General features: G+C 40.9%; 17 protein-coding genes across 17 annotated transcripts; 8 read left to right on the top strand and 9 right to left on the bottom strand.

Annotated features, from left to right (window-relative positions):
- Window positions 1-849: 849 nt before the first annotated feature.
- Window positions 850-5,118, bottom strand: vps72a (vacuolar protein sorting 72 homolog a). The gene is made up of 6 exons (XM_084032300.1): window positions 4,758-5,118; window positions 3,685-3,837; window positions 3,324-3,444; window positions 2,926-3,102; window positions 2,212-2,356; window positions 850-2,093 (listed from the first exon to the last, which is right to left on the bottom strand). Exons 1-6 carry the CDS (start codon window positions 4,872-4,874, stop codon window positions 1,703-1,705), a joined length of 1,104 nt encoding a protein of 367 aa, XP_083888426.1. The 5' UTR covers window positions 4,875-5,118; the 3' UTR covers window positions 850-1,702.
- A 3,644-nt stretch (window positions 5,119-8,762) lies between these two features.
- On the bottom strand, window positions 8,763-13,494 carry LOC311027746 (leucine-rich repeat and immunoglobulin-like domain-containing nogo receptor-interacting protein 1). Its single transcript, XM_084031898.1, has 2 exons — window positions 13,173-13,494; window positions 8,763-11,399 (listed from the first exon to the last, which is right to left on the bottom strand). Exons 1-2 carry the CDS (start codon window positions 13,173-13,175, stop codon window positions 9,564-9,566), a joined length of 1,839 nt encoding a protein of 612 aa, XP_083888024.1. The 5' UTR covers window positions 13,176-13,494; the 3' UTR covers window positions 8,763-9,563.
- A 4,359-nt stretch (window positions 13,495-17,853) lies between these two features.
- Window positions 17,854-21,307, top strand: ctss1 (cathepsin S, ortholog 1; the record flags this gene model as incomplete). Its single annotated transcript, XM_084031896.1, has 7 exons — window positions 17,854-17,973; window positions 18,076-18,198; window positions 19,085-19,237; window positions 19,329-19,553; window positions 20,006-20,171; window positions 20,944-21,049; window positions 21,132-21,307. The coding sequence occupies 7 exons, from the start codon at window positions 17,854-17,856 to the stop codon at window positions 21,229-21,231; spliced, it is 993 nt and encodes a 330-aa protein (XP_083888022.1). The 3' UTR covers window positions 21,232-21,307.
- A 961-nt stretch (window positions 21,308-22,268) lies between these two features.
- On the top strand, window positions 22,269-24,676 carry LOC311027745 (cathepsin S-like). Its single transcript, XM_084031897.1, has 7 exons — window positions 22,269-22,403; window positions 22,671-22,793; window positions 22,973-23,122; window positions 23,221-23,445; window positions 23,539-23,704; window positions 24,133-24,235; window positions 24,339-24,676. The coding sequence occupies exons 1-7, from the start codon at window positions 22,284-22,286 to the stop codon at window positions 24,436-24,438; spliced, it is 987 nt and encodes a 328-aa protein (XP_083888023.1). The 5' UTR covers window positions 22,269-22,283; the 3' UTR covers window positions 24,439-24,676.
- A 3,691-nt stretch (window positions 24,677-28,367) lies between these two features.
- Window positions 28,368-36,740, bottom strand: LOC311027516 (synaptic vesicle glycoprotein 2A-like). Its single transcript, XM_084031547.1, has 12 exons — window positions 36,034-36,740; window positions 35,284-35,464; window positions 34,972-35,123; window positions 34,456-34,589; window positions 34,252-34,341; window positions 33,791-33,898; window positions 32,913-33,001; window positions 32,662-32,826; window positions 32,425-32,558; window positions 30,862-31,068; window positions 30,568-30,727; window positions 28,368-29,557 (listed from the first exon to the last, which is right to left on the bottom strand). Exons 1-12 carry the CDS (start codon window positions 36,641-36,643, stop codon window positions 29,374-29,376), a joined length of 2,214 nt encoding a protein of 737 aa, XP_083887673.1. The 5' UTR covers window positions 36,644-36,740; the 3' UTR covers window positions 28,368-29,373.
- Window positions 36,741-41,385: 4,645 nt separating this feature from the next.
- On the bottom strand, window positions 41,386-45,625 carry sf3b4 (splicing factor 3b, subunit 4). The gene is made up of 6 exons (XM_084032151.1): window positions 45,534-45,625; window positions 44,305-44,433; window positions 43,603-44,145; window positions 43,176-43,337; window positions 42,812-42,973; window positions 41,386-41,710 (listed from the first exon to the last, which is right to left on the bottom strand). Exons 1-6 carry the CDS (start codon window positions 45,565-45,567, stop codon window positions 41,541-41,543), a joined length of 1,200 nt encoding a protein of 399 aa, XP_083888277.1. The 5' UTR covers window positions 45,568-45,625; the 3' UTR covers window positions 41,386-41,540.
- Window positions 45,626-45,756: 131 nt separating this feature from the next.
- On the bottom strand, window positions 45,757-53,615 carry lix1l (limb and CNS expressed 1 like). The gene is made up of 6 exons (XM_084032381.1): window positions 53,087-53,615; window positions 50,753-50,916; window positions 50,286-50,426; window positions 49,872-49,967; window positions 49,386-49,463; window positions 45,757-48,846 (listed from the first exon to the last, which is right to left on the bottom strand). Exons 1-6 carry the CDS (start codon window positions 53,424-53,426, stop codon window positions 48,595-48,597), a joined length of 1,071 nt encoding a protein of 356 aa, XP_083888507.1. The 5' UTR covers window positions 53,427-53,615; the 3' UTR covers window positions 45,757-48,594.
- A 3,993-nt stretch (window positions 53,616-57,608) lies between these two features.
- Window positions 57,609-59,999, top strand: LOC311027961 (type-4 ice-structuring protein LS-12-like). Its single transcript, XM_084032185.1, has 4 exons — window positions 57,609-57,715; window positions 59,246-59,314; window positions 59,422-59,545; window positions 59,652-59,999. The coding sequence occupies exons 1-4, from the start codon at window positions 57,631-57,633 to the stop codon at window positions 59,863-59,865; spliced, it is 492 nt and encodes a 163-aa protein (XP_083888311.1). The 5' UTR covers window positions 57,609-57,630; the 3' UTR covers window positions 59,866-59,999.
- Window positions 60,000-60,114: 115 nt separating this feature from the next.
- pabpc1b (poly A binding protein, cytoplasmic 1 b) lies at window positions 60,115-66,944 on the bottom strand. Its single transcript, XM_084032497.1, has 14 exons — window positions 66,170-66,944; window positions 64,591-64,784; window positions 64,050-64,165; window positions 63,748-63,887; window positions 63,516-63,610; window positions 63,304-63,441; window positions 62,877-62,972; window positions 62,396-62,762; window positions 62,201-62,311; window positions 61,930-62,072; window positions 61,728-61,812; window positions 61,372-61,502; window positions 61,028-61,127; window positions 60,115-60,496 (listed from the first exon to the last, which is right to left on the bottom strand). Exons 1-13 carry the CDS (start codon window positions 66,360-66,362, stop codon window positions 61,035-61,037), a joined length of 1,902 nt encoding a protein of 633 aa, XP_083888623.1. The 5' UTR covers window positions 66,363-66,944; the 3' UTR covers window positions 60,115-60,496; window positions 61,028-61,034.
- Window positions 66,945-68,276: 1,332 nt separating this feature from the next.
- Window positions 68,277-76,132, bottom strand: LOC311027530 (14-3-3-like protein). The gene is made up of 6 exons (XM_084031562.1): window positions 75,940-76,132; window positions 73,519-73,826; window positions 73,119-73,242; window positions 72,220-72,383; window positions 70,336-70,431; window positions 68,277-69,883 (listed from the first exon to the last, which is right to left on the bottom strand). The coding sequence occupies exons 2-6, from the start codon at window positions 73,810-73,812 to the stop codon at window positions 69,755-69,757; spliced, it is 807 nt and encodes a 268-aa protein (XP_083887688.1). The 5' UTR covers window positions 73,813-73,826; window positions 75,940-76,132; the 3' UTR covers window positions 68,277-69,754.
- A 1,780-nt stretch (window positions 76,133-77,912) lies between these two features.
- Window positions 77,913-80,263, bottom strand: znf706 (zinc finger protein 706). The gene is made up of 3 exons (XM_084031579.1): window positions 80,154-80,263; window positions 79,010-79,155; window positions 77,913-78,808 (listed from the first exon to the last, which is right to left on the bottom strand). The coding sequence occupies exons 2-3, from the start codon at window positions 79,142-79,144 to the stop codon at window positions 78,713-78,715; spliced, it is 231 nt and encodes a 76-aa protein (XP_083887705.1). The 5' UTR covers window positions 79,145-79,155; window positions 80,154-80,263; the 3' UTR covers window positions 77,913-78,712.
- Window positions 80,264-81,844: 1,581 nt separating this feature from the next.
- LOC311027538 (cilia- and flagella-associated protein 20-like) lies at window positions 81,845-86,210 on the top strand. Its single transcript, XM_084031574.1, has 6 exons — window positions 81,845-82,001; window positions 82,633-82,712; window positions 82,815-82,926; window positions 83,036-83,224; window positions 83,335-83,448; window positions 83,791-86,210. The coding sequence occupies exons 1-6, from the start codon at window positions 81,918-81,920 to the stop codon at window positions 83,794-83,796; spliced, it is 585 nt and encodes a 194-aa protein (XP_083887700.1). The 5' UTR covers window positions 81,845-81,917; the 3' UTR covers window positions 83,797-86,210.
- Window positions 86,211-90,337: 4,127 nt separating this feature from the next.
- grhl2b (grainyhead-like transcription factor 2b) lies at window positions 90,338-104,155 on the top strand. The gene is made up of 16 exons (XM_084031549.1): window positions 90,338-90,476; window positions 92,210-92,399; window positions 92,559-92,626; window positions 93,153-93,516; window positions 94,146-94,216; window positions 94,449-94,605; window positions 95,208-95,319; window positions 98,690-98,784; window positions 100,559-100,717; window positions 101,240-101,297; window positions 101,547-101,686; window positions 102,159-102,196; window positions 102,358-102,449; window positions 102,912-102,997; window positions 103,084-103,148; window positions 103,225-104,155. The coding sequence occupies exons 1-16, from the start codon at window positions 90,457-90,459 to the stop codon at window positions 103,337-103,339; spliced, it is 1,830 nt and encodes a 609-aa protein (XP_083887675.1). The 5' UTR covers window positions 90,338-90,456; the 3' UTR covers window positions 103,340-104,155.
- A 1,271-nt stretch (window positions 104,156-105,426) lies between these two features.
- On the bottom strand, window positions 105,427-117,635 carry LOC311027539 (neurocalcin-delta B). The gene is made up of 4 exons (XM_084031575.1): window positions 117,442-117,635; window positions 109,348-109,780; window positions 108,117-108,222; window positions 105,427-107,391 (listed from the first exon to the last, which is right to left on the bottom strand). The coding sequence occupies exons 2-4, from the start codon at window positions 109,723-109,725 to the stop codon at window positions 107,297-107,299; spliced, it is 579 nt and encodes a 192-aa protein (XP_083887701.1). The 5' UTR covers window positions 109,726-109,780; window positions 117,442-117,635; the 3' UTR covers window positions 105,427-107,296.
- Window positions 117,636-124,650: 7,015 nt separating this feature from the next.
- On the top strand, window positions 124,651-129,895 carry LOC311028019 (putative 2-ketogluconate reductase). The gene is made up of 6 exons (XM_084032291.1): window positions 124,651-124,772; window positions 127,699-128,077; window positions 128,252-128,423; window positions 128,546-128,724; window positions 128,825-128,921; window positions 129,358-129,895. The coding sequence occupies exons 1-6, from the start codon at window positions 124,656-124,658 to the stop codon at window positions 129,506-129,508; spliced, it is 1,095 nt and encodes a 364-aa protein (XP_083888417.1). The 5' UTR covers window positions 124,651-124,655; the 3' UTR covers window positions 129,509-129,895.
- A 1,228-nt stretch (window positions 129,896-131,123) lies between these two features.
- Window positions 131,124-134,595, top strand: LOC311028020 (putative 2-ketogluconate reductase). Its single transcript, XM_084032292.1, has 6 exons — window positions 131,124-131,178; window positions 131,784-132,162; window positions 132,979-133,150; window positions 133,310-133,488; window positions 133,581-133,677; window positions 134,346-134,595. The coding sequence occupies exons 2-6, from the start codon at window positions 131,787-131,789 to the stop codon at window positions 134,500-134,502; spliced, it is 981 nt and encodes a 326-aa protein (XP_083888418.1). The 5' UTR covers window positions 131,124-131,178; window positions 131,784-131,786; the 3' UTR covers window positions 134,503-134,595.
- Window positions 134,596-135,406: 811 nt separating this feature from the next.
- On the top strand, window positions 135,407-138,081 carry psmg2 (proteasome (prosome, macropain) assembly chaperone 2). The gene is made up of 7 exons (XM_084031563.1): window positions 135,407-135,594; window positions 136,307-136,478; window positions 136,700-136,758; window positions 136,876-136,994; window positions 137,069-137,248; window positions 137,504-137,624; window positions 137,733-138,081. The coding sequence occupies exons 1-7, from the start codon at window positions 135,538-135,540 to the stop codon at window positions 137,811-137,813; spliced, it is 789 nt and encodes a 262-aa protein (XP_083887689.1). The 5' UTR covers window positions 135,407-135,537; the 3' UTR covers window positions 137,814-138,081.
- The last annotated feature ends 1,517 nt before the right edge of the window (window positions 138,082-139,598 follow it).

Genomic DNA, 139,598 nt, shown 5'->3' with positions numbered 1-139,598 from the left:
CACTGCGGCTGAAAAACAAACTAATAATAGACATGAAAGCCACTCATTGTATTCCAGGAGCATGATGATTACAACCCTTAAAACATGGGTGACTAAACATTTACATTATCGTTGTTCCCCAGTTATGCAATGCAAACTGGTCGAGATAGCCAAAAGCTACAGGACGCTGTGCGGCAGAGAGATACTTGTTCAAAGTGACAGGGGTCAAAGGTGCCACGCTGTTCAACTCTGTTGCTCGGCGATTGTACCCCAAGAGAATAAATATAGAAATATAAAGTCCTGCAGGGATCAACATAGCAGTATTGTTCAACGTGACACTCAAGACTGGAACAATGTTCTGTTATTTAACAGAGGGGACATAAATAACACCTTTTATAATTGCTTCTCGGCCAACTCAAACATATTCAAAATGCTTGTAAGTCGCCTGTAGGGCTTATTTTGATGCTGTATTCATGTTGCTGGGATGAAGCAACGGACATGGAAGGAACAGAAGTTTGCCTTTTTGATTCATGTTGTTCTGTTTAAATTTAGCTATAGCGGAGAGGAATTGGAGGTTTGGTCAATTAAAAACTGACAGGCTGTGAATTAAACTTCTTTGATGTCAAGTTGTGAAGGGAATTACAGATGGAACTCATTTTCACATAACAGATTGAGTGGAATGTTACAGGCTGTAAATAAACACTAATTGTATTGATGTTTATGAAATGATTATACACAAGATCATAGAAATAGTCAATCTGAAGTATTCTTGTACGTTTCAAATATTTATTTTTGAGAAATATGTACATTTGTAGAAACCAATATATTGACAGTTAAAAAAAGGACATTTCCTTAAAAAAATAACAATTAAAAAAGAAAAAAAAATGGAAAGGCTGCCAATGTACAGATGGAGAACTACTTTACCTCCAATGCCAATCTGTGGTCCTTCATCCAGTTTTGTACATTGTGACAACACGGTATGAACCACTAGAGCATCGTGCTGGCGGTAACTTTACTTAAGTGGTGGCTTAGTCATGGTCAGAAACACAAAGAAATACACTGTGGGTAAATCTTGCTTCCTGTTGACTTCAGGGAAGTGAAGAAGAGCCCGGTTGTAACGTTAGAACATATGACAGAATAGCCTGCTTGGTCCACATTACAGCAGCAAAAAAAAAAAAGTCCAGTGACTGTAAGTCAGGTTCGCTGTGGACGACATGCTGGACTTAGTCCACAGGACCCTGGAGTCTCATTCTACAACAGCCTGCAATATCGGTCTTCCGCTGCTACACAGAGCACCGTGTCCTTGTTTTGTGAGTCCAAATTTAACACAGATGTCCCTCGGGTCGCCAGCAAAACACCCGCCAAGTGTGAAGTAGCTTGAATGAATGGTTGTTGAGATATGTGAAGGACACACCCACAGAGTTCTTTGCTTTATAGTTAGACTCATCCTGCTGGGTGTTAATGTACAAAATCACTTTAACAGAGACACAAGTAAGAGTTTTTTTGCAGTCAGGGGAACGCGCCACTAATTTGGTTGTGGTAACATTTGTTCTTTACTGAGTTACTTTACGTTCTTTGTATGGATGGAGATAAAACTAGAGATAGACCGGTATTTACCCCCATGGTGGTGGACACTGGAGACTGGTTGTGGTTTTTCCATCCTGTCACTCAATCAAGACACTCTGAATTCAAAACAGAAGAATTAATTTTGAAACCATCTAATCTATGTTGCCATAGCACTGTGCTTGACAATCATTTTCTGGCGGGAACCCTTTGTCGTTGAAGAGTCGAGTCCCGTCACCCCACCCGAAGTGTTTGGAAATCCATGAGCCGCCACATATTTTCGGTATGCTTCTCGGATGATGCGGAAGGCTCGTGTGTTAGCGTAAGGTATATCAGTGACCGGATCACGGTACAGTGCGGCCTTGTGGGTGACAGGACAAACCTCCTGGACGGGCAGCGGAGGACTTGATTGTGCGCTGTGCGGAAAGGATGCCTCGAAAGCTTCGTCCTCGCTGAATGTTATATAAGTACGGGAGCATAGGCCTCCGGCAGGCTGCTGGGATGGTGTCGTGGGATTTTGTGGTGCAGTCTGAGGGACGTCCTGATCCAACCTTTGAAAAAAGGGAAATGACAATTCCTATTTTTAGACAAATACACTGTATGCCGTTGAAATGGAAACAATGTGTCAAAAAGGGAAGTCAATTAAGCCGAGCAGTAGATCATACGTACCCTTCAACATCCACGTTTTCTTCTTTAAGGAATGAGTGAGACACTAATGGCATCAGGACTGAATGGTAACGGATGGTTGGTCCTTCAAAACGCTGTTTCTTGTGGACTTGTTTCTTCTTGTCCGCCTCCAGACGTTCATAGTTTTCTACACACAGAAATGAAAATGAATAAAGGCACCCATATTGTCATTGCTCATTTATTAATAAATCATAGCAAAATGAATCATTATACAACATTGACCATGATTCTGTGCATCTGCTAATTAAACAGATGGGGGACATTGATTCATAATCTGAATACAGCCAGTGACGTCTGTTCCAACATACAAAAATCAACCAAAGGCAAACACATGGTTTCAATACTTGCATAAATATTATATCATAAATAATTTTTGGGTCAGTTTTATGACACAAGGCACTCTATTGTTATACAGTATTTATAATATTGCAATGACATTTGTGTGACTAATGCTGTATTTGAAAAAAAAAAAACTTAAACCCTATGCTGATTTTTTTGGAATGATGTAAATACCACAAATCACACTGATGATATAAGACATACTGTATTATGTTATTACTGTGTTAGTCATCACTGTAACATACTAATGTACACACATGATCTTTAGTAAACGTACTTGACATTCCATTTTACTGAAGACAAAACGTTTTGGAGCCAAAACGGAGTATTTCAGTAATTTGACAATCATGTTCTTACCCAAAGATCGAATGTTGAGCTCTTCCGTTATTTTGGCCTCAGCCAGCAGTTCCTCCTGAGTAAGGGGCCGGTCCCGATGAGCACCTCTCCGTCTCCGAGGGGCATCCTGACGCTCTTGCAAGCGCAGATTGGTCTTTCGCGTATGTTCACTGGTGGACTGTCGCACAGACTTCCGAGCTAAATTTTTTTGGAAAACAGACAGCTCAGCAAAAAGCAACAAATATACTTGTTGTGAATGTTTCATATGTTCAAAAACCGACCCTCGGGTGAAGGTGTGACGTAATCATTATTTGCTGTTTTATGTGTTAAACTAACTACACAACTAAACAAGTGTTTTGTATCATTTATGGCAAGCCATCTGAAAAGATTGTGTGGGCATTTCTGGGAGACAATCTTACTCTCTGCAAAATCTTGGAATTCTTGTGGGATCCTCCTTTTGAGCTCCACTTTAACTTTCTCAGTCTTCTTCAGTTCCTCGGAGGGTCTTTTGGGTTTGGGTTTTGCCACCTTTATTGGTTCCTTGGATTAGAACAAGACAAACGAAACCATTAACTACAAATTAATTTAATTCATGTATGAATTTCCTTGTTCGTGCTGTGAATCTGCCGCCATTAAATACTTGTACGGCACACGTTATGTTGTATTGTCATTGAAAAAAGTCTCTCAGATATAAAAGTAGATTGATGAAAATAATTATTTTACTCATTAGTGCAGAAACTCCATTCAAAGTCTGAAAGCTACTAAAATGACTGTTGCTACCTTATATGCTTTTGTGACCACTCGTCCTTTCCTCCGAGGTGCATCATCCTCCTGGTCGCTGTCCGGCTCGTCGCCCTCATCAATGTCAAAGTCGCTGTCGACCTCATCCTCTGTGTCTGAATGCTCTCCATGGTACTCATCATCTCCCGATTCCTGAAAGAAAACAATTCAATTATATTTATAATGTCATATCACAACAAAAGGGCACAAATAAAAACAACGATCTTCAGAATAATCTCTTTTAAAAGTTTTTACATGTGACATCTAATCTTGAAGCCAAATAGGCTAGTGTAGATGAGTTTAGTTCTGCGGTGTGCATGTGTGCTTAGTAAAGGTCTATCAGATTTAGTAAGGGAAAATCTCCTGGACAACAAGTAGGTCTGCAGGCTACTCGCACTCATTTACTCATTTAACAATTTATGGAAAACCTGCATTTTGTCTGCAATTTTCAAAGCAACTAACAGAGCTCTTAGGAAGAAAATGCATTTCATTATGACATGAAAATCAGGACTTCATCGATCGCAAGCTCAGTTTACTCAGACATTTAAGTCACACTTGCCATCAAATTGATATTACATTATAATACATCGTTATGAAGATAAGTCTAAACATGTTTATGAGGGGCATTGATTCAACTTTATGGTTGAATCAGCAGCCCTGAAGTGTTGTGTGCTGCTTTGGACTTGTATTACAATACAATTGTATCGTATAAACAGAGGCAATTGTATTTTTTCGTCCATCACAGCCATATCAATGAGAAATTACTAAATATGGAGAATTATTTTGCGAATATGAGACACCTCAATCGAATTAACTGCTTATACACAGTGTATGTACAATCAAGGAATTGGTCAACGGTGTAACACGTCGGTCATTTTTAATAGTCTAGTTAAAACACGTAAAAGTTAATAGGTACAGGTCAATTACAGTCTTATTCGATAATGTGTTACCTCTGGTCACAACAAACAGTTGCATTAACGTTAAATCAGCCACTCGACTAGCAACTCGGGCTAGCAGGCAGCAAGAGCTAACGTGATAGCTAACTGACAGTGTCGGTCAGTTTAGATACTTACATCGTTGAAGCCTCCATACGTGGTCTTGTAGAAATCATCTTCTTCTTCAGCATCCAGTAACTTTGACATGCGGTTACCCGCAGTCGTTCTGGGTTCCCGAGCTCCTACCAGAGTCATGGCTGAAATTTCTAAACAATGCTAACAAACGTTTGGCTAGCTAACGCTAGCTAGCTAGTCTTGCGCTGATCTAGTCGTTATAGGTTGTTTCAGGGGACCGTTTCGCTTACTTACCTACCTGCTTGTACCCATAGTATTAAAGCAATGAATAAACTGTACGCGTATATGCAAACGAAAGTCCTCCTTATTAGCTAACTGTAGACGGATAAATACACAGCTAACTGCTACGGCAAGCCGCTGCCCCCTCGTCATAAGCGAATGATGTACTTCCGGGGTACGTCTGGGTTCAAAGTTGCGTTCATTACTATGGTTCAAAATGAAACGGCTTTAGTGTGTATACACGTTTACTTGATAAAGCATACACGTTGTACACAACTTCGGTTGAATTTGACGTGACACAGCGTTATATCTCATTATTTCGTAACTATTGTATGTTTCACTGGTACATTTACAATAAGAGATGAGCCAGGCGTGCGCATATGATCGATCCCCGGTGATTGCCGCACAATCACCGCTGGACTGGGCATAGGGCATGGCGGGCATATGCCCGGTGGCCTGAAGCCTTTTATTTATTTTTCCGTCACTTGACAACCCGATGACAGAAGCAGCGCCGCCGCTCCCACCACGCGCATCACGCGCTGTGCCTGCGTATCATAATAATAACAATGCCGATATGATAAAAAACAGGAGAGAGAGAGGGAGATGTTTTGGTCCGAGAGGCTGAGTTTCTGTTACGCGTGCCATCCGCCTTTGATCTGACGTCAGATGTGACGGGACAATAAATTCACGTGTTGATTCAATTAGTTGCATTAAATAGTGTTTGTTGTGATTGTTTATTGCATTTAAATGTGCCTGGAACTGTGGAAACCTGCCTGTGAGATCTCGGTGATGTGTGCGCACTGCGCGCCGTCAGCCAAACTTCCACTCCGCCAGCTGTGATTCGCCTTGAATGAATGGACTCTATTTACGCCTTGCGCCTTGCACCGAGAGTAGACTAGAGGTACGTGTCCACAGGAGCGATTTTAAACGCGAGTGGACGCGCCGCTTCCCAGTATTGCACGCTTGGTGGGCTGCCACGAGAGGATGATTGACAGGCGCTCTCCTTTAAAAAACAAATTTTTGCGAGTGTTCGCGAGCGTTCCCGAGGCGGCGAGTCGAGCCCGGCGCCTCTGATTAGCATAAAGTAGATTCGACCTCAACTTTAGGCAAATAAGGAGCGGCCAACTCGCGCGCCGTCTCTCGACATTCGCTGCAACGCTACCAGAATGCATTGCATGGCTTTTCACATAGACAATGAATGGGACGCGGGGAAACACCGCTGCCTGTGGACACGCACCTTGGGCCCTAGTTTCGTGGCGCAGCGCAGGGCGGCGCAGGGTGTGTGTGTGTGTGTGTGTGTGTGTGTGTGTGTGTGTGTGTGTGTGTGTGTGTGTGTTCTGGTCCATTTGAAAGCTCTCATTGGTTTGCATGCTGCATGTAAGTTACCCATTCCTTTTCGTTTTAATGTTTGTTTTATTGATATTCATATTCTTAATATACAGTATAATTGTGTATTTATTTACTTTATTTTTTCTATTTATTTTGTACAGTTAAGTGATTTGTTAAGTTAAGCAATTTATTTTATTTTGTACAGTTAAGTAATTATTGACTCATTGTAAATATAAGTGTTTAACTTCAATTGTTATGTGTGTCATCACTTTTTATTTTATATTCAAAATTAAATGGATGAAAATCCTATTCTTTCCAAGTCCTGGCATAATTTCACACACCTAACATTTTATTTTGTATTGACAGTTGATTAGTACGGAAGCGTATTGTATTCACTTGAGTAATTTTTTTTTTGGGTTTGTTTTTTGGAGTAATTATTCCTGTTTTTCTGAGTAATTTATTTCTGTGGTCTGTTTTTCTGAGTAATTTTTTTTTGGTCTGTTTTTCTGAGTAATTTTTTTTTGTTTGGTTGTTTTTCTGACTAATTATTTTTCCTGATTTTCTGAGTAATTCTTTTCCTGTTTTTCGGAGTAATTTATTTTCTGTTTTTCGTGGTAATTTTTTTTCTGTTTTTCGTGGTAATTTTTTTTCTGTTTTTCGGAGTAATTTTTTTTCTGAATTATCGCGATACTTCGAACTCCCGCGAGAACCTCCAACCTGCAAGTGACTCCCATGGACCTGTAGTGACTCCTGCATACACATGCCCCATCTTCAGCTATTCAGCCGCAAAGTCCTCAGGTGCCTGCGTAAAGTGGATACACTTATGGTAATACCATCTATATGACTCAAAGACAGGACTATCTCCCAGTGTCTTAATCCCAGATCAAAGTAGAACTTGATCAAACTAAACAAGTCGGTCATGTTGGCCTCCATTATCGAGCTTTCACAAAGGAATAAATGCGTCTATTGTTTCAAATGCTGTCTAAACTCAGAAAAAAAAATATTCAGAAAATCAGAAAAAAATTACTCCGAAAAACAGACCCAAAAAAAATTACTCGGAAAAACAGACAAAAAAAAATTTACTCCGAAAAACAGACCAAAAAAATTACTCCGAAAAACAGACCAAAAAATTAATTACTCCGAAAAACAGACCAAAAAATTAATTACTCAGAAAAACAGACCAAAGAAATAAATTACTCCGAAAAACAGACCAAAGAAATAAATTACTCCGAAAAACAGACCAAAGAAATAAATTACTCCGAAAAACAGACCAAAGAAATAAATTACTCAGAAAAACAGACCAAAGAAATAAATTACTCCGAAAAACAGACCAAAGAAATAAATTACTCAGAAAAACAGAAATAATTACTCCAAAAAACAAACCAAAAAAAAATTACTCAAGTGAATGCAATACGCTTCCGTAGATTAGCAACACAAATTGGTAATAAGAGAAATCCTTGCTGTTACTTGTAGCTTGTAGTGAGATAAACATCTTGTGGCCTTTTTGTGTATTGCAATTTTAGGTCAGCCTTTGCATCCAGTCATTGGTACAGTCATCCAGTCATTTCTTGCTTTAATAATGCATTGTATCACACAAGTAATGATATATTATTCATAGTTTAGCCTACAGTATTACATTTATTATAATTATATTAACTAAAATGAATTAATTAATATTTTTTAATATAATTCCTTTACTTAAATTTAAGTAACAAGGTTGAAAGAAATGACATGTCTAAAAAGTAATGTGACCTACGGTCAATAGATCATACTTTTGATAAGCCTAACAGTATTTTGGGAGAACTTTTCATAATGCTTCTCATAGTGTTAAAATGTTTGTGTCTCCTAGTGCACATTGATCGTTTAAGGCAGTGATTCCCAACAAGGGGTATATGGTACATATACCACCTGAGGTGCGCAAGCAAACTGCAGGTGGTATGTGGATAAATTAACGAATGTGTGCAGCATAGTCATTGCATGAGTGAAGGGGTACTCATGGTGTGACAAAAAGGCTTAAGGGGTACGCATGTCAAAAGCAGTTGGGGAAAAAACCCATGCTGTCACACAGCGCGCTTACATTTTTCCCCGTCAATACCTGGTGGTGGCCTGCTCTTGGTTAAAAATGCCCGGCCTGAAAAATTTCCCCAGTCCAGCCCTGCGCACAATGCATACTATACGTGCCCGATTTGATCCCGACATACTGTGACGTCATGTATATGTGGGCAACGATGACGTCAAGAGATCGAGGCGAGGCGCAGTTCATCTCGAACTAGCCCAATGTTTGATTCGGTTGTCGTGGAAACCAGAGGAGAGCTAATGTAATGCCATGGCAACATCCTCATTTGAATGAACTTCCTTGTGGCCGGTTTCAAAGTAAATTAATTAATTTGTGCTCACTGTGTATATTTATCATATCATTTATTAACATGTTCATCAAGTGTTCACAAAAAAAACAAGGTAACAAGTTTAATTAATTGCCAGATTTCGCAACAAAATGCAGTTTGAACTCCCCTTTAGTACATAAGAAAATCACCACAGTATAAGCACACCAAACAACATAATGACATTGCTGAAAGCACAATAATTTGTGTTATGCTACTTTGGGAAAGCAAACTTATGAGGTGCTTTATTGGGTGCCCACACACACAATCCACACATCCATTAAATAATGAGTACAGTGGTACATGTGATATTGCAATATTAGAATACTAGCAAAATATGTATAATCACATTAAATACATGCTATATGCAAGTATTGTGTAAGCTTACATCAACATTCCTCTTATGTTTGTTATCTCACTGCTACCATCTAAGGTCTATTGTAATGATGTAAATTTAAAAGTCTGCTATTTCATCTGTTCTGACTAAATGAACAGAACAAACAAGTTCTTAATTTTTTTCTATAAATAAAGCACAGGCATAAGCAACAGGAAATTAAATGAATCATTTGCATCCCCACATATATTTGTGCTAATTAAATATCACTTACTCTGGTTGTTACATTCAGGCGTTGTTATAGTGGAGCTTCTTTCTTATGAAAGAGACAGATAAATAATTTCCACCTCAAGGTTAGGTGTTACTTAAATGTAATTTAAAATCATTTTAATATTCAGAAATACTTATACCAGAACAATATAGTATGTATGTCTTTCTCACTTTTGCACAACAAGGCTTGAGCTAACATGCTTACATTTATTTGAATTAATCTAGTCATCCAAGTTTCACATTGGAATGTAACAAGTTATATGCAGGCTTATTGACTCATATGAGTTTCATGGTGAACCTGCTTGTCTCCATATAGTTGCCTTTCCCTTCATTACTACTCGACATGGCGCTACGTGGCACGTACGCTATTGTGGCCGTGTGCTTTATCTGCCCCTTACTCTTACTCCAGAAGAACATGAAGATGAAGCATACGCTCACCGAGCTGAAGAATGAAAGAAACCCAATGGTTGCAGCTACCAGTAATGTCTTGACATCAAATGGGATATTCTGGTTTCCATTCACCCCCGGAGAGGCAGACGGAAACCAATCTTTAAGACGAAGGCGGCTTTTAGAAGATGACGGAAAGGCTCGGACATGAAGGCTGACGGGCAGGCTGTCATTTCCCGCCGCATTTAACGCCACACAAAGATAAGCACCACTGTCTTGGGGTTGAGCATAGCGAACCTCAAGCGAGCCGTTAGAGAGAGCCCGTATTCTACCGATGGGCGATAGAGGCTTCAGCTGTGGGCTTATCCAGGTGACAGATGGCAGAGGGTTACCTTCTGCATTGCAGTAAACCACCACCGTGTGTCCTTGATCTACTCTCACTTCTCGAGGTTGGCGGTTCAGAATACGAGGCTGCCGACACGTGAGCAGGCCTGGGAGCTCGGCTTCAGTAATGTCTAGAAAATACCATCCCTGCAAGTGGACTGAGGTAGTGCACATCGGTGGATTTCCACCAAAGTCCAGATTCAGCCGCCTTGGCACTACCCACAGCAGACGGCAGTCACACACTAGTGGGTTGTTGTCGAGTCCCAGTGTTCTCAGGGTGTTCACTGAATGGAAAGCTCCTACCTCAAGTGTGGTGAGAAGGTTTCTAGATACATTGAGCAATTCTAAACGCGCCAAACCCTTGAACGCTCCAACTTCAATACGTAGTAATGAGCCGCCCACCAGGTGGAGCTCTCGGAGCCGGAGCAGGTCTCCAAACAGGTTCCCGTGAATGTCGGTGATTGGGTTGAAAGAAAGGTCGAGGTATACAAGATATACAAGATGATGCAAAGGGGTGTATGGGACAGCACTGAGGTTACAGTGTCTAATGGTAAGGGATGTCAGATTGAGGCCAAAGAGACTGTTTCCTGATAGGGTCTCCAGCCAGCGGCAGTGAATGATGACAAGTTCCTTGAGGTGGTCTAGACGACGGAAAGAGTAGCTTCGCAGCGTGATGAGGCCCAGTCTGTAAAAATGAAGACTTCTCAACCCACTGAGCTGTGTGAGTGCCTCCGTCGGCACAGCGGTGAGGTTGCAGCCATCAAGGCGCAGCTCTTGCAGACTGGTTAAGCCAGTGAAAGCTTGATTAGATATAAAAACTAAGTCGTTATCGGCTGCTTTGATAAAGCGCAGGGCAGTTAAGTCACGGAAAGTGAAGTCTAGTAAAACAAGAATCTCATTGCTGCTGATGTCCAATAACTCCAGTTTTGGCAAACCAGCAAACCCCCCGACAGGAATAATCTTCAGGCGGTTGCGAGCGAGACGCAGAGTTTTCAGACTTTCCAAGCTGTGAAATGCATCCACTTCAATTATTGCCATGATGTTGTCACTCAAATCCAAGTCTAACAGTTGCGTCAAACTCTGGAACTGCTGGTGCACCACAGTCTTGAGCTTATTATGTGTCAAGTTTAGCAGTTTAGTGTTCTGTGGGAGACCGTCGGGCACTGTGGTGAGTTGTCCATCGGAACAGTTCACCTCCAGCAGTGCGGCGTTGCAGTGGCAGGGCTGTGGACACGGCCGGCGTTGTTCAGATGATAGTGCCACCTCCACTGCCAACAGGTAGAGAGCTCCCCAGCACAGCCAGCAATGGATGGAAATTCCCTCAAACTTTGGGTGGCCTGCCTGCATGTGAGAGACACGGGTGAGAAGTGAGTGAGAAAGTGAATTTTACCGACGTCATATCAATAGAAAGGAAACACGACTTTCTGCAATGCATGAATACAAGAAGGCTGACAGGGTTAAAGTGTGGCTGAGTGCATCCCTGTGTTCTTTTAAACTTAACATTGAGTTTAACTCATTATGTTACACATGATCCCAAATGTTCATGCTGAGGTTTATTTTCTCTGCAGTGATACGACATGTACATAAATGATGGTGTTGGCACCACAGAGGTCCACACAGTTTCATTCAATTAAAACAAAAACAAGAACAGGTTATCAACTCACTGTTTTTGTTTTGTGAATGCTGTTCACAAAACAGCATTCACAAAATGCTGTTTTGCAAGCAGAAAGAGGGAGACGAGAGGTATCACATAGAAGACACCACCGCTCAATTATCTGTTCTCAATTATTGTAAACATCATCGCTCTGGGCACATTATGATGTAAGAGAGCACATAATATTTGCCATTTATTACATTCAACATTTTATATTTAGTGCATTTAGATACTGTGGTTACTGTAAAAGCACATTATAAGGCTGAAATTGCAGGGTTTTTTGGGGGGAGGGGGGCATGTTTTGCAAATTATAGAGACTTGTAGAATCTATTTATCAACATTATAACGTGAAAAATGCAGCATTACTTGCTAATGTTTAATTTCAGAACAGATGATTACACAGCCAATACATATATGATCACTGTTGGTCTCTCTTTAAATGAACAATCTACGGTATACGCTCACCACTAGGAGGCGAAAAAAGCAAAATAATATTTCTGCACAGTATTCCCACGCTTGAAAATTGCTATTCACAAAACTCTAAAATGCAACATGCAACAATATAACAATATATATTGACGTGTCTTGTGAACATAAACAGACATCTTTGCTTTTAACATGGAAACAACAATATTAGGTAGCAACTGTGAGTCATAATGACTAAGGGACCAGCTGACCAAAAATGTGTGACTTGCTGAAACACGTTTAAATTGCCAAGAAAGCGCTGGGTAAAAACATGTGATGCCACTCTCGGATCCGCTCACATGTTGTTGTGATGAACGATGCAACGCTATGCAACATGTGAGAAGAGGGACAGAGGGAGAAAGACAGACCCTTTTATATCATATTTACAACAATGTTTGCAGAAGGAGCTTTGTTTCTAAATGTAAAATATGAAAGAAAGCATGTTTAATAAAGAAAAATGTCTTCTTTCTTCTTCTTTGCAGACTGATGCATTTTTGATTCATTTACGAGTCTAATTTCAAACAGTTCCTAAATTATTTCACGTTTAAATCAATGAGTTTTTTTAGTTTTTTTTATTTGGTCACTTTAAAAATTCCACCTAGAAAGTCTAAAATTCAATGGATTGAATCGGGGAGAAGACCATGCACATCTTACTGTGTTTAAGATCATATTTTTAAAAGGTAGTAATTTTGGTTTATAAGTGGGTAATTTATAAGTGGGTTATATCACAGTTCTAAGTAGAGCTGGGGAATACTGTATGGCCTGACTGCTGGTGATGACGGCAGTTCACCGGAGCAGTGAGTGATGGAGGCTGACTCCTCCTGAACTCCTCTGGGAGCGTACACGCTAGTGAGCGAAAACAGTGTACAAAGGTGAAATCACAGTTATTAACTGGGGGCCGACAGTGTACAAGAGCTCAAACACAGTAGATGGTATTGTAAGTCTCAGAATTATAGTATTTTTATGGAGAAAGAAAATCAAGTATTGCAACTCACCATCTCTTCAGTCTCGAGGGCTTGTCATTGTGATGGCTCCATTTTCACAATTCTGAAATTAAAAAGACCCCACGAGTGTATTTTCAAGTTGTTGTTTTTTTCTGAAATTTGTCTCTGGTTAAATTGTTGACGTGAGGAATGAGATTTCAAAGAGCAGAGCTCAGAAATACATCCAAATGAAACCTGCAATGTGAGAGAAACAGACAGACAAAACATAACAAGGAAGCTTCATCCTCTCATTCTGAAAATATAACACTCCGGAGGAAACGTGTTGCTGCAGCTTGGCTCTTCTGCTGCTTTGCTGTCTTATGGCAACAACAACCTGGCGGGGAAAGCGCGTCTGCTCAGTGCATGCTGGGGAATTATATACGCTACATCCTGGACTCCTTCCAACTCTCTGCACTGGATGACAGGAGGCAGCCACACAGGTCGGCCAAATGCAGAGATTTAGGTGCAAAAACACCAGATGGGAATGAATTAAAGCACTGCCACTTAGAAAAAAAAGGAGTATCTTTTCAGCTTTCTGGTCAGAGATATGCGGAAGCTTGATGAAGACACATAAACTAAGGGTATTGTAAACAATTTGTCCTATCTGTAAGATGTTTTCATCTTTAGTTAGATATTTAAAGTATAATAGTATTGAACACTCCATCATAACTACAATTTAGTGCAAAACTAATCCCTCTGGAGTCACATAAAATGCTGGTTACTGGAGACAGAAACAAGGTCATTGGACTTGCATGGTTGGATATAGGTCGTTGGATTTTTCCACAATGCATTAACAACACAAATCACATCTTTAAAAAACGTAATAAATGACCCTGGGGCTGATAAATATAACAGGTGTAAATTAATTTGTGCATTTCTACATTTGAAACCTCATAATATGATTTTTTGTTTTCTATTTCTATGATGATTATATAATGATTGTATGAAAGGTGCTGTATACATAAAGCTGAGTTGTTGACTGTTAAGTTAGGAAAAACTTACTCAAAATTCGAAACAAAAAGCATATAAAAGATCACAATTGGCTGCCTATCTGATCAGCTGCAGGATTGTAGGGTGCGAGTGTGTGTGGATACAAAAGATGCTTGATCACCACAGAAGAAGAACTGCTGCTGAGTCAGGACCTTTCCATCCGGTATCTCAGGGAACCTGCGATCATCGGCAGAAAATCAGCGATGAATGCCAATTGCAGCCTTTGCCAAGTCAAAGCTCCTAATTGCATCATATCCTCCGATATTTGTATCATCACTTGCTTTGTCATCGCTCTTCCCTGTGGCGGTGTCACGATGATGCATTTGGGTAATTATCTCTTGTGTTATGAGATAGAGTACAGTGGAGAGCTGACAGAAAAAGAGGGGAGGGAAAAGTGTGGGGGGATATTTGCAACAAAGGACCAATTAGAATAGTTTGACATTTTGGGAAATACACTTATTTACTTTCTTGCAGGGAGTTACATCAGAAGGTTGATCATCAGAACCAGAAAGACGTAAAGACAAGAAACAGAGGGGAAGCAGCTGTTACAGCACACTTAAAGCTCACTAAATAACACACTCCCCTGTCTGCGTTTTTACGACAACCTGGTCTCACAGACATCCCTGAAATGGCCACGGCCCCTCCGTGAAATAGCCACGGACCCTTAACTCAAAGGCCGTGACAATATAACGGAAACACCCGAAATTACGTGAAATGACCACGCAAATCACGGTAACGCAAAACAATGCCACTGACCTCCCGTGGTCTACACACGGGATGCCTTCTACAGATCTCACTCGATGGACGTTCTTTCTGACTTGGAAACGCAACATTTGAAGCAATATTTAGTTAAATATTTAATTCAACACCAAATATATCACCCTGACCCTCACAGTTGTTGAAGGCTAAGCTTGTTGTCCTGTCATCATAAAACGTCAGTTCAATTCTGTTCCCTTAGCGAGATTCTCTCTACAGTCCGATTTTGATATGGTTCAAGACTGGTTCTGCAAGAACAAACTTGTATTGAACAAAAAGAAGTCATGTAGTATGATTTTTAGTACACGTCATCTCCAATCCCAGTCAGCTGATTTTCATATTTATTTTTCCGATGGATCCCCTGTTGACAAAGTTGACACATTTAAATATCTTGGACTTTGGATTGATCCTGAACTCTCATTTAAACCTCACATTGATTACATTGTTAAAAAAGCATATGGTTGTCTCGCTTCACTTTACCGTTCAATCAACTGTTTCACATTTCCTGTCAGAAAAAGGTTAATCACACAACTGATACTACCACTTATTGATTATGTTGATGTTGTTTATCAAAACACCTCTGACACTCACCTTAAATCTCTGACTATATTATTTAACTCCTTATGTAGATTTGTTTTGAGATGTCCTTTTAGAACACATCATTGTCTCATGTTTGATTCTCTGAACTGGCTACAACCCAAATTAAGAAGGCAATCTCATTGGTTCCATTTTCTTTTCAAATGTATTTATTTTAATTGTCCTCCTTATTTAAAAGAACTTATGATTCCATACAACTCCCCATACCCACTTAGACATACCAACTTCCCTTATTTCTTTGTTCCTGGACTCTCTAAAGAGGTTGGTAAAAGGTCATTCCAATATAAAGCCCCATTTGATTGGAATAATCTCCCTCCTTCTTTGCGTTCTATTACCTCTTTACATTGTTTCAGGAGGTCACTATATTTACATCTTAAAACAAACTGCTCTTGTTTTTAGTTAATTACTTCATTGATTCTTCCATTGTTATTCCTTCTTTCTCCATTTTGTTATTTCGTTATTTCTACTATTTTATTTAATATTTCTATTCTGTTAAATTTATGGGAGTAGGGGTGGTATGTGGGAGTGTGTGAGCAAGATGTCTGTATTTGTTGTATTGTATTTGTTGTATTGTATTGTCATGTTATGTATGTCTACAATGTAATGTAGTGTATTGCTGATGTTGTGTGTTCTATGTATATGCTTGTTCAGGGACCCCCTTGAAAATGAGATGCTACATCTCAAGGGGCTATCCTTTAATAAATTCAAATTCAAATTCAAAATTCTGTGATATACACACGGACAGCAAGATTCCGTGATATAGACACGGACGGCGAGGTTCCGTGATATAGACACGGACGGCGAGATTCCGTGATATAGACACGGACAGCGAGACTCCGTGATATAGACACGGACAGCGAGATTCCGTGATATAGACACGGACAGCGAGATTCCGTGATATAGACACGGACAGCAAGATTCCGTGGTATATATCAATATAACGGAACCTCGCCATCCGTGTCTATATCACGGAACCTCGCCATCCGTGTCTATATCCCGGAATCTCGCCGTCCGTGTCTATATCCCGGAATCTCGCCGTCCGTGTCTATATCACGGAATCTCGCCGTCCGTGTCTATATCACGGAACCTCGCCGTCCGTGTCTATATCACGGAACCTCGCCGTCCGTGTCTATATCACGGAACCTCGCCGTCCGTGTCTATATCCCGGAACCTCGCCGTCCGTGTCTATATCACGGAATCTCGCCGTCCGTGTCTATATCACGGAACCTCGCCGTCCGTGTTTCCGTTATATTGTCACGGATTTTGAGTTAAGGGTCCGTGGCCATTTCACGGATGTCTGTGAGACCAGGTTGTTTTACGAGGAGTTACGTGCCAGTTTATTTCTGAGCCGGGTGCAGAAACTGCCTGATGCCTCTGCTGGTTGCCAAGGCAACCTCAAAGTAATGACAAAAACACTGCTCAAGAAATAGATAGTAAATCTAGTAGTACATCTTTTAATTTGTCAAATCATTTCTAAATGTATAACTAAATTTCCTGGGGGGGGGGGGGGGGGGGGGGGGGGCGGTATCTCTATCTTGTGATTTTGTCAGTTGCACCTCTGGTCCTGGATCAGTATTTTGGACCACTGCAGCTTGTTGTAAATTAGATTCACATGATGAGCCAGACAGCAAACGAACTGAAAAAGGGAGTAAAAAAACAAACAAGCTCAGTGTATGTGTTGAGAACCAGATTTTGAAGGTTCTTTTTTTCCGTTTAAAACACGGTTGAACTTCCTTCCCGGGACCGAATAAACCTGCTGATGATTCTGCCAGAAGGTAAAGACAAACTCTTCGTTATAATGCATTTAGCATGTTTAAAGATCACACATGGGGCTGTGGTGTGTGTGTGTGTGTGTGTGTGTGTGTGTGTGTGTGTGTGTGTGTGTGTGTGTGTGTGTGTGTGTGTGTGTGTGTGTGTGTGTGTGTGTGTGTCTGTGTGTGAATGAATACGCCATGAGAGAATAACATCTATTTGCTGAGTAAGAAACACAGATTACAATGAAAAAGGTTTGAACTCCTTTTAGAGGTGAATACATCTTTTTTTTAAGAGTTTGCAATGCTACAAAACTGCATTTCCTGCTTCCACATGAAAGTCTTCCCTTAATGCCCTCTACAGTTATGTCCTGGCAATTTGTCTTAAATATAGGTTTATGTGTATATATTAATCTTTTTTACAGTATATATATATTTATATTCATACAGTATATATTTGTTTTTATTATTATTATTATTTTTATTTTTTTAAATGCTGTTTCGACCAGGATTCTGGTAAACAAAGTTCACAGAAAATATTATTTATTTATATTTTATTGCTCATATTAAGTGATTAGATGAGTTTTTTCCTCTGCAGGATGCACTTTTCGTGTGCCGTGCTACTTTTGGCTTTTCTGGTCCTCGGCAACACTTTGCCTGTCTTAAATAAAGTGTGGGAAGAGTGGAAAACCAAACATCACAAGCTTTATGATAATCAGGTAAGATTGTGAAAACTTGATTCCCCTCTCTTTGTCATCACACACACACACACACACACACACACACGCATCAGATCATTCAGTTGGTGTGTTTTTTTTCAGACCGAGATGGTTTTCAGGAGAGCAGTGTGGGAGAAGAACGTGCAGTTGGTGTTGAGACACAACCAGGAGGCCTCAGCAGGAGAACACAGCTTCATAATGGGACTCAATAATCAGTCCGACATGGTAGGAATCTGCTGCAGAGCAACCGTTCGTGTCTCCGGTCTCCTACGTGGACAAAAACGTTGTGACACACAACCAGTAGTGTAGTGAAGGCTATCTGCAGGTAGACAGAGCACATCCTGCTCTTTTTCTGTGAATTTACCGTGCAATCACTTATCGGCCAAAATGTATTTAAAATACATAATAGTATACCAATTTCTCCTTGGTGATCTACCAAATAGAGTATAATTCTCCAGGTACCACATCTCACTCATTTAGCCTTATGTGGAGGATAAAATATCCCTCTCTTCAGAACAGAAGAAAGAGAATAATCCAACACCGAAATATTTAAGATAAAGATATTTGAGTTCAAACGGAGACAAAAAGTACAGTAAATACAGCATTGACTATTTGGGACAGAAATGTCGGAAACAACATGTTTAGCACCGAGCTGACTCCTCTCCCTCCCAGGACTTGTGCACACATATGCTTGACATTATAACCTAAAGTGCAAACTCATGGACCTCTGATGGATAAAGGCGGATGTCAGTTACCATCATTGGTGATAATCTGCATTTACATCTGTACCCTGCATGGTATAAATTAAAGCCTAACCTATAGAGCAGCTCTAATCTTCCTTAATACAATCTGATTAACTTAATCCAGTAGGACTCGGCCCAATCTAGACAATCAGGACTTTCATGAAGTAGAGCACATCTGGGAAGGCTAATAAAGTTACATAAGAGGTATATGTACATGCAAACTAGAATATAATGAGAAATGTATGGTAAATGATTGCTTGCTGGTCACTGAGGGTATGGTCACACCATGTGCAAAATAAAAACTTTAATTCAAACTAAGCTTGCATGTCATATATTTCATATATTTACCAGCCCTCTTTTCTATTAAGACAGCTGGGGAAATCAATGAAAAGATGAACGGCCTGAGGCTGGAGGAGTCCATTGATTTCAGAAATGACACTTTCAAGGAAGCAAGTGGCTTAGTGACACCTCTGAGAGTAGACTGGAGGAAGAATGGCTTAGTCAGTCCTGTCCAAAACCAGGTCAGCAGTGATTTGACATCAGATATCATAAATTGAGAGGAGGAAATGAGAGCAACCTAATAAAGAATCGGTGGTATTTCTCTTTTTTAAGGGGTTATGTGGCTCCTGTTGGGCCTTCAGCTCTTTGGGAGCGCTCGAGGGCCAGATGAAGAAGCGAACGGGTGTCCTTGCTCCCTTGAGCCCACAGAACCTGGTGGACTGCAGCACCAGCGAAGGAAATCACGGCTGCAGAGGAGGATACATCTCCAAAGCCTTCAGCTACGTCATCCGCAACCAAGGCGTCGACTCAGAGAGCTTCTACCCCTACGAGCAAAAGGTCGTCCTGGTGCAGCATCCAGAGAGCATTATTACTCAATTAACTGGCTGGGATATTAAACATTGACCTCACATAGAAATGTCCAATTGACATTTTGTTTCTTTCTTGTTTGATTGGTGTTTGTTTTATTTGTTTCTTGTTTGCTTTCCTCTTCATTTCCTTTAAAAAATGGATCATTCTCAGTGTATCCAACAATGAAACATAAATTATCATATTTTATAACTGGAATTGTTTTGTGACATGAGAATATGAATATGAAAACACATGTGATTGCATGAATAATGTGCACTGTATGCTGTATAATAATGTGATTTTTATATATATTCAACTATATGATGAATCAAGATACATAACTTTTGTGTTTTGTGACAAAAAAAAACAAGAATAATATTTACGAGTTTCGTCAAATAGCAATACGTGATATATTATTTAAATCTGATTTCTATTTGTAGAATGGGAAATGTCGGTATTCTGTGAAGGGCAAGGCCGGCTACTGCTCCAGTTTACACATCCTCCCACGAGGAGATGAGAGGGCTCTGCAGGCGGCGGTGGCATCGGTGGGCCCGGTCGCCGTGGCCGTGAACGCCATGCTGCCATCTTTTCATCTCTACAGAGGAGGTGAGGCTTCTGAGTGTGAGGAGTTCATGCAAGTAGAGATCAACTCTGGCTGCAGCTCTGAACCCTGGTTCGGTCCGAGTCATCCTCGAGACTGAAAACTTTGTAGTGAATGAAAGCAGCTACACGGCACGTCTGTGTGAATTCAATGGTTACCATGACACAGGCAGTTTGTTATATTTTAGACCAGAGTTCTTCAACAGGGGGGGTTGGGGACACCTAGGGGTCTGCAGAGATACTGCAGGGGGCTCCCCAAAATGATTTGATTTAAATATGTTCAAAAATGCACCTTAACATGAATACAACCTTAACAAAATATAAATCTTCCTGTTTGTTTAATATTATGATGGGAAATTGTGATGTAGAAATTCTAAAATAGAATTAAAATATGAATCTGTTATTATTTTAATGGCTTAGCATTGTATACATTCTTTATTACAAAGTACTGTTATACATGGCACTATAGGCTGCACTACACATTATTATTGCCCCGCTTTAATAATTTTATATGATGTAATAGGGGGTCCATCCACTGGGTCTCTATAGGCCTTGGGGGTCCTTGGCCTGAACTCTGTTTTAGACTTTTTTTAATTATCTTTTTCTCAGAACTTGTATTTAAGGCCCTAGATTTTTGACACGGCACTCGAAAAAGAATGACAGATTCAAGGTTTAACTATTTTAGGGGCGCTTAGAGCTCACATTTGTGCCATTTGTGTTTATTCAGAGTTTAAAAAATACACTTCTAATATATTTCTTAACCTCATGCATCATCCAGGTGTATACAACGTGCCAAACTGCAACCCAAAGTTCCTAAATCACGCTGTCCTGGTTGTGGGCTACGGCACAGACGGGGGGCAAGACTTCTGGCTCGTGAAAAACAGGTGAATTTCACCTCACATGGGGAAAAAAACAAATGCATGATCAGATGTTAAATATTAAATGTGATTGTTATTGCGATTTCAGTTGGGGAACTGCGTGGGGAGAAAAAGGCTTCATTCGAATTGCCAGAAAGAAGAATAATCTCTGCGGCATTGCCAGCTTTGCAGTCTACCCTACGCTGTGAAACTGTGACCTGTCATCTGAATCATCTTGGTAGAATTTAGGAGCCGATCCCAGCTGTCATTGGGCGAAGCTTCCCCTTGTTATTCTTCCTTATTCTTCTTTGAAGGACCGGTAGACTGGTTTTTATTAAACATATATTTATCCTCCCTGGACTCTTTCATGTTTATTGTTTTATTAGAACAGAAACATACTTTTTAAAATATTTGAATTAGCTACTGAAAATATGGCTGTAAACTACTGCAAGGAGGAGGAGCAACAACAACATAAGGCAAACATAGTAGTATCCAATTGCACCAGTAGGGTAGCAGAAGTGACAGTATAGTAGTGAAGGTACTTCCATTCACCGGGTGGCCGGAAACGGAACTCCAACTGCTTGCTCAAACTTGAAAGATGACGATGATGTCTACAACTCGTATCTGCTGCCCCCAGGTGGCAGATTGTGTTATTGCAGGTGTAATGAATTGCAGGTGTGCAGGTAGTTTGGTGACGCATAAAGCTCCTGAGCTTCACCCTGACATCTCTGCTGATCTCCTCAGGTTGGTCATATTTTATTATCTGTCATCAAACGAAGGTGACTACCATTTCTTTTTCTCGCTTTGGTTTCTGATGTGGTTTTCTTTAATAATTGCATACTTTAAAGCCATGTGACTGGTGGGCCATGTGGTACAGCATGCTCTACCAGTCAATCTGCCAAATTATATGACCTGTAAATGTCTGAAATTGGCTGGAATGAGACTATATATCTTTATATATTGTAGCATTTCTTCATCCATTAAATTGTCAAAACATAAAACCACGCACAATATTCCTTCAGTATTTTTCACAAAGGACAAATATCTCTAACCTATACTTTACTAATGTATACGTTCATTCTGGATTTATTTAAGTTGCTTCTAAATGTGACTTGATCAGCTGGTGGTCTTTTAATGAAAGCGCTTGCAGCTGTCTAATCAAAGTGTGAGTCAGGTCTTAGTCTGATGTAGCACACTCTCTCTTAAATACATGTCTTTTCCTGTTTTAAGGACTGGTTTGTTTTTTTCCCTAGACCCAGAGATGTTTCAGAGCCTCCTCCTCGCCGTCATGTGTGGATTTGCAGCAGCTGTTCTCAATTCAGAGCTGGATCGACACTGGGTGCTATGGAAGAAAATGCATAATAAAGTTTATTCTCATCAGGTAAAACTAAGGTCAACAAGCCAACCTAGTAATTTCAACAACTTTGTTGTAAAAGGCGTAACGTGTGGATGTGCAAAGTTTGTGTTTTGTTGTGGCTTGACTTATTAGCCAGTAAATTACAGTTGGCTTGTCTCTTTCCTTACTGAGTAGTGCAAAACCTTTTTGTTGAAAATGACCTATTCTCCACTATAAGTTCTGTGTCTTCACCCCGTGGTGTCTGTCAAGTGTGATTTGCTAAATTAAATTTGTGCATCTTGATGTTTCCAGATCGAGGAGTCCGGTCGCAGGCGGATATGGGAAGAAAACTTGGATATGATTAATGTCCATAACCTGGAAGCCTCACTGGGCTTACACACATATGAGCTGGCAATGAACCACCTGGGAGACCTGGTTAGTAGACCAGTGGTCGAGTGGTAACATTATACCACTCGATGCCAACAAACAATGCATGCAAATCATTTTTACAAAGGCTACAGGGGTTTCTGTTCCTTAAACATCCGGCTTACAAATGAACACATCGTTGTGGAAGTCGGAGGGAATTGAGTGGTGGTGGTTTTTCTCGTTTGCAGACCACCGAGGAGATCACCGGTATGCTGATGGGCACCGTTGTGCCGTCTGACCTGGAGAGGGGTCCTTCTGACTTTGACAAGGTCAACGCATCGCTCCCATCATCACTGGACTGGAGGGAGAAGGGCCTGGTAACGGAGGTCAAAATGCAGGTGAGGTATTGGTGCACATTTGTGTAGAACATATGGATGTACTCGTCTCTAGAGGAAGACGCAGTGAGTCTACATGTGTAACTTTTCTATCTTTCTAGGGTTCTTGTGGCTCTTGTTGGGCCTTCAGTGCAGTTGGCGCTCTGGAAGGGCAACTCAAGAAGACTACCGGTGTCCTGGAGTCTCTCAGTCCTCAGAACCTGGTGGATTGTTCTGTGAAATATGGCAACCACGGCTGCGATGGTGGGTTCATGTCCAACGCCTTCCAGTATGTCATTGCAAACAAAGGCATCGATTCTGAAGCAGCTTACCCCTACGTCGGCAGGGTGAGCTCACACGCATTTAAAATCTCAGATCTTCTATGCCTAAACCTTTCAACTATTGACTCCCCCTGCACTTTGCTTTTTTTTTTTTTTCAGCGTGGGGAGTGCAAATATAACCCACAGCATCGGGCTGCTAACTGCTCAGGCTATGCTTTCTTACCGGAGGGGGATGAGTTTGCATTGAGGGTGGCTCTCGCTAGGATCGGCCCCATCTCTGTAGCAATTGATGCCTCCAGGCCTAAGTTTGTCTTCTACCGTCACGGTGAGTAATGGCTACATACAGTACCTACGACTGGAAACTGTACACGGGTTTGAGTTTAGTTGCACCTGTATCGATGTGCTCTTTGAGATGAACCGTGCCCCACCTGGAAAGTAGACGAGATCAGGAAGCGGCAGCAGAAAGCGGTGACAGAGCGGTGGTGACGTTCCAGCAGCCTTCAAAGAATGTGTGAATCTTCTTAGACGTCTCTAGTTTTGTCGACCATCTTCAGATATGAAGATGGGTCTTGCTGTCAGTTGAGAGAAACTGTGACTACCTGCATGACATCAGCAATTGGGGATCAAGTGGGACACAAATCTTTCCGCAGAGCTGTAGCTGGTGATCTGGCTCATCTCAATTGCTCCCATTGACTGCTTTCAACTTGAGCTCCGTTTTGCTTCCCACCGGTTTGTGTGTGTGTGGCTCTACAGGTGTGTACAGGGACCACACGTGCACCCACTATGTGAACCATGGAGTGCTGGCTGTGGGCTATGGCACTGAGAGAGGCCATGACTACTGGCTGGTCAAAAACAGGTGAGTCTGGGAGGATTTGTAATGTTGGTCAATGTGACTTTTTTGGGGATTTAAAGGAATCATTCTCTGTATGCTCCTTGCTCTAAATATCTTTATATTGTAGTTGGGGTGTAAGGTACGGAGATGAAGGCTACATCAAGATGGCTCGGAACAGACGCAACCAGTGTGGCATCGCTCTCTATGCTTGTTTCCCCATCATGTGATCATAACGGTCTCATATTTGACGCATACTTTTCAGCACTTGTAGAGAAATTATTTTAAATAAAGTCTTTGATCCTTAACTTGTGGATGTCTTTTTATAACTTGATACAGCTGCTTAATCAGTGATCAACTTTTTTTTTTATTTTCTTTTTTGAGTAATGTAAACTGATTAGCAATATGCCTCCATGTGAGGAAACTACAAGCATCTCCAGCTGCATGTTTCTGACTTTGCTTGTACATAAAGCCAGTTATGAAAGTCACTTATGCTGTTGACACCTGAAATGTTTAAGTAAAGCAAGCTAGCCCATTCTTCACCAAGACTGGAGACGTGCTAAAAGGACTACTTTTTCTGTACTTGTAAATTAGCTGTTTTCATTTTCTGGTTTAAAGCCCCCCTAAAAAACTAGCCATTGTGGAAATTGCACCAGATTAGTGGCTAAAGACCCCTGACTTCAAAGAACAGTCTATACAGGTGAACCTTGTCACAGCTTCCAATGGAGGTGATGGGATATTCAAATGTTCATGTAGAGTTAATGAGGCCCCATTTCCTCGACGGCATCTCCTTGCATGCTGCAGTCGGTAACTCGACGGAAAAGTTGAATAAATTAATTTTACTTTGGTAGATGCCCACTTTACTGTCGGATGATGAAGCTTCATTGGCTTCTGAAACTTTGTGTTTTGTCCCCCGACACTGACAGCATGGTGGGATCTTCTTAAAGGGCAGTATGAACAAGAGGGATGATTAGCCAGAATACCTCACTACATATTGGCATGTGAGTATTAGACTTGGAACAAGTTAATCCTTTAAACTTTAAATTAACATTTAAAGTTTGAAGAAAATGTATTGATTTCATGCCGTGTAATGCAATCCATGACATTGCTTTTCTTCAAGTTTTATTTCCATTATGATTTTATCATTTTCTTCACTGGATAAACGGCACAAAAGTGCAAACCCCAGCATAATGAACAACTCTCACATAAAATAAATACAGCACCTTTTCAGCATCACTAAAATATTCTCAATATCCAGAAGTAATAAATACTGAATTTACCAAGATTTTCAGTCATTTACAAAACACAAAGACAACACAATAGATTTTGTCTCATATTGAACTTTTTTTTTTTTTTGGAAACATTTTCCATGATCTTTTGTTCCACAAATTCCAAACTTGCACGTACAAACATCTACAGTTTCTACACACAGCACACTGATTTTTTTAATTGAACTCACATTTAGAGTAGAACTTTTTATCATTTCAATAAACAGGTCAGAGTCAAACTAAAGAAAACGCAAACGGAAATTCCTTCAGTCCAAATAATGTGAAGGATTCTTGCAGTTCTTTGCAGATGAAGGAGTTTTCTGGCATGGCTCGTCCTCTATTTGTTTTTTTTAAAAGATTCATTCAGAACTGATCTGTGTGCTCATAAGAGTCGAGGAGACGGAGATCATGCCATGAAAAGTCCTCCTTCCCTTTATCAGACAACCTTCATTAAGGGAAGTCTTTAGGCTGGAGTTCACAAACACATCCCATATCACCGCCGTCATAGACAAAACTCAAACCAGCGACCCTTTTGATATTTTATACATATATATCTATAGAATGCAAATTCTACACGTAGTAACATTAGATAGTAAACTTATACATTTTGGACAGAAGCTTCAATTTGACAGAGGGGGCTCTTTTGATGAAGTTTATAAACCGTGGTCCCTTTGAATTTAATGCCAACTTCCTGTTCCCTCAAAAAATTGGGGAAAGCCTCCACTTTATTGCTCACACTTAACCTTTTTAAAACAGACTCACATGGACGAGTTTACGTCAAATTGTACTTAATTTCTACACATTTTCTGCTCCTTTCGCCTTCAGCGTATTGCCTTTTTCCGGCCTCATCTTGTACCTTTGTAACAAGATTAATTGCACGAAGCATCCTCCTATATATATATATATATATATATATATATATATATATATTTGAATAAATAAAAATAGTAAACTGGGTCCAAGGTAAACAAGGAGCACAATCACCACATACTTTCAGAACACATACTCAAGTTTCACCAAATGTAACCCCACTTTGATTAAGAACAATCACTGCAAGCAACAAATCTATGTCATCATACAACAATGAAAACACTAGTTCTTGCTTTAGACAAAAACAGCTGGCATACAGGACGTCCAAGAAGTCAGACAATACGATACAAACATGCGTCACAATTGGTTGAATACAGAAGGATTAGAGGGGCGAAGTTGTCCGTCGATTTACGATGTGATCCTCTTTTCCCCCCCGCATTTCTAAATCAGAGAACAGCCCGCATGTTATCTTTGAGACTGGCTATCTTTGATGGGATCCTGTTTGAACGACTGAATTGTATCAGCAAAAGAGCACCCGAGTCTATTATGAAGAACAGCACATTGTATTCTACACTGCATATATTGTTGTTTCTCTTCTCTTAGTGTAAATATATCTCCGTGGTCCCAAACTGAGCTGAATTCATCACAGGGACGAAAACATCGCAACAGAAAAAAGTATAAAAATATGTGACAGACGATTTAGAGTCAGCTTACACACATGCATGCACACACACACACATGCACACGCACGCACACACACAATGCAATCTGGACAGCATTAAAGGAGTAGTTTGACATTTTGGTAAAATCCTCTTATTCGCATTCTTGTTAAAAGTTCAACTGAAGAGGTGAAAACTCCGGTAACGCTTATTGTTTGGACCTAAGTGTTTCGGCTTGTGGCTTTCATCAGGGTGAAGTCGATACTGCTGTAATGCCTGTGCACCAAATATGAAGGTTAGCTTAGCATAAAGCCTGAAAACTTTATGCTAAGCTAAGGTAACGGTCTCCTGGCTTCATCTCCACGAAAGTGAACAAGTGTACTTATCAAAATGACAAATTATCTCTCTCTCGCTCACGCACACACACTCTCTCTCTCTCTCACACACACACACACACTCTCTCTCTCTCTCTCTCTCTCTCTCTCTCTCACACACACACACACGATCCAGAGGACGTCTTTAGGTCAACCAACATACTCTACTGGGCAGCAGCACCCACATACTCACTCACTGATTGTCAGCACACATGTTGATGTACACCTTTGGAGAAATGATACCAAAGTATTGATATGTATAAATAATAGTACCCAGTTAGCTTTCCTCCAGAGCGATTGTGTCCGATTTAGATCTAAGCCACAATCCACAGTTTTCTTGTGTACTTGTCAATTAAGCAGTAACATACAGGAACACGTGAGGGATGATTTTTTCACTTTTGGATCCAGTAAAAGAATGAAAGCAACAGGAGCCCTTAACATGGCAGGTGATTTAGAATCTCTGTTCTCCCTTTGTGCTGAACTGCCTGATCAATAAGACAGATATTTTTTTCTTTATTGATTCTTCTTTTGGTTTCTGTTCGATTTGTGCTTATGAGCAGAATGAAGTCGCATCATGACTTTTTAAGGTGTATTAACGCAATTTTAGGAAAAGATACTGCATTGTTGGATGTTTTGAGGCCAAACAGAAAAGATAAAACAACTTTTTTCCTTGTTTTCCATTCTCTATAAAGAAAAAAATAATAATCCATGCTATTTTTTCTGTCAAACTCTCGATTCCGAGATCAAGAATGAACTTTCACACTCAAGTTAACATTATGCTAATGAACGCAGCTCTGCATTTGAGAAGGATTAATCAGAAGTATGAGAAAACTGTCCTGCATGAACAATAATTTGGTGGCTAAAACACTACTACCGGATGTAAACGTGGACATTTCACCACACCTGAGCTACTGCACGAGTTGTATTTGACATAACATTTTTATGAATCAATGTGTGACCACTTCCATACATTCTGCTGTTGGATCAGTAAGATAAGTCTACATGGCTGCACCGATTTGCACGAAAATGCACACTTTCTCTTGTCCCACTTAACAAACACACACACACACACGTTTTTTTTCACTACAGTATCTGCACTTGACCAAAAATCCGTCCCACAGACGTCCCTGTGTCGCAGACATCGCACTGGCACGGCTGTTAACAACAGCGACGGGGGGAAACATCAGTTTAACACTCAACACAGAGGAGCTGGATCAAACTATTCCCATTTACAACAGAGAATCCTGTGAAATGCATCTTCACCTGTTTTCAGTAGATGGATGAATGCAGGGGCAATGACATGTGACATCATCTGTTACCAGATAAATCAAGTCTCACTGGAATGTTTTATATTATTTGGTAGAAAGAGTTTTGATGGGAAGCGGTGGTGTCGAGAATCATGGGGCGATTTTTAGAGAAAATCTATTCTGAGATCTTAAATGTTTCATCGAAGCAGAAGCATCGGCCTGAATGGAAATGTGAAAAGGAATCGCACGAGTGGCAAATGAGAAAGTAGTACCGAAAGCCAGTTACTGAGGCGGAGGACAGACGACAAAGAAAAACACTGCATTCATATTTAAAACGAACCACACATATAGACTACATCTTTTCACATTCCCACGTAAATGGCTTTTTTTTTTTCAGTCTCATCTTTTCATTTGACATATCTGTCTTCTCGGTCGTGCTTAATATCGTAGATCTGTGTTAAAACGCTGCTAAATTAACATGTTATCCTTACTGCGCACCACAATTTGTACTTTAACACCATGTGCCTGATACCATTTTGAAAAGATCTGATGTTTTTAGTGCCTGACGGTGCAGCTGAACGTATTATCGTACACCGGTATTTTATTTCTACATCTGTGTGCTCATCTCTTAAATCGCTGTATAAACTCTGAATGATTGCGATCCATGTTTCAAAGGATTCTGGGCTTACAATGGGGATGGCAGTCTGCTCAGTTGGTGTGTGACGGGCAGCGCTGAAGCTCTTAGGGATGTTCGTTGTCAAACACACAATCCAGCTGTGCTCTGCTGCCCACTGCTGGTCATTTGTTTTACTGCAACACTTGGCCTCGTGTTTCAGGCAACTTTGTTGCGAGGAAACTACCTGCAGCGAGCGCGCCAGCAGCAAATATGATGGGTACAGCCTTGGTGATGCCGACAAATGACTGGAAGATGCTGATGCCCAGGACGGCCGCCAGCTTGCAGAGGGCATTCAGGAAGCCGAACGCCGTGGTCCTGAAAAGGAAAAAAGAAAGAGGGAGAAACACAGGATGAGGTTTATTTTACTACACTTTCTCTGCAGTCATTTGAAATAGGAGAAATTAGGTAAATAAGGTTTTTTGCAAGTCATTTTAATGTTGCTTGTTGTTTTTTATTCTGTCATATAATACCCGGGCCACAAGGACTTATAAGACAAGAAAATAACTTCTCATTCTCCTCTCAGAGATTTAACAATTAACATCTGCCAACATATGGTTCACTGACTAAAACACAGCTGTGTTTTGTAACAATCCAACCAGACGGAGTCATTAAAAGGATACTTTAATGAACAGTCAATAAAAGATTAAATAGGTCTCAAGTAAACAAAGTCTGTCTGTTTTAAACAAACCTTTAAACCTGTCTCTAAAACCAATGTATATTATTACGTATAATTGAACATTATACATCATGCAACTAAGTAAGTATAATGATTATAAGCCCAAAATTAAGTTGAACCTGAATAGGACTTTAAAGGAATAGTTCAACATTTTGTCCAAACACCCTAATTCGCTTTTGTGCAAAGATGAGAAGTCTGATGCAACTTCCACATCTGTCAGTTAAATGTGTAGCTGGAGCCAGTTAGCGTAGCTTAGCATAAAGCATGGAAACAGTGGAAAACAGCTAGCCCGGCTCTGTCTTAATGTAACAAAATCAAATCCACCCACCAGCATTTCTAAAGCCCATTAATTAACATTAAGCTCTGGATTACAGCCTGGCGTTATATGGACTAAACAAACATGGATTGATGCATTAATTAGAAGGACAACACAACAACTCTACCTCTATTGTCAGTTGGGGCTCTGATACAAAAAAAAAAAAAAATGCAATATCTGTATTTCCCAACAACCAAACCAACCAAAACGCAAAAATCGAATTAAATACAAACACCAAGGAATGGTTAATGGTTAAAAAAATAAGCAATAAACTGTGTGTTGCAGTTTCACTACTGACCCCAGACACAAAATCACCAATGAACGCCGTGTTACCTTTTATCCGAGGGATAGAGCTCTACTGTTATCACATCCAGGGCGTTCCACGAGGCGATACTGATGCCCCCAAACAAGCACAAGAGGGCGATCATCCCCGACTCACTGTTGCCGAACATCAGGAAGAAGCAGCTGATACAAGATATGACACTGGATCCCGCTGATCAGAGAGAGAGAGAGAGAGAGAGAGAGAGAGAGAGAGAGAGAGAGAGAGAGAGAGGAATCAGAATTGCATTAAGTTAAATAGCATCGATAGACATAAGTGGATTATCCACAGTGACTAGATTTACTTACCCAGCATTCTTAAACGCCCAATTTTGTCCATCAATAGAGCCGACACGATGTTGCCAGGCAACACCGCCAACGTGCCGAGGAAGTTGACAAAGTATATCATGTAGGCATTGTTGAAGTCATCGCTGAAGTCGAGAATGCAGCCCTCCTTGTTGTGGAGGAACGTGCTGTTGACTAGTTTGCAGTCGACAAACCTATATTTGAACAAATCTAATTAAAGAGAAAAAGGGGGAGTGAAGTTTTATTGCTCTGAATTACCACAGATTTAAAAAAAATTTATATATTTTTGTTGGCATATATTAAAAAATACACAAACAACAACGTTTTAAAATGAAAAACGGGGAAATAGAAAAGATGAGAAGAGGTTACAAGTTTACTCTTTGTCGATACATTGCTGCCTGCAGCTGCACAAAACTGCATGATAAGATTTTTCTGATGACACTGCTGAAACCGTTTCCACGCCAACAACCAGTAACGGTCTCATTAACGGGAGTCAGGCAGGTGGAAAAGTGCTGAGTGACCATAAAACTGTAGTTGTCCAAATGACATAAACATAAAAGAATGTGCGGTTGGCTGAGAAGATGTTCCTGCTGTAAAAGCCACGTTTTCTGTTCTCTGTTTACTCAGGCACAATCTGACACGTTGATTGAAAGCACATCAGAACAAAGAGAACAAAAGTAAAAAATAAAGACGAATGAGATGGCGTCTCGAGTTGTGTCTGAGAAGAAGCTTCGGTTCTGATTATCCACTAAACACATTCTTACATCTGCGTTTTGACATCATGAAGCACTGTTTTGCAGATAATTGGATCACTCTGCTGTCTAAAAGTCGGGGCTGGATTTGTTTATGTTGCTACGGTAACACTTCTGCTGCAGCGTAACCCAGGGATACCCGCAACAGCAGGTTTCCATGGTTGCATTCCTGCTGAACATCTGTGTTTTATCCTCTCTAAAATTTTACTTCGGGCTGGAATACAACTACTTAAAATCTTAATGTATTCTCAAATTATTTGTTTTACATGAATTGCTGTTCATGCATAATTATTACCTGACCTTCAGCTCTACGCAGCATTTAAGTGTCTTTTAACTCATTGCTTTGATTTCACAGCCCACAGTTTTACTGTTGGTTGGTTCAGGCTAACTGCTCTCATCAGCTCTGGGGAACTCACAACCTGCCCGGCATCCAAAGGCAGGCAGACAGAGCAGCGACTAGCTGGTGTAATAAGCAGCTAGAGAGCCAGATGTTCTCCTCAGGAGGTGGTGGAGCCCGAAACAGAGCTAAAGGGAGAGTGACGGTGAGATATTTGCTGGATGGTCAGAAATATGACTCCAAATGAGTCTGCTGGATGTGTAAAGAGATGAATTATTGCTTGTTTAAATGGAATATCTTTGTTGTGGACAAGTGATTCAAAGACTTCATCTTGAGGTCTTCAAGTCACTTGTCAAGTCAATTTTTTTGTTTACGTTTCTTGACATTTTCTTGACTAAATGATTCAAAATAATAAAACAACTGACCTTGGTGCACATCATTACCGAACACGCTGATGGATTTCCAAACATTACTTACCTGTGTTGTAGAACAGACTTGCAACAAAGGTGCAGTTTCTGAAGAAGGTGTGTGTGGAGGTGATGTCCTCGAAGTAGCACTCCTCAAACACCGAGTCTTCAAACACCATGGACTTCATCTTCAGGTTCAGGAACCTAGTGGAGAAGTCGCAGGTATTCAGACAGGATTGAGTAGCATTCAAACCTAAATCTGACTATGGACTCGTCCACCTAAAACTGCAGCTCACAACACACGTACTTGTCATTGAAGTAGTGTCCTTGGCGGTGCACTTGGTTTTCCAGGGTGAAGTTAAAAGTGACGTGCTCTACTCGCTCCTTAGTGAAGGTCTTTGTGCGCGAGTCATATTCCTGCTTCTGGATGTACTTGATCATGTCTGGGAACCACACCGTCAGACCGTAATAGCTGCAAAGTTTGTAAGAGTCGGATGAAACAAGCCTCAAAGAGTGGATTCACCACATAGCCAAACGTTTTGTAAGTCATTAATGTACCTGAAAGACATGGTGAACCAAACGGCCATGAGCATGAAAGTCGTCCGTTTATATTCTGGGCTGAAGCAGGCGAGGATGTTATTCCGAATCTGCGACAAAAACCAACGGAACGTCAGGAATGCCAGATTTAAATTCCTGATACGATCTTTCACAGTTTGTCAGATTAAATCATGTTATTTTGAATTTATAAATAGATGGTAAAACATGACAGCTGAGTTTCCCCCAAAATGACCTTCCTCGGCTTCAATTCGAAACTCAATGTTAAAGCTTCAACATTTAGAGATTTTTCACAGTGGTGCTGAAGCACGTGGGGCAGCAGATTCAGAAGAGAATGGTGGGTGTAGGCGTGTAGAACGTAGGCTGAATGCAAATTAAAATTAGGCACACAAAGCTGGTCAAGTTACTGCCTGGAGTGTTGTTGGTGCTGCAACAATATAAAGAGGCAAGCTCAAACATGAGAAAGTCAAATAAAAAACAGAAAATATGTGTTAATGATTGATCTCTTTCACCTAATGTAATTTCAGGTTACAGAAAGAAGCAGGGAAAGCATGCATGTGGATATGGCTGAAAGCATATTTGTAGTTTAATTCACTCATGAAGTCAGACATTGGTGAAGAAGGCAGGAATTAATAATTAGGAAAAAGAAAGCATTTTTTAGCCTTGACGCAGCTCCACTGAGGCCTTAAGCTCCAAGCTGTAAAAGGCCTCAGACTCAAATTCAGACGCAGTAACTGTAAAATTGTATTTTTAAAAGGAACAATGATCTCAGATATGAGGGTATTTCATGCTTTTTAAACTCGATCCAGTTGGTATTGGTTAATACAGCAAAGGTGTTGGTCCAGAACTGCCTGCAATAACATCAAATCTCCTTCACTCACCTGTTGGGAGAGGCTCATAATCTTCAGCCTGTAGCGTTTCCAGACCGGAGTATCGGTGCCACTGTCCACCAACTCATCCATCTGTTTCACCGTCTTTATTGTGGTGACCTTGGATGAAAGAGACGGAAACCCTTCAGCCAGGTGTCATTAAAATTAATTTGGATGGTAATGTCCTCGTGTTTTCATTGCATCAAATATCGGCTATTTTCTTGTTTGACTACCTTCTGGAATACAATGTACTCTGTAAAAGGATACACCTGTAGGCCCCGGTGGAAACTAATCAAGCTGTGTTGACTGGAGTTTATATAACTGTGCAGCGTACAGGAAAAACAGCCAGTGACCTTTGTTCCATGTCATTCCCAATCTCTATCTCCTCCTTCTCTTCCATCTTACCTTTCATGCTGTTGGCCATCTAATAAAGGCATAAAATAAATAGGATTTAATACATTTTTTGTACTCACAGAAAACACCTTCTCTGGGTATCCCTTTGCACGCATGTTAGTGTCGTGAACTTGCTTCAGAATCATCCAGCCTTCGTCATGTTTGCCATTCTGTTTGAAAGAAAAGTGTGTGTCCCTTCTATGTTATTTATCCCCATTAATTTAAAACATTCAAAAGAACAAGTTATCATTACATCCAGAGCATTTTCAGGGACATCTGCTCACCTCTAAGTAGAAGCGTGGGCTCTCTGGCATGGCACTGAGGGCGGCGATGGCTGCAACAGCAGGAAACGCGCACACTAACACAAACACGCGCCAGCTATGGAACTGGTACGCCGAGCCCATCTGGAAACTCCATCCTGACAAAGAAAATGAAGCTCAAACGTTACACTTTCCCTTTGCCAAACACGTGAGGCGAGTCAATAAGAGATAAGGTCAGACGATCAATGTTCATAAAGCCCATGCTGGAATATCTACTTTGATGTGACACGGTAGGAACCATGTTCTTATTTTTCCTGCCTCCAGGGGAGTCAGAGGTCAGCCGCAGTGCAGTGGCTCTCGGAAGATGCTTGCTAGCCAACCATCTTAAACCGGTATGGTGTTATTAACTGAAAACTGAGGATCAAAGCTGTAAATATTATCTCAAAATTGCCTCAAATGTAAATTAAAACGAGCTAGCTTGGCCAGGGCAGAGGAAGTAAACAGGACTTGTGTATCTAGGTGTAGGTTTATTGTACTCACCATAATGTGGGATTATGGCCCAGGCCATGGCGGATGCGTATATCCCACCAATCATCCAGAACATGCAGAGCCAACTGAGGTGCTCGCCACGCTTCTCTTGGGACAGAAATTCAGAATAGTAGGAAAACACGATGGGAATCGAGCCACCAATCCTGCAAAGACCAGAAACCAACTAAGTCCTTCTGTTTGAGAGTTTAACTCACAGCACGTGGAGTTTACTATCATATCATAGCTCCCATCTGTGTTGCTTATGAATAAGTGTTTAAAATGCAAAAGGACGAGGGAAAAAAAATACATTAATTGTCAATTTACCCAACACCAGAGAGGAGTCGGCAAAACAGAAAAGTGCTGTAGCCCTGGACGAAGGAGGAGAAGAAGGAGAAGATACTATTGATGGAGAGGGAGATGAGAAGAGACTGCCGACGGCCTATCCGATCAGCCAGAGCGCCCCAGAGGAAAGCCCCAACCATCATCCCAAAATACACAATCAGTCCTGTGGAGGGAGCAAAGCAAGGGAAACTATTACAGCAACAAATGTAGGGCTGCCCTGTCTTCCTTATTCCTGCTACACTAGTTGGATCCTTGGCCTTCCAGGTTCATGTTGTCCGGCCCTATTTTCAGCTGCAGATTTATACACCTTTGGTGCTCTTCTGCAGTAGTTCCCATTTTATTTGTATCTAATAAAAGCTGAGCATGGTCATAATTACGAAGGAGCACTTCACCTACTGTAACAATGTGGCTCATAAAGTGTTTTTAATAGTTTTTTGTAACAATGAAGCTCTTTGCCTCTCTTTAATGCGGAGACAATGTTCACTTTTCCTGATATCTTTAAAAATAATAGGGCAACTGTACTGTGATTTGCACTTTGTGACTCTAATAAAACATTTTAATGTAAAAAATTTGAATTCACAACCAATAATTGTTAGTGAGATGGTTTTGGAGTTGGCAATAAGCCAAATATCAAAAGACATCTTATAGCCTTAAGCAACATGAGATGCCTTGTGACACAGCCGAACCAGAACCTGGACAGCAGAGAGTGGAGAGGCAGGAAAACGGTCTTACCCAGCATGCTTTTGTTAGGTTCAGACAGGCACATATCCTTCTCAGCGCTGGGCAGGACGAACCCGACCACGAAGATCTCCACGCCGTCTGCCATCAGAGCTAGACCCAGCACAAAGTACAGGGTCCACTGAAACTTCCCGTGACCACATTCTTGTAAAATGGTCTCGTACTGTTGAGCCAGCTCTTCCTGGTCCTTCCTCCTCTCGGCCTCGGATGCTCCGATATCTCCTAACTGCTGTGCGCCGGCCCTCACCGAGCCGGGCCCTCCAGCCAGACTGCCCTTGCCCGATTCAGCCCGGGGAATTCCTTGGTACTCGCCCTCGTAGATCTCATCGTCCTCGTCGTGACCCTCTGTGGAGTCGCTGTGGCCGCCCTCGTCTTCGTTGGCCGCCTGGCTGTCTCCGCGGTAATAGCCTCCATCCTGGCTCCCCTGCACGGGGTAGTCGTCGTCATCATCCTCTTCAAACCGGCTGTAGGAGCGCTTGCTGTACTCATCGGTACACCGATCCACTGAGCGGCCGACTTTCTTAGATGCTTGCCGCTTGACTTCTTTGGCAATGTCTTTGGCGCCTTTTATGAAGGCAGTCCGGTTTTGGTAGCCTTCCTCCATTTTAAAGAGGTTCAGATGATGAAAAGGTGTTCAGTGGTGTAGTGGACAGGCCTCCCGATGCTGCAGCACGTTCAGGGTACGCCTCACAGATTCGAAGAGCTGACAGTCACTTGACTGACAACAGGCTCCTCTTATGTCTGAGGAGAAAATGAAATGAACCAACCTTATATTATTTTCATGGTTTCACGGAAAGGGGTTTTGTTGTCAAAAGAGGCAGTTGATATGAGCTTCAAACGCATCGGTGCACATATGGCCTCAAAGAGGCCCAAAATGAATCAACAATCTAATATAAATAGAAGCAAAATGGCCACATAGAGGTGCAAAATGACAAGGTGCCCACAAAGAGACATGAAAAGACTGCAAAGAGATGCAAAACCAACGCAAAGAAAATTGAACAAAAAGATGCATTGAAAAACGTTGTTTGTAGACTTGTCTCTTCTTTCGGTCTGGGTGTCTTGTCCCAACGTAGACTACACCTGTTTCATTTCCATATCTGACTCTGCATGCATTCACTGCTGAGTCACAGACAGGCCTGAGCAGTAATTACAGGGAGGGGCATCTAGCCTTGAATGGCGAGAGTGATTTTAATGGTTTCTTGGTGAAGAGCTACGGAACGTGACCATGACTCAAATGTAAAGAGAACGAGATAATGCTGCAAAACGTAAAACCCCTCTTCAGTATTTCTTTTAAAGACGACTCCCAGACTCCCTGCACTGAAATGCAATGTTTTGGAATAGTATAATCCATAAAGAAAATGCATTAACGACGTTGAGGAAAGCTGTAAATGCTCTTTAACTCAAAAAATGAACAACTGCAGAGAGAGCTGTGGGCTGAAAGAAATGAGGCTTGAAATTGAGAAATAGAAGCCGGAAAACTGATGTCCATTTTAACTGTCTGCTGCAGTATCACATCTCCTTTTGAAAAAAGAACGTATAAGGCACCGAGTCGTGTAGCCCGACGACACACATCCATATGCTGCCGTGTTGAGACGCCGGGTGCAGCAGGTCGCCGTGCAATAACACATGTCACTTTGATTTTGCGGGGAAGTGAAACCACATGCTGAAGGACATACATCACTGCGACACCCACTTTGATCCCCGTTTCCAAAATGAGGGGTGACAAGTAATGACGGACTGACAGAGCTTTTAATGTCCAGCAGGTGTAACGACCAGAGACAAATACGCAGGCCACAAAAAGTAACCTATGACATTTTCTGCTGTTAAAATGAATTTCTTTCCTTTTCCTTTTCTAAATAGTCTAAATGCAATATGTCAAAGCATTCTCCATGCAGCAAAAATATAATGGTGAATCCCATCATATTTTGAAAACCGTAAAAAATGATTGTAATCTGCCTTTAAAACACAGCTTGTATCATTACAGAAGGAAAAGGTTGTTTAAATCCCCAAAGCCCTGAGCTCTACAGACTATATTTGTTTAATGATGCCTTCATTCAATCATTTATGACTGTGACATATCACATCACGAATCAGTCACTTCACTCAACAAACCATTCCTTCTTAGCTCGGCTTATTAGCCATCCAGCTAGCCATGGAGTTTGGAATTTGGTTGTGAGAATGGGGGACCAAAATGTGTCTAGCAGAGCCAGCAATGCTAAAGCAACATCCGACTACAAATCACCTGGGATATCAGGGCAAAACAAAGCGTGACTCAACTCGAGATGCACTTCTGTTTATCACCATCAAACAGGTCTGAAGTATTTAGGCTGAAAGGTTTTAGAACATAAATAGCGTCTCAGAGAACAAACTGTAGTAAGCATGCAACTGATCCTTTACGATTACGAGGGGTACTTGTAATGTTTTTCCTCCTGCCCCTAAGGAAGAAGACATTATATCTGTACATCTCCATCCTGGAACAACACACACGTTCGATTTGTTTATGGTAGATCTAATTGAGACATCGTCTCCAGTCACAGATCCTTCACCGTCAGCGTGACGAGCAGATTTCCTGGCACGGATCAAAGGAAACCCACAGGCCTGGTCACTAACCTAATAATACCTCGGACTCAAGCACTTACAGGCCTGTAATCAGGACCGTGTTTGCACAATAGAGAAAATAAAGCCCCAAATATTCATTTCAGAGGACTAAATGCTAGTTAAATAATCTAAGATAGATAGATAGATAGATAGATAGATAGATAGATAGATAGATAGATAGATAGATAGATGCAACAGGTACGCACAATAATTCCCATGTTTAAGACTTTTCACAAAGAAACAAAAGTGATCCCTAGTCAGACTCAAACAAAAGGCTTTAATCCCACTTTTCTCATTTCATCCCAGCTGTCAAGTTGACAGCATCCCTAACAGCCGCATGCAGCCTGCAACAGCTCTGTCAGTAAGGAAGAGCAGAGCGAGGATGAGGAGGATGGGTGTTGTTGGTCTCTGGTTTGAGCAACTATTATATATTTTTTTTTTTTGGTCTTCATTTTTTTCCATCCATCAAAAATCAATCAGCATCAGTTTACCACTTCCTTTGTGAGGCCAAGCAGAGCAGAGAGCCATCACATCACATGAATGTAGGCTTAAACGCACTGGGAGATTTCTATCAGAATACATATATATATTTATATTCACTGTATATTTATATACACAAGTGTCGTGATAAATAATCGGGACACCTGGAAACACCACAGCGTTGACACGAATCGTTGCCCTAACACTATCTCGTTACAACATCTGTACCCTTTTTATTGTCTTACAGGATTGTTATTTTTCAGAGAAAGCAATTGCATGAAAGGGGCAGGAAAAATGTGAACAGTCTGATTAAATACACGCAAATGTAAGCGTCCAGTTCAGTCACACATTGATTTTAAGAGAGGGGGGGAAAAAGGCCTCGTCGCTAACAGGCCAATTAGCACAGACCACAAATACGTTAAAAAAAAATCTCAAATGAGTCCCAACCAGCAGCCGATTGTCTGCTCGCCTCCATCCTGAGCTCATTCTCAGAAATCACACAACCAGCGGCTCGTCACGACTTCAATTAGATTACAGGCCCGCGACTCGATTCACAAAATCCATCTTAATTGCTGCGCGAAGCAAACGGTTGGAGAACACGCCCGTCGTCTATCCCTCAAGTGGAAATGCAAATATATATATACATGTACAAACAAGACGCTCAACAACAGTTAATTATTACGCACGTTATATTCAGACTCACATTCACTTCCAGCGACGTGGTGCCTCTTCAGCCCGGAGATGGTGAGGAGGAGGAGGAGGAGGAGGAAGAGGAGGAGGAGGATGCGTACGTACGAGGCTGTTGCCGTGAACCGAGTGATGATGGTGTGCGGTTGGGAAGAAGAGAAGCCCACGCCATGCACACATACACTCAAGTGATGTGCAGGGGTCCCCTCCCCCATGCAAACCCTCACGAGCGCACGAGCACATTAACGCCTTCCTATCTGGAGGGGTTTGGCGCATATCTGGACGCAATCTGCGCACATTCGGCCATTTAATCTCCTGCAATTCCCCCTCCGCCCCTTATCTAAATGTATGTCTGTGCATAACACGCAAGGAAACGCAGAAGTCATTTAATACGCACTATACATGTATATGATGCTCTCGCACGCATGCGCGCAAACATCATCCATCTGCTTTTTTTTTTTATTATTACAAATAGCTTATTGTCTGTATACATTAATATCAAATTTTGTGCATAGACAACACACGTGCAAGCGCACCTGACTCCTGTTGCCATGCCAACCACTTGCCATGTTCTTGATCCCTTACACTGCATCAAGACCCGCTATGAAGAAACGTGAGCTTCCTCCACAGTGTGATGTCGTCACACGTGCTATCCAAATGGCATTTTTTGTCTATGGGCATAAGAAATGCGATTCTCACATCAGGCTGTGTGTGCAATGTGCAGAGGAACTTGTGTCTCAATACCAGTCATTTGTAGAGGTAATAAAGCCACCATTCATCTGGATGTGGTGGAAAATGTTGAGTATTTTTGAAACGTATGAGTTATGCTAATAAATAGCCGAGGAGAGCAGGTTGTTACCATTCCATTTCTTAGTTTCACAGACAGAATGGCCCTAGCTCTCATCCCCATAGCGATGGAATTTAAAAAAAATAGCATGCATAATGTAAAAAATATTCTTAATTAACTGTCCTGCACTTAGGTAGGGTTAAGTATTGTGAGAAAACTACATTTTAAATGCAGAAAAAGTGCTCATTATGCAGAATGGCTAATTTCAGTGAGTCATATAATGTTGAATTACTATTATTAATTCATGTGTACATTTTTATGTTTTATGCAATCTAGGAGGGAGGGCACTTAAGGACCACTACTGCCCATACGTCTATTAAATTTGACATGATTACTAATACTTTTGGTGACCTCCCTAACCATTCCTTATAACCACCATCAGACCAAATCACTGATGCACAAGAGAAAACATATCTCGGAATACACTGGCCTTTTCTCAACAGCAGACATAATGACTCTTATACCGCAGTAAAACCCACAAGTGGAACCAAACAACATTGCTGACATCTTTTTACCTAAAGTGTACCAACAAGAAATGCCAGAGAGTGTCTGGGAAATGAGTCTGCAGCAGGGAAATAGGGCATTAATAATAATAAAACATGGGTATTATCAGTGTTAGTCACAACTTTACTTTTCAACCTCCGATAGGTCAAAATGTATGCCGTGGAAAAGGCCATTATGAGATTTACCGTGCGCATGCAAATCGTTACAAGCAACATTTGTGGGTGAGGAACTTGTACTAAAAAATTTATTCGTCTAAGGGTTTCATCTGTACAATGACCGAAAAACATACAAAACAGGGTTAAATTATTGTCACCATTACAAAACTGACTAGGTGTTAAGGTGTATTTAAAAAAAACAAGAGCCCATTTCTGTAGCCTGAGAGGGATTATGGTGGCATTGGTGCTCTCATAGGAACGCGGGGTGGGACACCGGGGGGCCTTGGAGGCATTGGAGGCCCTCTCTGGAAGCCAAAAGGAGGACGGGGAGGAAGGCCAGCACCGTAGCCAGGTGGAGGCATGGGAGGAGGCCCTCTCATACCTGGAGGCCCGGGGTGACCTGACAAAGAGGGAAAAAGAGGGTTATGACATGATCAAATCTTCATCTTTGACAATTTGCTCTCACCCCAGCCAAAGATACGCACAGTAAACAATAGGCGTTTTCACAGAGATCCGGCTCTAATCACGGTAAGAAGGCCCTCAACATGTCACAATCGCACCGTTTATACTGAACTTTTGTTTGGAGCATTATTAATGCCCCGTTTCCCTGCGGTGTCTCCTTTTACACAAGCATCCCAACATTGCAGAATCAGACCCGCAACACAACTACTTGGTCCACACACAAGCAGCAGTCTCCTGGGTGAAAGTCCTGGTTTGACTGACCCAACACTCTGAGCTTTTCCCTATGCTACTATACTAACTAACCACTAACCCATGGACTAATTTGATACATTTCTATATGTCAAAAACAAATGTAATCCATGACAAAATACGTTTTCCTTTGAAACGTAAATCACAAAACTGTTTGTTGTATGGGTCATTTTAAGGAAACGGCTTAACATCTGCATACATGCAGCAGGTTAAACTGTCAAACAATTAAGCGATGTACTGAATAGAAAAAGGTACATACAAAAACACGATTCTTCACAAATATATCTGCAGATAATAAAACTGCAAGCTTTATTGATTTTGGAGGTTTCCTGCACCAAATCAATAAATCACCACTAGGTCCACACAGTGTTACATGACATTTAAAGCCTTTGTATAAAGAAAACAGCCCTTAGTTTTTTTTAAATTGGTATAAAGAGCTTAATAACAGGAGGCAAAACAAACCATACAACTCCTCTTTGATGTCAAAATGCATGCGAGGTTGCCAAGTCTGCAGTCAGTTTCAATAACTATCCATTACATGTTCCAGGTTTTATCTCCTGCCCATATTAGTCCATTTGTCAAATTAGTCATGGCAACTTGGGTATGTCAATACTACAAATCATTAGATCTACTTTGCTGCATAATTTTTGTGTAGAAGTAAGTTGATCAACATTTCAGTGGCTCTTCTAAATGCAACAATTCTGTCAGGCATTTACCCTCAAGTTACAGAGGTAGTATTTTTAAACAATTGTACTAAACAACAAAGATTTCAGGAGCAGACAGTGCTTACCCATGGGAGGTCCGTACGGTGCTCTGGGTGGCATTCCCATAGGAGGGGGTGGGGGCATGCCAGGTGGTAGTGGTGCCCGGGATTGATTTGATCCTGGCGGAGCAGGAGGCGGAGGCACCATGCCAGGAGGACCAGGAGGAGGCATGGCCATCTGGGGCATACCTGTGTGAGAGAAACAATTAAAATATGCAAGCTTGCTCGAGCAAGGATCTACTTTCCCAGCTTTTGAAAACACCTATTAACATCCACTACAGAATTTGAACACACATAGATCCATTAAATATGTTCAAACTTTGTCAGTATATTTCTACATAACTTCCCACTTGTATCCACTGTGGCAACATTTTAATCTTTAGACCATTACCTGGATGCATGTTGCCAGGGAAGGGTGGTGGTCCGGGTGGAGGCCCACCACCACCCTGCTGGCCTGGTGCCCCTGCATTTGGAGGCATGGACATTGAATGGGACATTGATGGAGGCATCGATCCAGGAGGAGGAACATTGGGGAAACCAGGAGGTGGCATACCTGTACAGATAAAGTTGTATTTACATTGATATTATTTCAAATTCAACTGATACCGATACATAATGAATATTATACATAATATCATTAGTATCTCATAAAAAGGGGCTCATATGTCATTTCAGTTATTATTAATGGGATATTTCTATCAACTGATGATTAGTGGTTGAAAGTGTCCTTCAATGAAACAGTGGTTTAATAATGTACAATTGAAAAGAGGGGAGCCACAGAACATCCAGTAAGTTTTACCACAGTAACCCAAACATACCTGGCATGGGCATCCCAGATCCCATTGCAGTGAGAACCGGCGTGGGAGCACTCGGTGGCGGCGGAGCGTCTGCAAAAAGCTGATGTGGCCTGTCTGCCTGGGAGAGGGGATTTTGTGCAGCCAGGAGTCGCTCTGCAGCCGAGCCATGTCGTTCTCCTTTGGAGTCCTTCTTGAAGGCATAGGACACTGTGATGGGCCTGTTACAGAGGTACTGGCCGTTCATAGCCTCAATGGCTGCATCTGACGCGTCAAAGCTGGCAAAATTGATGAAAGCATAACCCTTGGAATTGCCGGTGTCTGGATCTCGCATGATCTTGGGCGTCTGGAGGATCACGCCAAAGGCACTGAATGTGTCGTAGAGCAGTTTCTCATCAATCTCCGGGTCCAGATTACCAATGAAGATGTTAGCACCCACATCCAGGTTTTTGTTGTGCGCAGATGCTTTATTAACTCGAATGGGTTTGCCGTAGAGCTTTATCATATTCATGATTTTGATGGCATAGTCGGCATCTTCTTCACTAAGGAACTCCACAAAGCCATAACCTGAGAAGAAGAGAGAAAAGTTGCTGCGTGATTCGAATTTCTCTGCAAACGAGATTTTAATGTATATAGAATATACATTTAGGGTTGTTATTTTTGGTTTATTGAGGGACATAGCTACCATGATAACCAGTTTTTGACAAACTTAGCTACGATGCCCACCTTGATGTTGTCCAGTGACCCTGTCTTTGGGCATGTGCGTGTTGACCACAGGACCAGCCTGCAGGAAAAGCTCCCATAGTAGCGGCTCGGATACTTTTTCATCCAAGCCACCAACATACACCGTAGCGTCTGTAAAAAAAAAATGAATATTTGAATCAAGTTTCATACGGAAATTATCTTAGATGTCCAAACTAGACACAATTTTACATCGATTTGTTTTTTTTCTTTGATTTAACACATTCCAAATAGGACGACTTTGCTTTGAAGTATAGTAAACTGTGATAGAATTGTGTCATTGTTTTTTACATTTAAGTAAGGTATTGACTAAGTGATAGAGTAGTTCATAAACTGAAAATAAGTTGGTTAGCTAGTTGCAGCCCTTGTACAAGAACACAGAAAATGTTACAATGTTGACTTTCTTCTTTTGCTGAAGTTTCATTTAATTCCTTAGTTCTATTCAAACGACAACATTATACATAATATGTGTAATGTTGTCTGTTAGATGAAGCTTGTGGGTCATCAGTCCTTTGGGATATAAAGTTAAGGTGTGAGTACATGACATCAATTTATTCAAATACCAAAACAATTATGCAGAAATAGATCATTAACGTATTTTAAATATGTGCTAACGTCTTTTCTAAAAATGTATTGGAGCCAAACAATAGTACTGCAGTTAACAATAATTATGTTATTTAACCTACCCGTTTAGCTAGTATAACAATAGTAATTTTACAGACCACATCCCTAACCCTTATTAAAGCACCTGAAGCGACATTAGAAACGTAAGTACAACAAAAGTGTAATTTATTTAGATTATCCATATGATTAGCTTGCTGTGCTAACTTTAGCTGTTAGCCAACAGGACGTAGCGCTACTTCTGATATACTCCAAAAAATAACTTCCGACATACTCTAAGGCACCATACCTCAACTCAATAAAAAAAATCAACGCTACAACTTGGTTCGCATAGAGAAAACAAGTGAAATAGATCACCATATCGAATGTTTAATATAACTTATTTGAATGGCTAACGTTAAATTAGCGGCAAGCCATGCTAACAACTGAGCACTTCCATGTGACGAGCCGGTTTGTTACGATAAAGTATGAGCTATCCCATAGGCCAACTGCGCTCATCAAAACAATGTCAGCGGTTAGAAGTGTAACCTACAGATAGAGTCGTTAACGGCTTCAACAGACGGCTGAAACAAGGTTTACAATGATAAAGTTACCTTGGTTTCTTTCAGATATTGGTCCCGCTGCCATGTTGAATGAACACCAGGCGAGCGTCCTGTGCCGATGCCCCGCCTCTTCCGGTCTGCGCGTTTCCAGCGGAAGTGATCTAATAAAAACAAATAAAATAAAATAATTCCTCCATTTCTCTGCAATCGTTTTCAAGAATATATTACACACACACACACACACAGCGGCGGAATAAGTAACAAGATCAATTAATAATCATTTGTGCGAGCATTTTATTACATCATATATATCTACGAAAAGTATAAACATGGAATACAAAATGTTCATAGAAAATACATACAATAAGGGCCTTCAGAAACACTGTTATAAAACAATACTGTATAGAATACGAAACATATAAAAACAAAACTCAATCAGCACATCATGCATCAAAGCCAAAAGATGAAAAGCCCACTTTTTTTTATAAAATGGATAGCAAAAAATATATTGTTTAAAAAAGCCTTCATTGATAATGATCACAAAGAAAAGTCAAAGGCATTTTAAGAAGAGAGCTCTGAGATTAATGGCTGTGATCAAAAATCGCACACAAAACAAGCATCTAAATTAGAAGGAAAAAATAAAAATAAAAGCCTCCCACCAAACTCACAATTCAGGATATTTTTTACATTTCAGCTATGAAATTGGTTGGTAGGAAAATACAATCACTGATGAATTCAGAAATCATATCTGCAGGTGAGATTCTTGGAGCAGGAGTAAACAGAAGTGAAAGGGAAAAAGTGAGATAAAAGGGTTCCAGCTGCAACACTGTGGGGTGAACGTGTTCACTGTGTCAAGTCAAATGTCTATTTTAACTTTTCAGTATTGACTGAAGATATCTGCAGGGTCTTTGCCAATAATTTCATAGAAACCTTTTCCTGCTTGCGCTGCACACATATTTTGCAAGCTGAGTACCAAACAAACAAAATATAATGATTATAAGTGTATACCAAAGGTAGTACGATTTAATACATCTTTCATAATCTAATGTCATATAATATATTTAAGGAATAGTTTGACATTTTATTTGCTTTCTGGTGGAAAGTTTGATGAAAACATTGATACCACTTTCATGTCTGTACTGTAACTATGAAGCTACCCCCGAGTTTCCTGCCTTTATGCTAAGCTAAGCTAACAGCCTGCTGGTTGTAGCCTTAATTTAATGGACAGATATAAGAGTGGTATTGATCTTCTTGTCTAAATATCGACCAGAAAGTGAAAATGCAAATTCCCCCAAATGTTACACTATTCCTTTCAAGAATTGTAACAGTCTTATCGCATGTCATCTATACATTTAACACTTGACATGACATTTCAAAACATTGTAAAGCAGAGTAGAACACCCTTTAAAGACCTCAGTTAATGAAATTCATCTTTTGAGTTGTTTTTTTACATGTCTAACTGTTGCATGCTACCAATTTTACAAAGGCACAATGATCCCAGGGAAGAGACGCAGCAATAAAAATAATAAAAAATGGATCTGGCTTTAATTATACTCCATTTATGCGTCTTTGTTTCCTATCTGCTGTCTCCCCAAATTTAGTGTAAACAGTTTCTGCTTTTGACAAAACAGCATTCAGTGGTGAGAACAGGCCCTGCTGTTGAGCTTCAAATTCACTGACCACATTTCCATCTAACCTCAAGCCTCAATTCAAGTCTCACTTCCATTACATGGGGTCTTCAAAAGGCTTCTCACTGAAATGCCTTCACGGGTGAAATGTATACAATACACTAGGATACATAGAGAAATATAAACATATCCCATTTACAGTATAAGCAAAATCAGGTCCTTCAACATAAAAAAAAAACATTTGAAAGGTGATAAGTGCGAGTTACATACATCGTTTTAGCCCATGGACATACACCAGCACTGCTAACAAACAGATTCTGCTTTCACTATGTCAAAAAAAAAAATAAAAACATGAACCACAACAGCTGGTACTGTTTTGTATTAACTACAAAGACTCAAACACGATGAGTCAGCCTGTGAAAAACAAAAGATTCCTCAACTATTTTTTGGGATTTCACATTTCACCCCCAATCGCCTGTATTCTTTGTTTCTGCTGAGATCCCGACCTACATTTCAGTCTGCCAAGCAAAATCTCTTTCAAACGCTAAAGGGAGCGCATGACAAACACAACCTGCATCACAAGAGTAAACCAATAATCTAAAATGTTAAACAGCATCACTTTGCAGATCCTCAAGTCGATAGCACACTGAAAATATACATTCAGCTAGTCTCGTGATCACCAAGCAATACAATGCACACCTTTATAAACAAAAAGAAAACGTAGTGATGGTGCAATATTTTTTTTTTCTTTTTTTTTTCAAAAAACCTGAGCTGCTGTCAGAGCAATCAGTCACCTGCTGACATTGTAGCAGAGTATCCACAAATGATTACATGAGCCAATACGTATGTTTCAAGGCTTACTTGAATTCCGCTATTATTTGAGGATGCGATTTCTACATATTCAAACTATATTCTCATTACAACAGGCAGAACAAGTCTGTGTACCCATATGGAGGGATTCTCAGGTGGGCTCTTCTATCCCCTTGCCGTCACTATATTTTACCACCTTCACTTGCCTGAGTCAAAAATACTACGCAAGTAAACACGCCCAAAATGTGAAAAGCGACCTTTGATGATCCATACATTGATCAAATGTGTTTTGTTTGATGAGTCATAGTAACTTATGTCCCATACATTCAGTGATGAAAGGCAGGCTGTGTCTCTGAAGGTCTACTTGGAGTCAACACAGTATGAAATAATGAAAAGAAACATGTAAACCCCAGTCGGTTGGAATGCCAAGCAAGTTTACAGGTATTTCTTTTTAAAAAGCGCTGTTATTCTGTAATCACTAGGCACAAAGAGGTAACGGCTATAGTGTTGGTTTCATGGACAGATACTGTAAGTCAAGGCCTGATCGCCTGGTCCTCATAACAAAACACGCCAAGATACAAAAACCTAAAAGTTCAGACAAAGAGAGTAATCAATACTGTTACCAGGAATCCTACAGAGCGTAAAAAGGCATGTTTCCACAACGGACGGCAGGTTTAGTGTGAGGGCAGTGTGGCGGTGTTGGCTGCATTGAGTTGGCCCACAGCTAACATCAGGATATCTTTCTTCTCTTTGTAAAAACGCAGTTCTCTCCCCGCCAGCCTGGCGTCCTCCAGTTCTTGCTCCGTCGACGCCACCTCCTGCGCGATAGTGCTCGCTACGCTCTGTTCTCGGTTCACCCAGTCGGCGGCCATCTGGGTGCGCATGTCATCATCCAGAGCCCGGTGGGAATAGTGAGCCAGCACTTCCTGCGAATAAAACAAGAGAGAGAAAGCTAAGTGGTCTTTCCGACTTAATAGTGAGATTTCAAAAATGTAGTTTATAGAACTAAACTCATATTTCCAATTAGATGCAATATTGGCACCCATGCTGATCTGAGATCGTGTATCTGCCAGATGCAATCGATCTACATTAAAATATAGTTTCTTGTTCGTTCTAAAATTCAAATTTTGGCTGCCAACTCAGTTTTTAGTAGCACAGCCATCCTTGGCCTCATATTACCTCACATAAAATAGATCCCACTGAATTCCACACCATGTATAAATGTGATGAAAATAGAGCACTGGTATTAAATCTGTCCTCGATGTTGGCAGACAGCCTGAGTTGAAGGTATCAGACTGGGGAAAAGCTGATTTGGTCAGCTGACCAAGAAGATAACTCCCAAAACCTGTCTGCACCAGTCATGCCATGTCGGCAATCTGAGTTTGTTTGTTTAGGAAACTTTATGAACAGTGATGAAAACTACTACGGCACTATCTGAAGCCATCCGTGAGGTGAATGGCGGTACCTGTCGGGAACACTGTCGTTCTCTCATGGCTTTGAGACTCCCATTCCAGTGCAGCAGCTGGAACACAGTCATCAGCTCCTGAAACACAAACACGGGCAAAGCCAGCAAGAAACAGGGATGAAGCTCGCTTCAGGAAACTCAATATGTAGCCTTCAGGTTCCGTATTTCTAATTAGATAACAGGTTAAGATGTTCTGGCTTCCATGCTATTAGTAAAAGGTCACATGTGGGCTCAAACGACTGTATCTTAGCCCAGTAGAGTAACTAAATCAAGCTGGAATGCTAGAGTAATACAAACTAGAAATCCCTTTAAAACATTTATCTGGTCTCCATCTTTGTTATATTCTATATAAGCATATTCAAGTTCAACGCATGCAAAGCATTTCAACAGAGCATCTGGGCTTAAACCTCGCCAATGCTATCTATACCCGATGTGTTTTAGGAGCAGAACACGGTGCTTCACATGACAGACGTTCAGTTTACACACCTGAAACTCCAGCATGGATTTTCCTTTGTTGGACTCGAGCATGAAACGAAATGCACCGATTCCTGTGTTGGGATTGTCAGCCTCTTCTCTGTTTCCCTGGTAACGACAACAACAGTTAGTTAATGTCAGCATGAGTTTAACTGGCTTTTGGGGTAGATATAATGATAGGAAAATAATGAGGATATCTAAACTGTGTTGGAGATATTTGATGCAGTATGACACGAGAAAGAAACGATGCTTGATTTTTTCCCCAAAGTGTTCAGGTCATAGACTTGCATCATATGCTGTCCAATTAAATGTAATTGTCTTTCATTTTTATTCATATATCGCCACTATACTATACTACTATATAACACCGTCGTGACTTTGGCTTTTAAGCACACAACCTTCTGTAATGTACGATGCATAACGTACGTTGAAGGACGCCAGGGCCTCACTGACACTCTTCTCAATGAAGTCGTCTGTGATGCGTCGAGAGGGATGTTCATTGAAAACAGAGTTCATCAGGGCGATCTTGGCAGCGCTCCGTCTTGCCTCTGCCTTGGTGGGACAGAACTGTCAAACAGTGAAGAAAACATGCATTAGTGGTCCGAAAACACAGATACGCAGCCAAAGAGATAAAGCAAACCAGTGTTTATGTCGAGTAAAGTTAGAAACAGTGTGCACAGACTTTAATTTGCTGTTTTACAGTCTTGCATCCATATTTGGTAAGTTGTGGTTACAAGTCAGAGCTTTGTGAGCTTGTAACATGGCACTTTTCTTACACTAATCCTACTGCATCATGGGTTTTTCCAACACACACCGAATATCAAAATCCAATAAAACTCCATCTCTGTGATGAACTGATCCCAGTCATGTTGAGGAAAATGCAGACACAGTACCTGGAAACTTCCAAAGCAGCTGCCCCCGGGTAGGCTGACATAGCAAACGTATGGAGGGCTGCTGGATGGGACCATTTCATAAACAACCAGCGCTCCGTTCCGCAGGTCGGCGCCTCTGGTAAGCTTCATCTGCCAAAACTCCTGTAAGGCTTCCACCACGTTTACTGGAAGGCACAGAGATAAAAGGAGGCGCATCAGTGTGGTCTATCACCACTCTCTAAAGTGCCATTAGTGTTCGGCAACATCCTCTCTACACAAAAACACAAAGATCGGTGGGAAAGGGGTGGGAGGAAGGTCATCTCAAGGATGCCAGAGGTTTTTTCCTGAAAACATTAAGGTGGCTCCTTCGGGGGAAATTCTACACCACCTCTGCTGCTTAAAGAAAAATCCCTCATGCTCATGTGAGAACGTTAAATCACTGTCCCCCGAAAGGAAACAACAACAAAGAAAAGCAGTAAAAATGTGCGGCTGAGTCAGAGAGGATTATTTGGTTTGGGATCTGCAGGGAGACGTGAGCGCAGCCAACATTATTCAGGGCTGGTTGACTCCTGTTAGCTCCCAGCTCTTTCCTGCTGAGCTCTGACTCTTTGATACCAACACGAGCAGCCTTCTTCTCATTCGCATACAGAGTCTGGAGCCCCATCAGTGCGTATTATTGCTGCAGCTTTGTGACTAATGAGGCCACTTTAAAGGAGCGGAGATAGAGTTTGACGTCAGATATGTAAATCCTTAAACTACAACCCAACCAACACTGTTAGTTTATTGTCTGTAAAAGTAAAATGCTTACTTTAAACTGTTATAATGTCTTGTGTGCTATTGAATACAGTAATGTAAGTAGTATTAACAGTGAAAGTTGCTTGGTGATATTACTTTTCACAACAAACCCATATTAATCCACTTTGTAAAAAGCATAAACACTCTTTATTCTTTATCATATGTATCCTTTAAACGGTTAACTTGAGCTGGTGTTAGATGTATGATGAGCCAATGGGATGTACAGAATATGCAATTTATTCTACTGAAATATAGATTTGTTTCCTTAAATCAGGGGCAACCCAAAGTAGGCTCAACAAACTGAAATCAGACCCTGACAAAGTTATTTTTGAGCATCTAAAATGGTTCACTGATAAAACATAAAGACAGGAAATATTAGGAGATAATGGAGGAAGACATGTGGCAATGGTGCTGGCCCAGACTCAAACCCACAACCCGGCAGTGGTCTGGTATCTATCAGCACATATCTGACAAATGTATCAGGGGAAAACTAAAAATACACTATTATTGACATCAAACATGGAAGTGAAATAAGAATAAAATAAACCAGAACTCTATAGAAGTAAATTACTTGTGTTAATATTCTTAAGACTCTTTGGTTTTATGTCAACGTCAAGCCTTTTCATTTCCTGGTAATGGCCTAATTATAATTATATCACAGGAAAACTGTAAAAGCCTTTCCATATACATGCAATACATCACCTAACACATTTTCTGATTAAATCACAAAATTTGAACCACAAGATAAAAAAAAAAACAGATTTTTCATAGTGCTGACTCTATTAAGTAGCCTAAATGGGATAGAGGAGGGAAGATTTAGTTAGTCAGGAGCACATGGGGCCAATCTTTTGGAAATAAATCCTATTAGCAGTAAACAGGAACACTTGTATGTAACAACCAGCATTAAAGCAGCTTTTGGTGTGTGTGTATATATATATATATTCATGTTTTTTCCTAAAATAAAAAAGTATGTTGTGCAGATTACATACCATCTGGCAATACTTCCTAGGAGGTTGCCTATAGTCTGGATATTTTTTATTATAAAAATAAAAATGTGCTCAGTATAAAAGTTGATAATGAAGAAAGTCCCTGCGTTCCCTCTGTTATTGATGTTTGTACAGTTTTCATCACAGGACCAGTAGTGTCCAATGTAAAACAAGTTGATAGTGTAAAAGCGTATTGTTTGTAAAAGTAATCCCCCCAGGGTTTAGGGACTTAATCCCACGAATAAGTGATTGAAGCCAGTGTTAGTATAAGTGTGTAAATATCAAAGGAAAACTTCAATTCGAGAAACCAACATTATGATGACATTGCATCTGATCAAAACAACCATAACACGAGGTAAAACCATATAAAGTCGGTATATTCAACACAATGTGGCCAAGCATGTATTTCACAGGAATGTAGCATGGGGTTTTCTTGTGTTGCTAATCCACTTCCAAACAAATGGCGCAGCTCAAAGTGGCTTTTCTGCTCTTCATAACTCCCGAGTATAATCTGAACAATATGACACATATTATCTCCACGTTAACACACAGCATTACCACCGCTGGACGTTACCTCTGCCGTAACCTTGCGTGTGTTTGGCGAAGCTGCGGACCACCGCCTCCACCGCCTCCTTCAACACCGCCGGGTTCCCCGGGTTACAGTGCCCGGTGGCCCCCGGCCCCAGCCCCGCTCCGAGCCCGCCGTACAGGCTGTGGAACTGCAGCGGAGGCGGCGGCGGAGGAGGCCCGCACGAAGCGGCCAGCGAGGCCGGGGAGGGCAACAGCGGCGCGATGGGGACCGTAACCCCGGGCCGGAGAGAGGAGCGGAGTGTCCCGGTCGGTCCCGAACCGAATCCAATGCCTGGCTGTAGCCTCTGAGGGCGGATACTGTCCGGCATAACGTTAGATTCCATTGTCCCAACGTAACGTCTGCGAAGTCCCGGTCTGGATTAAAATCGTAGCGGTCAACCCGACGGTTTGAGGTTCAAAACTGGTCTTCGGGGGGCTGGATGAACAAATTGTTGGCAGGGTTTTGTCAATCACAGCGGGAAGAAGAAGTACTTAGCCGACGTTCATTCGACACATATCTCCGCCGCTGTGCATCCTCACTCTCTGGATTAGACTGCAGGATTGTCAGTCAAATGATGCCTTCACGGACCCCACGGACCCTACAGCTTCCTAGTTAAAGACCTATCACACAATACACGATTTCTTTTTAGTCATTTAGTGCGAGTGTTTTTATCTATTGCTTTGCTAAAATATTTTATGGATATATTTTTAATATAATTTATGATAATGTCTGTCAATTGAGATAACCTGTGTTTATGTTTGTGTGTGTGTAATTTTTTCCTTATCCAAATTGAGTGTCTATGTTTAGAGTGTTTTAAAACAGTAAATATTGTAAATCCATTTGAGGCAAATGCATGGTTGTCTCTACATGTCAGTCCTGGGATAGACTGGGGATACAGGGTGTATCCTGCCTTCGCCCCAATGTCAGCTGGGATCGGCTCCAGACCCCCCTTCCCACGAGCCTGAACAGTGGTGATCGATAATATAATAGTAACCTTGACTTTGACCTTGCCACTGATTTAGTTTTTTTAGTGTTAAATGTGTTGTTGACATTATGGTCAGAAGAGATTTGATTCAACTATAAGTGTTGAGGCCATAAATATTGGGACTGTTGTATTGGATTGAACTCCTCCATTAAAAGGTTTTTCTAATTGTTTTATGCACCAACATTTACATACATGAGGATGACATAATATTACAAAAGTCTACAGTTTGTGATAGAAGGTGTAGTGCCAGTAAAAACCTATAGATGAGCTAAATTACATCACATAGCAGAATATTACAACTTTAAGCTAATCACTGGAGATTTCTGATGGAAGTTTGTTTGTGCTGGGACTCTAAGAATGGCCCGGTTTTGAAAAAAACATTCATATTTGACTCAATTATAAATGCATTTGTAAATGTGCCTAATGCATTTACTTATTGGTAATAGAAACTGACAATGTACTAGCGTACCCAATTACCCTTTTAATGGTCAAGTGGCACAGAAGAAAAAATAGATACTGAAGTGTAATGCTTTACAGAAGAACAAACTCCTAAATGTCACATTTTGGTGACTTGGGCATCTTTCCTCCCTCTCTGTGGTATGTGGTTCAGTTATATGCATGCTGTTGTCAAAATTCCGACATTTTCTCTAGCACATGAATGCAGCAGTGGAAAGTCAAAGAAATATCCAGCCAAGAAATCTGAGCCTCCACTGTTCTCTGGCTCCTACAGAGTACAACTACAGTGTGGGTTTACAGCTCAGCAGCCTGAAGCATGTGATTAAAACTTGGAAGCGGAGTCACTCAATTTACTCCATACGAGGGCGAAAACAATGATGATCCTCCTTCGAAAACAGACAATGAAAGTTTGAAATAACTTGGTTTAACTTTGGATTGCTGGACCACCAAAGACTTGAAGAGGAAATGGGACCTCCTCTTGAGTTTCCTCAATGTTTTTTTATGACTTTCTGGAGCTTGTGTAATTTTTCATTCTTTCTGTGGTCTGGTTTGAGGCCAGTGGACTGCAGATGAGGAATTGAGGAGCCATTGAATATATCTTCTTTTTTTTTAAAGTTGGATCAGCAAAAATGCATTTTTAACTAATTTGAGTAGACGCAGGGACTGTGAAAAAATTTGGTTTGGCCTCACTGTTGATCAAATTAGTAACCATATAACTATCTAACGAACTGTTGTGTTCATTGCAGTAAACTGACCTGTGGTGGGGAGGACATTTACTTTTTTTACTTGAGATTTTCCATTATATTAACTACGTCATCACATTTCACAGTGACTCAAATATTGTGCTTTTTTTCATCCCCTATTCGCCTGGCAGCTGTTCTTGTTACAATTTGGATGTCTATGATTTGTCAGCAGTTCCATCTAAATAACATTTCTCCTCCAAACCTCTCAGATGGTTTCAGTTATATAACAGTTTGAAGCCAAAATAAGGAGAATGCTCCAATAGTTCACTAAAAAAAGCAGAAGTTGGAGCAACTTTCAATGAGTGTTAAATAATGTGTGTTGCACAACTTTGTTTTTTTCTACTTTCTGGCCACATTAATCATCTGACCCCTAGGTCAGGAACTGGACTAACTAGTTCAAACTAGCTCCACCTCAACCATCTACAACAGTGAAATACTGCTTACACATACTGCATCAGTAACAATATAATCATGTAATATAACACATGTCGCAGGTTTTTTTTTGCAGAAAGCGTACTTTTACTTTCGATGATTTAAGTACACTTTGCTTATAATTTTTGAAAGCTTTATCGCAGGCAACTGGATATTGCTTCAGTTCTGGATTACGACCTGGATGTTGAGAACATTCACAGACAATTTGCTGATAATACTTATGTACTGTCACTTAAGAAGGGGTTTGAATAAAGGATTATAACGTTTTTTTTCAGTAGGGTATTGGTACTTTTACTTACTTACTATCCACTTCATGTTTCGATGTGATAACACCTTTTAGGGCTTTTATTCTCTCTCTTTCCATTTTATTTCTGCTTCCTTTGTCCCCAGTTAATGTTCAACAAAACTATGATTCAGCTTGGTGTTTTCTCATTTTCTCTACCAAACTGTCCTTAACGCTTCCTCCTCCTGCTGCAATGTGAGGTCCTCAAGTCTGTCATCCTTGCATGCCTTGCATACCAGCTCATTTTCTTTCTTCTTTTTTTTTCATTTTTAGAGGATGGGTTTGAGAGATGTAACCAACTTAAGCTGTTTCCACCAGGAGAGTCTGGGCCAGTGGTGAAACTGGACAGAGAGAATACATTCCCACATCTGGTTTTGATCTAAGCTTTAGAGTCTGACTTTTAAAAACTCCAGCCCAGGGCTTTCCCACTAGATGAAAAGAGAGTCACAAGCTTGTCCCTTAAGTTTTATTAAACAGCTTGTGTTGTTTATGTTCACTGCTCACGTATTTCAGCATATTCCCATTTTCCCCTTTTTTGATTTGTTTATGACTGACTAGGGTGGAGCGGGCTGACTATTAATGACTTTACAACAGCCATAAAGATAGACTGTAACATCCCGTTGGATGTAACCCAAAGGTAGAAGGGTTACATCCACATGATTGAGTGTCGTCATACTTCACCCTAAAGGACAGCTGACTGTGACATTTTTATAGAGCATTGTTTAGAAATAAAACTCCTACTTTCTTTTTCGAGAATATTTTTTTAATTCCATTAAGTCACAGTCAAAAGAAAGGTTTTTGTATTAAATCCTCGTAATGAATGCTTAAGTATAAAAACGCCATGTGAGCAGCTCTCTGTACTTAAGCACATGATTTGAGCTAAATACTAAAGTCAGCATGCTAACATGCCTATAATATTTACCATTTTAACCTTTTTAGTTTTAGTTTAGTTAAGTTGTATTTCAACACAAAACACAGCTGAGGCTGATGTGAATATCATTTGTTTCACAGGTATTTGGACTGATTGAAATGTTGATCTGACTCATGGGTTCACTAAGGTCATTACAATTCATCCTGGGGGATGGCATGTTTGGACCAAATTCCATGGCAGTGGAGTTGTTTGGACACTTTTGTCTTTTGTGCCAATCCATTCATCAGTTATGATATGTCAATCTGTATATTTGTGCTTTTAATGCCTGACAATAATCCCAGAGGAGTGATAATAAATTCTTGTGACATAAAGCAAACATTTTATGGCCACACTTATATTCTATCCACACTATCTTCTTTCTTATATTTGAATGAATGTTTATATTCATCGGGGCATGTACCATGGAACACTGCCACATACTGCATCATTTTCAGCCTAGTTTGCTACATGTAAACACACCAATCAATCAATAATAATAATACTACTCATTAAAAATGATGATTTTGGCGTGGCCTCACTGTTATAATGGCATTGCTGCTACAGTTGATTAAGCGTCTTATTTAATCAAAATGATAAGATACACACTCATGTTGAACAGAGGTCCTGGTGGACTTTGGTTTAGTTTGTCCAGGTGGCAGCGTGAGCAACAAGGGTCATTGATTTGCACAAACATGCAATGATGTTTTGTGTCTTTATCTTGTCCAATCAGATTAGGCCATGGCTGCATCACCGTGCCGGACTATAAAAAGAGTGAGAGTCCGACAAGAAGGCACCATCGTGTCCACATCGTCCTGCGGTACAGGTGAGTCTAAATCTGTTCATCTCTTTTCTTAAAGGGCTAAACTACCTTTGAAACACTGAGACAACTTCTAAATTCCTTGAATGTAAAATTACCAACTGTTACTAGACTTAGGACTGAAATGTTTCTTTTTGAAAGTAAAATTTGTGTTGCTTATAGATTAAATAGGGGAACAGATTGATCAAGTTTTATCATTTTCTTTTAAGTGTTATACTTTGATGTAAAAATTATGTCATAAGCCCTTTCAATTTATTCTTTTGATCATATTAATCTAATTAAGTGGCCTTATTTAAAGGTTTGTAAACAGTAACTTAACTTTCTTAGTTTTGTTTCATAATCAGATGTTCTTGGGAGACAAAGCTCAAAAGCAGCAACACACTTAGATTTATTGTTAATTTGATTTTCCCTCAAACTTAAAGAATTAATTAATGACACTTGAGAAGTTCACTGTATTTAAAGCAGCTTAGTGATACCAAGTATAGGCTAATTACCTCGAAAAACAAGGGATTAGTTCCTATTTATATGTTATGAGTAATAATAACATATCTTCTTAATGTTAAAGAGGAAAACTATGTCTTCATTCAAGCCCAGGCACTTAAAGGAGAATTACGTCCATTTTCAAAATTCATACATATTATTCCTATGGTCTAAAACCATAAAATATAGTTAAAAATTGATGGTAAACGTGAACACTCTCTCCCAAATCCAAGAACTAGAGTGCTAAAACTTAAATCTGTGAGGTGAACAAGTACAAAGTGAAGAACTGCGTCATTGACAATTAATTTGGAAAGAATGAATTGTTGAAGAAAGTATGAATTGTTGAGTATATTTAGTACAGTTTCTGTTTCAGAGCCGAGAACAGTACAGAATAAAGCTAATTTGTATATAGAAAGAGAAAAAAACCATTCTGTGGGTCCAGCCTCCCACTCACTGTCCATACAGACTTCTCAACATCACCAGTTTGAGACTTACTTCTCTGGGTCCTGGGTCTGACAGAGAGCGTAGCTCATGTTCAATAATATTGATTAAACCTTCCAGGGCCATGCATATAAAGTATTGGAATTCTTAATTTCTGAAAATAAGCCTTCTCTTCATACACTATAGAATATCGTATTACAAATTAAAAACTGTCGTTAAAAAAAGTATTTTTCTGCTCGTTTCAAAGCAATAAAGCATAGAGGTTAATTTAGTCACCTTGGTAACGGATATCTGTGATTAAATTACTGAAAACTCAAGGTTCACTTTGGAGCTGTTGACACAACATCACTGATAAGCCGGTTAAAGTTTACAAGGTGATGCATGTTTGGACAAACACACACCTTGACAAAAATATTTATTTTATTACGTCACGATGAAAAAGCCAGGGTTTCTAGAAAATGGGAAAACATTTATCAATGAGTCAACTCATTGAGCAACAGGAGACCTTGCTATTCACATTCTGGGGGGGATGAGTTTCAGTCAGCATGGATATGATGACAATAATAATATCATCATCAGCCGTACAGAATAATGAAATACTGCCTGTTTTTGTAGGTCCTCTCCACCCAGCAACCATGAAGTTCTCCCTCGTCGCAACCGTTGTCCTGCTTGCTCTGGCACAAGGTTTGACCTTCACATTTACTTCAACTTCCACAAATTTGAGTACTTGAGCAAATATTTTGTTTATCAATAGTTAACTATTGACTTTTGGTGTCTTGGGCAATTCACAGGAAGCTTTGCACAAGATGCTCTCGATCTTGAAAGGCTCGGTCAATACTTTGAGCAGATGAAGACCAAGCTGGTTCAGGACATGACTGAGCTTATGCAAAACCAGGATCTGGCAAACCAGGCTCAGTGAGTACATAGAAATCTTGACAGCTCCAGCACAGGACACATGATACCAAGAGAGATAGCAGTAATTTGAAGGTCAAATGGTGGTTCATTGTATTCTACCCCACAGGACCTTCGTGGAAGACAGGAAAACCCAGCTGGAGCCCATGGTCTCTCAAATTCAGGAGCAGCTGAGGACTGTGGCCACCAATGTGGAGGAGCAGATCAAGCCACTGGCTGCCAACGTGCAGGCTCAGCTGAAGCCCCAGATTGATAGCTTCCAGCAGCAGATGGAGGCACTCCTCAAGAGGCTGACAGATCAGACCCTGGCCATTGCCAACTAAACAAGCGGATCTTTCCAAAAGATGTAAATGTGCCACCAAACCACCACCTTACATCGGACAGCTAAGATGTGTTTCAGTGGTTGACAGTATCACCTTTGTCCCAAAGTGCAATTAAAACTCGAAACACAACTAAACTGTGTCAATTTCATTTGTCCGTATACGCACTTACCATAATCACCTTAATACGAGTGATAGAAACAGACTTATTGTCATCATCTGTAATTTCACTAACGGCCAATAACAGACATGTTTTATTTTAATAATTTTTATTCAAGCAAGCAAAGGGCAAGGGAAATTTCACAACAGGCTTCCACAGCCCAAACATTCAAACAATTAAAAGGGATAAAACTGCAGAAAGGAATGCTTTCAATCTTATTTTGTCATAGAACTCTCTAAAACCCCTCATCAACTGGTCATTTTTTATTTTAACTTTTTCTCTTTTTGTGTATTTTCTCTTTTTAACTCTGCAAACCAGGCCTGGTGTTTCTGTTCATTATAGGCCTGGCCGGAGACTTGTTTCCATTGGTATTTTTTTAATGTATCATTTAACTTCTTTTACTTTGTTTTATGTATTTTCATTTTATTCACTGTTAAAATCCACCGGTGAAGCTAGTCTCGGAGTTCCCCACTCCTGTGAAAACAACAAAAAAAATACAATCAGTGATATTATTAGTACTGATAAAAGTGCTTAATTCTAAATTCAGTCCATTAAAAGCAGCAAACAACTATGTTCTATGTAAATATATGAGCAGTGGCCTCCTGAGCAGAGAATGTGTGTTTTATAGTCACAGATTTCTCTGTGCTTTGTAAATGTAGCCGGTCCAGTCTTCCTTGCAGTGTTGGTGCATGCGAGTCCCAGTGTGTGAGCGCCCCACTGGCTAGCTAATGGCCACTGCTCTCGACTGCACTAATGCCATTACGGCCCAAAGCGCTGCCGCGGAAACATTGACGCCGCCCCCTCCCCACAAACCACTCTGTCAGCACTTTTTCTGTTTTTACCGTTAGCACAGTTAGGTGCAATCCTTAGACGTGCTCTGAAATTGGAATTTAGCACCATTAAATACACAACTGCTAGGATTTAAAAGCAGTGGCAGTGTCATCACACACATCCTGTCAGAGCTGTCCTCTCATTGTAAAAGCAGCTCTGGGAAATTTGTCATACCTTTAGTTTAGACATTCGGGACACCAGCTGAATTTGTGACGGTCTTCTGAGCGGCTTCCTTAGCCTGGTGGGCTTGAAGCACAGCCACAGCCTCATCTACCTGCAAAGATCAAGATATTAAATGTAAAAAAACAGCAGAACATTATGGTGGGTTCCTGCATCTTAAAAATGACTGCTAAGCTGATACAAGATGCTTGCACTGGAAATGTTTCCTGGGAGATTTATATTAAGAACAGAAAGAACTCTCTGCACTTCCTCATCCTTTTAATAGTAAGTCTTGGTGAGCTCTTCAGAGAAACAACCAAAAGGCAAGTTGTCAATATTAATGAACTACGGTACTTTACCTTGGAGCGGAGGGACTCTGGGGACTCCAGCATGTGTAGCAGTTCTGAGTTGTCAATTTCCAGCAACATGCCAGTGATCTTCCCTGCCATGCTTGGGTGCATGTTCTGAATCAGAGGAAAAAGACGCTCACCTGGGGGGGTAAGAAAAGAGGATATAACACAGTGTATTTATCACTCGGCAGTTTTATACACAATATAGAGCACAGAAGGTATAGTGGGGGTATGGTCTTCTTGGCTGGGAATAGAGGTAGCACATTTTTGACATGAAGTTGAAATGGTATTGTACAAACTGAGGCAGGGAATGAGTGTTAAGCTAACAAGGAGTCTGGTCATGAAGAGATGTTGCCGACACTTACCCAGCATCTGCTTCTGTTCCTGTGGTGGAGCAGCGGCCAGCATGGAGGCTGTCAGAGGCTCCTGTCCCTGAACATGGACAGCAGGCTGTGGGGAGGGACGGAAGGAAAATGTTTAAAGCACATCCAAACTGAGCTTTTTCCTCACAGGGAGGGCATAATCGGTCAGTAGTAGTTAGCCTAACAAAGAAAGGTGCATTGTTACCTGCTGCATGGGGACTTGTGGTTGAGCAGTTATATGCTGCTGGGGATTGCGAACTCCTGCGGCATATTTGTACTGAGGGACTCCACGCACAGGAGCTGCTGCTGCAGCAGCTGCACTGGCAGGTCGGGGGCCCATGGTCTGAGCTGTTGAAACAGGAGCCAACGGTGATCAGGAAACAAACGCATAAACACAAAGACGCGAGAAGAAGCCGCATACAATTGAACTATATTTGAGGTTAAGACGGACTAGAAATTTAGTATAATTGACTGACCGACACGCTGGGCGGACATCATGCGGGGCACCTGGGAGGCCGGCCGCATGGCACCGAAGGTCTGAGGGCGTGGTGCTGAGGGACGCATAGCACCCGGCATGTTCTGGAAGTCTATGATGAAAAAAACATAGTGGCTTCACATCTTTTTATAATTACAGATGATGGAAGGTCAGCTTAAACAAACGAGATACTCACGTTGTGGCCGGACACCTTGAGTGGCCCAGCGTGGGCTCGGGCGGAGCTGGGCCATTTGCCCAGCAGCTGGGTAGTAAGCAGCACGGTTCTGAGCCTGAGGTATGGCTGCCATGAAGTAGCCAGAGGGTGGGGCTGGTTGGTAGGGATTGATGACTGGGTTTGGCACTGCACGTACACTGGCCATGCGCTGCATGTACTGGTTGGTCAGGTGGGCTTGGCGCTCCTCTTTCCGCTGGGCCAGGGCCACATACAACGGCTTGGTTGCGACAATGCGTCCATTCATTTCCGTCACCGCCTTGGTGGCCTCCTCTGGGGACGAGAAGCAGACAAAGCCGAATCCTTTGCTGCGTCCTCCCTCCATCATGACCTGAGAGTGAGAGAGTCGAGTGAAACCCACTAATTAATCTGGACACTGGTATATGAAAGCGGTTTCTCAGACATCTTTTAGTTACAGAAGGCAAGTAAAAAGCTGATCTCCTACCTTGGCGCTGGTTATGGTGCCAAATGGAGTGAACTCCTTTCGCAGACGTTCGTCGTCGATTCCATCGTCAAGGTTCTTTACGTACAAGTTGACACCCTAAAGATAAGACAAATGTAATATAGGTTAATATAGGTAATATAAACTGGAAAAGGTCCCTTAATTGTTGATTTAACGCATTTGTCTGTAATACATATTTATCCCCAGAATCCATGTTGAAGAAATGTGGGGCCCATGAATTACAGAGTTACTGTCGCAGCCATTTTGGCCAGTGCAACCTAATGAGGAGGGAGCACTGAATTTGACAAAGCTGCAGTCTTTCAACATTCCTGACCAGACGATGTCACTGAAGGGGTCGATTGAAAGGAGATACTGAAAGGATGATGCAATACTACATGAGAATTTCTTGTGAATTTAATAGGAAGTCGACCTGGTAGCGAGTCATGCGGTCTTGTTTCATTTGCTCGAATTTGCGCTTGAGTTCCGTTTGTCGCTCCACTTTCTTCTGGGCACGGCCGACGTAGATGAGCTTGCCGTTAAACTCCTTCCCGTTCATCTCATCCACTGCCTGCGAAAAACAAGATGCTAAATCAATAAGGGGCAGGACAAGTGGCATTTCCAGGAGGCTGGTACAACTCTTACCTTCTGGGCATCCTCGTGCCGCTCAAAGCTGACAAACCCGAAGCCTCGAGACTTTCCATTGTCATCGGTCATGACACGGATACTCATCGAGTTTCCTTGACAACAGAAGAGATTATGTTTAGTCACTACATTTTCCCCCATAATGTTTTACTGCAGAGGATCAACACACTGTGCTCGCGCAGGAGCAGAATTAGTATTTGAGCCATTTTGAAATATGAACACTGTGACTGACCATATTTATTGAAGACTTCCCTCAGCTTCTCATCATCCATGTCTTCACCAAAGTTTTTGACATAGACATTTGTAAACTCCTTGGCTCGGGCACCCAGCTCAGCCTCCCGCTCTTTGCGAGATTTGAAGCGACCAACAAATCTGCATTGAAATTTGACTTTTAGCAACTTTGCTGAAAGTGCTCAAGCATCATTGTGCAACCTTTAAATCAGACCATGTGTAGTATTAATCCCCCCCCCCCCCCCCTCCATTTCAAACATTAGTACATACCATAGTTAAAAACAAGTTTAAACATTCACTTACACTTTACGGTCATTGAGCAGCATGCCATTCATTTTCTCAATGGCTCGTTCAGCTGCCTCCTGAGTCTCAAAATGCACAAAGCCGTAGCCTTTAGAGCCATTCTCGTCACAAACCACCTTAGAGAAAGAAAACACATGCTGCTTTGAAGCCACACACACACATGCAGTTTATTAAACTAATCTCTTCAACTGTGGTGACTTTTAAAACCCCATCTCCCATTTTATCCATTACGTCCCATGTTTATAAAATGTGTTGCAGAGCTGCTCTGGGAAACAATATACAGTTGACATTTCTAATATTAAATGACATACAAATTCATTACTTGGTTTAAGGGCACAGGGCACGGAAAACAAACTGTTGGGGGCGGGGTGAGTTAGGGAGAGGGTCTTTCGTGTATCTATAGTGAAAACTACTCAAGAACAAAAGCACACGCATGCAAATGATGCCTGCCCTGACGATGCTGTCGCATAACAACAACAGTTGACCCTCCCAGTTTCAGGTTGGATACAACAAGAGTGGGAGTGGGCCACTCGTCTTTTACCTTGCACGACAGGATGTTGCCAAAAGCAGAGAAGGTGTCGTATAGAGCTTTGTTGTCGATGGACTTGTCAAGATTCTTGATGAAGATGTTTCCCACGCCGCTCTTTCTCAGAGACGGATCACGCTGCGACCACATGATGCGGACAGGCCGCCCCTTGATCACGTCAAAGTTCATGGTGTCCAGCGCACGCTCAGCTGAGGGAAGGAACACGGGCAGCGGTTAGGTTATTTGGGATCCAAATCTTGTGTTGTATATGACAGATAATCTACAGGTTCTATTGCTTAAGGAAAAAACAAATAACACAATTCAAGTTTCTAAAGAGACAGATGACCCAATTTTACCCCCAAATTTTTATTTTATTTTAATTTGTTTTACATCTGCTGATCCTCAAGGTGTCGCCATCCTTTCAGGCCGTTGCCCTCGCCATTCCTTTACTGTCCCTGTTCTAGTGTTGCAAACCGGGGCCTTTAATAACAAGTATGTCAGCACCACTGCATTAGCAATCTCTGGCAGCTTGCCATCTCAGGCCAGGGCAAATTTGCTAAGAATTATTCATTGAAATAACTCAATAATAAAAGAAGCTTGTTCTAGGGGCTAATCTGATGATAAATATGATGATTATAGTATATTAATTTAATTATTGATATGGTTTGATAGTAGAAAATGTAAGAAATGTTCACCCAAATGAACCAGAGACCAAGTTGACATATTCATATTGGACCAACCAGCAAATACCCGGATCTGAAGACAGATTCGACTATGATAGGACTTCAATCATCGGTTAACTTTAAAATAATACTAAGTGAGGTCGGCAAATATCTCAATATATACCTACAATGTGAGATTCTTGTGAGTACATTTGATCAGGATTTTAATTATGTGGGTTAACCACAAAAAGATGACATTCCTGTAGTTAGTTTGAGAAAATATAACATGTTCCATTTTAATGACGAGGAAATAAATCAATATGCAGCATGACAGAGGATAATCAGACATCCCATGCTAAGACCATTAGTGGGTAAAGCCTCAAGAGAGACCGTTATCTCCATTAAAACAGAGAAACACACCCAAGAAAAAAAGTAATGCAGACCTGTGTTCTTATCAAGGGGAATGCAGAAAATGTTTGGTGGAGGTTGGATTTTTGGCTTCTAGGGAATGCCTGACTGACATGACACTATTTTTTTTATTCTATACATTTAAAGATGAAGCACAGCAACACAGCTGATAGGCGAGGATTCTGGGAGAGATGTGATGAAACTGTCGTGTCAGCACTTTGGGGGAGAAACAGTTTAGGGTGTTGTCCTGACAGGACGGAGATAACGAAGCATCGAGTAGCTGGCAGTTAGCAGCACACTGCTACATTACTGGGCCGGGCAGGGCAAAGACAGGGCAGGGCGGACGGACGTGGTGCTTTCGTGCTACGCCACCGCTGGGGAGGTTCAACTGAGGAGACCCTACCAACAACATGTCGGCCGCAGTCACGTGTAGTGGAACTAGACTAGCTTTCACTTGTCACCGACTGTCATTTAAAGCAAAACACATGTACACATTCTACCCGGTAGTTAACAGAATCACCTACCGTCCGCTGGCTGTTGGAAGTTGACGTAGGCGTATCCGAGGGAACGCCGGGTGATCATGTCCCTGCAGACGCGGATCGATAGGATGGCTCCGGCTGGGCTGAATTTCTCGTACAGCATGGCCTCGGTCACATCTTGATGCAGATCCCCGACGTACAGGGACGCCATGGGGTAACTGGGAGCACTGGGGTTCATTGCCGTTGGCCGCAGAAGCTAGCAAAGGAGTACGCGGACGAAGCCTGGTTGTCTTGACGGGGGGAAAAAGTTTTCGGCGACAGTGTGAATGTTTGGTTCCCTTAACGGCACACGTCAGTTCGGGGGCAGAATGTCGATGGTGAACGTTAACGACCGTCAGGCTCGTCAGTTGGGAGGCTTTTGACTAAAATTTATAAAAAACGAACGTGTTAAAATGGCCCAATGTTGACCTCTAACGAGATTAAAACCGCCAATCAAACGTGACACGCAATGTTAAAAGCAAATTAACGTCACTTAGCTTCGCTTCTGTACCAGTAACACGTCGACTGAGGAAAAAATGTGTCGTTCGATTTTAACGTTAGTCAGCCCCTTCGCGTACGTTACCGTCCAGTCCTCGAATGTCTACTCCAGCTTCACCGTTGTTACAAAAATAAAAGAAGGGGTGGGGGGAAAAAGATTTTTTAGTTGTTTTTTTTAAATGTTTTGAATTTTTTTTGTATTTTTATTTTTTTTATAGAATGTGTGCCGAGCGAGCTCAGGAGCACACACGCACTCACACAGCACTGTCAGCCGGGGTTGAGGGGAGGGTAGTCGCGGGGAAGTCGTCTCATATATACCAGTGGGCGCGTCACCGAAATGGACCAATCACCTCCCGGTATCGTTGAAAAAAGTCAACAAAGGGGCGTTGACCACAACTGTACGCATGATGATGAAATCATGTTAAAACGTATTGTTAAGGGGCTGAACTTGTGTGACCACAATGAGTCAATTGTTTCACGGTGCTGCATGGAGACGACGTGGAATCTTCCGCAGTGGTAAGGATGTACAGGCGGCCCGTCATCTCTGGAATGTCATGGGCTTGTCATGCTTTAGGTATGACGTCTGACTGCAACACAGCGACACCACGCTCCTCGTGTGCTGCGCCATTTAGCAAGTATGATAAGCAGGAATGCATCACACATTCTTCACTCTAAAAAACACATTTTCCCCTACACAAGTATGACGTTTAGCCTTTAAATGCTGTGTAGCGCATGCTTTATGTGCCTTATCAGCTGTTATCTGCGTGGAAGACAGAGCCACATCACTCACTCCACTAGATTTTTTTTAGTATTTAAAGGTCATTTGATCAGAGAAAATGCTCACAAATGTCCCTGATTTCACAGATATTAGTGTTGGCTGTGAGAATAAATAGATTGGTTTTACAGTAACACCTTGTCATCTCATGTGAGTTAAGAGGTTTATAGTCAGATCATTTTTTTTCTCTGTATGGGTCGGACAAATAATTTCTAGATTTGTGTGGAGAGATAAAATGGCACATCTACATGCACCACAAAGCCATGTCCATCTGCAGATGGCAGTGTTGTCAGTGGAAAGAAGCTTGCCTCGATCTAAAAATAAAACTTGGCAGCCTTGGGTACTTTATTTTAATTTTCAATTCACCGAAACCAAGGGAGGTAATGACGTTTCTTCAATAAACTTCAGTACTTTTATCATCTTACTGGTCTTTTAGTAGTATAGCAGCATCACATATTTTGTTTCATTATTATATATCAAACTGTATGATTCTAACATTACAAATAAATGTTTTTTTGTCCCACGTCAGTCTCGATTTGAGAGAGAATAAAAGGTTGTAGCTTTTAACAAGCCACTGTTCAATGATGGCTGTTCTTGGCCTTGAGCCTGAGGACATTCATTTGCATCCACCTCCTAGTGCGACGGTCCTCATTTCTCAGCTTTAACTCAGGTACGTTCTCGGATCACTGCGACGATGTCTCAACGTGAAGAGCTGGCAGGGAAATCATGGCAGACTGAGCTGATATCTGATAATAGAGGCCCAACACATCTTCTTATAAGCATTAATACATTGTAAAAAAAAGAATTCCACATGTACAGATAGCAAACAAACACATTGAGCACAGCACACTTGATTTTAATGTTTTAATTCCACTTACATGAAAGCACATAACCAAATAACGTACTCAAGAGTGTAACTTGAAAATTCTGAATCCTGCATCCCATCTTTTTAAAACCAAGATACTGTAATTAGAAGAAACTGGCACTATTCTGACTGCTATGGTCATAATGCAGCTTTCTACCAAGTTACTTTAATAATCAGTTTTACATTTAGCATTGTTTCAGTTTGTCTTTTCACAATGTACTTTCAAGGAAGGTAAATGTTACTGTTAACCACCTGGTCCACGCTAAATCCTAAGCAAAAACCTGCCAGTTTCAAAGCACAGCTAACCCTCACACCATACTACTGAGAACAACATACATTCCAGGAGTCAAATCAAGAGTCAAAGGGAATAAAATACACAAAAAGAAAATACAAAACACCTGAATAGAAAAGAGTAGAGAGCCACATAAAAGCACATGGCAAAAGTATCCTCTGCACTACTGAAAAGATAAAATATCAAAAGTTACAGTATTGAGCCATTTTGTCAAGTTGTTCACTTTTTCTTAGGCTGTCTATACCTTGTCATGTGTTGTGGAAAATTGCAGGAAATTATAGTCTACACATTTCACAGAGAGTGAAAAAATGTCAGTAAAATGGAATGGAATCCTCTCAACAAAACAATCAACCAAAGTTTACCACAGTTTTCGCAAGTGGCCATTCATACAAAAAAAAAACAAAAGAAAAATATTCCTACATCCAAATGCACATAAACCCACTGAGCCATGACACATGTACCATCCATAAAACACTACCTGCTTCACTGGACACTGACAGGGCGGGTGGATACAAGCAAGTCTGCCAACTGTATGATCACTGCTTTTGTCAGATGAATTTTGGTGAATTCAGATCGCTGTGACCATTTTTAAATTATCATTAATATATTGATTATCATTTTTTTTTTTTTTTTTTTTTACAGTTTACGTGCTTAAAAGGATTTTGTAGACCCTAGAGTCAAATATTGTAAATGTTGAGTTCAAGTAAAAACATACAAATTATCAAAATTACAGTCAAGAGTTTTTTTTGTTGTCATTTCGTTTGTGTTTTCCTGCAACAGTAGCAGTTTGCTACAGTGAATAATGTTAAAGAACAAGGGGCTGATTTGGATCTAAAAGGAGGGATTTCATCTGGACTAAACCTAGGACAAAAAAAAAAAAAAAAAAACTAAATCAAGAAACATCCACTGGTTGACAAAATGAGTAGTGTTCAAAACAAACAAAAAACAGATGTATTCCATTCTTTTCTCTGTGGAGGTGCTCATACAATTAACACACACACTTGAATGTATCTGCATACATACACTGTACTTTACACATTGTGAGTGGAGGGTAAACATACATATCTGTGCATGTATGTGCACACACAACCACACACACAACTTAGGCTGGTGAGAGGTAAAAAATGTGTGTTTTTCTTGTTTTTGTTTTTTTTCTGAAGTTCAGTTCTTCTCAGCTACCTGCTCCTGCTCTTGCTCCTTCTCCTTCTCCTTCTCCTTCTCCTTCTGCTCCTGCTGCTCCGTCTCCTCTCCCTCACCTTCACCTTCAGCCTGGGTGTCTGACATCCACAGCTGCAACAAAGCAAAAGATACTGGGATTAGTGCATGCGAACTGGGAATCCCTACTGGAAGCGAGACATCCACTCTGAATCGGACTTCAGTAAACGTCTGTGACCGTCTGTCCACAGCAGACCGTGGCTCGCTATCTTTCAATCACCAGGCTGAATGACAGCAGACATTTACTGAACCAAAAATAGTTTTCATGTCAGTGCCATCAAAAATAACCAATGGCTGTAGGCTTATGTATTAATTGGATTTCCCAGCCCATCTTGCCAAGTTTCACTACAGGCAGATTTTGATTATTGATCAATCAAAGTCCATACAGTTAATAAGTTAAAAAACACATACAGCGGGATATTGTTGTGATTGAAAACAATTTTTATGCCCATTATGCTTTAAGAGGCATGAGTTTGATGTATAACATAGAAAGTGACAAAGCTGGGAGATGAAGACAAGACACTCACGTTCAGATTGTCACGAAGCAGCTGCATGATCAAGGTGCTGTCTTTGTAGGAGTCACTGTTGAGGGAGTCCAGCATGGTAATGGCCTCATCAAAAGCCTTGAGGAAACAGACAGACAGCCATCAGTGCTTCCAATAACCAGTGTGCAGGTTTCCAAAAGAGATTGTAAATTCAGACATGCGATGGATTGAAATCAATTCTGGCAGTTAAAAAATGGAAAAAATGGTCTACAGTCTTGTATTTACCACTTTCACTTTAGAGGCCTGCTGATTTAATTGGTCACCATTGCAAAATACAGCTGAACTTAAACGTAACAGCCACCTCACCAATGGTTGACCTATAAACCATCGCAGAATGAAATCTACAAACATAAACCACCAACATTTTACAAATCAACAAAGCTAACATTTGCATTTTGGCACCTAAAACAGCAAACTGAAAGAACTCAGTCCAGCTGTGTTTCCACTAGAATGTTCTTCAGGCCCGGTCGTTCCCACTTGCGATAGCATTTTGGCGCAGCTGGCAGTCAATGTACGTCTCCGTTGAAATATTTGTTCGCTCTATATATTTAAGACTTAAAACAAATTGAACACAACGAGAGGATGACTCAGCAGTATTGCTTAAAAATAAGGGAAACTTTGCAGAGGCTCCTGCAAATAATTATTGTTACCGAATGGATGTTTGGTAGGGATGCACCATACCACTTTTTTTCATATTCAAAATAGAACATGAAGACGTTGTTCAGTTCTTTCCCAAACAGTGAACAGAGCATTTTTGCTCCCTATGGTTTGGGAACATACTTAACATGGCTGAAGCCCTGTGTAGTCCACTTTGCAGGAACAACGGAGCGCAGCCCTGTACTTTTCCTACTATGACAAGTCAAAATGCCTGCTGTGGAAAAAAGCCTGTAGCATTCCTCTTGCAATTCAGCCACAGACTTGATGGATACAGTAACTGGAGCAGGAGGAGTCTTTTCCTAAATACATTTCCTTGACCTCAATGGAAAACATCTTGAGGTCAACGAAAGACGAGAAGGAGAACTCATGAGGATTGGGGACACGGCACTTTCACAAAGCTACGCAATTATACTGCGACGGTGGATGATTGACAGCTGGTGATTCTTCTTCCTGCTGCTACAATTTACACTGCTGCCAGTAAGTCTTATAGACCAAAACTACTCGTATAATATCATTTAAACTGTTCAATATCGCCTATGTGCAATAATGTAAATTCAACAGTTTCATTATGTTTTGCTAGTTTTACTTGTTTATTGCCCCAACTGTGGGACAAATCAAGGATTACCTTATTTTAAACGTGGAAAACAAAGTTTAAAATATTACTTCATTTTAAAATGAAAAAATTTAAGTAAGTTAATTGTCTAAGTAATCGAGAATGGGGGTCTCCCTTTCAGACATGTTTAACCACGTTGATTATGAATGTTGTTTATGAGATTTTGTTTTTTTGACAGATTGCTTTATTTATTTGACAGTAATTGTTAAATATGCAACAGAGGCATATCGTTTGTTTTAATGAACGGTGCATCGGTTTAAATGTTTCTGCCGCAAGGAACTGTGGGGAGGCGTTATGTCCTTTCCTTTGGTAAAGGATGGTCCAGTGTTTCCTTTGCTAAAGGAGATAATAAAGGAAGCATTGAAGCACCTTTTCTTAGCATTTAGAGAACTCAAACAGCTCTTATCATGGCTGAGATTTAGATGCTTCTGGGTCATTTCAAGGAATATGGACTTTTGACTGGAGCCTCAGTCACAACACCACAATAAAGTAAACTAATTTGTTTCAAACCTACCTCAATTTGTTACAAAACAAAAAGGAAACAGAATCAAAGAGAGACCAAAGTAAAACTAATGTGAGAAGAGGATGGTCCTTACCGACTTGGCCAGTTCACAGGCCTTTTCAGGCGAGTTGACGATCTCGTAGTAGAAGACAGAGAAGTTAAGAGCGAGGCCTAGGCGGATGGGATGTGTAGGCAGCATTTCTTTGGTGCTGATATTCAAGGCGTCATTGTAGGCAGATTGTGAACTCTTGATGATGCCTGCAAATAGGAAGACGGACCAATCAGGAAGCAGATTTTGCAAAATGGGAAAACAAGCCCCCTTGAGGTTTGTTCACCTTACTTTGTAACTGCCAGATAAGAGTACACTCCACTGTGCACCATCTGTGTGCGCATGATGGCGCATGTTGCTTCTCCTAATATTTCTTTATGGCAATCACAAGCAACATTGCCAATATTTACACAATGATGCAAAAACAAATTTAAATTCAAATTTAAAAGGTTAGTTGTTGACTCAATGTCTCAATGCTACCAGTTGCAGCCAACACCCTGGCACTGCTCCTGTTGCCATGACAACCCAGCAGCAGCTCTGGCCTGCATTTTAGCTGACAGTTGTAAGTCAAGGACAGTGAGGGTGTCAGTATTTGGCCACAGGCAACACCTGCAGCAAGACTGGCCTCATCTTATAGATGATTTTAAGGACCATTAATCAGCACACATTTGTCTCATCCTCCAACAGATGTGCAACAGCCTATCACCATAGAAACAAAGGGCTGGATGATCACAGCACTGTGTTTTTAGCAGCATGTGGCACCATTTATATTTTGTATGTGTTTGAAATATCTTGCATACTGTTTATGCGCCTGTACATAATCTCCAGTGTGATTTCCTTAAGTGATTTCACAAGAGGTGAATGGAGAGGATAGGATTATATGATGACGACAAAAAAAACCCTCCAGAATGACAACTGACACAGGTCACAAAAGGTGTGCTTACCCTCTTTGGAGTCTTCATTGGCCACCTCAGCGAGGTAGCGGAAATAGTCTCCCTTCATCTTCAGGTAGAAGACCTTGCTGTCAGCAGGTGTAGCATTGGGGATCAGATGTTTGTCGAGCAGGTCCTGCAAATGAAGGTGTGCAACGTTAGTGTTGAGATGTGCAAAAATAAACACACATTTCACTTTTTGTCTTGTGATGACAGAGGGTGTATACTAGTAGAATTTCAGTGTACTGACTTTGATAACTACCGTCTACCCCTACCTCAGCTTGAGGCTATATCAGGTCTAATGCTTCCAGTTCCCACAAGAACAGTGATCTACTCTACCTGCAGTTTTTCCCCCATTCATTTAAACATTTCCTTCCATCCTCTTCTCGCCTCCATTGTCTCTACTTCTTACCAGTACTTCCTTACAGATGTCGTTCAGCTCCTTCTCGATCTTCTCTCTGTACTCCTTGGCCAGTGCGGTCTTCCCACTGTCATCACCCTTGTGCTCCAAGCTGGACACCACTCTCCACGAGGACCTCCTAGCCCCCACCACATTCTTGTAGGCAACAGAGAGCAGGTTGCGCTCCTCGTTGCTCAGCTCAGTGCCCTGCTCTGTGACGGCCTTCATGGCTGCGGCCATGTCGTCGTAGCGCTCGGCCTGCTCCGCCAGTTTGGCTTTCTGTACCTGCTCCTCCTTGTCTGCCATGGCTCCTGTGTTGGCTAAGGAAGGAAAAGATAGATGAGAAGAGGGGGGTCGGGAAGGACAAAAAAATGGGGACAGGAGACGGATTAGGAAGAAAGAGGAGAGTGTGTTGGGGGAGGGCAGGAACAAGGCGAGAACGAGAGGAGGGACATGGTGGGGAAGGGCAGAGGGATTTGATCATTTAATTTGAATGACAAAACTACAGTGCACATACATGTCCTTCCTTTGGAACCCGATTTCTCTGAGAAACCTGCTTTCTGGTATGAATGGAAAAGTACATGAAGATACCAAAAATCAGCAATCAGCTGACAGAGTAAATACTTTGTCCATGTAATATTATCCAACCAGAGTAGTCCTAAAGTCCATGGCATGCAAAACATTGGACAGCATAACTGCAGCATAGCATCAAATTGAGTATCAGATTATTCATCACATCCCATCAGTCTCACAATTATTGCTCCAACAGTAAGTGTGTCTTCATGTGTGCACACCACCCTTCCAGTTTTGGGATTCCAACCAGCTTGGCTCATCTGCACTCAGTCTGGCATATAGTGGTGACTAAATTGACTTGGCATCCAAGTATTAGAAACACTACAAGAGAAAGTGGTTGTGTATAGAGGTCTTACTTTGCAAATACTTTCTCCAGGTCGATTCATTTTAAGATGCAAAAGTGCAAAACAGCCCGAGAACCAACGCCTCCAACACATCGTGGTCGTAGTAGGGCCACAATATTAAAAATAGAAAGTTCCATTAGGGGTGCAGATAATTATCCTTTTTATTGTTACGTTTACATTTACGCCAGGGTATTGTCCATTTCAATCTTTAAGGTTTCTTTATTTGCAAAAGCCATTCATCTGATTGATTCATCCGTACTTTTGAATTGCAGTGAATTGTAAAATGTAGGCCAATACAGGACATTGCGAAACTGAAAATAAAAATGATAAATTTCCCGAGCTAATCAAGACACTATGTTAGGGTTGCCTGCAACAAATGACTATTTCCATCATTATTTAATCTGCAGATTAGAGAAAACCCAATGCAATCATAGACATGCAGTTGAATTTAACTCTTCAAAACGCTTATATTTTCCACCAAAAAAACCCTAAATATACTGTTAACCATCATATATGACACAGAGAAGAAGGGTGGCTCACATTACTAAAGCTGAATCCAGTGTAAAATGATAAAACACCTTATCAAAATAATTGCAGATACATTGTCTGACAGAAAGTCTAATATAATTAAAAGAAAACACCCAATTCACTACACAGATGTTTCTTTTTTTAATAAGTAGGCTTCTTCCAAGCTAAGACTTTTTACAGTCCCCTTGCTTCATCTCAGAAGAACTGCAGGATCGTTGCAGTACATAAAAAACAGTAATTTCCAGATTATTGCTTACCCACTGCCTTGAACAAACGCAGAAACACCAAACCTATGAAACCAGCATTACAAAAATCTCACGATCAGTGAGTCAGATTTGCCAGCACGTAGACACCTGCACCCTTCAGAGGAATGTCGGCCACCCAGTTTCACGTCACACACGCGCACGCGCGCGCGTACACGTACACACAGACAGACAGACGCACACCTGCCCACCGATCTCGCACGGTGTGCGGCAACGATACGGGCCTTCCTGGATGAATTTGCTTCAATATTTCCAGTGTTCACTATGAAAAACGCTCAACAACGCTGCGAATGCACAGACAGGCCCTGATAATAATGTCACCGACACAGTTTCGCTGGAATGAAAGGAGCCTAACGATAGCTTAGGTCAGTCCACAGTGAACGCCCTTTTTCGCTTCCCGGAAAACGACCAAGGGATGTTGGTTTCGCGAGCAATAAGCATTAATTTCAGGTTGATTCGTATACATAAGCGAATGTGGTACAGCCGAATGCTGCTTTCTAATCACCGCGGGTAAAAGAAATAGATGGTTTAAAGCGCAGTAACGCTTCCCATTCAGTACGTCAAGCGCCGAACAATGACTGAGCTACGGCGCATCACTGGTTTCCTCTTGCAGCCCCAGTAGCAACGATTCGGTCAAGAATCAAAGATCCCGCTAAGCACACGGAGCCGATATAACGATTTCCGTCGAAGAAACCACCGATCATCACTAGTAAATGGGAACTAACCTGTGAGTGTCGTTAGACGATGTTGTTCCTGATTCCCGGCAGCACAGCTGATGATCTCTCCCGCTCATCCACGGGGTTTCCCTCCAATCAAAGACACAGCAGCAGGGTCGCACCGGGACGGATGACGTCAGACTCGGGTTGCTGCGGCAACCGATTTTAAAGCCATGGAAACTGGGCAATTTTTTCTTGTCTTTTCTTTCCCCTCTTTTTAGATTTCTACACACAACCTGTCGATGTTTTAATTACTATTTCTACATTAAATAAACAATGCGATTAGAACACACCGTTTGAGTCAGTTTTCATTTGTGTCCATTTTTACTGTTGTACATATCCCATGAGTGTTTGACACAACAGTGGTCGCAAAGACTCGTGGGAAATGTAGTTGATAATGCTGTCTTATGTATGGCGAGAAATGTTACCAGTTAATTTAACAGTAGATAGCAATGTGTCTCTAAAATCAGGGGCAGAAAACAGTGTACTATCTCAGCGTCTCAGAACGCATCATGAAAGAAGTCCTTTGCTAAACAATATTAAGGCAAGGTGAACGGAAACGAACCCGGAAGTGGGGCATGACTGCTCTGGATTGAAGTGCCCCCCCTTATTTTATCTACCGAAGAGTCGGTAAGTGGTAACCGAATGGAAAACTGTCCCCAGGATGCATTGTGTAAATTGACCAGGCATAGACCAGATATTTTATACTAACTTTCATCATCAAAAGTCAAAATTAAATACAATTTTAAAAACGTGTCCATTTATAACCATTAGTTTTCACTGAGAAATCCTTATAATACAAATGTATAATCCAAGATAATACATTTGATAATTATTATTAATAAATAATAATAATAATAGTTTAACATTACTAGATTTAGTAGTATTTAGCCATCATCCTGTTTAGTTGCCCTAGTCTTACAAATAGGCACAGATAGAGCACTCTCTTGCTTGCAGTTGTTTCCCTCTTCAAACTGAGATATGCGCTTGGAAATAGATGATCTATGGCCAGTGGGAATCTAATTAATTCCTTCACCTAATTAATCCAACTAATTCATTTTATGCAAATGCTCATCTTTTTTCTTGTCAGTCTGTTTGAATCCAAACAGACAGGCCACAACACACAAAGGAGTTGTAGCAGATGTGTGTGTTTTTCTTTCTTTTTTTTTTAAGTTTACAGATAGGAAAGAAGGGGGTTGATTGTGTGTGGTGAGACAGAGGATGAGTACGGGCTATGACTAATTAAGTTGAGCCGCTCAACCCATTAGAAAAAAACAAACAGGCAGCATCACGGCTGGAGAAAAAGAACCTCAGGAAGTGAAATAATTTTCAGCTGGCCCAAGTGAATTATGTGTTCAGTCATTTCATCGACAGTGCTGCAGTTTGAGTCATTTCCTGTTGTCAGCAGTTTGGCTGTAGGTTCTACATCGCACCAATGATATATTTGTTTCATTACAATTTGAATATCCATTGCAGATTAACATTTCTATTCTTGTTGTTTGCGTCAGTCTTCTTTTCCATGTGTTTTATTACTTTGAGTTGTAAATGTCTCCTGTTCTGAATTGTTGATAATATATGTATGCTATCAGATTCTGGGTTTTGTCCAGATGACGCCACGTGTTAAAGCTTCTAGTGCAGTAAATGTATAGATTACCCACAAGGCCATCTTGGATCACACACACAAGTCAGCTGTCAATCAGTCTTACTTTCCCACCCTTTCAGCAATAATATTAAGGATCCCGGCTGACTGAATAGAATAGTGTGTACACAAATATTCATAATTATTCAGTAATTATGCCCACTACAAGTGACAGCTGATGCCCTATACATAATTATAATATATCATAATAGGCCAATAAAACCTTGATAGCTAGAAGTGAATTTTAGTCCACCAAGATAGAAAAACAAAATGATCCTACAAAACCCTGCAGGCAGAAAATTTGTCATTTTATGAAATGAAACACTTTCTAGAGAAACACAGATATACAACAAAGTAAAATTTAATAAAATGCTATATTACATCATTGGAGCATTCAATCATTTCCCAAGCACACACATGTTGCTGACACGCTCCTGTTAACATTTTATTAACTTACAGTTCATGTAGCAGCTTTGAAATGGTTAGCAAAATTCACATTATTGTGACCCAACGTGAAATTATGATTAGCGATATTAAAGATTGCAGCATAACACGGCAGACAGTGCTGTGGAGGATTTCCATATTTAACAACTGATATGAGAAAAATGTCACAGCCTCTTTTTGATTCATTACTCAAAGTACAAATAAAATAGATGAGTTCACATTGCCATTGTCTTTGACTGCAGCTAATTTAAGATCAGAATACTCCCACCCAAGTCAAATCCATGCTTTGTCTATGGGTCTTGTATGCGTTTTTCCTCATGTGTCATGGTTAATATAGAAGGTTTAATCAGACAATTCAATCCACCAAAGCTTCAGACAGAGAGGTATAAGAGTTAGCAGCAAGAAATACTACAGGGCAGTGAGGCACCTGTTCTGAGGAACTGTGTGAGTGAAGGGAGGAACTTATATTCACCTTGTGGATTGTTCCTGTATCGTACGCATCTTCAGTGGCCATGAAATAAAACATTTAAGTTTACCCCTGCATGTATTTAAACACAAGCAAAAAGAGGACTGGATGGGAGGAAGCATTGTGTGAAAGGCAACCTGGCCTATTCATGTTAATTACATCGAATCATCCATTGCTGTCAGACAAGTGCAGAGTTGGTGCAGGGCCTTGAAGGAAATCGGTTTCATATCCATTTATGCCTCCACTCCCTCTAACTCGGGGGGCAGAGGGGATTTCGGGTGCTTACTCTCAAAGTGTTGCTTGAAGGTTTTGGGGTCTGGCATCTGGGACTGCAGGAAGGGACAATACATCCGAGAAATAATATGTTATAATTTAGGGAAATGGCAGAGGCCTTTTTCTTTGGAAATATAACTCTTCAGTGATAAATAAATAAAAAAAAGGCACCAAACGTCAGCAGAATTGAAATTGATTTAACCGCATCCTGAGTCAGGTTTTGGCTTTGGGTTGTCTGAGTCATACTTCATACTCACCCTGCATACAGCGCAGGTGAACACTAGCGCTGCCTTGGCTGCCGTCTTTTGATCGTGACCCTTGGCCTTCTTCATCTCTGCCTGTTTCTTTGCATTTTTCTGCTGAGACTGAAGCTTCTGATGCCCACGTGCCATTCTGGCAAAGGCTGAAGGGGAGGAAGCAAGGACAAAGCACTTAGAGTTTACTGATAAACATCAGTGTTATGGGCACACATACATTTTTTTTTAATTGTTGGTTGGTACACATCTACCATACACAAGTCAGTTAGTAAAAGAATATTAATATTTGTTTAAGCGCCACAGAGAAGGCTTGCATAATATCATGTTTTCTATAAAAGTAGTGGATACAAACACTGTAAAATGCAGACAAACAACTGCCAGTCACCCAGGGTAAGGCAAAGTAAGCAAGATAAAGCTTCCGTTTACCTTAACTGAAATGAATGTGCTTCAAAACAAGGGCACTGAAACACAGAGAGGGCTATATACCTCAGTGGTAGTGACCACTAAGAGGGGGACCTGAGGATTTCAAGGCCCCTGAAGGTCTAGGGACTTGGAGTGGTTGCCTACTTTGCCCTGTTGCTAGTCGAGCAAGACCTATAAATAGTAAGCAATGATGAACTAGCGTTAGTTAGCTTATGAAAAACATTGCAACTCTGCTGAGCACTCAGTATGTTAATTAATGTCAACACCATATGTTAGCCAGTTGATTTAAAAGCTAGTTTGTGCTTAGAACTATATGGCAATGAGTAATTTCATTAATATAAATCATCAAATAGAATGCGAGACTAAGGACATTATATTCGCAAAACGGTTAGCTACAGTTTGAATCAAGCATGTAATATCCGCCCAACCTCTTTGTTTACTACTCGGGCAAAGTCCTTCTGTTCGGCTCCTCGAGCAACGTTATAATAGCACATCTGGACGTGTTGTCGAGGTGACACCGGTTTGTATTCCCTTGTATTGTTCCGAGCTGTCGGCTTGAGCTGTAACGTGGGTTAGCCTACATGCTAGCCTCTGCTATATCGTTAGCCAGCCGACGGACCTTAAACTGAATATTTCCTTCAGCCTGTGGGTGATGTTAACCAGCAAAAGTATTCGCGGTATGGGTATAGCTTATAACATGTTAAAGGACGGCAGTTCCTACCTCTTAAAAGTAACAGTAAGTGTCCTTTGCTGGATGCACATACGCACACAAACGTGACAGCTGCTGAGTTCCCACACAACTGAAGGCGACTGTTGCGTTCACTGACACTTGAAGATCGTCGTGCTATCGGAGTTAACCATCTTAAAGGGGAGCAGTGTATCATTCTGTGATTTTAGAAATGATGGAAATAACACAAATAATCTATCAATAGTACTGCTGTGATTATTTGCGGAAGAGGCGATGTTATCTACATTTGCCATTGTCATACATCTAACCTCAGCGTTTCCATTCTACAATTACGAGAGGACTCATGAATGCACCGGTAGGGCTGGCTGGGGGTAGGTCATTACACAGATAAAGCACGTTGGCAATGTCGCCCTCTTGTGGCAGAGTTTGTGTAGTGCAAATCCACAATAAAAACGGAATTGGGAGAAGAAAGTAAATCGGGTTTTCTTCAAATATAAAACTTTTTAAAATGTTTAAATTGAATGCTCCATGACAATCCCAACGTGGAAGCTATAGTTTATAATTGGCAAAGGCCTGGTTATGTTTCATTGTTGTTTTTTTAATTAGGAGTAGTTTCCCATCTAATTCTGGTCAGTAGTCACACATTTACAGGACTCGAACATTTAGTGAGAATCATTCCTGGCATACAATGGTTAATTTCTCTTTAGTGCAAAAATCAATGTGTGTGTGTGTGTGTGTGTACAACGTGACTTATAGATATTGATGCACTATGTAGTTCCCCCATAATGACTGACATAGTAGTCATGGACGTACATCAACACAGCAACAGGCTGGCCAATGATGAGTGAGATCCACACAGTGGCATTGCCATAGTTTCCATTGAGGAAACGATCCACAAACTAAGCCAGGGGAACCTGGAGAGATTGAAGTTCAGATGTCAAAGTGTTTGTCTGTAGAAGAGGAGAGAGAGTGATTTGTGACAGGGTGCAAGAGAAAAAACGTTGGGTTATAAAAGTGTCTGCAACATACGAAGACACACTTATTTCTTAAAATCTGTTGGGAAAAATACACACAAATGAGATTATGTCATCTAATCTGAACCAGGATCGGCTACAAAGAGGGGGGTGCTGTGACTCTGACTCCAGGATGTGTAAAGCACCTCTTTCAGGCAAACGTCCGTCATGGGAGATCCCTGGATGATGAAATCAAAACAAAACCTCTGGTTCAGCTAACAGTGCAGACATAGGCTTGAGAAAATTCCTGCACAAGGATTATGATTTCATTTTAGGTCTTTTGGCATATAATGTTTCTGTGTGCACATAGAGACGGACAAACTGTTTACTGTCGAGTATTTTCTCTAAACAGCAGCATTTATTCAGACTGAATGTTATGATGTTACCCTGTAGGGAGGTTCCCATTTCTGCTGAGGACAAATACTGAAGACATGAACACTTCTCTTCTTTCAAACGCGTCCGGAGAAATGACTTGTGGGAATATCCATCCATCCATCCATTTTCTACCGCTTATCCAGTATTCAGGGTCGCGGGGGGGCTGGAGCCGATCCCAGCTGTCATTGGGCGAAGGCAGGGTACACCCTGGACAGGACGCCAGTCTCGTGGGAATATCTCTGGGGTTTTTTTTAGCCGGAACGTTTTACTTTCTCCGAGGACGTCTTATTTTGTAGCACACGGAAGCGGTAGCGTTGGGGACGGAAACCAAATCTGTCAACAAACGTAACGCAACTGTTTTACGTAACCTAGCAACCTAAACACATGTGCAAAACGACTGCGGACGAAAATGTTTAAAAATACGTTTCAAAGCGGATTCTTGTCGATTTTATACAGCCTCGGCAGCAAACCGCTTCAGATATGGGATAAAAAGGTAAGCAGCCATTCAGTCAGCAGGCTCTTTACGGAATATAGCTTATTTAGCTGCTAATGCTAAAGCTAACAGTCGTACGGCCTTTGGCTCAACGGTTGGTATTATTAAAACTGTCACATCTTTTGCAGTGTGATTTGGATGCTGTGTTTAAACAGCTCGTTGTGTTAGTTAACGTTACATACGAATCGTATATGACCAGTTTGATAAGTGAGGTTCATTTGTCCCAGCAAATGATGAAAACAAGTACACTTCCTGTTTAGCAGTCGATAGAGCTGTCACATTTCTGTTCAAATTCACGTCAGCTGGTTTAATTTCTAAACAAGGACTGAGGCCAATCATACACTTGTTTTATCATGATGAGGTGAGCAGCTAGTAATATGCCTTGTCATTTAGGGATATGTTTCAACATCCTAATTAAGACATCTCCAGCATCATGTTTGGAGAAAATGTCACTTACACAAGTTTTCATGACATTTACATGACACATATCCAGCAGGGTTTTTTTTTTTTACTGATTGGACAAACAATTTCTGAGTTATATTCTGATGTGTGCGGTGTCTTTTGCATTTGTAGCGCCCCTAGTGGTCATTTTCAATATTTGTATATATTCGATATTTCTTTGTGTTCCCAGGTGAGAAATGGACACATAAAGAGAGTCACAGACAATGACATCCACTCACAGGTGTTGGAGATTGAGGGAGCAAACGTCAGGTGAGTTTGTGTCTGTTTAACTGATTCATCTCAGGTCAACTCATTCAAACGTGTCACCCTCATCCAGCTCTCTTGTCCTTTTATTCCTTCTACTCCCTGCAGTACCACATATCTAAGTTGTCCGGCAGACCCCAAGGAAACATTGGGCATCAAGCTGCCTTTTCTTGTTATGATTATCAAAAATCTCAAGAAGTATTTCACCTTTGAAGTCCAGGTAGGATTGGCATTCCCTTCCATGTCTTGGTGGCAGAACAAATAAATGTGTACTCATGCTTATATATATATATAAGTCATGCTTTCTCCCCATCTTTTACAACTTTAAGGTGTTGGATGATAAAAATGTGCGTCGGCGGTTTCGGGCGAGCAACTATCAAAGCACGACACGTGTGAATCCGTTTAACTGCACCATGCCTATGAGGCTAGATGATGGCTGGAACCAGATTCAGTTCAACCTGTCGGACTTCACCAGAAGGGCTTATGGAACCAATTACATCGAGACGCTGCGCGTACAGGTTAGTGCACAGAGACGGACTGGAATCCAGCTGTCTCCAGATGCTATTTGCACTAGTGTGACTGTAGATCCTCCTTTTTAATGCTAATGTCTGACCTGTTCTCCTCTCAGATCCACGCTAACTGTCGAATAAGGAGAGTGTATTTCTCAGACAGACTGTACTCTGAGGACGAGCTCCCAGCAGAGTTTAAACTGTATCTGCCTGTCCAGAACCAGAAAGCAAAGGTGAAATGTTAAACACACACATCATTCCATTCGATTTTGATTCTTGGGGTCACGATTCAAAAATCGATTCTCAATTTTGTGCTAATAAAGCTGCTGTGGCAAACTATGACAAAACAAAGTGTGTATAAGTTGTGTCGAGTAGTTTTAAAGTTTTAAAATAAATTGGCCATCTTTATAATTCATTATTTTATCTGTTAATTTAGAGTGTGTCTGTAATTTGGCCATCATGTCTGAGAAGCTAGTACGTACAGTCGTAGTCACACAAATTCTGAGGCACACGATGAAGTGTGCAACAGTTTACTGTGCCCAATAAGTGACGTCACTTCGTTTTTTTTCTTGCAGCAGTAGATTCTCACCCTGCACTGTCCCACCTGACCTGACGTGGATCTGTAAGATTTTCTGAGTGTAGTAATGATGAACTTTAAAACTTTCTAAATTTCTAAATTATTAGTTTGTCTTGTGTTGCACTCTGCACAATAAAGTATTTTCTATGCATTAATCTGTTCTTGCAGTTATAAATGCAGTGGTTTAAAGATACAACAACAGTAGTTAGTGCCACACATTCTACAGCAGCCATGTTATATGTGCTGAAAAATATAATAACTAGAAAATGCAAGATATTCCACACTCACCCGCTTATAAAATGAAGGCTTAGTCTTTGTTTTTAAAAATACCAAGAAAAATAGGAGTCCATTCTTCAAATCTTTATCAAGTGACACAAATACTTCTATGTGAAAATCAATGAAAATGATTTGCATTCCCCAAAACATGTACTCTTTGTTTCACTTTGGATTTCTGAACAGATCTGTAATACATTAATTTTACTACATGTTGCATCACATCATCCTCCAAAAACAATAGGACAGTTCAACTAAAAGCGGCATCTTTAACGTGTTTTCCAATAGCAGAATCAGTGCAGTAATGTGGAAACAGGAAGTACTTAATTAATATGGGGGGGGGAATTATCAGGGGAGGTGCAACAAATTCTCAGAAGAATTTTAATATTCCCATCTCAAGGTGTGATGAAGCTTCTCATGTTAAACTCAACATACTGTCACTGAACATTTTTCCTATCTCAACACGTTATGTTGTAAATGTCTAATTGCACTTTTTGACCCTCCTTCCTGAGCGGTATTATGGCTGTACATTCCCATGGTGTTTATACTTGTGTATAAATGTTTGAACAGATGAACGTGGCACCTTCAAGCATCTGGAAATTGTACCCAAGGATGAACCAGACTTGTGGCGCTCCACAATTCTCTTCCTGATATCTTGGCTGATTTCTTTTGATTTTATCATAATGTCAAACAAGGAAGCAGCGTGTTTGAGGTGTGGCCTTAAAATACATCCCCAGGTGTGCCTCCAATTAACTCAGATGGTGTCAGTTAACCTATCAGGAGCTCCCAAAGCCATGACATCATCACCTGGGCTTGCCCACGTTGTTTAAAGACAGTAATCTTTGTGTATGTAAACGTGTCTTCAAAGAATGTAATAAAGATGATCTAAGAAATTCTCTCTCTCGTTATTGTGGAATTTTGCAAATATAGAAAAAAAGGTTTATGTGTCTTTTTATACAGTGTATGTAAACTTTGGTGGCTGGTTTCAACTTGTAATGATACATTTAAAAAAAAAACCTGTTCCCCCAGAGCAACGCTAGGGGGCAGGTTAGTGAAACTACATACATGTGTACTGTATACAGGTGTATTGTGGGGGAGAAATCAGGTGCTGGATGAGCATCCATGACATCTACACGCAGGCTTAACACCAACATTGACACCTGCCTAATAATAATAATGATCATAATAAAGAGCTGAATTATCATTATAACAATCTCAAACGATTCAAAGATGTACCAGATGGACTGCAACATCAATAAACCTCTATTTGAAGTCACAAATACTGCAGCATGACTAGCGTAGAGCATGATGTGGTTCATGGGACTGCATCAGATATTAATCTTTTCCATCTGTGTCTTTGTTTTTGGGGAACCTGCTCAGTATATATGACTGCATGCAATGTAAATTAACTGCAACTCCAGTTATCACATGATGGAAACAAAGGCTGACATGCTATCCCAGTGACATCAACATATCACACAATCGTTTTTAATTCGTGTGTATTTTTCCTCACCAACAGTCGTCGTACTGATTCCTGTTGGAAACCTTCCCGACAGTTAGTCGTCATGACTTTCTGAAGAGAAATCTTATCATTGTGAGAAAAGTCTCCAGCCTGCCATTGTGCCCCTACACCTTCCTGCCCTTTTCCCCCTTCATCATAAGAAAAGAGGAGACAATCCTTTCAGTCTTTTGTGAAGGGGGTGGGGGGGATATCTCTCAAGAGAGAAGGATGTGATTATGCTTTCAGGATGAGGCAAAGAGTAAAAGAAAGAAGTAAAAGGGAAAAAAAGGAGTTGCCCCCACCCCGGAGGTTGTTGTGCAGTGGCTCGCTAGCTTAGGTTTGGGGTGAGGTTGTCCAGCCTTAGGGCCTGTGTGAAAGCAAATCTTCCAGGTGTCAGCTATTCAATAGTGCAGGAGCATATTATCTGGCCGGCCATTGTGTGTATGAATAAGCAGGGGTTTGCCGCAGACAGCCTGAGATTTTTTTCCTCCCATTTGCCATAAGGCTTTTCAGGTTCACTTTCGGCTCAGCCAAGTTTTTTTCTTCCATTTTTTGTTTTTAGTTCTAGTTTCTGGTTTCTGTTTCTCACTGCACAACCAAATCCAGGGTCCAACTTGTCTGGCAACAAGCCGTTACACCGAGAGGGAGGAAGGGTAGCTGTCAGGGAGCGAGTGTGACCTCCTTGTTCGTCTGTAGGCTGTTGAGGGAAGAGGAAGTTGGATTTCATCTTCCCTATTGGCCACTTCCTCTCCCTGCCCCCCCCCCCTTCATGTTTTTTTTCCTTGTTTCCCTTCTTCATCAAACCAACAGGTTTTGCCACAGCCCAACGTCGCCACAGCCGCCGCTGCACCACCATGACACGCCACAATGTTGCCAGACCAGTCGGGCTGTAAACAAGCCGTGACACAGTCACAACACATCCACACGCTGGTAACGTTCACTGCTGCCTTCAGAGACCTCGCACCACTCCATCAACACAAGTCCACACAAATGTTAAAGCATTTAACAGCAGGGTTTATTTACAGTGTATTTTGGCAAAGAAAATCAACATCACACATCAGTCCGTCTCTGAGAGGGAAAAAACTTAATGGTGCAAAATGTGTGCTGTTTTTTTTTAAGTGAATGTTAATTAAAACTGACCCTGAGATGCCCAGAGAAATCACATCAAGGGGGCAAATCATGCCTTCAGGTGGGAAAAAAGTTAATATCTTACCTCAAACACACACACACACACACACACACACACACACACACACACACACACACACACACACACACACACACACACACACACACACACACACACACACACACACACACACACACACACACACACACGGAGTGCAACTGAAGGAGAGGTGAGGTCTGGGGTCGGGCAGACACAGGCTGATTGTGAAGGTGCAGACAGCTCTGAAACAACAGTTCCCGAATGGAGTCAACAGCATTAGATTCAATGTCATGGAATTTATGATTTATTAGATAATACGAGATCAGTATTAATAAAAACAAGAAGTTATAAACATATTTAATGCATAATGTTAAAGCAACCTGTTCACCAAAATCTGTAAGGAGGTGCTGCAAGTTGTTTCATACTTTTGATGAAAATGCATAATGTTTTAAAATGAGACAATATTTATTTAATACTGTGAGATATGAGCAGATTTAGATGAGTTTTTTTCTCCTCCTTCAGTTGAAAAATCTGTCGAGCCCTGAAGATGTGAACGTGGTATTTTAAGTGGAAAGATGGAAAAAAAAAAAAAGTCAACATAACTTTGTCCCCCTAATTGCCCCTCATTATGTTTTTGGGACCCCTTTGGGGACGGGTGCTTAATCCCAGGTTGGGAACAACTGCTCTGTAATGAACATCTATTCATTTAAAGAGATGGATATTTACCTGTTACTTACCTGTCTAAATGTGCCTCAATCCATCACGTCTCCCGTCATCTCTCATTAATCTCCCCTTCCTTCATCCCACCATCCTGTTTTCCTCACTGCTGTCCATCTGGAGGACACCCCCCTCCCAACTCCAAGTGCCTGTAGTTTCTGTACTTGAACAGGTAGACTCTGACACCTAATCCTGGCCAAGTCCAGACAAGCGGCTTCTCCCTGCGAAAATACTCCAGGTATGTAGGATACACCTTTCACCCCTCTCTCTCTCTCTCTCTGTCTCTCTCTCTCTCTCTCTCTCTCTCTCACACACACACACACACACACACACACACACACACACACACACACACACACACACACACACACACACACACACACACAGGTACACAGGTATTCTGTGGCATGTCCTTGCCTGCTTGTGGCAGCTTGTACGGTAGCCGTCACACTCTTCCAGCTGACATACCACCACATGGCCAACATTCCAGCCGGGACGAGTCATTCAGGGAAAGGTGGAGATAATAAAAAAAGAGTTTATACATTACCTTTGTCAAGCAAAACACACTTCTCACTTGGTTTTCTGAGCAGAGTTCATGATTCATAGTCATGGACAGATTTTGAGACAACGGGGCTCCTGATCGTTATATAAGTCTCTTTATGGTTGTATTACACCTCTTTGTAAATCAGATTTGTAGTTGTTTTGTGTCTCTTTGCACTCAGTTTATGTGCAGCGCTTTTTGTGGCGTCTCTCTATGTAGTTGTTTGATTGACTTTCCAACGAAAAATGCGAACAGTCATTTCAAACAGAGGCTCCGGGCATGGACCCAGGTACTCAAGGGGCCAATTCAATAAACCATCCACGTAAAAGTGGTTGTAAAGTTTGTTTGAATTATGTGTGGAATACATCAGCTATTCTTCTTTTATTCTCCCCTCCTTTGAGTGAGTTTGTTGTCTCTGCGTCTCCGTTGGCGTTCGTCTCTATCTGTGTGTGGTTGGCAGAACAGGACCCGCCTGTATTTATCTAGCAGCACCATTCAAACACATGCAGAGAGCTCAGCACAGGCCCAGGTGCTCTGTAAAACAAATTAGACAAGGGAGGATAGCAGCGATCATGCAGAGCGCAGGTAAACACGTTCTTTACAAAGGCACGCAAACACATGCACAACACCGCTGACGGTTTAACTGAATCTGTGACGTCAATTTTGGATTTCCATATGAGAGCGCCTGAAGGCCTTCAAAAGTACAAGGCCCTTATTTTGTCACGCAAACACCTTCATAGCACATCAAAACAAGTTTGGAAGTTTGCACGCCGACCGTTTCTGAGAATCCAATCTTTTCTGTTGTATTTATATGTAACTCTGTCGCAGAAGAATACTTGTATTCTTTAGAAATGACCAATACTACCATGTAAAAATCACTCCTACTTAAATAACAGCACAGAAAAATATTTATCTGTAAAAAAATATTCCGGTAAAATGTATATAAAATATAGTAGAATGTAATGGTTGCCTCCTGAATGTAGTGGAGTAGAAAGTTGCATAAAAATGAAACACTCGAGTACCTCAAATATACACTATTAAAGTAAATGTAAACTATTAAACATTTAAGTAAGTAAATGTACTTAGTTACGTTCCACCACTGAAAATGTCTCTGTATTCAATTTATATCAAGTCGCACAAACATTGTTTACATCCAAAACTGCATCTCTCCATACCAATATGAGGAATTATACATGATACTTTATTCAGACAGTAGCAGTAAATGTATACATATATCTAATCTTGTTTCAAGGTGCTGCTTGTTTGTTTATTTGCACTGAGCCTGTTTTTCCATCTTAATCTGTACAGTTTTTGCTTGCCTTGTTTTGTGTCCCCATTTCATTCTACTACATGGACTCAGTGTGCCCTTAACTGCCCTCCTGGGACACTGAAACATTGGATTTAAAGTGTCCTTATGTTGTTCGTTTTGTGATTTATGTGTGACAGTATAATTCCAATGGGATTAATAAAATCATCTGTTTGCATTGTATCAACAATAATTAAAAATAAAAACAGAAAGATAATAAATTGTTGCACCCCACCTCCAGCATCATTATGACACACACACACACACACACACACACACACACACACACACACACACACACACACACACAGTTTACTCTGGCAGGTTAATCCCAAACAAAGGATCCCCTCATACAATGGCTTCATTAAGGGGACAATGGCATTGTGTCCGCTAATGAAGGCTCCTCCCTACCTTCTGTCTGCTCCGAGGTTATCTCAAGCACGGTGAGGTTAAATCACTGTGGAGAAGAAAGCAAACCTGCGGGTGTCTGTGACAGTCTGAGGGCCAACTATGAGGCTCCCATTACGTCAATTATCCAACAAGTTTGAACCCACTTGTTTTCATTTCATAACGACCTTGTTTTCTAGAGTAAAACCAAATCTAGACTCTAGTTTCAGCCCACACAGTCCGCGCTGCTTCCCGTGTCGCTACGGTGCCTTTAATGCTGACTTTTCCTTTGCTCGCATCTACCTGCCGCTCTCCGGCAGCCAATCAGAGCCCAGCTCAATATGCAGCAGCCAACCAGCGTTCGACTCGCCCTCACCTCCAATTCTTTTCTCTTTTTTTTTTACAGTGAAAGAATTTCAGACAAAGTTGTCATTGAAGTGAGCCAATGCAAATATAATGAAGAATGGCAGCAGGATGTGTGGATATTAGTGCAGGTCTACAACAAGCGGAGTGATAGGCTGGTGGAGGACAAAAAGAGGCTTCACCTGCCAGGTGGAGAGAGAGAGAGAGAGACAGAGAGAGAGAGAGAGAGAGAGAGAGAGAGAGAGAGAGAGAGAGAGAGAGGGAGGGAGGGGGGGAGCAGGAAAAAGAAGCGGGGCGAGAAAAGTCGACTTACCTGTAGCCCAACTTCTGGCAACTCGCTCACTCTATTACCTGCTCCGACTTGAAAGTCCAGTTTCACAAGGAAAGGATCGTAGAGGAAGCAAAACTATGTCACAGGAGACAGACAAGTAAGTGATCGAGTCTGGGGTGAGGTGGACCTGTGATGATTTCAACTCGAGGGGGTGGGGGGGTTCCTTCTCACTAGCTAATTGAAATAATAAACACTATTTTATTATTAGTTATTTTTTTATTCGGACTCAGGGGATTTAAAAAAAGAAAGTCACGAGTTGTGTTGCTGTTGGATATTTATGTAATCTATTAAACTATTTTTTTCCTGGGAGGAAACAATTAAACTTGTTCGTCGTGGATTTCATTAGAGCTGAATTCGCCATTTTTGACTGATGGGACCAACAAAAAAAAAAAAAAAAAAGAAGCAAAAAAAGGCCTGAAAGTGCGAGGAATGGATGTTCGTACGACACTTGACGTCTTTGACTGAAACTAGGACTTTTTGCTCTCCGATGGCGTTGCATTGCTTGTTTGTAGCTTCCAGGCCCGCAGAGCGACGCTGGGTCCCCGGGTGGACGAGGACCGTTTGTGGGCCTGCCGTGTTTTGCACACCCCTAACCCCTGTATTTATATAATAAATGATAACCTTTGTGCTAAAGCTGCTCAGAAAAGCCTTTTTACTGTACATTTTTAGGGGGAGCTGTGTTTTTGAAAATATTCCTGTGCATTTTTAATACCATATCAGAAATATAGGAGGGCTTACAATCTCAGAATGTTGCAGATGATACAATATATTCTTAGTTTGCCATAATTTGGCTTTATATTTTTTTTAAATAGTCTTAATACACTTATAAATGAGAATAACTATTGATAATAACCAAAAAACAAATGATGATATAAGTTATAACTGAAGTATGACACTTGTTTCTTATATGAGGATTGTTATCTATTATTGTTGTCGTTGTTGGGTATTTACATAAATGTCTCTAAGTGTAACTACAGTTATTGTGTTTCATGCGCTGCAGTGACAACAACTGCCGGCCACTATTACGATCCACACAGTGATAATATTTAGTCAGATCCAGCAGAGTAGAGTTGTTCGGACCATAAACATCACCTTCTGTAGACGCCTTTGGCCTGTTTTGTTATACCTGCATGTCGGCTTTCTACCTGCAGACATTGGTTGCCATGGAGAAGTTGAGCAGACATGTTTTGGGCTAATATAAAGGAAAAAACTGTACAATTGTTCACCTTATTGCATAAAGGTTTGCCACAGTGTGACATCACAGATTAGAGGCAGGATGTGTTTTATTTGACAGGTGGATCTGGCAGATCTGGCAGACGGGAGTTCATGTCAATAAGAGAAACCAAAGCACCAATTACACAAATGAGTTGTTGTATGATTTACATTAGTGGTGTTTCCTTTTGATATCGATTAAAAAATGTTGGTTGGAGTCAAGAAAACTGAATGATGAAGGAACAAAAACTGAACTAGGCTGCAACTTTCTAAACATCCAGAGACTAGAAGGTGTGACATTATACTGGTACCATATATTGTAGAGCAAGTCGACACATTCGGAGTCTTCAAAAGTCCAAAGAGATGTTGTGACAACATTGTGTGTTTAACTGGTCTGTGATCTCCACTTAAGAGGGCCTAAAGAGAGACAAACACACAAGACAGGCATTTAAACGGGTTATAGTGTCAAGTTTTCTTTTGCAGTTAATTCATTTTGAATGATTTCTTTCATCACTTATTTTTTTTAATGTAGAAAATGTAAAAAAAATAAATAAAGACAGCAGCCGATGTATGCGTCAAATCTACTGTATATTTAAAGAGTTTATGCTTGCCTAGCAGCAAGCGTCTGGTGGTGGTGGTTCCCAACGAGAGCTCCTACCCCGCGGTGCGGCGGGCCTACACCAGCGAGGACGAGGCATGGCGGTCGTACCTGGAGAACCCGCTGACGGCCGCCACCAAGGCCATGATGAGCATCAACGGGGACGAGGACAGCGCCAACGCTCTGGGTCTCCTCTACGACTACTACAAGGTCTGGAGGGAGGGTTGGATGCTCCTCTGTGTCTGTGCATGATAATAAACAGAATATGTTATGGGTGTTGCAGTGGTGGTCAGACGGAGGGAAACAGGTTTTTCAAAGTCACTCGTCCAACACGTACTGATTACACATGCTACCTTTTCCCCCTTCCAGGTGCCTAAAGAGAAGAGGCTTCTGCCAGTTCCCAAAGTTGCTGAAATTATAGAGGAGCAGGAGAAGAGGTCAGTGAGTTTGGGTCTTTCAGTGCCTCACTCAAGGTTGCACATGTACAGACAGAAAAAAAAGTGCTAAACATGTAGTCGCTGGCAGACAATTTCCAGTAATGTGTGGAATTAAATCGTAGAGCTCGGTGACTGCAGTATTTGAAATGTTGCAGTCATGGTTAATATGGTTACTTGGCAGGCATATCATGGTTTTATTAAGATTAAAACACCATATCCATAAGATGATATCGATAAGAGACAAGCATGTGGGCAAACATCACGGACGAGTGAGTTGTTAAAGCCCTGATGCTGCATGAAAGAAGCAAAAAAAACTCCTGAGCCCTGAAGAGAAAATACCAAAGACGTCATATCATCTCTGCTTTCGGAACAAAAACATTTATCTATGAAAACGATAACGTATTCATAATTAGAGAACCATCAAAATGAGAGAAAGTCCAGGTGTTTTTTGAGTGAGTGAGGATGCATCCTTACATTCCTTTTACCTGCTGTTAAATAACAGATGTCAAACCTTTTTCCCGTTCAGGTTGCCGAGCAGCCACAGCGAGATGGAGACGGTGGACAACCGCGTCCAGGTCCTCAAGTCTGTCCCCGTCAACCTGTCGCTGAACACGGAGCACCAGGAGACCAAACGGGACCACTTAGGCGGCTCGGCCGAGGCGGTGTCGGGGGACGGAGGCGTGCCCGCTGTTGCCGTGGTGAAGGCCGAGGTGTACGCGCCCGTCTTCATGACGGGCGCGGGGCTTCACTACAGGATGGAGGGAGAAGAGTCGTCGCGGGTGATCTACGAGCAGAGTCCGTACGAGGTGACCAACGTGAGTCACAACTCATATGTGAAGGAGGACCAGCGGAGTCCGCCTGACAGCCCTTATGAAGAGGAGAGGGATGGGGTGAGATTCTGAACACATACTGTCTTTTTACATTTCTTATCTGACTTTTTTTCTCTAATTATTATTCTGGCTGAGCTGGTTCAGGGCTTTCAGGGCTCTCAAAGTGATTTTTACTTGCTTTTAATGACTTTTTTTTTTTACTGACCAGTAATCATATAAAACACACAACACAGGGGTTTAACAATTCTTCATTTTTAGTGGACACAAGCCAAAAAGTAGATATTTCAGTGTCCTCCACATACAGTACAAACAGCTGTACGAGTGTTCAGGTGAATGGCACTATGGGAAATTAAATAGAAAAGGGTTCCAGCTCTAGAAAGGAGGAGTGTCCCATGCTGAGGATCTTGGACAGTACATGCTAAAGGTGGAGTCGTCGTTGTGTAACGGTACATGAAGACAGATGGATGTTTATATATGATTCACTGAGGGTGAAACGCTTCATTAACTCAACAGGAATCTACAGGTGTTGAGTTTGTTCCCCTCGTCATTCTGAGCTTCGTATGTGACAATACTGTGCTTGTTATGTTTTGTTATTTTACCTCATTTACAGTATTGTTTAACCATTTCCTCTCGGGCTTAATTAACACGTCATTCAGCCCAAATCATTTCCTCTTTCTGTGTGTTTTAAGCGTTCTCAAGAGAAGTACCACGCACCTTCCTCTCTGGCTACAGATGACTTCTTATTTCACCAGGAGGGAGTGTAAGTCACTCAGAATACAACCACGTAGTGTTCTTTAGAACATTCATCCATCTATATGTTAACATGTGATTTAAGTATGTGCCATTTTGATATCCGAACACTGACTTGATGTGATCTAGAAAGGAATGCAAAAGTGTGTGTTGTACACCTATGTGTGTTATGTCTAATCACACATTATTCTGTATGATTGTATTGTGTGTGTGTGTGTGTGTGTGTGTTTGTGTGTGCGCAGTGACAGCTTCCAGTACACGCTGGACGCCAGTCGCTCGCTGCGTCAGAAACAGGGCGAGGGGCCGATGACCTACCTGAACAAAGGCCAGTTCTACGCCGTGACACTCAATGAGCTCAGCGCCAACAAACGCCTCCGTCACCCCATCAGCAAACTTCGGGTGAGGATTTGAATTCTGAAGTTCTGACGAAGCAACTGCTTCCCTATCTGCTCAGCACCAGACAAAGTTAACAACTATCTGGTGAACATGGTGGAGCATTTAGCAACAGAGTCTGATATTTCAATCAGGTGCTGGTAGAGACCAAAACCGAGCAAAAAGAGAGTGACACAAAAATGAAGTGGCAGGACAACAGATCAAAAATAATTTTGGTTTGTGACAACTTGGGCCTTTGTAGCATCATTTCTAATGGTTACTATACGATATAACTGCTGAGATCTGGCACCACTGCTACTATAAGTCCTACAGGGTCAGAGGTCAGACAGGCTGTGATTGATGTTTATGATGGATAGCTTGAATCATAGTTCACAGCCTTCCAAATAATCGTGTTGACTGCTCATATTTATTGCCTTGTCAGATTCCTATCTTTGCTGCTCTCAGTGAGTGAACTTGGTCGGTGCAACGTTATTATTACGAATGAGCCTTTAACGACGTCACAGGAGACAAGAATCTGACGGGATTCTACGTTATCTTGTGAGGTTACAATCCCAAACACACCGGCACCGGTTCAGCTGAATCATCTAAACTTCTTTTTTCCCTCTCAGAGCGTGATCATGGTGGTGTTCAGTGAAGACAAGAACCGAGACGAGCAGCTGAAGTACTGGAAGTACTGGCACTCTCGGCAGCACACGGCCAAACAGAGAGTCTTAGACATCGGTAAGACTACTCACTCCTACCAAGACACCGAATTCTTGAATGAGACAAAACAGATGAGCTTAAAGACAATGACTGATTTATGTCATTGCTAAAGCTGGAATGCACTTAGCTAATAAACAAGGCATGACCCAACTGAGAGCAAACAAGCCCCCACCCAACTGTCTGCCCGAGGCTGTTCAGCTGCCCACCATCATCCACCCTCAGACAGGAGGCTGGGCTGCCTTTCACACACACACACCCCTACACCTGAAACTCTTAATGCCTAGGTGTCGCCGAGACACACAACATAAATCCTCTAATCTCCTTGACATTGTCCGAGATTGAGCAAAACACTTGAAAAATGAATCCAAAACTTTTCCCCAGCACCATTTTCCCTGGAGTGCCAACTGTCGATTTCAAGCGTCGTATTATATTTTGTATCTTAAAACTTTTGACCTTTTGTCTGCCGGGCATTTTTTCGGTTGATGGATTTGGATTTGAACAGATTTTTTTGGGTCTTGTTGAATGAGTGTGTGTGAGAAGCTTGTAGGCGGTTTGCGTTTGACAAGCTTGGGCCTGCTAACCAGGCACAGATTCAGAGGTATGTGGGAAACTTAACTTGGGGTGGATGGGACACACACTCATACACACTCTCTCACACACACACACACACACACACACACACACAGCTTGTTGGGACAGGGAGCGGAATGCTAGCCGCACTGTTACCTTGGCTGGTTTTGGTCTGTTGAATGTAATCATTGCCCAATTAAGATTGTCATCTTAATTCCTATATTTACGTGAACCAAGACAAATCTTAATCAGCCCACATTTCTCACACATCTTTATATCTGTCACTAGTTGTTGTTCCAAACGTAGCTTAGCTTAGCATACAGACTGGAAACAGAGTAAAGCAAAGCGCCTGGCTCTGTCTGAAGGCAACAACGCCCACTGGCACCTCTAAATCTCACTAATTAACATTTAAAAAAGAAGAAATAGTCCCTCATATAACGCTCAATGAGTGAGCTATAGGGGAGCTTCTAGCCAGATATCGTCATCATTGTCAAGATAGCCGTTTTGTTTTTGTTTCCTGTCTTTATGCTAAGCTAAGCTAACCATTTCCTGGTTTTAGTGTCATATTTACCTAATAGACACGGTATCAATCGCCTCATCTAATGCTCAGCAAGAAGGCAAATTTCCCAAAATGTCAAACCATATGCTTTCTGTTCTTCTGCTACTAAATATGACTTCAGTATCATTCTTTGCCAGTAGATACTGTCACGAGGAAGTGTTTTTATCTTTTTCACTACGATTCCCTTCGGCATCCTGTTTGGCATTTGCCAGTGTAATAAGTCCGCGTTAGTCTGTGTGAAGGAGCTCCAAATAGAAACTTTGCATCTACAGCTTGACCCACATGCAAACGAGTACCATAGGACAATACAATAGAAATGATTATTTTTCTATTAATGATGGATCACTTTCTCACTTCATCGGTTTGATCCATATGGCCTAATGTCAGTGAAGAATGCCCATCACAATGACCCAAAACATTCCAAAACAAATATAGTCAACTTAATATCCTTAAATATTAAAACCACCAAATATTCACATCTAAGAAGCAATTATTCTGAGTCAATTAATTGACTTATTTCAGCTCCAGCTTATGTATGTGAGTGTATGAGTGGGGAATGTCCACTCAAACAGCTCAGTAGGTCAGATGACAGACCCCTCCACCCGCCTCAGCCAGGTCGGCCTGTAGCTGGATGCAGCCTGTAACCCGAAGCTGTCCAGAGAGCTGATTTGAATAGCGGTGGTGTGTGTGTGTGTGTGTGTGTGTGTGTGTGTGTGTGTGTGTGTGTGTGTGTGTGTGTGTGTGGAGGAGGGGGCATCATGCCCCTGGGCCACGTCACAAAATGGATCATTTGAATGAAGTCATTTAACGGAGCAAGCTGGCAGATAGGCATGCTGCTACCTGCCCTTCTGCTTTCTGCACCTGCTAAAGATCAGTGTGTCACTGTAACAGCAGTTAGGGATGATGGAGGAGGTCGGGGGTCACTGAAGCAGAGGGGGGGATGCTCCGAGATGTGAACAGCAAGCGGAATTGTCGTAGGGTGAGCTGCTTCTCCAAAGAAGTTCAGCCCAAAACATCTTGTCAGCGTCTCCTATACAGATTATATTGTAGCTGAAACCAGATCCCTATTTTAGTCCTTCTCTCGATACTACTGAAGACACTTAGAACGTATCACACATACCGTCATGTGAAAACATTTAGACTCATCTGTCCAAAGAACATTATGCCAGAAGTCCTGTTCTTTGTCTATGTTCTCTCTGGCAAACTTCAGTCTGACCTACATGTTTTTCTTAGAGAGTAAAGGTTGAAAGTTAAACTCTTTCTCATTATAGAGGCATGCACATTCACAGAGCCTGCTGTAGGTCCTGTGATGACATTTCAGGGGGTTTGGAGACTTCATTTAGCATCTTGCGGTCTGCTCTCGGGGTGATCTTGCTTGGACGGCCAGAACCTGGGCATTGGCATTTTGATTTTGGTCGTTTTGAACGTACTGACAGTGGAATGGCTGATTTCAAAATCTTTTGAGATCTTTTTAAATCACTTACCAGACTCATAAACTGCTACAATCTTCTTTCTGAAGGCCTCAGACACGTCTTTTTCATGAGGAACAATGTTCTAATCATGTGCACCTGATGTGATACACCTGTGTGTGATTTCAGCCATTTTAAGTAAAAAAGAGGGGGTGTCCTAATTTATTCCTCATTACATTTACAGAAAAAGTATTTTCTTCTTTAGCTATATTACTTGAATCTCTCAGTATTGATAATTTTTGTGTCTATGTCTAAATATGTTAAAAAGAACACATGCTTTCATAGGATGTCCTAATTTCGCATGACTGTACATAATAAAAAAAAACATACATGAGCCTTTTCCACAGCATGCCAGTGTACTCAACGCCCCACATTAAAAGCCCCTCCAGTATGCGGTCACACAGCCGATGTGCTCACCTGACTGGCTTTTAATACGGTCCTCAGAGCCATAGGCCTCCTGTGTTTCCTCCCGCTGCCTTTGAAGCCTTTGAGAGTTTGTTTGCACAAGCAGATAAGGTTTTATCTTATAAAATTGAAGCGTGCCATCTGATTGCTTATCTTACAAAACAATAGCTACCTACTTTTGTCATTTATTGACCAATTTGTGCTGTGTGTGGTGGGTTTTCTCAGTGGGCAGATATGATGTTTGGTTAGGGTTTTTTTTTTTTTAAACCGCAGATACAATAAAACTTGATAATAGTAGACTCAAAGTACTTCTGAGCAGCAGAAGTTACATTTGAAAGGTTGTTGTGACTGCAGAAATAAACCATGCCCCTGTTTGTCCTCACAGCTGATTACAAAGAGAGCTTCAACACGATCGGCAACATCGAAGAGATCGCCTACAACGCCATCTCCTTCACCTGGGACGTGAATGAAGAGGCCAAGGTACAAAAACAAATAGTACAGTCTTTTTCTTTTTTCATTGCAGGACTTAAATTTCACTGTAATTTTCCAGGAAACCGGTCTACTATATTTACTCTAGCTGGAGGCACCTTGTTGCTGTAAAAAGCAGCGGGACGGGTTTTTTTTTTTTTTGTGCTGATTCAGGTGTTGGCAAACAAATGCACTTGCTTGACAAATTGACTGCGATGCAAGTGCCTCACCTGTAGACATCACAAACACTCAGGCGCTCACTAAAAACTTCAAAAAGTTTAATCAAACCATCAACATTTTGTATTATTAAAGAATTAAAAGTCTGAGGCGGCTCATTTCCACTGATTGGTATGTGGTCCGCCGTCGTCGTTAAGCTGATGGGCAGTGTTGTGTACTTTTGCACTGTTTGTCTTCTTTCTCATTGTGAAGCTCCCTCCTTTGTGGCCACTCCTTAAATGGAGCTCCATCACTGTTTAACTCCAGAGGCCCCCAAGGGCCAACACACACCAATCCCTGTCCCACCCTCTGTTGTTTGTATTGCCCTCATTTTTTTTGTGTGAATGCGACTGTGTGTGTGTGTGTGTGTGTGTGTGTGTGTGTGTGTGTGTGCGTGGCTCGTTCATTGTATTAGAAGCCTGCGGACAAAGACGTTGCTGGTGGAAATCCAAGCACACTTCTCAGGGCCAATATTGACTCTTTCTCTCTCTATTTCTATCACTCTCTTTCTCATAATCGCTGTGACTATTGAGCCCGAGTATACCTGTTGCAGTGCAGGAACAGGTGTAATGCCAAGGTAGTTTATTGTGCATGCCTCGACAAAATGATTACATTTTCAGTTTCTTCAAAGATAAATCAAGTTTATTTTAGGTAAAAAAAGAAAGAAAGAAGGAACATCTCACTGGATGATTAAATGTTTATGTGCACTTAACTGATTTTTTTTTTAAGTTCAGTGAACATAATGTGGTCTGGACCCGTGATTTCCAAACATTTTTTCTGGGGACCCTGTTTTTAAAATGGCAGATTATCGCAATGCCTTGTGAGAACAGCAAATGTGTGCGTAAATTAATCACAATTTTGTTTTATTGGAAACATATAAACATGTTCAATACTTTGAAAATTAAACCCCAAATGCATTAGGCAGTGTTAGATGTTCAGACTCCCTCATGTGGCTCAAATGTGTACTGCAGGTTTAAAGGTTAAAAGACAATGTTTTGTTATTCTTACCTCTATTTCATAGCAGATTGTTGAGTGGGGTCAGAAATGAGGAGAGCAAGGAGCAAAATAAAATCTGAGGAAATAAGATTCTGGACACTCATGTTAATTTGAGTAAGCTTTCAGTTACAAGGCTTTCATCAGGATACATGTTTGCATACATTGGCAATATAAAAACACGCCTGTGATACAGTTCACGATTGTAACTCAAGGTGGAATTACACAGGACACTGTAGATAATACAGAACTAGACACATGAATGCAACACTGCTATGTAACAGCTTCACACACATCCATTGTGCTCTGTAACCATGCAGTTACATGTAGTTTTGATTTCTATCTATAGGGATTTAATCTGAACCCTTTGATGCAAAACAAACAGAGGTGAAAGGAATTTTGTTTGTGGAAAAAAAACATTTGAAACTCTCCAAAAACATTTTAACATTCCTGGCCCCTCAATGTAGACATCCTGAATTTGCCAGTAATTGTTATAGAGGAAAAATAAACTGCTTTTTATCCTAACACCAAATTCAGCTATGTAAACCCCCCCTCCCTCCTTTGTCTCCTCCGGCAGATCTTCATCACGGTCAACTGTCTGAGTACAGACTTCTCCTCTCAGAAGGGGGTGAAAGGTCTTCCTCTGATGATCCAGATCGACACGTACAGCTACAACAACCGCAGCAACAAGCCGCTGCACAGGGCCTATTCACAGATCAAGGTCTTCTGCGACAAAGTGAGACATCACACCTCCTCGTCACTTATAAGGATGTTCAAAAACAAAAACAAACAAAAAAGATATTCAGTTTACGAACAAATGCGACAAATAAAATGAGCAGGTCAATGGAGGATAGCATGAATTATGCAATTTCTTTGGCAGAAATGACTTTCAGGAGAGTTATTCTTATTTGAATATGAATTTGCTGCCAGATATTGGTTGGATTTGTCTTGTTGCCTGTGACAATAATGGGAATTTATAGAGTTATTTTTAGCTGTTGGGAGTGAAAATGCTGCAGGATATATTGTAAATCACCGACAGTGTGTTTGACTGCACTGTTGGTGGAGTGAGGGAGTTAATTCATGACATCAGTCCTCCCTCTAGTGGTCTCACCTGCACATTGATACACGTAGGCTGCAGACACACACACACACACACACACACACACAGTCGCATTCATTATGGTTGTGTTTGAAGGAGGCTTGTATCATTTCCACAAACCGTTGTGTTCAATATGATTTTCCTTGTCGTTTCTCTCAGGGAGCAGAGAGGAAAATAAGGGACGAGGAGAGAAAACTGTTCCGCAAGAAGTCAAAAGGTCTGTGTAGAAAAATAAATGTATGCATAAAAATCTGAGAAAATTATAGATCCAGGTTGCAATGTGAGGATCTGAAAGGTATAAAACGCCCTCTTGTTTGCATGAAATCACAGGGAATGCATCGCTCTCTCCTGCTTTTATAATAATTGTGACTGGAAAGTAATAATTTGCGTGGGAGCATTTTTTTTGCCGGGGAAAAAAAAAAATCAATCTGCTCTTTTCTAAATCTTCTTCTTCACTGGTGTTCAGGCAAAGATGGAGGTGTAGGCGTGATAACCGTTCCCAAGAAGTCAGACACCACTTATTTCAAGACCATGAGCGACCTGGAGGCTCAGCCTGTACTCTTCATCCCCGACGTTCACTTCGGTAACCTGCAGAGGGCCGGACAGGTAGACACACTTCTTCTTCGTCTTCTTCTTCCAACTACATTAGGAGGAAAATATTGTACTTTTTACTCTCGCTTTATTTATTGGAGACATTTTTCAGGTGGAGATCGACCCTCCAATGTTTGACATAAATGCAAAGATTAGCGAAAACCTCAAGAAGTGAATGCAAATTTAGTTTATTCTTCATTTCTGGCCCATAATTCCGGTTATGACCCATCACATTTATCTCTGTGAGCCTTTGGAGAGTTCACATTAGCTCACATTGATGCATCAGTATAATAACATATCTTGTGATATATATTTAATAAATATATCAGTCACATCTGTTTGTAGGTCATTAATTAATAAAGTTAAAGGTCTGAGTGTTTCTCCCACCACTGCCTGTCTTGGAGTAATATATCAGTATGAATGAAATATTCTACTTAATGTTTTTATTTGTGCATAAAACTTAACATTTTTGATGCTTCATTTGCAGGTATTTACCTTCAACACGGAGGAGATCGAAAGAGAAGGGTGAGTGTGCGTTATCAGGAAACGAGCGTTTTCATTTACATCATACAAATATAAAGTATGCAAATGAAAGCAGGCACGGATACCGACCACAAATGCAAACACGACGCACATGTTTATGACACCTGACGTGTTTGTTTGTTGTCTTTGTGCTCTTTGACCAGGAGTGTGCTGGTGAAGAGGATGTTCAGGCCGTCAGATGAAGATCTGTGTCCGTCACCTCACAAACAGATCAAAGAGGAGACATACAAGAAAGGTACAAGATGGCTGCTTCCTCTTCTTCATGTCCTTTTTTTTCTTTTGTCTTTATGGAAGTTTAGAGCATTTGATATGATTAACTGATGAATTATATCTTTAAAATTAAAAAGAAAAACAGCCCGAGGTGATCTCTACAAATTGCTTTTTGTCTTCAGCAATCAAATACTAGATATGTAATATACAATGAGGTAAAACAGAGGAAATCAGCACACCGCTGGAGACAAAGACTATTTGCATTTTTGCATGATAAAAGATGATTTTTTAAATGGTTCATGATTTTCTGTTAATTCATAGTTTTGAGCCCTATTGTGAAATATTTTTTCGGTGTTTACAACATATTAATTAATATTATTAACCCTCTAATATTCACATCGTTACTATAAATGCTCCAAATCCAAGATTATACAAACGAATACTGTAGCTAACAGTTAAAGGTCTATTCCTCCTCCTCTCTCTGCAGTGCTGTTGTATGTAAGAAAGGAGACAGACGAGGTGTTTGACGCTCTGATGCTGAAGTCTCCCACACTCATAGGCCTGATGGATGCCGTGAGTGGTGCCGCCTTATGTCAGACTCGCAATTTATTTACGGCGGAGCACCCGTTTACAAACCGCCTTCCCTCTGTCACTCACAGATATCCGAGAAGTACGGCCTGTCCACCGAGAGGATAGCCAAAGTGTACAAGAAAAGTAAAAAAGGGTGAGTGAGTCGGCTTCAGGCTTATTTGGATCCTGGGGTTAAGCACATGAAATTAAACTTGGGCGTTGTGATTCAGGATCCTGGTGAACATGGACGATAACATCATCGAGCATTACTCCAATGAAGACACCTTCATCCTCGACATCGAGAGCTACGCAGACGCCTACAAGATCACGCTGACCGAGATCTGACGGCTCGTCGGCCGACCCAAGGGACCGCAGGTTGTGACGAAAGAGACGCTGTGACTGCTGGTCGGCTGAAATCTACCGAGGCTGCCACCGATTGGCTGATAAGCTGACTGACAGTATTGGTGACAGTCCACTGGTGGCGTCGGTCCGACGCGCTGAGGTCGACGTCTACACACACCTGATCCCTCTCTGAGACTGTTATCCTACGAAGCAAGTCATATTTTCTGTGCCGGAGGACGCTCTGATAGCAAGAGGACATGATAGAATTTCTTATGAACTGGTTCTACTCACTTCCTCATTGTACTCAGCCTCTATGCTGTGAGGTGAAATGATGGAGTACGAATCAATGTCCTCCACTTTTCCGGAATATTTTTTATTGTATAAAAAAAAAAAAGTTCTACTTTGCTGTACAGTCTTTTTGCCAAATAACACATCAGGACTGATGTACTGTATGTAGCTTGAAATAGTTGGTCCTAATTAACTTAGCTTCTTTGCATGCCTTTGTTTTTGTTAGTTGTATTATTATTTATTAATGACAATGTTTTGCATTTCTCTAGCAATTTATCCAAGGATTTCAAGTCAGCCTACATTTCAGTGACTTTGTTTATAGTCACCCCCTCTCAGAGTCCTAAAGGAGCTTTTAAACACTGTATCTCTATTATTCAGCCATTCTATTTACATTTCAACAAATAACCTAAAGTGTTTCTTTGTAGGACCTAACATGATATGGCAATGACAAATACTGTAAACAACTTATTTCGGGTGACAAACAGCACTTGGCCTCATGTGCTTGGCTGTATTGAAAAATGAATAAAAGGTATAAACGTAGAGATGTCATTTTTGAAAAAAGATTTGATTGAGCCTCTTTGAGGTATCGAGGCTGAGGTCACACAATAACACAAGCTTAATGACTAACTAGCATAATTTTAAACATGTTTTCCATCAGTGAGCAGTAGCCTACAGATAGACACAATGACTCTGCTAAGCTAGGCGTGTTTGGTTATCTTTGAGAAAATAGTTTCTCTCTTCATTATGAGATTAAGCTACTGTTCCGTTAGCTACACAGGTTAATCAAACTCAATTATGATGATTAATTCAAATTCAAAATGTCGCATTTTTTCAATTAGAATGAGACAAACAAATGTAAATTGGGTTTTAGCAAGGCTAAGGGGAAAGGTTGCTTTAGTGAGCGTTGCATTAGCGTTAGCACTCTTGTTTTAGCAGTCTAGTTGACTGTCCGTGGCAGAGATGTGGTTTGGTTTAGCTGTATTTTGTTTGCATCAGCTTGCTGACATTTCTCACAACAACGGTGCTACCATGCTAATGTTGGGCAGAAACTACGTTAGCAGTGCAAAATATTCAAAATGTCGCATTTTTTCAATTAGAATGAGACAAACAAATTTAAATTTGGTTTTAGCAAGGCTAAGGGGAAAGGTTGCTTTAGTGAGCGTTGCATTTGACTGTCCGTGGCAGAGATGGTGGTTTGGTTTAGCTGTATTTTGTTTGCATCAGCTTGCTGACGTTTCTCACAACAACGATGCTACCATGCTAATGTTGGGCAGAAACTACGTTAGCAGTTCAAAATATTCAAAATGTCGCATTTTTTCAATTAGAATGAGACAAACAAATGTAAATTTGGTTTTAGCAAGGCTAAGGGGAAAGGTTGCTTTAGTGAGCGTTGCATTAGCGTTAGCACTCTTGTTTTAGCAGTCTAGTTGACTGTCCGTGGCAGAGATGTGGTTTGATTTAGCTGTATTTTGTTTGCATCAGCGATGCTACCATGCTAATGTTGGGCAGAAACTACGTTAGCATGTTCACCATCTCAGGGTGAGCATCGTCAAACCAGATAATGTAAGAGAAGTGAGGGGATCACAAAACGTATTCCAATCCAGCCTGTGTAAAACTGAATTTGTGTAGCAAATTTGATCTATAATAAATATAAAAGAGGAAACGTTCATAAGGATTTATCATCAGGGAACCATGACTATTATGGGTAATTCATCCAGTACTTGTTATGCAGTTGTCATGGCTAATTATATCTTTATTGCATGCTACATTATGTTATCTATCTATATGAAAAAAAGGTAATATGCCATTTCCCATTTTGTCTTTATTCAAAAAAACAAAATGTCCATTCTACACCGAACACATAATGCAAGTTAACAATACAAAATCTACAAAATGATACAGTGACAAAGTTTCTTTTTTGTTCGACAGGTAACAACTGTACAGTATAAATGGATATAATACTGTTTTTTTCTCTTTTATTTAATTAATCTATATTTGGCACTTGACCACAAGATGCTATTGGAGTGAAATGTGGACTAATGTACCTAATTACTTACTTGAAATGTGCAGAAGAGAGATTTCATCCACCTGTGAAGACTACTGCATCTCGTGGTTTTCAGACCAGCAGGTGCAGGTGAAAATGAAGCAGAATGCAAACAGATCTATCAGTAAATCCTACAAAAACACAGTGTGGTTTGGTGGATGCTGCAGTTACTCACTACCAACGTCAGTGCGTCCGTTAGTGGTTTGTTACTCTGCATCGTCACATCTGTAATCTCCATCGCCACAGTAGCACTGAAATACTCGTACAATTACATTTGTACTTCAAATTTCGGTGCACATAAAAGATGTTAAGTCACATTTACATGAAACTTGAGATTTGTAGAGGTTACTGTTGCACCTTAATAACACCTACACCCTTTGATTTAGAGTAAACAGACTGTTTACGCCGAAAAATCTTAATGATTGCCAATGTTTACTGGCTTCTTGGGAAATATGAATGTGGTCCTCTCTTTTTTTATCATCTCTAGCATAAATATGAGTGAATATACTGTACAACCTTCTTTCATATCATATTTGTCAAGTAAAAGAAAAGAAAAATGTTTATAATCACATTCCAATAATTTATACGTCAACATTTTAAAGTGAATTTCTTCCATTGCAGCAATACATCACAGAGTAAAAGAATATATGAGTAACATATATATTCATATAACATCAAACTGATTTTTTTTTTTTTTTTTTTTCTTTTTTGCTTTAACACTTCGCTTTTACACAGAATTTCAGGTTGATTTCTATGCATACCGGTATGTCAAGTTCACATATTTTGTGTGTGTGAGGACAAAGTACTTGGCATAAAAAGTCGCTTTCAAAAGAACAGATGGTTGTGATCTGTAGTCAAAATATTCGCCTTCATTGAGAAATCCGAGTCAGTTTTGGTTTGATGTAACATTCCTCCAAAGTACACATTAAAAAAAACAAAAAAAAACATCTTTCATCCCTTCTAATTCTTCTTTTGTTAAAAAACATGAATTCCCAGATCTCCTGTATTCATAAGCCAAACTATGAGCTGTGAACGCTCCTCGTCCCAGACTCACATACTCCATTTCAGTCAGCGTTAGTTGGAATTGCAATACTTTTGTGAAAGTCTATCCGTCAACACTCAACAGACCGAGTCAGTTAAAAAGAGAACAAAATGAGAATGATTCCATTTGAAAATGGAATTATACTCATTAAAAAAATAAATAAATAAAAATAAAACAGCAAACTTGGATTCGGCTCAATATACCTCACAAATCGGTTGGATGATTGTCGCTGGTCGTCTTCTCAGACGGAGATAGCACAACTTCTGATTCAGTGTTTAACAAGTCTTTGATGGGATGTCAGTCCTTTGAGTTACATTTGTATACGAGACCCGTGTTGTCTGCAGCTTCTGACCAGACATGGAGGCACATGTACAGTATGCGCATGTGGGCGTCTGGAAGAGAATATGGGCAGCACGCTTCGGTATTTGTAATACAGTTGCATGTGTGTGTGTGTGTGTGTGTGTGTGTGTGTACCTCTACAGATCAAGTGACCAAATTTTAACAATCTCAGCTGGGAGAGACTTTGAAATTGTGTTAAATTAATCATAAATGTGATGGGAAAAAGTCTTTTTTTTTTCTTTTCTTTTTACTGGCCGGCACTGCTGGGATCGCACTGAAGCAGCCGGACGATGGAGGGATCATTCCTCGCTCCCTCAACAAACTCCTCAAGAGACAGTTTACCTGAGATAGAGAGAGAGAGAGAGAGACACAGGTTATCGGTTAATTGTCTTGTTTATTCATTGCAGCAAAAATAGATAAAATGAAAACAAAGGGCGTATATCTTCCCAAGTTGATGTGACATGTTATTATTTAAGTCATTTTACCAAGTAATTAAATGTATATGTATATCAATATAGCATCTTTCCAGTTAATGTATTGAATTAAATGGATTTAACTGTAACTGCTAGAGCACATTTACAGAATTCAACCAGTTTTACACTGTTTTCTATTTCTTTTTATTTACTTGGGTGGTTTGTGATAATTTGGGACTTTTTGACAAAAACATAACAGATAACCAACAAAACAAAAAGTAATTCAAGTGTCTACCAACTAGGTTGAAACTTTGTTTCTATTCAAATAAGGTCATAGCTCTGTGATAAAAGCCGTATAAAAGCTTATATCTACTCAGATAAGTGAAGAGGTATTATGTTGAATGCAACGTTATCCACAGAGTTAATATGGGCTCTTTTATCTGGGCCGGTTCGAGGATCTGATAGGGCTACATTGGTTTTGCCTCAGCGCTGCCAGGCTTCACTATTTAATGAGGGCTGATGGAAAAGTGTAGAACAAACAATAGCAAAACAGAATAATATGTGATGGATCACTGAGTTTGTAGAATAGATATCCAAGGAAAATGTTTCACTGCTGTTTCATCGGAGAACACTGCAGTGTAGTGAAAGACTTACCATCTCGATTTGTGTCCATCTGCCTGAAGATCTTATCTGTGCGTTTCTCAGGTGTGGACTCATCTTCAGGCATCTTCATCACAGAGGAAACCATTTTGTAAATAGCCTGAATAATGAGGGAACAGATCACAAATATTAGTATAGAAGCTTCTATGTTTCTGACAGCATCTGGTGGGTTAAGTCAACTTTAATAACCCCCATTCATTAAAGCTTTAACTCTGTAAATGTGAGTGTAATACATTTAAAACGGTAGATATCTCAGGCAAAAACAACAGGAGTCTACAGTCTGATAAGTTATTCGAGCAGGGAGGGAGCTGGAGGAAGAGAGATAAAGGATTACTTTCATTTATGTTTGGCTTTGGGGCCTGATTCCACTGCAAAGACACAAAAAGGGAAGTATTCACGTCTAAGAATTTGATGTCTTTAAATAGATGATAAATCAAAAAGCGTATGTGTTTGCTTGACTGTTGAGGTTTTCCGAGATATTTTCTATTAGACACATTAACCTTAGATCATGTGAAATATTCCTCATAATGATGAAGTTCTTCTTTCCAAAGAGCATCTGCATCCATCACATAGACACAAACACCATCAAGATGGTGATGAGGGGCTGCAAGTATCAATTATTGCTTACATGTGAGCATGTGTTGTTGTATTTATATGCTTGAAAAACATATCTTTTGGATTTGGACTATTGGTGAGACAAAAGAAGACATTTTAAGACATCGTCTGGGAGTTGATCATGGAAATAACCATTAACTATAGCCCTATATTAGACAGTCATGTCTTTTGCCTGACTACTTGTTTTAAAGCAACACTGGTTCTGCTGAGGACATGATTGGGGGGGGGCAGCTCAGAACTGCACAGCTGCTGGATGTAATGCTGAGTCAAAACGAGGATCAGAGGAGGGCCGCTCCCATCTAGAAATACACTACAGTCGAGTCGTATTTAGAGATGTCTGACGGGCCTGAGAGGAACTGCTGGTTTCTAAAATTACACAGTGGCTGGTTTTCCTGCTGTGGGCAGTCAAATGGTGCAGAACACAGAAGCAGATGGATATATGATGTCGCAGCTGCTGTGTGGAAGGCTGAGAAAAATGTTGTTTCACTGCAGAAGTCGTTTTAGGACCAGGGAACATGGAAAGACTGAGGGCTCTATGAAGCTTGAGAAGCACAAAGTCTGAATAGTTGGGACAGACCAAAACAAATAACTCTAGAGCCAGCAAACCCACCGATACAATCTCCAGCATCTCTGCCTTGCTGATGTATCCGTTCCCGTCCAGATCGTACATACTGAATGCCCACTTCAACTTCTGCTCCAGCCGACCACGAGAGGTCACACTCAGGGCGATGATGAACTCCCTGAAGTCGATGGTGCCATCTCCGTTGGCGTCGAACGTGCGGAAAACATGTTCAGCGAATTTGGAGGCGTCCCCGTAAGGGAAGAAGTTGGCGTAGATCTTCTTGAACTCCTCCATGGAGAGCGCGCCGCTGGGGCAGTCCCGCAAGAAGCCCTTGTACCACTCCATGATCTCATGTTCGGTGAAGTCCGTGTTCTCCATCAGGTCCTGCATGACGTCGGGACGGAGCTTGCTGTTCTGTTTGCCCATGGTCGCTGCTTCTGTTTAGGCTGTGGTCGATGTGACGGCAGCAGCAATTTCAAGACTGATGAAAGAGAGAGGACAGAACAAGCATGTTAGAAATAATCCTAAATGACCATGAGCCTTTTTGATACAAGAGGGGGAAGGAAGGCCGTGAAAAAGGACAGTGATGTAAAGAGGAAAAGACCGTAGTCTTAATGCTCTGTCAACAATAAAAAGCTGGATTAACTGCTCTTTTAAAGGGTAGCAGTTTGTTGTTGTTCACGTAAACAACCAATACATAATGACACCAAAAATACCTTTAAACTTGCAATAATTAACTTGTTCTCCACTTGGGGGCAGTGGAACAAGCTTCAACACGAACAGAACATCATCCTTCACCAAAATTCACTCTCCTTCAAACAACAAAGCTTCTGATGGAATTATCTGCATCTTCAGCTGCTAAAAACGAGGTTAGCCATCATCTAACAACTAAACTGCTCACCAGGTGAGATGCTTCAGGGTCTGCTTGACTTACCACTTCTGCTGAATCATTTCCTGTGGGAAACTCTGCAGGGAGTTTTGAGATGTCAAAATGCCCTGATATATACTTGAAACGCAGAGTGTTATCACATAGAGCTGTTATTCAAATAGAATTTTTTTTTATATATTTTGTCCATTGCCATTTCGTGACAAGATGCAAATAAACATCATAAAAGCCTGATATGACTTGATAAATTAGAAGCGGGGGGAGATAACGTTGAGTGCGTGGTCTTGTGCACATGCACAAGCAGGCTCAGTCCCCCATGCACCTGCAACAGGAGACCACCAAATGCTTCATGGTGCACGACCACCACAGATGCACAACCTACAGTGTAGCACGTCAACTGTTGATAACCCCAATTCATGCCAGTGTGTCTGTGCTTGCATCTCTGCCGATGCATCTTCCATTTCCTGCAGGAACTGCGATGCGTCAACACATACACATCCTCCGTTTTCATAATCGAGATCGTTTATCGGGTCTTGATGCAGCTTATGAAATAAAACCTGCATTAAATGTATATATATGTAGTAAACCTGAAGAACCATTTCAATAGTTTTTTTGCTAGGAATGTAGCTGTTCCAATGTGCCTGATAAAAATCACACTCCACCTTTAACGAATGAGTCGTTAGTGAGCAGAGAGCTAAAACACTCAACAGAAGACGCAGTTCATCAGCAGATACATATGCGTCAGGCCGCTAGCTGCTGCTGAGCTGTCCAGGCTAAAGAGAAGAGGAGAGCTGTTCTAAGCTTAGCCCGGGGATAATGACAGATAACATCAGCGATGTCGGGACAAACCAAAGCAAATTACTGTACAGGTAGCTGTTTCTAGGCAGGGCAATGAAGATCTGTCACTTCTGTGGTTTCCTGTCAACGTTTGTGGCTTATCTTACTATAATAAATGACTCCAGAGTCCTATTCTGCCCTACAACAATTTGATTAAGCAATTAAAATACATTTTAGTGAAACTGTATGAATAGGTGAAGAAGTGGTTGCAATTTGAATTAAATAGCATGATTAGTAGTTTAGGACCCCCGTCTTCTTCTCCATTAATTTCCCACTTGCATGTTCCATAAACAGCCAGCTATAATCCTTTAATTAACTCCAAATAGACCATGGGGCTCTAGCAATGTGGCAGCCACCTCTAATGACTTCCCTGCTGTTACTCATAGTTCACTTCGATTGCCGGCATGAATGGTGGAGCAGTTTGAAAAGGGGATTAACACCTGTTTACACACTCATCACTCCTGGAACAAAACGCAGCAGCGACACAGCGGAGGTCCAATGTGAGCGGCTCCCTTTAAATTAGACTGAAGCAAAGCGTCTAGCCGTTTTGATCATCTATTAATCGCTCGAGTGACTTTTCAAGCGAACGTGCCAAACATTTCCAATTTCTCAAATGTGAGAACGTGCTTCTTTTTCTAATCTTTCATTATTGTAAACTGAATAATTTCTGGTTTGGGACTGTTAGTTGGGGAGAAAAATAATGCATTTAATGCCATCACTGTGTTGTAGATTATTGTGATGTGATGTTGTCGCTATTTTCGAATGTTTTATAGACCAAGCAATTAATTGAAGATAATTCACTTGAACATTTAAATGCATACAAATGCAGTTTAAATTCAAAAGCCTGTTCCAATTTACTGTTCCAATTTACACACACGCACACTCATTAATTGACACCCTCCTGACTACCTCCATTCATACACTCATTCTTTGTTTCTTGCCGTTCTGACACATACTCCGCAATCTGCATTTTAATTTTTTAATGGACTGTGGAGTGTTTTCATGGTTATTGAGGCTGTGTTGACGCTACCGTCTTTGATTCCCAACAGCGTTTAGTTCAACGTTCTGTACAGACAAACAGCTTGTTTAATTGTTTGCTTTCAGCTGCGGCTCTAATCATACCCTCATTTCACCATTTAACCACAACAAATGTTTCTCTCCGCATTCAACTATGAGGGAGGGAAGGTTAATTAGTGTCGTTCTTACTCTCAATATGAAAATATCTTATAATTCCCATTTCTATTTTATGACATTTTCTGGAAATATATATATAAATTGATTAACTGAAAATCTTGAATTTTTTGTTTTATGAACTGGTCTACAAGAGTACAAATACTTTCCTCGTTACTCCCTTTAAAAATGAAAGTTGTTGTGTGTCCACACTGCACCCAATCCCTCCCTCCTGGCTGAAGGTTTCTATTTTTTAAAAGAAGAGATGTATGGATGAGAGCTCAGACCTCCACTGAACATCCCTAAGAACTCAGCTATTTCTGGCCCTCAGAGATCACTGCCTACAATTAGCCGGTAATGCTCTTACCTGCTGCTGGGAAACCTTTGATGACACTGTTACATAACAGAGGCTTTGGCGAGTGGACAGGTCACATGGTGGAGCCAAGTCCTTCACTACCATCTCATAAGGTCAAGACAGGATGGTGAACACCAGGCACTTGATTAAACTTGTGAGAGGAGAACAGGCCCGAGATAAGAGTTGTGATCTGTGCAGGTAAAATCACTTTCTGTTGTCCTCTGCTAAACGTTCTTTGAGATGTAAAGCAGAGGACAGGATCAAGCTACTGGACTTTGAGACGGATTTAACTCCTAAAACCAACAACAACAAAGCTGCATTATATTCAACTAAAGACAATATCATGACACAACATAATCAGTAACCGCCAACTGTTAATCAAAGCCGAGAGGAGCACATCAGGAAAACACCTTATTTTCATTTCCATTCAATATTTTCTTTATAAAACTACATGGTCTATAGCATACTAGAAAATAGTTAAATTGAACCAATGACATTTTCAAATGGTTTAGTCCAATCAACAGCCCAAAATGTAAAGATATAACATTTTTTAAATCATATATTAACAACGAAAAGCTGCAAATCTTCACATTTGAGCTGAAACCAGTGACTGTTTGGCACTTCTGCTTGAAATCGAAATCTTACAACCGTGCAACCAATACTTTTGTACTGCGGCAGCTGATGAACTGTTGAGGCATTCATCTTGCTCCTTGAATCCAAGGCCCTCGACATTCATCCTAGAACATCTTGTTGCGTAACAGGCAGAAGTCTACATTTATATCCTTCAGGTAAATCTGAACCCAAAGGTCCCACAGATAATCCCACAGAGAGCCGCAGAAAGCCAGGGGGAGACCAACAGAGAGCCAGCGTGACTGAAAGAGACACGATCAACACAGGTATAGCTCATGAATGACACATTCATAAAGAAATATGATCCGTCTGAGATCAGGCTGCAGTGCTGAGGCCAGTCACTCTCAACCTAACAGGCAAGCAGTTATTAGACTTCCAAGATCTGCAATCTGATATTCACCCACAGGTCAGAATTAAATAATTCAGCTGTGAAAAGATATTTAAAAGAAAAATAAGATCAAATTGGAACAAACCTAAAAGGCGGCAGCACAGATCAAACTCAAATGTTAGGTTTCAGGCAGCACCAGACACATGATTTTGAGGACGGCAGCATCACAAATGCTCTCTTTCTTCTCTGCTATTGAAGTGAGAAATCGGTTTGGATCATCTGCTCTTGCAAGAGCTCAGAGTTGTGCGTCGAGCTCGGAAACAGGTTTAAAAACGGCATGGAAAGAAACCATCTGAAATTCACACACACAAGTTTAAATCAGTGATTTCTTTTTTAGCATTTCTGCTGAACGAACAACATCATATTTTTAGCTTAAGTTATTTACCGTCCTCTAGCTGAAGTAAAAAAACAAATACATGTTAGTGTGAAAGTACTTTTGTTATTTAGAATCCATGTCCTCTGGCGCTTAAGTGTTTAAATGAAATAGATGTTGATTTCATGCAATTAAGACAGCTGGTAACACTCAGAAACTCAGAAACAACTGTGAGTTTTGACGCTCTGTTAGAGATAAACATCGGTGTAATTAAAGTTCAGTTAAATAAAGTTCAGGATGACAAAAAATGATATGCTAGGCTATACATTTTGCTGCATGTGAGCAACGTTGAGCACAGAAAGCTGCCAGTATATTACAGTACAATGAAAAACTAAATGTGTTATTTCTGGTGCACATGAACCACAGGGTGACGGTTTCTCATTTTTGCTATTTTTTTCTCCTCTAAAAAACGATGCTTTGCAGCTCCCACCATCTCAACACACCATATGCATCTCTTTAACCGTGTTCTCTGTGCGGCAATCTCACATCTGATCAGCAGCGCATTTCAAACCACAATCAAACGGAGCTGCAGCACAGCATAGCTTCGGGAGGACCCGCGCTCACGTTACGAGTATCGTGACGACCGCCGTTCAGTGTAGCGTGCTTCGAATGTCTGACCGCAACTGTATCTCCTGCGTGTAAGGTCAGAGCTGGTCTGCTGTTGGTCCGATCTGCACCTGAGTCTGTCTGGGGCAAACCAGCATCTTCAGCAGAGCAGAACAACTGCCAAGACGAAAAGGGTATTAGTAAAAGGATTAGAAAGTGAGAGTGTGAGCCTGTAACAACTCAAAGTGAAAGTAATCTTCTGACATAAACTTCCCCAAGTTTAAATATTTCTTTCTTTTTTATTAACTAATTGACACTAATTTCACGATTGACTTATCTTTCAATCAACTTTCTCTGCTTTTAGCTTCTTTAATATGACGATTTACCGCTTTACTTTAATAGGCTCTGAAATTAAAAAGTAGACTAAACAATTACTCAAGAAAATAATCAGCAGATTGGTCGATAATGAATATAATACATAGCTGCAGCCGAGATCCTCCACATGAGTGCAAACACGAGACGGTTTCACATCAAACTGATGCTGAAGGTCAAGTCACTCTTTAAACACAAACTTTGATAGCGACAGCTGTAAACGTAGCCACAATTTCCTCTTATACTTCCTTAATATTTGTGTTTATCACAAATATTACCCTCATTATGGCCTCTATCAATCATTTCTACAGACATCAGTAGACACAACGGTCAAATTGACTCAAATCTCTGTACAATTGACAGGGTTTGGATTTCCATTAATAGTTTTTTTGTGTGATTAACGTGAATTAAAAAATGGTTTATTTGCTGGATGATTTCGTAAACCACTTCCCTAAATCCCATGCATACTTTGAGCAACCCGAAGTAGCAACTTCATCATAATGCAGCACACATGAGCTCCCATTGTCAGCTGGAGAGCGTTGTGCGTCAAGGCGCTGCAGAAAACCACAATCATGACAGAGAAGCCATTATGAGCGAGCGAATGAGTGCAAGATATAAAAGAAAAGAAAAAAAAAGTGTCACTGACAACAACTGCAAAGAGGCAGCAGAGCTGCAGCAGAATCAGGATTGGACAAACACACATTCACTCGCAGCAAATTGTCACTGATTGCACGAGGGGAGTGTTGTTTGCTGTGCACTGAATATCTAAATGTGCTTCTCCCAAACAGCCTGTTGTACAGACAAAGGCTACAGAGATGGAAATGTCAATCCGTCCAATGACTAAACAACTCCCACTCCTCTCTGCCAGTGATATCTGGTGCACAGCATGTGGGAAATGCAGCGTTCCACCCCAAAATATTATCTGTGTGACAGGACAGAATCCATTTCTTTATCCCAGCATTCGATGTGCTCTCTCTCTCTCTTTCTCCTTCAGTTTAATCTTCCACTCATCCTCGCTCTCTCCCAATCACTCTCCCTGTCCGCTTTCTCTAAAAGAGGACTAACTGGATTCAAAAGAGCAAACGACCGCTGCCCAGACGAGCATAACTACAGAGGATGCTGCCAGTGTGGTCAGTCTGGCCCACGCACTTGAAAATAGAACATCTGTTCAAATTTAGCTCATGTTTGTAAAGAGTTCAGCATCTTGAAATGTTTGGAGGGATGCTTCCGACACCAAGGGGGCTATTATCTCAGCTCCACCCTTGCGTCAGCACCTCCGCGGGTCTTTGAAACTTTCTTGCTCTGTTGGCCTCCTGAGGTGAGATTTGGGGCTGGACAGGAGTTTGGTTAAAATATCCTGAACATAAACATTCTTCTGTGTCCACTCACGTCTTTTCATCGACGGCCCAGATTTGTGGACGCTTCACGGGGGCCGCTAGAGGAATATCTACCACGACAGGCTCTTGTTTACGTCCCACATCAAAATCAAACCAGTGGCATTCAATCGCTACAAGCCACCACAAAAAGTAAATTAGCACAGGATCTTTCTATTCTAATTCTACCGGCCACTGTCGGAGGCAATCTCGCGTTCAGTCCTCGGTCTCACTTCGGCTGCTTGACTTTCAAATGGAAACCCGAAACCAAAACGGTCCAGTGATAAAGCAATTTAATGTAGGGTCGCCACAAATGACCTTTTGCATTAATGATTAAATTGTCAATAGTTTTTTTTTTATAGTAATGATTTAGTCTATATACTGTAAAAGAAATCCTCACATTTGAGAAGTTAATGTTTGGACTTATAAATGACACTGAAACACACAGTTTCTGGTATTTTAAAGACTAAACAATCCATTAGTAACTTCTGTTCTGTTTGTTGTATTAGGAGTGATTTAAATAGCTCATCTTGGGTTCAGGGAAATTGCTATATTCAATTTATATGAACTGTTCACTTCATATAATAAAAAAACTTGAACATTAATGTAATAGATACACTGATCACCAAAATCAGCCAACTATTTGATCCATTCAGCATGGACTGTTCACTAAGAGAGGACTTCATTCACACTGAAACAAACATCTCAACTCACTAGTCAAGATAAAGCACCACCAGTCCAATGGTGCTAGCTGCTTCAACCCACTCACTCACTGATCTGTGTTTGCTGAAATGAGATACCCTTCCTCACCCAGCCTTGTGTGGTAGCAGGAGAGGACTCCCCCCTTTTCCCCACTTCCTCTCCTCACTCATTTCACAATTAAATAAGGAGGGTGCACCTCCACCAGCTCCCCCCGAGGCTTGATTCAGGACAGAAGAAGCAGCCTCATCCGATTAGAAATCTAGTTAAAGCTTTATCCGCTGCTAGCATCTTGTAACGCTGCTGCACTGGAAAGTTACGGCAGAAAACGTTTAAAAAAAACTTTCTGTTTATCATACAGACGGATAGGAGTGACGACGTTAGTGGGAGATGTGAACCTGTAAACTCATCTCACCTGAGCTGCAAGCAACAGCAAAAAAGAGAGAGAGAAAAAACAACAGGAAGCTTACAAACTACGAGGGAGGGACGGACACAACACGAGCGACAACTTACCTCGCTTTTAAGTTCCTGTGGAGGGGTTGTTAAAAGCCTCTAATGGTCCATGAACTCGTGACAAAGGAGCGGACGGTTTAAAAGTTTCATAGACGAGGCGGCAACGGCTTCCAGGAGGCTTTCAGGAGCTTCGCTTTTCCCGGCTTGTACTCAGTCCGAACTCCAGCAGGCTTCTTCTGCTGCACACAGACTCCGCTGAGCCCTGCAGACTCTCGGCGTGACGTCAAGGCCGGTCGTCACGTGGCGCAGCGGAGTCGACCAATGGGAAGCCGTGTTGTCCTGGCAACAAGAAACCCGGCACCTGGACGGCGATTAGCATGTAAAACGTTCACTTTGACGTTTAAATAAATGTTTGCGGTTATAGTATGAACATAAGTAGCTACTGGCAGTTCTGTATTATTAAAGACAAAGTTTACACGCTTTAAAATATGTTCAAAACATGTCAGTTATATGAAGAAACTGTAATGAAGAGTGAAACTGTTGGAAGTTTGTGTGCACAAACGTGAATAGCACCTGAATATTACATTTATTGTACAGCTTTTCCCCTCTCAATTTCCTGTAGGCTATTTATTCCTGTATTTATGTCATCAATCATCATCTATATATCCTCGTAGTTTTAATTTCAGTTATGATTAATGTTGCACATCCTCTAATTTCCATATTTTCATTTGCTCTGTTTTATCCGAGAGGATAAATAGTGTAATCTTTTCTTATTTTATCTTGGAACACAACTGGCTGATAGGGAGGAGAAACAAAACAAAATCAAATAACCCCCTGTAGAGCATCATATCAAATATTTAAAAAGCTTAAAATAGAGGAAAAGTTGATTTATTAGCTTTTGTGCAGCCGTGCAGTGCAGTTAATGCGAATTCATTTTCTAACCACAGTTTTGCATGCTTTATGTGTAATTTATCTGCCTTACTGTTTTTTCCTTTGCAAACTAGTGCTTTGCAGGGATTCAAATGATCAGGATAAATAGTTGTAGGCTTCATTTTTCTTTGCATTCCTTTATGACATAGATTATATGACAACTTAATAAGCTTATTTATTACTGACTATTGCATGATAATGATGAGAGAGATTACGGTGACAATTTGTGACCACTATGCATTTGCTGTGGACAGGTGTTCCCTTGCAGGCACATTGGTGGCCATGCTTTGCTTAAGATGATTAGTGGAAGTCAAAGCCCCAGGGCTTATTCAGCTGGTGTTCCAGGGAGCATTTTCTTAATGGCCTTATAAAGTACACTGAAAACCCCCCCTTTCTGCTGAGTCAGCAAATTCATGACCTCACTGACAGATAAAAGTTATACATGTCTGAAAATAATTCATGACACATGCATTGCCTTATGTGAGATAAAAGATTTGTGTTGCTCTACAATGTTGCAAAGTCCAAATTAATGGCTAACAATGTCAAAAATAGCTGTAAAAGAAATGATATAGAAGTAATATCTCAACAGAGCAGGACCAATGTTACTTCTTGACAGTAAATTAGTTACTTCTTGACAGTAAATTAGGTTTCTCAGGTCAGCAAGTCATGCTCCAACGATATGAAAATCATGATTAAGAGGTGGATCACGTGCGCATCCAACCCCAGCTGACAGGTGCAACAAGCATGTTTTATATTTTCAGAGGGTTAATTTCATGTCTTTATTATAGACAATAGAGATAAAAGAGATAACAGGGGATGAATGCAACAAAGGTCCTCAGCCAGACTCAAAACTGGGGATGTTGAGGTTCATGCTCAATAACCTCCAAGTTACAATGACATCCCCAAAAACATGATCCTACATTGAGAGAAAACATGAACAAATGCAAGTCAGAGAGTTGCCATGCAAGCTGTGATCAAAATCCGTGTTTAAAAAAAACATATATTTCTCACATAACACATATCTCTGTTTCATTTATTTCATCTTTATGTGTTATATGTCAATTGTATTAAAATTACAACAATATCACTTGCAGGTTTTAAACATTAAAGCAAACAAATGTACAACAAAATTAATACAAAAGCTTATAAAAGGTAAAAAAAAAAACATTTTTACTGATTGATGACGCCCGTGCTGTTTCAGGGTGATTAATTCAGCATCATGGGTTGACATTGTAATGTTGTGATTGTCTGTCACTGACTTTAAGCAGACAGAAGTGAGAGCTCATCAGTGAGTTTGACCCTGAGGGGGGAGAGTCCGTGTGCACTGGGAAGCTAGCGCTGCAACCTCCGACTAATAGGTTTGCATAACATTGATCTGACTGGAGAGCAATCCCCAACTCTACACACACACACACACACACACACACACACACACACACACACACACACACACACACACCAGTGAAGCCTGGTTTGTCACAGCTCAAAGGCCAAGGAGCTTTCAACTGGAGAGCCACCTTCTAAATCATCCAGCCCATGCCTCTACACGGGTACCAGTCATTAGGTAACATCGGCTTTAAAGATGAGGCTAAGTAGCTGGTGCTGGACGAAGAATCTACTGAGCTGCACAGTGGAGGACCAAACCTCTCCTCACTGATAATCTGTTATCTAACAGAGCTAACCTTGTGTTGTTCTGAACCCGCCGAGGACTGTGGCCAAAGTTTGGAGGTGAGCTAAGCTCTCTGGCAGCCATCCCTTCGGCTGAGGACCGTGATCTTTGGAGGAAAAGTCTCTGAAAGTTACACATTCAACAGTTCTCCACAACAAAAGGAGAAGGAATGCATCATCAGTATTTTGTTACGGTTTCTGTTCCAGTTCTCATTTTTAAGATTGTACCGAATCTGAAAAATGACTGAACAATATGTAATATTATTAAAGCTGTTTGGTGTATTCTGAATGATACTGAATCAAAAGACAAAGCGTGTGTCACTGGACATCAGAGGAGGAGCAGTTGATCCTCCAGCGTTCAGAGAACAAGGACGGCTCTAGTCAACCTCTGCGTCATGAGCAGCGGACTAATGCTCAGGCTGACTGGATTAGCGGACAGGTGAATTTATTCTCAACCAAGACACGCTGAGAGCTGAGAGCTGCGTGCTGAGCTTCCTCAGAAACATTAGGGAGACAAAGGTGTGAACTCTCTGTTGAACTCCTGCAAGACAACAGCACCTTCAGGAGGGAAAACTCCTGGGAGAAAGCCTGAGTCACTGAAGACATGCATGTATTTAACTAGCACACTTTTATTGACCTGGCCAGTTGGTTTGGGTTGAAATAAGTGTTTAACTTGGTTTAGGAAAGGTAGTGGTTTTGGGTTAAATTATGTGGGTAGTACATTATTTTTCGTAGCTATAAATTCAAACAGCAAATACACAGGAATGGAGGAAGTTTTTAATTTACATTTCATCTTAATTTCTTTTGTTTGTTTTCTCACAAGGCAGCACAAACAGCCACATTATAATTTTGATGCAAACATTTAAAAAAAGGAGGATGTCTCGAGAGTTTAATCAGCTAAATGCACACAAACCCAACCATACACACATACATATTCACTGTTTTCTTAACTGCAATTACACATGTAATAATGTGATGCAATTAGACGATTATCTCTTCATCAAATTTTCAGCTATTTCCTGTGGTTTCATACACCATGAAAATCCTGAAAAACACTCACAAGGGCCATTTTTTATGCGAAAAGTTTAACTTTTCATAATTTCAGAGCATTTTGAAATGTTTTACACTCTTTTATTGTTACTTCTCAGAACTGCTCCCAGAGAGTCTGAAAATATATATAATGCTCAGAGAAGTGCCAGCTATTGATAAAGGTTTAACAAAATATGCAGGACTGTGCAGGATTGTATCTGAAATATGCAAAAAATGTCCCCACAAAGTAAGTAAATTCAACTTAAACGATATTTTCAAAAATATAAATGCAAATACCCCAAACAGGACTCCAAACCAAACCATTTTATCTAAATATTGATGCATATTACCAGCATTTACCTGCATCATTGCTGACTCTTTGCAGATCACTTTAATGAGTTTGTCTCTGGATGTGACAGAAAATCGTTATATATATAGAATTGCAATTTACCTCTGTCAGAAAAAAAGAAGAAAGCAGATATGACACCGCAGCGCTACCATCATTTATAAATCCTACAAAGTGATGTGCATTGTTTTGGAGTTTTATTTTTATCTGCTCAGAGGAAGCTGAGTGAGAAACAACTACACCTCGACTTCAAGCGGCTCTGCGGCGACGATAAGCTGAGTCAAGATGAGGCTGTGGACTCACGTCAGCAAGTCTCCTTTGTGCTGTAGCATGACAGCTGTGACACAACAGGTAAAATCCTCACCTGTCAACAAACATGAGATCATGACACGCAACTCTGTTGAGTCATGATGTAAAGGTTTATTAGGAGGTTGTTGCTTTGAACTCCTGTGTCCTTAAAATACAAACTTGAATTACGGCCTTCGATTGTATGCTTCTGCCAGCCAGCCAAGTTTGTCTAAAATAACGTCACTTCATCATTTTATCCTGATCATGATAAGAAAAATATAAATTCTTGAGGTATGGCAGAAAACATGATTTGTGAGGTCACAGTGACCTTTGACCACCAAAATCTAATCAGTAAATCCATCATTCCAAGCGGACATTTGAGCCAAATTTGATGAAATTCCCTCAAGGCATTCCTGAGTCATAAGGAACTGACATGAGGTCACAGTGACCTTTGACCACCAAAATCTAATCAGTAGGATATCATGACAATGGGATGGATGTGAGGTCACAGTAACGTTCACTTTTGAATCCAATTATTTCATCATTGATTCCAGGTGGATATTTGTACCATATTTGAAGAAATTTCCTCCAACACATTCAGGAGAAAAAATCTAAAAATCTAAAAAGATGGAGGACAAGAAAGGTGGATGAGAAAATGCCGGTGAAAGTTTGTGGTATACTGGTTGGAACCTGCACCAACTCAAACAATCTGCTGTGGTTGTTGGTGGGAGAAAAGGGGCAGCACTGTGTGCACAACTCTCAACTCTCATTAAAAGAAGAGGCCTTGTGGCACTATTTGGCATTACAGTAATACCACAACAGGTGAGATGGGGAGATGGGAGGAGGTGAAGAGGAGTAGGCGTGGCGGTGGAGTGAAAAGAGGAGCCGATAGTTCAGGGAGATTACACAACAGGTAAGCTGCTGATCTGCAGCTGCCGAGCACACATGGCCTTCCCTGTTGCTCTGGCTTCAGGGAAGTCGAATTGCTGTTTCGTCCCATGTTCATAAAATGAAAATAAAAAAATATATATAATGTTCAAATACATTCAGTAAGTCACTGTTAAATGTGTGTTAAAACTCATAGTATGGTTGTATGTTAACAGAAAAGGATGAATAAACCTTTAAAACAAGTTAATTCCCAACAAACCAGCTAAAATACAGTCGTGCTATAAGGCTATAGTTATGTAAAATTCTCTTAACTTCTCTGCGACTGATAGACCACTTTCACAGAAGACGTTTTGACTTGTAACAGTAGGACAAACATAGGTTTAAATAATGAAATGAACGATGGCTGAATTCCATTTAGCAGCTTTGTATCGTGTATGTTTGCTCACTGGAACGTGTTGATAAAACAAAGCTGTTGTTAGCGTTATTATTAACATGGCCATAACCTGCGTATGTTTCTTAACTGACCTAATGGGTCAGAAGAAGATGATTACAGGCCAGAAAGGTTGGCAATGTCTACTGAATCTTCTGATATGCTTCTTCAACTCGCGTCATCCATCAAACAGCCTGAGCTCAGCCCATTGAAACAAGTGAAGTCACTGTGCTGCCAGACACAGGTTAATGCATTACTGCCACCTAGTGGTTACGTGTAAAATTTACATTTGTGTCCTAAAGAGCAGGGGTTTTCAGTCTCAACCTTTAGTTGGAAACAATCAGAAGACCACCTTCGGAAATGAATGAGAAAAAAACATGACAAAAAATCAACCCAGGGGGAAATATCCATGTCAGATTCCCTGGGTAAGGTTTGTGTCTTTTCCCATGTAATCCCATTTATTTAGACGTTTTACTTACTGTTTACTCATAATATTCTCCCTTTGCTTTGCCACTCTCCCAGCATTGTGGAAGGGACTTCCCAGTTGGATGTTCTTGTTCCTTGTGCCCTTGTAGACTTGGCAGTAAATCTTCATTGCAACAGCAAAACCATCATTTTGCTCACAAATCTGTGATGTCTGCTGGCTTGCCTGAAGACTGAGATCAGTCCTCACCTCCTCCCATCACCGTGTTAATTAGTTGCTGCTGCTTTTTAGGACTAATTGTTTTCTTTCGGTTTTTGATTTTGATACCATTGTGGCGTTTATGACTCCTGCAATAAAAGTGACTTTACTCTTTAAATAAATCCACACTTTACCTTCATTTGTTCCTTTTTTCTTTCCTGTATAAATCTCTCTCCTCTGATTCACCCTCTTGACTGCATCTACATATGTGGTCTTGTTTTGCACTCTGACCTTTAAGTGCATTTTAGCTGGTTGAAAAGAGGGCGAGAAAACAGCAGAAACACACCCTGACCCCGCATAAACTGCTTGCTCCCATGAGGCTATACTTAGACTAAAAGTCCTTATTTTCCCTCATTCTGCTGAATATTTTGTAAATATTGTTTTAAAAAGTGCTGTAGGCTATATACATAAATACAGTTTACTGACTTGTCTTCTTCTTGTGCAATCTTCCTGGTTTGTGCTTAATGAATTCCTCCCCTCCTCTCCTCCTCTTGTCACTGGGTGTAGGACGTCCTCTCAACATTTCTTTGTTTATCAAAGGTCAACTAACTGTCTACTTCCACCCTTTCCTCTTAACCACCAGTTTTTACTCCTCACACATCCTCCTCTTTGTAACTGTAAATAAACAGAACGGGATTAAGAAAAACTCCTCAAACGACAGCATAAGGTGAGAACTCAACAAACAAAGAATGACATGAGATTTTGATCCCCTTTAAAACACTAATCAACTACTTTTCTGGACATATTTGATACTTTTTCTTTGTGAGCATGAGTTTATTTGGGATTGTTCAGTTGACCCACAAGTTAATAATTTATTCATAGCAATTTGAACTGTGGACTTTCACCACATGCACATTTTAAAATATATAACACATTTTACAACGTTTTTTGTAAAGTAAACATTCCCCCTTGATTACCGCTTGAAGCATGTTCATCCAGGTTTGCAGATAATAATCACTGCGTATCCTTTTTGTGTAAAATTATAAAATTCTGTATTGACAATATCAGCTGGAATGCAAAGTCTCCGCTATGTCCGCTGTGTGAGGAGTCTGTGGGGTCCAGCACGAGGGTCCCAGCTTCTTAAAGTGACAAACATGCACAGATCTGGGTGCAAGCTGCAACATAAAAAGGTAGGCCTGTCGTCCACTTTGCAATTAAGAGTTTATAATGAGCGTATTTTGGGTACTGGATTATAATATAATTGTTGTAGGAATTAAGAGATTTATGGGATAGAAGGGAGGGATGATGGAGTGTTTGGTGCAGTTTGGGTATATAATTACAAAATTAATTTAATGTTCTGAATCTGTCTCCAGGTTAAGGTAATTGATATATTCTTTGTAAATAAATTAAATCTATTTTATTTACTTTTTCATACTGAATATATATTTTCTCCAAAACAACAAACAAAAAGCTATTTTATTTAAATTTTCTGTGGCATATATAAATAAAGAAATATGACTAAAATACCCGGGCCCTGATTATTTAATATATATTATATAACACTGATACTACTGAAAATACAAATCATTGATGAGTATTTTAAGTTTTATTCTGTAGTAGAAATAGTTGAATGATTAGGAAGAGGAGAAATTATAGTGCCAGGGTTGTTGAAGGACTGAGCTCTTATTTTGAAATCCTCGACAAATGCTAAGAAGTTCTTCCTGGTTCACGAGCAGAGGAGATCAACACACTTGTGAGTGCTCTCCTGTTCGTTCCCAATATTTGAAACATCCTACACAAGTTCTTATTTTTCATATGTAACCTTTGAATGCATCACTAGTTCTTATTTATGTTTATAAATGTGTGTATTAAGTGAGAAGTGATTTGAGTAACTAGCCGGCAACCATCTTGGAAAGTGTGATTAGTGTGCAATGCTGTGACGTCATGACTCATTTGTATTGTCCTGTCATAGAACTGTAATGTCTGTCTGGGAAATATGAAGTAACACCTTCCTTACCTTCTTCTCCTCTGACCAGAACGTGAATAAGCTTATTTCCCTAAATGTCAAATGTTTGCTATGAAGCCTCTATTAGTGCATACAGTCAATCTACCTGTCTGTCTCTACATGTCAGCCCTGTGATAGACTGGTTACCTGTCTGTCTCTACATGTTGGATCTGTGATAGACTGGTTACCTGTCTGTCTCTACATGTCGGTCCTGTGATAGACTGGTTACCTGTCTGTCTCTACATGTCGGCCCTGTGATAGACTGGTTACCTGTCTGTCTCTACATGTCGGCCCTGTGATAGACTGGTTACCTGTCTGTCTCTACATGTCAGCCCTGTGATAGACTGGTTACCTGTCTGTCTCTACATGTCGGTCCTGTGATAGACTGGTTACCTGTCTGTCTCTACATGTCGGTCCTGTGATAGACTGGTTACCTGTCTGTCTCTACATGTCGGCCCTGTGATAGACTGGTTACCTGTCTGTCTCTACATGTCGGCCCTGTGATAGACTGGTTACCTGTCTGTCTCTACATGTCAGCCCTGTGATAGACTGGTTACCTGTCTGTCTCTACATGTCGGCCCTGTGATAGACTGGTTACCTGTCTGTCTCTACATGTCGGCCCTGTGATCGACTGGTTACCTGTCTGTCTCTACATGTCGGCCCTGTGATAGACTGGTTACCTGTCTGTCTCTACATGTCGGCCCTGTGATAGACTGGTTACCTGTCTGTCTCTACATGTCGGCCCTGTGATAGACTGGTTACCTGTCTGTCTCTACATGTTGGATCTGTGATAGACTGGTTACCTGTCTGTCTCTATATGTCGGTCCTGTGATAGACTGGTTACCTGTCTGTCTCTACATGTCGGTCCTGTGATAGACTGGTTACCTGTCTGTCTCTACATGTCGGCCCTGTGATAGACTGGTTACCTGTCTGTCTCTACATGTCGGCCCTGTGATAGACTGGTTACCTGTCTGTCTCTACATGTTGGATCTGTGATAGACTGGTTACCTGTCTGTCTCTATATGTCGGTCCTGTGATAGACTGGTTACCTGTCTGTCTCTACATGTCGGTCCTGTGATAGACTGGTAACCTGTCTGTCTCTACATGTCGGCCCTGTGATAGACTGGTTACCTGTCTGTCTCTACATGTCGGCCCTGTGATAGACTGGTTACCTGTCTGTCTCTACATGTCAGCCCTGTGATAGACTGGTTACCTGTCTGTCTCTACATGTCGGCCCTGTGATAGACTGGTTACCTGTCTGTCTCTACATGTCGGCCCTGTGATCGACTGGTTACCTGTCTGTCTCTACATGTCGGCCCTGTGATAGACTGGTTACCTGTCTGTCTCTACATGTCGGCCCTGTGATAGACTGGTTACCTGTCTGTCTCTACATGTCGGCCCTGTGATAGACTGGTTACCTGTCTGTCTCTACATGTCAGCCCTGTGATAGACTGGTTACCTGTCTGTCTCTACATGTCGGCCCTGTGATAGACTGGTTACCTGTCTGTCTCTACATGTCGGTCCTGTGATAGACTGGTTACCTGTCTGTCTCTACATGTCGGCCCTGTGATAGACTGGTTACCTGTCTGTCTCTACATGTCAGCCCTGTGATAGACTGGTTACCTGTCTGTCTCTACATGTCGGCCCTGTGATAGACTGGTTACCTGTCTGTCTGTACATGTCAGCCCTGTGATAGACTGGTTACCTGTCTGTCTCTACATGTCGGCCCTGTGATAGACTGGTTACCTGTCTGTCTCTACATGTCGGTCCTGTGATAGACTGGTTACCTGTCTGTCTCTACATGTCGGTCCTGTGATAGACTGGTTACCTGTCTGTCTCTACATGTCGGCCCTGTGATAGACTGGTTACCTGTCTGTCTCTACATGTCAGCCCTGTGATAGACTGGTTACCTGTCTGTCTCTACATGTCGGCCCTGTGATAGACTGGTTACCTGTCTGTCTGTACATGTCAGCCCTGTGATAGACTGGTTACCTCTGTCTCTACATGTCAGCCCTGTGATAGACCGGTTACCTGGGGGCCCGGGGCAGAGATGTTAACGAGATAAAAGAAGAGTTTATGTGCTTGTCAAACTTGTATCGTTTTAAATCCAGGTCATGGAAGACAACAAACCATGGGCTCTGATCTCAGAAGTGGGCGAACAAGGTTACATTAAAGAGGTCACTGACATACTGAAACAACACTTCCATATCATCTGTCACAAAGACTTCCTTCAAAACCCTCTGCTGCACGGTCCTAAAATCCAGGCCTTGTTAGTGTGGAATGCCCTCCCAGCGGCCGATCCTTCGCTGCTCAGTTTGCTTCCCTCGCTGAAGGTGGTCGCCAATGGAGGAGCGGGCATCGACCACCTGGACGTGCCGCACATCACCGGTCTAGGAGTGAAGGTGACCAACACTCCCGGTGTGGTGAGCGACGCCACCGCTGATATTGCGATGGGTCTGCTTCTGGCCTCGGCACGCAGGATCGTTGAAGGTGAGTCAAGCCTATGTTTCATTCATTTATATCGACCAAAATAATGAATTTTTCTCAAAGGGAACAAAAAAAAAATATATATATAATTTGCTCATAAATTGTTTGTCACAGAAGGCCAAGTGGCGTAAGTATAAACCTTCAACTAATTTGAGAGAATGTCCTGTTTTTCTGTAGGTCACCAAATAGCTGTTGACCCCAAGACCACCGATATACCGCAATGTCTGATGGGAGATGAAGTCACAGGGTCGACTCTTGGGATTATTGGAATGGGACAAATTGGCTCCAAAATTGCTCAAAGAGGCAAAGGATTCGACATGAAGATCCTGTATCACAACAGGACCAGGAGGTAAACGTTTGATTCATTCATTTAGAAGTTTGCCAACTTTTATACTCATTACTATCACCGGATATTCCAAAGCAAATGAGACAATGTTACGGTCAGCTTCATCTTCTCTCTCTGCTGTTCAGGAGTGTTGAAGATGAGCAGGCGGTGGGTGCGAGTTACCGTGAGAACATGGACGACCTCCTGAAAGAGTCGGACTTTGTCATGCTGGCGGTAAACCTGACCCCTGAAACCAAAGGCCTGATCAGCCACAGAGAGCTGTCCCTCATGAAACCCACAGCAACGCTGGTCAACATCAGCAGAGGTGTAGATAACGTGCCTCCTTAACTAATCTTGGTTAAAAGAAACATTTCAATGAAGTTTTTCTGAAACAGTAATCTAATTTTGGTCTTTTCATGCCTCAGGTCTGGTTGTGGACCAGGATGCTTTAGTCGAAGCTCTGCAGTCTGGAACCATTCATGCGGCGGCGTTAGATGTGACTCACCCTGAACCTTTACCAAGGTCTCACCACACTCTTCAACCTGAATCACAATCAGAGACTTTGTAACTTTTCAAAGAAGAACTTAATTTAATTTTGGCCCCATACATTAATAAAACACACTCTTGATACACTGAGGAGTTTTTCTGTTACAGTCTTACTTCAGTTCTTGACTGCCAGTTACATAATCCCGCTTTAACTGTACAAATATTAACCTTCTGTAAATAGATGACGGAGGAACACATGCATTAACACAAGGTATTCAGAGATCCAAGCATTTGTATACAAAGTTGTTGTTTTTTTGTTTTCTTTGGGGGAGGGGGGTTAACTAATGGACACTATTTGTTATTGACATACAGATAATTATCAACCGGCAGCTCTGAAGTAGTTTAATATTTACCGACACCCAACCAACTGGTTGCTGGCTCCTTAAAACTCTTCTTCTCCATCATTCTGCAGGGATCATCCCCTCCTCGGCCTTCCTAATGTGCTGATCACCCCCCACGTTGGCACCAACACCTACGCCACGACAAGAAGGATGGTGCAGAGGATGGTGGAAAACGCTGTGGCTGTACTAAAAAGCCAATCTATTCCCAATGAAGTAAAATGACTTTATGAACGGTAGCTCACCTGTCTGTAGTTCTAACTGTTTCCCTAATCCAAGATGAAGTCCATACAGTTGAATTGTTCTGTCCAATGCTCTGCCATCATGAACACGATTATTTACATTACGATAGGATTACGAATTAATCAGTTAGCAAATGTTAATACCACTCTGTTTGTATATGAAATGACACAATAATATGGTAATGATGATTTAAACATTCAAATGCAGTCTACAACTTTGTTTTGACTGAATGACATTTTTGCTCATCTCTGTTATTATCAATTCTCACACTCCTCCTTCCTTGCTATACTTTACATTATGCATCATGTGATTCATCTTTTTTTTCATATTACTCCACCTTGTCATAATAAACCAATTTCACATTATCTTATATCTCTTCCACATTGGTTTAATGCTAGAATCCAAGCTTTTTGCATTTGTTTGATCAAGGTTCAATTCATAGTCATTGGGCAATATTGTCTACAACTTGGAACTGAGAAATGCAAGACAATCCTTGCTAGTGTTGACAGGCTAACAAACTGCTTTCCACCAGGGCCTGCAATGGAGTTGCCTCCTTCACAGAAAAAAAATCAGAAAATTAGGCAAGCAGTCAGCGCCTCCACATCAGGTGCATGTGAAATCTGACAACATAAATATGAACTTTATCCAAATAACTGTATTTTGTATCGATTTATTCTGTATTTATTCCGGCAAAATGAGGATACACTGTAAAAAAAAAAAATAGGTTTTACAGAAATCCTTATTTCTAAAGTATATTCTTTCTACAGACTATATCTTTCTATAATCCTAAAACGATATGCATACCCTTTCATTAGTTTGAGATTATTCTGAAAATAACAAAAAAAAAAAAAAATTTAAAAATAAAAGAAAAAGCCAAATTATTTGGGGGGGCTTGGGAACAATTTCGGGTAGCTCCAGCCCCCCTCAAACAGACCGTAAAACATCACTGCTGTAGGCTTTGGCTATACATTAAGTTGACATTTCTTTCTTGCGGTTGAGAAAATATTTGATGCTCTGTGGCTTTGTCATCTGGACGACATCACTTGAGGCGAACACGAGCAACATCTTCCATTATCTTATACCTTTCCCATGTTGGGTTAATGATAGAAGCATTTGTGCATGCTTGGTCATAAAGGGTTAACTGCCAGTTTGCATGCTCTTAATAAGCTGTATTTAAACCTTTGAATATTCTACTGTATTTGCTGCTACATTTGCTTAACTTGCCCTTTGAAGAAACATTTGCACAAATTCTATAAAGAAACGATGACCAACACAATGGGCCAGACTTTACTCATGGTATCAAGACATTACTCATGGACCGCACAAGAAGAGGTTCGCACTGAGCCACTCCCATTTTTATAACCATATGTTTTTAAAAAGATAATGCTGTTATTGCAAAGTTCAGTACAGATAATGGATGTCTTTTTTTGATCGCAATAATCTGCAAAAGACATTTCCCAGCACATAAACACACACTCTCTCTCTCTCTCCCCATCACTCCTCCTGCCTTAAGGTTGTCCCCGCCTGTTTGTTCTCCCTGTTTCAGTTAATCGTATGTCATCTCTGTGTTAAGACGTCAGACCTGCTTCAGCTTTCCTGCCTGCCTTTTGGTGTTTTGCCTCTGATGCCTGTCTGCTTTTGGTCTGCATCTTGTAAGTACATTTTTCATCATTAAATCATTCAACACGACCTGCAGTGTTTTCTGTGTGATGCCACTTTTAACAGGTGGTTTTATCCGGCTATACATGAAAATAATGATTAATCCAGAGAAAGAGTGTTGCACCAGATAAGTGTGAAGATATTCAACGGCTAAAATGAAATAAACTGATGTGACTAATTCAGAGTCATCTTTAATAATAATAATGACTACTCGTTGTTTATTTAAACCAGAGGATCTCGTTATGGTTGCATGTAATTGCTATGTAAATTTAATTACTTTAGCTGTCTTCTGTGAAATGATTTTTTTTACACAAACATTTTCCCGACATCTGTGGGCACATTTTCTCAGACAATAGAAACATATACAGGCTTCTGTGTGGAGTGTTGCAGCCAACAGAGCAAGGAGCATGTTAGAAGATAGAAATCACAATGGTGGACATTTGGTGGATTCAACTATTCTGATGGCCATTAGATGGAGCAATAGTGAGACACACAAGGGGAACAGATTTATGTTTAAGACGTCAACAAGTGCAAAAAGTCCATGTGGCATAATACGGGACCTTTAAAATTATGCTCATCAAACTGTTTTTACCTCCAGGTCATGGAAGATAACAAGCCATGGGCTCTGATCTCAGAGGTGGGCGAACAAGGTTACATTGAAGAGGTGATGGGCTTAATAACGCAACACTTCCAAATCATTCCCCTCAAAGACCTCCTTCAAAACCCTCTGCTGCACGGGCCTAAAATCCAGGCCTTGTTGATGTGGAAGGCCCACCCGGCAGCGACACCTTCGCTGCTCAGTTTGCTTCCCTCGCTGAAGGTGATTGCAAGCGGAGGAGCGGGCATCGACCACATGGATGTGCCGTACATCACCGGTCTAGGAGTGAAGGTGACCAACACTCCCTGTGCGGTGAGCGACGCCACCGCAGATATGGCGATGGGTCTGCTTCTGGCCTCGGCACGCAGGATCGTTGAAGGTGAGTCAATATGTCAACGTGTCTCTCAGGGGACAAAACTAATTTAAAGTGTCACATAGTATGCTAATTACCAGGTTAATATTTTTATTTTGTGTTTTCACCCTCTGTCTCAAACACGCCCACTTTAGTGTGTTTCAATGGAAGTGTGTCACGACTGAACTTTTGACGTGAACCCAAATGCTAGACTCCAAGACAAAGTGAACAATATTTTAATAACAAAGTAGGAAAGGAAAATCACTCACGGAGAGGAAAACAACGATACAGGACAAAGGCAAAACAAAGTATCAAAATAATGTTAAGCTAGACTATGGCAAAATACGTAAGAGAATTCAAAACCTGACTTGGGCTAACGTGGCTGGCACAGGACAACGGGAAGCGCAGACTATATATACACAAGGTAATGGGACCTGTGACCGGACTGTGACCTGTGGAAAACACAGGGGGAAGTTACCTGAAACGAGTGGAGAGTTAGATTTCAAAATAAAACAGGAAATCATGAGACAGACAAAACTAATCGTAACTTCGTGTTTGTTCTTGGACGCGACAAAGTGCCTATAGGTTGTTTATTTTCTGTCCTGGGCCCGAGGCTGTGGCAGTTTCCCCCTGGGCCCTCAGCAAACTGTCTTGGTTGTTTAAAGTCCTAACTGAACACCTATCATTTTTTCTAAGTTATTATGCTTCAGTGTCCACAAGCACGTTGTAAGGTTTTGAAATGTGCACTTTAAATACAAGCAGCACCAAGAGGCAGTACCGTCCTCAATGTGGCATTGGTGATAAAAGAAATCTAGTTTGAGAGAATGTCTTGTTTTTCTGTAGGTCACCGAATATGTCTTGACCCCAACATCAACTATATACCACTACGCCTGATGGGAGATGAAGTCACAGGGTCGACTCTTGGGATTATTGGAATGGGACATATTGGCTCCAAAATTGCTCAAAGAGGCAAAGGATTTAACATGAAGATCCTGTATCACAACAGGACCAGGAGGTAAACGTTTGATTCCGATATAATTCAAATAGAAGATAGAATATCATGTCAAAATCCAATAATAACCAAAAAAAGATTTTGTATACTACTATAACCGGATATTCCAAAGCAAATGAGACAATGTTACGGTCAGCTTCATCTTCTCTCTCTGCTGTTCAGGAGTGTTGAAGATGAGCAGGCGGTGGGTGCGATTTACTGTGAGAACATGGACGACCTCCTGAAAGAGTCGGACTTTGTCATGCTGGCGTTAACCCTGACCCCTGAAACCAAAGGCCTGATCGGCCACAGAGAGCTGTCCCTCATGAAACCCACAGCAACGCTGGTCAACATCGGCAGAGGTAAGATGCCTGATTTCCCCAAGTCCCCCAAACTTTATTAATCCTGGTTAAAGAAAAAGAGTGATGCTTAATCTATTCTTTTCATGCTTTAGGTCTGACTTTGGACCAGGATGCTTTAGTCGAAGCTCTGCAGTCTGGAACCATTCGTGGAGCGGCGTTAGATGTGACTCACCCTGAACCTTTACCAAGGTCTCACCACACACTTCAACCTGATTCACAATTCATTAAATAAGACTATTCAACTTTTGAAAGAAGAACTTTCTTCCTCTTTGAATAAAATGTTGTCCCCATACTATAATAATCAATAAAGCATACTCTTGCTTTAGATAAAGATTGCTTTGTGCTTGACGTTAATGCGTCAATTCCTCACACAAGTTGCATAGTCTCACTTTTATTGTACAAAAATGTACCTCCTCATAAATGGATCACAGAGGACACAATTCAGCATGAGTTGACAATGCCTTTTCATGACAAGGTCTGAAAAGAGAGTGAAGAGGAGGTGCAGACGTATAGCTGACTACACATATAAATGATCATTCTGTCTATGTTCCTTTAAAGCTGCCGTAAGCAGTATTTTGTATTGCACAAATGTGTATATTATGCTAAATATATCAGTATTAGTTATGAAAGTACGGAGCTTTGTCACCCTGTAGCTCTGTACAGCTCTGTGATGGTTTTTCAAGGATTTTAGCTTGTTTTGTTTGTCTGGCCTGCAACTTTTCTCTCATCCACTATGTTTCCAGACATAACAAGGCGGCTAGCTAATAATAGTGAATAGAAGCAGAGTTTGACATTTACCAACACTTAACCAAACTTCTTGCTGGCTCCCTAAAACTCTTCTTCTTCATCTTGTGCAGGGATCATCCTCTCCTTGGCCTCCCGAATGTGCTGATCACCCCCCACATTGGCACCAACACTTACACTACCACAGGAACGATAGTGCAGGGGATGTTAGAAAATGCTTTGGCTGTACTGAACGGCCAAACGATTCCCAATGAAGTGAAACTAAAATGACTTCAATGATGGTAGCTCATGTTAGACTCTTCATAATACAGGATGCATTGTATACATTAGTTTGTACATGTGTTTTTCTGTCCATATCAGCTGTTTATTTGTGTTACAATACACTTGATTGAACTGATTCACCAATTAGAAAATGTGTAATTGTATAATTATGATGATTACCTGTAAAATGGGATGCAAATTTCAAATAAAGGTTGATTTCGTCAAGAGGTATAAGAGTTTATAATGCATTAAATGTATCAATAGTACTGGCACACGGCATTAGCATGAGATGTTATGATTAATAGTAAAGTTTCTGCACATTTCCATTAGATGGTGATTTGCTCAATTCAAATAACACTGGACATTTTATGCAAAGGATGGGTATGTTGCTACAGTGTTTTATTACCATTTTTGATTATTTGCAGAGGCAATACATGCATATATTATTAGATAATTGCTTCCTTTCATTTACACTCATAATTTTTGGTTTTATGATTACTTTCATCTCAAACTGTAAATGCTCGCTATTTTATTATTTTATCTGACTGTATAGGCTATATTTTCGCCCTTATATGGTGGTAGTAGTAGTAATTGTTGCAGTTGTAAATGTAACTGTTCTGTCGGAGATTTCGCTGCTTGAAAAGGGGGAAGTTGAACATCTCTGCTACGCACGAAATCTTTGCGAAGCTGCGATTTGACCGTTCATTTGCCTGATTATATAAGAAAATCCTAAAACACTACTTCAACTATATATCCTACAGGAAAGATGAGAATATATAAACGCCCTTTTGTACAGTCGGTACAGACCTATATACTTTCCCCCACAAATAAGCCTTTTAAGATTAATTTCATTCAGGCATTTCAAGCGGCTACTAAAGCCGCTCTGTCATCAACCCTCGCCGCAGAGTTACAGCCCAGTAGGTCCACACACACACAAGCAGGCATGAAGATAGAAACCGGGAGAATATAATTTTAGATAACAATATAATTACATTTAAACCTGCCACTCAGTATCTGTTTGGCTCTGCTAAAAAAAAAGCCACCATGTTTATCTCTTCACAAAACTCACCGCCCTCCTTCAAAGATTTCACCCTCGTCATGGTGAGTGACACTTCTTGAGTTTTTGGTTTCATTTGGACGGACATAAAAAAAAAAAGTGTGTTACGTTAGTGGTGGTTTCCTTGTTTAACTTACTAACGAGTCTTCCGCCTTGTTGTCGCTTCTGGTATTTAAAACTCGTGATGGATGTTTTGAGAAACTAGCAAGAGTTCGTTATATTCCAAAGAACATATCCAGCTGAACAACGCAGTCCAGTGTTGCCAACTCCAAGTTCACACATCTAGCGATATAATAATGGATCCTGCCTTCTTTATCAATGTATTAATCCTGTTTCTGTCCTCTGACCTCACACCGAACAAAAACACCTGAGGAAATAAAAGAATACTAGGTCACTTGCTTCCTGTTTTGGCCAGAATTTTATTTAGATTAATAACCCAGAACCACATATCCACATCGGCACAGGAAGTAGATAATTTACTAAAGTAAAAGTACCAATAACCACACTGTTTATATACTCAACTACAAATAAAAGACCACCAAAAGTGAAAGTAATTTGCAGACAAATGTTATATCATTAGGTATATAATAACCCATGCATTTCCATGTATTTATTACCCTTTGACTGTTTTAAATAGTGGCGCAATTCATTATTATTTACATTAAGGATTATTTTCTCAATTATTAGATGAATTGTTTGGTTTGTATGACATTTGTAAATGGCATCAAACGCCTAACACCAAGCCTAACCCCCCAGCCAGCAGTAGCTGTGGGTAATGTGGGCCAGCTGGCTGTGGACCTCATTGTGTCCACTCTCAACATGAGCAGAGTGGGCTACATACACACGGACTGTCTCATCCCCATGACTGGAAACAACCCGTACACCACCTGTAAAGAAGATGCTGAGGAGCTGCACACCCCTGCAGAAGGTACCATCACATTTCACATGTGAAGTAACCCTGTACCAATATCATTTTTTCAAAACACGGCCAAAATAATTAACAATATAAAAATATTTTGTTTGATAACCTGCATGTGTAGGGGGGAAAAAACGCTGTCCTGAAAGTTATTAGTGTTAAATTGGTTTGTCTCCTGCCACTAGCTTTTGGGTCCACATTATAAAATATAATCCATAATCTCTCGTCAACAGTTTACACAGCAGGAGAACTGAAGGTGGCCGTTCTTCAAATCAGGGCACCAATTATTCCGGTAAAACCACATTGTGTTGCATCAGCATGAGTTGATTCTTTGTATTTGATGATCCAAATTAGTGTTTTTGTTTTGTTTCAGGTCTACTTTTTTAACTGTATGTTGTTTAAATTGCAGACAAAATCCAAAAAGTTCCGTCAGCTGCTCGTGTCTTGGATCAAAGCCAGCGGGTTCTCCAAGACTGTAGTTCTGTCCAGCAGCCACGCCTACCAGAGGGATGACCAACAAATGAAAGGGTACCTGACCATGCACTCCACTTCATCGTCTTTGCCTTTTTGCAGTTCTACTAACAGATATGTGTCCGTGTTAGCACTACTTTGAGGTACCTGGTCACTCCATCCCTGCTTAAGGAGAGTGCGGATGTGTTGAAGGAGCTTGGCTGGAGGGAGATGGAGCGGGTGTCGGCTTTCCCGGAACTGACAGACCCCAACGTAGAGCCACGCCTTTACGTCCCTGGAGGGGGCATAACCAAAGGACTCTACACAGACGGGTATGAAGACAAAGTCACATCACCTGTTGGCAACTTCCTAAAGACATCAAAAATAACCTTTTATATAATGTTACATAGTATTATGTGTATCGACTAATAGTCTACTTAAATATTGCAGACTAGCTTTAGTATGATAATAACAAAATCTGATTTCTCAACTACAATATATGTTTAAATTCAGTTAAAACAACCCAGTAATCATAAGGGATTTTTTTGTGTGTGTGTCTGATTATGTGTGCTGGATGTTGTGTTCAGTTGTACAGAGGATCTCGCCTTGGCTGTGCTGCTTCTCTTCTGTTCAGAAGGTGACAACATCCCAGACGCCTTCACACTGGTCAACCACCTCAACGACTGGCTTCATCTGCTGGACAATCCTGTAAGTGACATACGGTTAGATTACAGAGCCCTATTGCCTACAATTAAGACAAAGATGATCTACTGCTAAGATTATAATTCTAATGCTTTAGCCCGATTCCCATTTCAGAGCCAGAAACCCAGCAAATGGAAGATCCCAACTTCCTGGAGTCTTCTTTTTGGCAGCGGCATCCCTCCAGCACTGTTCTGATATATATATATATACAGTATGTTTTTACTATTTCTAGCTCATAATTAGCTTCTGGGAACTACAGCATAGTCTTGTATGTATTATATTGAGTTTAACTGGCTTGGATTTCAAACTTGGTTATAAACTGAACCCATAAGAACTCTCACATTCTCTGACATTCATCACCATCTCCTTTATTTTGATTACAATCAAACCAAATGACACAATTTGACAGGAATTGCATATGATTTCCAAGAATTGTTCTTTTCAATAAAAGATTGCGACAAGACCTCAGTGTGAATTTATATCTAAAATGATTGAGGCTTCGATTGTGTTACTCTCTGGACCCTGCCTCCACTCGCTTAACTGAAAGTGGTTGGCCAGGTGCCACACTGTATTCCTGGTAGTCCCGCCTGTGTAATTTGATTCCTTTCTACGAACATGTTACAACAACTTGCATAGTGGTAAAAAGAGAGCACTCTGATTCATACTTTGACTTTCTGAAACTCCCTTGCTGTGTTTGAGGTTTTCCTTTCAGTCTGCATCTTTGCTTTTGGGTGGTTTCTGTGTCGGACTGCTCGTGGGATAGGAATGTCCTGACAACATATTTTTTTTTAAAGAGGGAACCATAAAAATGTATGTTTAAAAAGACAATTTGAAAAATGCTGCTGGCCCTAAAAGCAATATTATTGAACCAATGACAAATATTGGCTTAAAGATAGTTGAGGTATTCTGAGATTTAGTTCTATAATAAAAGCATTATTAGAGGAATAGACATTTTATGAAATACATTGATTTGCTTTTTGGCAGGGGTAAGTTATAGTAAATGAAAAGACTGATACCACTTGATTAAGAGATATTATGGCTACTTGCCAACAAAAATTATTAACTTATGGAACAAATTTCACCTTCGTTATAAAAGTAAAAGTCAACAGGCTTTAGAATTCATGCAGTTTGCATTGCTAGGATAATATTAGCATCATGACCAATAAACTGTTAGCTTAGCATATAGACTGGAAATGTGAAAACCGCTAGCTTGCCTCTATCCTATGGTAATACATTTACAAACCTCGAAAGCTCGCCAATTTACACGTTATCTCTTTAATCCGTAAAATAATAACATGGGTTTGGAAATAAGTTGCCATTCAACGGTTACTTGTGTACACGCTAGTGCTTGGCTTAAGAGAGCAGGAACTTCTGCTCGTTGCCTGGCAACTTGTAGTTTTTAATGCCCTGGTTGTCTTACAGGTATTGTTTCCAGTCTTCATAAGCAGCTACACATTAAAACATTTTTGTATTCTTTACTTCTTACAGTGAGCTCTTAAGAGTGACACCTCAGATTCAGCAAACGCTCCTGACTTAACTGGAAATGACCAGCATGAGCTTTTTGATGGCCACCTGTGCGTTAATTAGCCATGGCCATTAGCCATGCCCCATATATTAGTATATTGTAGGCCAGTTACAGGAGATCAACACAGGAAAGTCTATTTTTTTAAGCAAGGTCAGCATCAGAATTAAGGAACCTTAACAACGAGTGCTTTATCAAAATCCAAATTATTGCTCTAAGTTACATCAAGTATGTAATAAAGTCGCTGCTTACGACAACTCAACCAATCAATCAGGCTGGTGGTGACCAGTAACCAGAAAAGAGCAAAGGCAAGTTGTTATGCAAACTAGATAATACCAGTTTTATTTGTAGATTACGCTCTAAGAGAAAGAGAAACTTAAGACAATTTCATTTCAAAAGGAGAACAAGTCATCAAATCAGGTTTCTACTGTATTCAAATCTGTAACATTGTGGTTCTT

This window comes from Eutrigla gurnardus, assembly GCF_963514095.1.
Source record: "Eutrigla gurnardus genome assembly, chromosome: 17".
Taxonomy (NCBI): Eukaryota; Metazoa; Chordata; class Actinopteri; order Perciformes; family Triglidae; genus Eutrigla; species Eutrigla gurnardus.
The sequence above is the reverse complement of the archived record's forward strand: the minus strand, read 5'-3'. Positions and strand labels throughout refer to the sequence as shown.

Bases quoted from the DNA above. Each gene is read 5' to 3' on its own strand.
- vps72a (XM_084032300.1), bottom strand. From the start codon at position 4,874: ATGACTCTGGTAGGAGCTCGGGAACCCAGAACGACTGCGGGTAACCGC. The intron at 3,838-4,757 runs GTAAGTATCTAA...GTTTTCTTTCAG, and splicing joins CGTATGGAGGCTTCAACGAT to GAATCGGGAGATGATGAGTA. The intron at 2,357-2,925 runs GTAAGAACATGA...TTCTGTGTGTAG, and splicing joins GCTCAACATTCGATCTTTGG to AAAACTATGAACGTCTGGAG.
- LOC311027745 (XM_084031897.1), top strand. From the start codon at position 22,284: ATGTTTCAGAGCCTCCTCCTCGCCGTCATGTGTGGATTTGCAGCAGCT. The intron at 23,705-24,132 runs GTGAGTAATGGC...GTGGCTCTACAG, and splicing joins GTTTGTCTTCTACCGTCACG to GTGTGTACAGGGACCACACG. The intron at 24,236-24,338 runs GTGAGTCTGGGA...TTTATATTGTAG, and splicing joins TACTGGCTGGTCAAAAACAG to TTGGGGTGTAAGGTACGGAG.
- LOC311027516 (XM_084031547.1), bottom strand. From the start codon at position 36,643: ATGGAGGAAGGCTACCAAAACCGGACTGCCTTCATAAAAGGCGCCAAA. The intron at 31,069-32,424 runs GTAAGTAATGTT...CTCTTTAATTAG, and splicing joins AAGTCTGTTCTACAACACAG to ATTTGTTCAAATATAGGTTT. The intron at 30,728-30,861 runs GTAAGTAAATCT...CTCTCTGATCAG, and splicing joins TGGGCGTTTAAGAATGCTGG to CGGGATCCAGTGTCATATCT.
- sf3b4 (XM_084032151.1), bottom strand. From the start codon at position 45,567: ATGGCAGCGGGACCAATATCTGAAAGAAACCAAG. The intron at 44,434-45,533 runs GTAACTTTATCA...TTTTTTTTACAG, and splicing joins AATATCTGAAAGAAACCAAG to ACGCTACGGTGTATGTTGGT. The intron at 43,338-43,602 runs GTATGTTTGGGT...TTATCTGTACAG, and splicing joins ATCTGGGATGCCCATGCCAG to GTATGCCACCTCCTGGTTTC.
- lix1l (XM_084032381.1), bottom strand. From the start codon at position 53,426: ATGGAATCTAACGTTATGCCGGACAGTATCCGCCCTCAGAGGCTACAG. The intron at 50,427-50,752 runs GTACTGTGTCTG...ACTGTTTGACAG, and splicing joins GCTGCTTTGGAAGTTTCCAG to TTCTGTCCCACCAAGGCAGA. The intron at 49,968-50,285 runs GTACGTTATGCA...TGTCGTTACCAG, and splicing joins AGGCCCTGGCGTCCTTCAAC to GGAAACAGAGAAGAGGCTGA.
- LOC311027961 (XM_084032185.1), top strand. From the start codon at position 57,631: ATGGCTGCATCACCGTGCCGGACTATAAAAAGAGTGAGAGTCCGACAA. The intron at 59,315-59,421 runs GTTTGACCTTCA...GGCAATTCACAG, and splicing joins CCTGCTTGCTCTGGCACAAG to GAAGCTTTGCACAAGATGCT. The intron at 59,546-59,651 runs GTGAGTACATAG...TCTACCCCACAG, and splicing joins GATCTGGCAAACCAGGCTCA to GACCTTCGTGGAAGACAGGA.
- pabpc1b (XM_084032497.1), bottom strand. From the start codon at position 66,362: ATGAACCCCAGTGCTCCCAGTTACCCCATGGCGTCCCTGTACGTCGGG. The intron at 64,785-66,169 runs GTAGGTGATTCT...TCCTTCCCTCAG, and splicing joins CTTCCAACAGCCAGCGGACG to CTGAGCGTGCGCTGGACACC. The intron at 63,888-64,049 runs GTAAGTGAATGT...ATTTCAATGCAG, and splicing joins CTGCTCAATGACCGTAAAGT to ATTTGTTGGTCGCTTCAAAT.
- LOC311027530 (XM_084031562.1), bottom strand. From the start codon at position 73,812: ATGGCAGACAAGGAGGAGCAGGTACAGAAAGCCAAACTGGCGGAGCAG. The intron at 73,243-73,518 runs GTAAGAAGTAGA...CTTCATTTGCAG, and splicing joins ACATCTGTAAGGAAGTACTG to GACCTGCTCGACAAACATCT. The intron at 72,384-73,118 runs GTAAGCACACCT...TCCTATTTGCAG, and splicing joins CAATGAAGACTCCAAAGAGG to GCATCATCAAGAGTTCACAA.
- znf706 (XM_084031579.1), bottom strand. From the start codon at position 79,144: ATGGCACGTGGGCATCAGAAGCTTCAGTCTCAGCAGAAAAATGCAAAG. The intron at 78,809-79,009 runs GTGAGTATGAAG...CCCTTCCTGCAG, and splicing joins TCACCTGCGCTGTATGCAGG to TCCCAGATGCCAGACCCCAA.
- LOC311027538 (XM_084031574.1), top strand. From the start codon at position 81,918: ATGTTTAAAAATACGTTTCAAAGCGGATTCTTGTCGATTTTATACAGC. The intron at 82,002-82,632 runs GTAAGCAGCCAT...TTGTGTTCCCAG, and splicing joins TTCAGATATGGGATAAAAAG to GTGAGAAATGGACACATAAA. The intron at 82,713-82,814 runs GTGAGTTTGTGT...TACTCCCTGCAG, and splicing joins ATTGAGGGAGCAAACGTCAG to TACCACATATCTAAGTTGTC.
- grhl2b (XM_084031549.1), top strand. From the start codon at position 90,457: ATGTCACAGGAGACAGACAA. The intron at 90,477-92,209 runs GTAAGTGATCGA...CTTGCCTAGCAG, and splicing joins ATGTCACAGGAGACAGACAA to CAAGCGTCTGGTGGTGGTGG. The intron at 101,298-101,546 runs GTCTGTGTAGAA...ACTGGTGTTCAG, and splicing joins GTTCCGCAAGAAGTCAAAAG to GCAAAGATGGAGGTGTAGGC.
- LOC311027539 (XM_084031575.1), bottom strand. From the start codon at position 109,725: ATGGGCAAACAGAACAGCAAGCTCCGTCCCGACGTCATGCAGGACCTG. The intron at 108,223-109,347 runs GTGGGTTTGCTG...CTCATTATTCAG, and splicing joins AGATGCTGGAGATTGTATCG to GCTATTTACAAAATGGTTTC. The intron at 107,392-108,116 runs GTAAGTCTTTCA...TCTCTATCTCAG, and splicing joins GATGGACACAAATCGAGATG to GTAAACTGTCTCTTGAGGAG.
- LOC311028019 (XM_084032291.1), top strand. From the start codon at position 124,656: ATGCAAAGTCTCCGCTATGTCCGCTGTGTGAGGAGTCTGTGGGGTCCA. The intron at 128,078-128,251 runs GTGAGTCAAGCC...GTTTTTCTGTAG, and splicing joins GGCACGCAGGATCGTTGAAG to GTCACCAAATAGCTGTTGAC. The intron at 128,424-128,545 runs GTAAACGTTTGA...TCTGCTGTTCAG, and splicing joins TATCACAACAGGACCAGGAG to GAGTGTTGAAGATGAGCAGG.
- LOC311028020 (XM_084032292.1), top strand. From the start codon at position 131,787: ATGGAAGATAACAAGCCATGGGCTCTGATCTCAGAGGTGGGCGAACAA. The intron at 133,489-133,580 runs GTAAGATGCCTG...TTCATGCTTTAG, and splicing joins GCTGGTCAACATCGGCAGAG to GTCTGACTTTGGACCAGGAT. The intron at 133,678-134,345 runs GTCTCACCACAC...CATCTTGTGCAG, and splicing joins CACCCTGAACCTTTACCAAG to GGATCATCCTCTCCTTGGCC.
- psmg2 (XM_084031563.1), top strand. From the start codon at position 135,538: ATGTTTATCTCTTCACAAAACTCACCGCCCTCCTTCAAAGATTTCACC. The intron at 135,595-136,306 runs GTGAGTGACACT...CTAACCCCCCAG, and splicing joins AAGATTTCACCCTCGTCATG to CCAGCAGTAGCTGTGGGTAA. The intron at 136,759-136,875 runs GTAAAACCACAT...TTTAAATTGCAG, and splicing joins TCAGGGCACCAATTATTCCG to ACAAAATCCAAAAAGTTCCG.